This window comes from Strix uralensis, chromosome 21 (assembly GCF_047716275.1).
Source record: "Strix uralensis isolate ZFMK-TIS-50842 chromosome 21, bStrUra1, whole genome shotgun sequence".
Lineage (NCBI taxonomy): Eukaryota > Metazoa > Chordata > Aves > Strigiformes > Strigidae > Strix > Strix uralensis.
Genome location: NC_133992.1, coordinates 10,500,251 through 10,604,278, shown reverse-complemented (window position 1 = coordinate 10,604,278; position 104,028 = coordinate 10,500,251). Strand labels below are relative to the sequence as shown.

The following is a 104,028-nucleotide window of genomic DNA, read 5'->3' as shown; positions in this document are numbered from 1 at the left end:
CCCTGTGCTGGGGTTGCAGCTGTGGGAGCTGTGACCCTGCTCCAGGCGAGGCACCTCGCTTTGCTTGCGTGATTATTCCCAGAGCCAAGGAGGTGCAGGGCGTTGTTTAGTACCAGGTGTGTTTTCAGCAAGCCCCTGGGAGCAAGGCACGAAGAAGGGGCTGTGCAGGGGGAGCTGATGGTGCTCAGCCCCAGGGCCCGTGGCCAGGAGGCTGGGGGTGTGTTCATGTGTCCCCCGCCTCTTGCCCCTCCAGCATCCATTTACTGAAGCGAGGCTGTGAACTGTAACAGGCTGCGTTGGATGGTCCTTTTCTTTCTGTCCACACAATGTCACCCCGGGGTTTTAAATGACTGTATGGATTTGTGCTTTTGTGGCTGCATGTCCTGGTGAAGAGCTGCGGTGATCTACCCCTGGCCAGGCTCCTGCCTTCGGTGCTGGCCTTGGCTACGCCGGAGCCTCCACATGTTAATGTTGGCCCAGCTGCCGGCTGCGCTGGACGGGGCTGGGGAGCCGCGGGGGACTGGAAGTGCTGGAGAGGGAAGTGCCAAAAACACCACAAACAGGATGGAGGTGTCGGCAGGGGGGAGAGTTGGGTTTGGCAGCGGGTCTGTGAGCTGTGGGGCCCGTGGAACACTGAGAGGGGGGGAGAGGGGCTTGCGGGTCCCCAGCAGGCCCCTGGGGAGGGCAGGTGGAGGAGGCAGATGATGGCAATGATGCTGTTTGATGGGCAAATTGTGGCAGGAGGTGTCAGCCTTCACCAACACAAGCATGGGAACTCCAGCCTCTGTGAGAGCAGAGATTGTGATTTTTTTTTTTTTTTTTTTAATTTTGAAAAGATTTCTCATAGATAATGGTTCATTTCTATTACTGCATCCTTGGGTGAAAAGATGCAAGGAGAATGCAGTGTTGCTGTGGTTTGCTTAGCTGTGTGCCTTGCAAGGGTGTGCTCTGACCACTGCAATCCTCCCTGAAGCATCCTTAGGGGAGCCTGGATCAGTCAAAAGTTCCAGGGAGGTGGAGAAGAGCTTTGATTTCTGGCTTGGAGTGACCGAGAGTTAACCCCCCAGCTCTGGCTGAGCCCCTCTGCTCTCCCAGCACCTGCCTCTGGGTCTGTGGCAGGATTGGGAGATCTGCATTGATGTAGGGAGCAGCTGAAATTACAGAAGAAACCAGGTCCCCAAAATGTGGTCACAGCTTGGAAGTTCATCACATCCCTCTCAAAGACAGCCCAAACACACAGCATGTGTGTCCCAAGATGGACCTCGGCTTTAGGCTCTCCAAAACCGGGAAAAACTCCTTCCACAGAGCTTGTGTGTCAGCTGGGCTACAGCTTCATCTGGACCAGCCGCACAATCATTGGAATCTCTGCAGAAGTTGGGCTTTGAAGCTTGGCAAGCTGTCAGCAAGGGAAGTGTCAGTTAAATGCGTTCTCTGAAATAAAAAGCTAATAAGGAAATATTTTTCATGTTAATAATATAGCACTATAGCCCCAGATACCCATTTTGGGAAAAAAATTTCTCCTTTGAAGATGCTTCGTCTCCAACTAAACCATTTAATAAGCAAATAAATACTAGCATTTGAAACCACTTCCATTAAAAATATTGGCTTTTCCAATTGTGCGTTTTTAGAATAATAATAAAACCCACATGTGTATCATCCCTCTTGCAATTAGGCACAGCGTGGTGCTTGCAGTACTTCTGAAGTCACTTCTTTAGCACTGCTTTGTGGTGGCAGCAGGAACTTCAAACCGTCGCTGATATCACGTATATAAGATTAACGCTGTCCAACCGCAGCCGGGACACGGGCAGCTCTCGGATGTGGGGTTTTGTTTATCTGAAGAGCCTGGCTGAGTCCCACTGTGAGAAAGCTGAGAAACAGAAATGAAGAGGCTGCTGAAGGCTAAATAACTGATCTTGGAGTGCCACAAACCCCTTGGCTCCAGGGAGTTTGCCTGGGGGTGATCCCTCCGTTGCCTTTAAAACCCAGACTCCAAGCAAATGTAATGCGCAGCAGCTTAGGTATGACCTTATCTCACTTTTCAGATGGGTAAAATCAAACACATTCAGGGAAAACCTCACTCCCAGTGAGATCCAAGAGCTTCCAGAAGAACAGTGAATTCAGGACCCTGTAGTGGCCGAAGTCAGGTCAGTCTGGGGAAAGAACAGCTGCTCCTACAGCTGTGCTTCAGCCCTGAAAAATCTTGTGGGCCTAAATCAGGGAAACAACAGGGAAAGCAGGTTTCCCTGAGCCACAGAGCTATAATTTGCTTTATGTAAGATGTTTTCACATTTTCCTTAAATTTTATGTCCAGTCAAACCTTATTACAGGAGCAGGTATGTACTGATAATGCTGTAGACAACCTGACCTACAGTATGGACAGTGAGTGTTTAGACTGAAGAATGTTTGGAGTTTGGGTTGGATTTTTTGGAGAGGGCAGGGCCCTGAACTCCCATGATATCCAAAGATAAAAGCAGAGATGCCCGCAGGGTGGTGGGAGCTGCTGTTGAGCAGGACAAACCTGGGACATGGTGCCGTGTGCTGCAGGGGAGCAGCTGTACCTGCAGCTTCTTAAAATGCCTCTTAAAGTCTCCTGGCTTCGCTCCCAACGCTGTGAACATTTGGGAGGGGGGAGCAGAGCCTGGCTTGTTTCAGTTCTGTTCGACTCCGCTTCATGAAAATGCGAAGGCTTTGGATGACGAACCGTTCTTAGGCGAAGGTGCGGGTGAGTGGATGGCGTTTATTGAAGAAAACCAGTGAAAATTGGTTTTTCCGATTTAAATTTCCTCAAATATAAAAGCTGGAGTTCTGCCTGCCCCCAATGCCCCTGTGCTGTCCTTCCCTGTGGGGTGGACACCCCCCTCTGTCCCCACCATGGCCTCCCTGCTCTCAGACTTTTCCCAAAAGCTGAGTTGATTCCCACAGGCAGACTCAAACCTTTGCTCCAGAGACGTGCCAGGCCCTGACTGCACAGCCCGCCTGTCGGCACATGGTTTTTCTCACACAGCTGCCCCTTTCCACAAGGATCCCCCATGCCCTCGTGTAGCTGCTTGTCTTACCTTAACGGTCAGGGATGATCCCTGTCACAAAACATCTGGCAGCCCCACTGGGATGCTCCTGGGAGCCCAAAGCACTCCCAGGTGTCCAAAATGTTTTGGACCCTGCCCAGAGGGTCCCCTCTATTTACAACCTGCCCTCTGCAGTGTTCCACCAGCGCACACACCCCCAATAGTGCCAGGGGCTGGGGAGGGACTTGTCTGGTTTTTAATAACAGCATCAGTTGCAATAAATAAAGGGAGACAATCGTTTTGGTCTTAGTCATCTAATAGCAATGTTTTTGCTTAAAGATATGATTCAGCTTTTGCAGGCAATTCTTCACCTTAAGCTCTCCATGAGGCTTGGGAGATGATGGCAGAGAAGGCTCTCTAGGAGTTACACAGTGTGCACTGCATTTGTTTTTTGATATTTAACATCCCTTTGGGTGTTAAACTCAAGTAGCGAACTTGAAAACAAGCTAACAAACCAGGGTGCTGACACACTAGACAAATAGCTGAGCTGCTCCTGGTACACAAATGAGGATGTCTTTCCTTCCCATTTAATGGCTCAGTTGGCTAGGTTAAAAACATGTTTTTATAGCCAAGTTCCTAGCATTCGTTTTTTCTTTGCATACATCAGTCTGGGAGTTACAGAGCTCTGTCTTTTTCTATGGGTATGTTTGATTATGACTTCTTGAGTTTAATGACAGCTTTGACAACTAACTACCACTATATTCCTTGATAAAGACAGCTTAAACCCTCTGTGCATCCTGCAAGTGCTGCATTCAGCCTCAGAAATACCGAGCTAAATATAAGCTGAACGGAGAGAGCATGAGCTTGTGAAAAATGCTGAGTTGCGAGGTCACAGGGCTCCAGCCCCTGCGCTGAGCTGGTTCCTGAGAGGTGGTCTCCCCGCCAAGATGTCAACTTGACAGAGAAGTTGCCTATTTTGCAGCGGACTAGAAGTTTTCCCCTTGTTGTTAATTTTCAGTGGGTTGTGCAGGTTGCTTTGCCTTGCCCTTTCATTCCCTGAAGTTAAACGCAGGCTGTATTTGTGCCTGGCAAATCTAGATTTCACATGAAATTCATTTGACACGCACAACATTTGAAGCGTTTGAGTCTTGAATTGAGCTCCGCTTTGAGTAAATGCAGTCCATGCTTTGACAATATTTGCAACAGGGAGCAGGTTGGGTGTTGCTGTGTTTGACTCCACGGCCTCTCTGTAGCTGCACTGATGCTGGGCAGCAAGCTGGGGCGTTTCTTCTGGGGAGCTCCTTGCCCTGGGGTTGATGGGGTGCCTGTGTGTGTATGTGTGATGTACCCAAGAAGTTGTGGAGGGAAACAGGAGCTGAGTGCAGGCCCTGGGGCTCATGCAATGCCCCAGCCCACCCTCTCTGGGTCCCACGGTGCTGGATGGATCCAGCTGTGCTCCAGCTGCACGGACCTGGGGGTGCCCCAGGGATGGGGAGGGGGCTGCACCCCCCTCAGCCATGGCCAAGGCTCCTGCCAGTGGGGCCGTCCCCCATCACCCTCCTGGCACGGCGTTATTGGGGAGCTCGAGCAGGACAAGGACACCCGCCGACACGAATCCTCACGGCTCTGGAGCACCGCAGCGTGCTGGACTCGGGTAATGTGTTCCTCAGAAGATGACTTTCTCTCCCTCTTGCCTCTGACTCATCCCACTGTTGCCTCCCACAGATTTATTTATTGCTCTCCCAGACACAGAAACAGTAGAGTCGAGTCTCCACCGCCCCGTGCCAGGTCCCTCCTTGGGGCAGATGGGGCCATGATCTGCTGGGGGTGGCCATGCCTTCCCCTGCGCTCGGCCCTTGGGGGGGGTGGTGTCACAGACTTGGGGTTTGCCTTTCCCCGGAGCCTTGCGTGAGTCCCCCGCGCTGCTCCCCAGTCCTGGCTCTGCTGTGGGCAACGTGTGTGTGCACATACAGCACACGGCCGTGCAAATGGTGCTCGGCATCCCTGGCTGTGCCCGTTCCCTGGCGCCCTGCACACCCTGCCCAGGGTGGGGCAGCCCCCCGGGATGTGCTCTCTTGCTCCAGGGTGCGGTGGGGAATGCTGGGGTGCTGAAGGGGGTCCCCAGCAGAGCCACGGGGGGTGAGGGAGTTGAGAGGAGGAGGAAACATAGTGTTGCAGTAGGTACATGAAATCCTGATTAATTTTACTTTTTGTTAATAAGACAACTGTTGGGAAATGAGGACTTGTAGCATTGATGGCATTTTGGGGAGCGCTGCAGCTGAAGGCAGGGAGGACCGGCTCAGCCAGACCCATGCCCCTGAGATGCTGAATGGGGCCTTTGCCAAAAGCGCTGCCCTGCCTCCGCCCTGCCTCCCCCCTTGGCTTTGGGAGCACAGGATGGGTGTGACAGCGCTGAGGCAGGTACCCACAGCACCCTGCTCGGCCCCTGTGGCATCTCTGGGGCTGAGGGACCCAGCACCCAGCACCTGCAATGATTAAAGATGATGCTAAATCATGGCAGCTGGGAAGAAAAAGTTTTTATCACAAGGCAGTGCTGGCTGTGACCCAAAAGACCTAAACGAGTTTCCAAAGAGAAGTGAATTTTACCATGAGTGATCTTGGAAGAGTAGAGGGGAAGGGCAGCATCTCTGGTGGGTGCTCAGGTGAGCTGGTGGAGAGTGTGAAGAGAGCCCCCCAAATTACCCAAAGGCTGGAGAAAATGCCTTGGGGAGGAGAGCTCGCTCTCTGCTTTTTGTGAAGAAGAGGAAGAGGTGTTTTGTGTTGCAATATGATTTCATGGGGAGAAAATGCAGGATAAAAGCAGACTCTTGATCTAGCGGGAAGAGGCAGGCTTTGCCACAGCTGGAAACTGCAGTCAGACGAATCCTCGTTAGGAGGAGGGGTGCAGCTGACTAATGAGCCAGGCGATGTGTGGGGAAGCCATGGGAAAGAAGTGCCAAGGGAGGGAGATGTGGCGGTCTCAGCATCCCCAGATGTGTCCCTGGAAGTCAGAGGGTCCTGGGGCTGGCCAGGGACATGATGCCACCGCTTCCATGTGCTGGGCCAGGGACCGGAGGATCGGATCAGCCCCCACGGGCTCTGGCACAGCCAGTTGCCCTCTGACAGGGAGAGCGTGAAACTGTCTTGCCTGGCACTGTGAGGGAGTCAAAATCCAACATGGACCCTGGCCTGAATGTCCACCATTCCCAAAGGAACCAACCGTCTGGGCTCCTACCTCGAGTTTAGGGCAAAATCAGACACTGCTCTGCCAAACGGCAGAGGAAGAACAGGCAAGCTCAGCCCGGGGGCTGACACTGCTCCCATGACAGTCAATGTCAGAGTGTAAATAAACTCCCAACCCTTGGTCATTCTCTGTTTTACAACACACACTATGCCTTGAAATACTTTCTGGAGCTAAATAAGAGCAGGGCAAGAAAAAAATAACCAGTGGGGAAGGAAGGGAAGTATTTTGCTTTCTATTCTGTTAGCTACAGGTTGTAAAGTGGTTTGTTACGGAGGATCATGTTGTATCCGTTCAGCTGGAGAGGAAGCGAAGGTGACAAGTTCTGCAGAGCAGCGGAGCCGATCCGTGCTGGAGCTGGGAGCAGCCCCCAGGACAAGGGGTAGGATCCCACCCCGTGCCATCACTGGGGCAGCTTGTCCCTGTGCCCAGTGGCCGGGCCTCTGCCTCGGCACCCCCTCTGCTCTGCAGCGGGGCTGGGGAGGCACCGGTGCCCTTCCAGGCACAGCTCCACGGCCGGTCCATCCCCAGGTGGGGCCAGGCCGACCTTGCTGCTGGAGTTGCAGCATTTGGGTGGGGATGTTCTCTTCTTCTGGCTCTTTCTCTTTCATTTTTCATTTCTTTTTTCCCACTGTCCCCACCCCCCAAAACTGTTTTAAATAATTCCTCCTCCACGCCTGTGTTATCACCTAGCATGTCAATACGCTGCTGTGCCACCCACCCCTCTCCTCGCAGAGCTGCACGTTAACATTTTGCACCCGATAACGTGAGGCAATTAGTGAATGAAGAATAACTTTCCTCCTTAAAACCATGATGGGTCGGGAAGCATCACACGGATGGGTTGCACGGGGAGTATTAATTGCTTTTCTCTCAAATGACTCCTAGTGTAGGAGAGTCCATATGGAGAGAGAGGAGGAGGAAGAGATGCTGCGGCAGAAACGAAGCCCCCGGTCCTAGCGCGGAGCGTAAAGCCCAGCGCATCTGAGTGGGCACTTTCCTCTGGAGCTGGAGGCTGCAGCGCAGCGGGGGCTGAGGCAGCGAGCGGGCGCTGTGTGCCGATGCATCACACCAGGGCTGGGGCTCCCGGGAGCTGCGGTTGGGGGTGTGAGGGTGGGGGGCAGCCTGGGGGGGTGGGGCAGGGGGGGGTGGCCTGGAGCTGTCAGAGAGAGAAATCACCGCTCTGGAAGCAGCGAGCGCCTGGCCTGGATGGCGTCACCCTCCCCTGGGCTCTGCCTGAAGCAGCTTTGACGTTTTGGGTGACTGGGGTGGCCGAGGAGCGTTGCACAGCGGCTGTCTGGCCCCTGCGTTTCTGTGGGAGCGTTTCCTGGGGGTATCTGCTGACCCGTGGGGCCCCAGCATCCCCCAGCTCCACGCCGCTGTGAACTCCCCATGCAACAGCGTGCTCTCTGGAACAGAAATAAAAAAAAGCAGCAAACAAGGAGAGGACCATGCCAAAACTGGGGCAGAACTGCACCCCGGGGCTCTGCTACCCCGTGGGCTGCACGGCCACCCCTGACACGGGGCCAGCTTGGCCCCTGCCGTGGCCCTGGGCCAGCGTGGGGCGTGGGCTCGCACGAGGAGCCTGCGAGGGGGCCGCTCTGTCCGCAGCGGCTCACAACTGGCCCCCCGATGGGGGACGCAGCTCTGGGGTGCTTTGGGCTTGGCCACGTCATTGTGGAGGGCACCCCTGACATGTGGCACCTGTGGGGCTGAACTTCGAGGGGAGAGAAGGCACCTTGGTCTCCATCCTGTTAACCCTTCCCTGGAGGCAGCTGGCTCGTTTTCAGGCTGCCCCCGCTGTCCCTGGGGCGGGGCCGTGTTATTGCAGCAGGGCCCCCCTGGAAGATCAATGCTGCCCAGCCCGGGCGCACAGCACGGCACAGGAATTCCCCAGCAGGCCGGGGCTTGGCTGGCCTGTTTGCTTTCGGCACGACCCTGAGGCGCAGCGGCGCTCAACACAAATATTTGTATGGCTAATAGGAAATAAAATAAAATCCAAAAAAAAGGAAAAAAGAGAAAAAAGGGAGGAAAAAAAGGGAAAAAAGGAAGAAGGGAAAAAAATGGAAAAAGATAAAAACCGGAAAAAAGACTGAAAGGGAAAAAAGATAAAAAAGGGAAAAAATCAGAAAAAAGGGGAAAAACAACAAAAGGGGGAAAAGGGGAAAAGAAAAAAGGAGAAAAAAGAAAAAGGGAAAAAACGGGAAAAAAGCAAAAAAATGGAGAAAAAAGGAAAAAAGGGAAAAAGATCAAAAAGGGAAAAAACGGGAAAAAGGAAAAAGTAAAAAGAAAAAGAGGGGGAAAAAGGGAAAAAAGGAAAAATGAAAAGGAGAAAAAGAAAAAAGAAAAAAGGCGGAAAAAGGGAAAAAAAGAAAAATAAAAAGGACAAAATTTAAAAGGGGGAAAAAGATGGGAAAGAAGGGGGGAAAAAAAAGAAAAGGGGAACAAAAAGAAGAGAAGAATCCAGGCGAGCCCCCGGGCCGGGCGGGGCGGGGCGGGCGGGGCCGGGCCGCGGCAGGGGCCGGGGCGGCCGGCAGGGGGCGCCGTGGTGCAGCGGCGGGGCCGGGGGGAGCAGCGAGGTGTCGGCTCCCGCCCCCCTTCCCCGCGCCGCGGCCGCCCTCGACGGGCAGCGGGAGGAGGCGCGGACCCCCCCTAAACCCTCCCCCGCTCCCGCCCCCGCCGCTTCCCGGCACCTGGAGCTGCCCGCGCCCCGCCGGGCTCCCCCGCGGCGGCCGCCCCGTCCCCGGGATGCGGAGCGCCCGGCCGGCCCGCGGGCTGCTGCGGGGCGCGCCGTGATGGGCGGCCGGGACCGGCACCGGGAGCGGGACGGCGGCGGCTCTGCTCCGCCTCGGCTCTCCGGGCCGCTTCGCCGATGCCTTTCGCGGGCGAAGAGCGGAGCTTGCAGGGGATCTACAAGCCGGCGGGGCCGGCGGAGGGCAGGGCGGCCGGGGGGGCGGCCGGCTGGACCGAGTGCTACACCAACCGCTCCTTCGTCTACGACGATGGCAACGCCCACAGGTACCGGGGGCTGCCGGCGGGGGTCGGTCTGGGGGGGTGGGGGGGGCCCCGGGGGCTGCCTGTGCCGCCGTCGTGGGGAGCCGCGGGATGGGGGACCGCGGGGAGCCCCTTCCTTTACCCCCCCCTTCCCCGCCTCGGGGGGGCCGCGCCGCTGCCGGGACCCCGTGGGGGGAACGGAGCTCGGCCCGGCGGGACCCTCGCCCCGCGGTCCCACCGCCCTTCCCACGCGCTGAGCCTGGAAGAAAGTTTTCAGGATGCTCCCAGGTCTAGTGGGGGTCCCCTGCCAGCACCCCTCTGTGCAGCGTCGCCTTGGGAGCGGCGTGGTTCGAGGCTGCCTGGGTTCTGGGGGTGCCAGGGGATCCCCGAGTTGTTCCCAGCCACATTCCTCATGGGAAAAGGGGCGACCCTGCCCCTCGGTTGTGCCCAGCATGGGCTTAGGCCACGCTTTGTGTGCGTGGGGTCAGGTGGTGTTTTGGGGGAGCTGGCTTGGCTGAGCCCTGAAGCCACCCCAAAGCCGGAGGACTGAAACGCACACTGGTGAAAAGGCTACATTTCTACAGGTGCATCAGAGCCCACGCGCCAGCTTTGGGCTGGTTTTGTGCCAGAGTTATCATGTCCAGAGGGGCTGTGGTGTAGAAGTGAAGAGCTGCTCAGAGGGGGTCACAGGGACCCAGTGCCACCGTTCTCTTGTCCCCAGGCAGCAGCAGCCGCGTCTCACAAGGGGTCGAGTGCTTGTTGCTGAAGTACCCCAGCTTTCCCTGATAACTCCTTTATATTATCATTGATTATATTTACTGGCGTGGCTCTTCTGACTCTCACACACATCCAGTGTCAGCTTAAATGAGCAAATGAAGTGTGTGTATCAATTAGTTCTTGGCAGATAAGGACCTTGGCTGGATTTGTGCCCTGGGGGTTTCTGTGTTGACATCTGCTCGCTATGCTTTAGGGAAACCATCTTTTATTCCTAAAAGCCCCTGATGGAAAAAGAAGGAACAGTCTGTTTGGTGAACTCTTTAACTTTCAGTACATTGCCACTGACTGGGTAACTGGTAAAATCTTGAATATTGGTCCTTGGGATTAAGTCCCCCCCGGCTGTCGCCTCTGTCAGAGGCGCAGTGTCCGATGCGGCCAAGGCGTTGCGGCGCCTCGGGAACCAGGGCTGCCAAACTCCTGAGAACGCCGTTTGGTTGCCTTGGGCACGCCGGGGTGGTTGTGGAGCCACAGTGCCTTCACCAAACCCAATTTGCTCGTTTTGCAGCTGTACTTGGTGTGTTTGCAGAAAGGACATCCTTGAGGAGGTTATCGAACGCGTCTGCGTGTGGGGGGAGATCAGAGATCAGGCTGGAGATGGCAGCTTGCAGAGGGTTTGGACTCCAACATTACAGGAAAATGATGAGTTGCTCAGCTCAGACAGCAGTTATTGCTCCTTATTACTTACACTGCAGTACTGCTCGGGGTCATTTATCCTCATCTAACACACAACAACAAAATCCTTGTCCTAAGGTCTTCCCCTCTGCCTCTTTCAGTCTGAATAGAAGAGCTTTGTTTTCTAATTATACAGCTCAATGTGTTCCTAACCCCCTCTGGCTCCGGAGAGGTTGAAACGCTGTTGCTTTCCGTGGCTGCTCTTGCCTGCCTCTGCGTTCAGCCCCTTTGCTGCCCTTCCAGAGACACTGAACAAGCTGGTTGGAGCCCTCAGGACTCGGCAGCTTTGCCTGTAGCTGTCTGTTTCTCCAGCTCGGAGCAGCCTGGATCTCTAATGTACTTTTCCAGTGCTGTTCAGCCGAAGAAGCAGAAAATGATTGTTGTAAACAGGCTAAAAAGAAATGTTGAGGAGCAGGCAGACAATAAGCACCATCTTCCCCATTAGCTGATTCCAGGGGTCTGCTGGTTAATCTGCTGTTTGGTTTCCTCTCCTGCAGCTTGGACTGGAGGTGCACATCCCCTTTCGGTGGGTGATCATCCACATTTAACAACCTGCTGTCACTCAGCCTCTGCCTGGTACAACAGTTTCCTCCTCACCTCCCGCGGGTTTTCCCTCTGTTCGGTTGAAGGCAGCACCCTGCCCGTGTCTGACACGGGGTTGGTGTCGGCCGGGTGCGCAGTCCCCGGGGAGAGCAGAGCTCGGGAGTGCTCCACAGGCTCCTCGGCTTGTCCCCGCTCCGTGCTTCCAGGCGTACGCTTGTCGCTGTCGGTGTGGTGGCAGACGAGCAGACCTGTCACCAGAGGTGTGCGAGAGGCTTGTGAGAGCCAGAATATATCTGAGCAGCAGAGATGTGTGACACGTTCAGTGTCCCTTCTGCTAAATATTCAAGGGGACTTCAGCTGGGCTGGCCCCATTAAAAGAAATGGAAACCTCAATTATCCCCTTGCTTAGCAAATCTAGAGATGGCTTAAAAGCTATTGAAGAGGAATTCCATCTTCTCAGTTGCCCAAGTATGGAGGCATGTGTGTAAATGTCTGTGTGCTTTCTCCTGACCCTCTTTGTAAGGAGACAATGGTCCTGAAAAGCCTTCCAGCTGGAAAGCAAGGGGTTAACTGTAAAAGCACTTGAAAGTATGTTTGGAGAGCAAATACACATTTCTGGCACCCAGAGGGTACAAACAGCCTAAATTTTACTTTTCTACCTCGTGGGAAATCTGGGTAAATGTTTGTACAAGGAGCTAGTCTGTCATTTAGGGGAATCCAGGACTTCCTCCGGCCAGCAGCTTGCTTCCTCTGCCTTGCCCATGTAAGGGCACTCGGGGAAGGAGCAGTGATGGATGAGTGGCCATATGGAAGGACTCATGCAAAAACGTCCTGCGCAAGTGAGGGGGCCTGCGGGAGAAGCAGGGATGTGAGAGAGGAGACTTGGTTTTCCCATCCGCTACGTCCCGCTAGCGTGGCTTATTTAAGAAGAAAAAAGTGAAAGAAGGTGGCGGCATGCGCGATGATACCTGGAGAAGCTCTTTAGGAAGATCACATCTTTGCATTAGACGTATGTGGCTTTTCTGATGGCTGTTTTTAATGTCTTGTACAGGAGATCTGTCTGTCTGCTAGACTGCACCGCTCTGCTTAGGTTCAGTGCCGCTGTTTATACTTGGAGTAAGCAGTAGATGTCCTGTGCCAAGCGGGGTGGGTTCAGGTACCTTGCCATGGATTTGGGAGCAGGATGTGGAGGGAAGGTGGGTCCCAGCTGGAGCTCCAGTGCAAGTCCTTGAGAAGCCAAGGTTGGGGGCTGGAGAGCAGCAACCAGAGCGAGCTGTGAGCACCGCTGGCACGGCAGCTCTGACGTGCTTCCCGAGTGCCAGCTAGAGAGGGCTTGACTTGGCAGGGGCTGTGCCATGGTGGGGTCTGTCCTCAGTCCCCCCCGACTGGGCAGCCAGGACAGGTCGTACTTTCTCGCCTTAGAAATCACAGCAAGATTTGGAGCAGTGGCAACAGGGTAGAAAATACCTATAGGCGCCTTCTGCTGCTCTGGTCAAAGCCTCTGTTTGAGTCCAAAGCCAAGTGTTTGCCTGCTGTCCTCGCTGAACCAGGGGTGACCCGGTGAGTTCCCAGGGCTGTGTCTCTAGGAGGGAGCTTGGGAAAAGTGATCTGAATCCATGAAGGGTATGAATGATAAAAAAAAAAAAAAAAGAAAGAAAAAAGCATTGATTAAACTGGATTCTTGCTCAGTGTGAACACTCTCATCCAGACTTGGGTTGACTGTCCCATGGCTTCTCCTGCTACACTTGCTGTATGAAATGGTCCCAGTTTAGCATGAGGATGGTCCCTGCAGCTGAGAGCCTGTTGTTGTCTCTTAAGTCTTCCATTTTCTGGAAATGAATGGGAAGATGCTCCTTCGGCAGAGCTTGCACTGAACCAGACGCTGTAGCTAATTAATAACCAGTTCCTCCAGGCAAGATTACTAGCTTAGACATTTATCATCTTCCAAAAAGTCAGCCTTGTGGATTGCAACAACTGTTGCTCTGGCTGCCTGGGGGGATCCTGGCCTCACTGTTCAAGGAGAAATTGCAATAGGGAGCCATAAAACTACAGGACCAAACACCCTGTATTTTCAGAGTGTTTCTGTAGCAGAGATAAGAAGGAATTTTTCTCTTGTTTTCCTCAGCTGATTAGGAAAGGGAAGCATGTGGCTCTGGCAGGAGTCTGAAATCTGGGGCTCGACGGGGCTGTCAGCAGGTTGTGCTGCAACAACTGCTGCAGGACAGTACCCGCCAGCACACCTGGGTCGGTGGGAAGAAGTTTTGGGACCCTCGCTGCTATTCTGCTTAACGAAGGACCCCCGCCATGCTGAATGTCCTTAGATACTGCCGTTGGGTTCTGGCATGGCTGTGTCACCCTTTGCTGGAAAAAAGCAAAGTAGGTCATTGCCTGTGCTCAAGGCTCTTTCTGCTTTGCAAAAATATTTACAGCATCTATTTGAATCCTCCCTCCCAATTCCCCATCAGCGACCTCCTCCTGACCTCCACGCCTGGTTCCCAAGTGCTGCACGCAATTTGTTTTGGAGCCCCTTAGCGTTTCTCTTGCATCCATGCCAAACTGTGCTGGAGTGTGGAACATCTCATTCATCCTTCTTATGAATAAAAACAGGCAAAGAGCCATCCGAGGTCTGAGCGCAGGTGCCTCTGGCCTCATGTCCTTTGGCAGTGGCCGGTGACAGGGACAGAGGGCAGGAACACAGCAACCCTCCCCGGGTTGCCGCGTCGGGATCCTGAGCTGGAGGTTGTACAGCTTGTACCCAGAGGTTGTGCTTGGAAGACGTGGCTGGATGCCTCCCCTGGGATTTGCCTGGTTCCTCTTAAACCCACTGGTGCTTTCTGCCTCGGCAAGAGGATGTGACTTCTCCGGCGCAGCTGCTCTGTGAGAAAACCTGCTGCTTTGAGCCTGCTGCCCTGTGATTTCCCTGGGTTCCTACAGCTCTTGTGATGTGCCTGCTCCCTGGTCGTCTGCTCTCATTTCACCTGCCTTTCATCATGTCTCTTCCCAGGCTAAAGGCTCCTCCTGATCTATTTAGTCTCTCCTTGAGCAAAATGCTTTATGTCCCTGTCATTATCTCTGTTGCCCTTCTCTGTGCCGTATCATCTCTGAGGAGGGGAACCAGAAGTGCATGTGGCTCCGTGGTGGGTTTAGCTGTACTATAACAGCCTCTCCTAACATTTTGCATCTTGACCACCACTGACAGTCAGCTGTTGTCTTTGTGGTATTATCTATGGTGACTTTGCCTCTTTTCTGAGTGCTAATTTGCAGACCTTCTAGTGCCTGTGCAGGAAGGTGATTTCACCTCCCCCCCCCCCCCCCCCCGCTTTTGGATTAGTTGGCATTTATTGATGCTAATTTTTGTCTGACATTTTATCATCGGGTCACTCAGTGCTGCAAGATCCTCCTGCAACAGTTTACAGTCAGGTTTTAGATTTGACCGTACTGGATAATTTCCAGTCATCACCATCACTTCTGAATCCATGGAATAACAGAGCCTTGTAGGACCCCACCAAAGATGTTTGCTTCAGTGATCCCCTTCTGTCTGTCCCTTGTCTTCTAATCCAGGAGACATCCCCCTCTTCGTCCCATCATATCCTGGTCTAGCAAGTGGGTTGACAAGCCTGCCTCTTGGGGTTTATTTCTGTAAGTCTTTGTATCCTTGAACAGTGTGAAAAGACTCTTCCTCCTCCCACGTCTCTATTATTTTCTGCTTTCAATAGAAGGGAGTGTTCTGCAGGGGTCTGGAGCGCGGAGAAGTTTCTTCTCCATGCTTCATCCCGAGCTGCTTGTAGCAGTCTGGGGCTGTGCAGAAGGGAGAATTTTCCCAGCAGATCATTAGCAAGAATTAGTACTTTCCTGATCTTGCAGTGTGGTGTTTTTGGTTTTTTTTTTTTTTTTTACATGAGCCTGAAAAATACTGGGCACTGGCAAATTTGGTAGAGAGGGTATAACAGCTTGGGGTGAGGGGGAGTGAGCCACCGCCAGGATCGTGTGCTGTGGGATACCAGAGACACTCCTGTGAATAATGCTTCTGGAGAGTAGCGAGCTCTGCCTCAGGAACATCTCCTTGCTCATCCTGATGAGAGCCGGGAACAGATAGCGTTGTCCTGCTTGCACCCGGTCAGCTACCAAGATGAGGGTTTTGGCTGGTTCCCAAGCTGGAGAGGGTGACATTGGTCCCAGGTAAGCTCCATGTGGGAGGGGAAACCCCAGGAAAAAAACAGATTGGGCAAGAGCAAGAGAGCAAAGGACTTTTAAGCCTTGCTTAAGCTAGAAGTGAGCTTTTCTGTCCCCTGGGCTGAGGTAGGAGGGCTGCTGCTGCCTGCAGAAGGGTGAGCTGGCAGGAGCGAGGCTGAGATGAAGCGTTGGGATTTGTGGGGACTAAGGAGAGTCCTTGTGGGAGAATTATAACTGGCCAAGATCCATGTGGCTTTCTGGCCTTCCTCACAATGCCAGCTGCTGGAGCGGGGACCCGTGGGAGAGCCGAGGGGTAAGTCTGGGCGGTGAGCACAGCTGCACTGGGGTAAGCGATACCCAAGGGCTGTGAGTAGAGTGGCTGAGGTGTGGAGACTTGCTGTAGTGGTGGTAAGAATTATATTCCCCTTCTTAAGCAGGTGATGGTAGAGGGTTGGCTACTGGCTCCAGTAACAGAGCCAGAGGCTGTGATAAGTGAACTGCTCTCTTTTTAGTTTAATAATCTGTTTAGGTTTAAGATTTTCTCGCGGTTGGTAGGCATGAATCACGAGCCTGGTGTTATCCCTGTGTGCAGCAGCACCCTGTCATTAAAGGCTGGGTGATTTCCCAGGGGAGCCTGGAGTGCACAGCCTCCAGAATCCACAGTGGGACTGATGGGGCCTCGCAGAGTGGGGCTGTTTCTCACTTCCAGCAGCGTGAGTCCTTGTTGCTTGATTTCTTGAGCATTGGGAATGATCCGGCTTTTAAATGAACTTGCACGTGCTCCCAGGCCACATTGCAAACCCAACACCATGATAAAGAAAAAAAGGGTCACGTCCTTGCTGGGGCAGGGCCAGGTGCTCCGGGAAACCTGCTCCTCAGCATATAGCTCCTCCAAGGAAGATATAGTTTAATGTTGTAATCCATAAATAGCCCCAGAGATTGCTGGGTCAGGAATTTCCCGGCAGGGTTAGTGGCCTTGGCTCAGCAGGCTGAGTGTGTTTCGGATCTGCCCCTCCTTCCGAGGCTGTTCATGGCTGGGAAGAGCACTGCGGGTGCTCCTGTCCCCAGGGCGAAGGCAGAGCTTGGCCGGGGTGTCGTGCCTGTCCTGTCCCTGGGGGCAGATCGCTGGTGTAAGTGGTTTGCTCCCAGTGGGGACTTGAATCTTCAGCTCTGGAGAAGATGAGTGAGTGAGGTCCTGCTGGTCCTCCTGTGGCAGGAGCCCTCCTGGCTGCAGGAGCGAGGTGCTAGGAGACCCTTAGCCAAGGGCATTGGGATGGGGAGCAGAGCAGTGGCTTTAGGAAAGCAGGGCTTGGGATGTTGTGCTGTAAGTGATCATCCAAGCTGATTTGTACTCTTCGCATATTTACACAGTAGACTAAACCAAAATGGACCGTATGCTCTACTCTGGCTGTCACTCTGGTTGGGGGTACGAAGCCTGCTCAGTGCTGTCACTACTCTTGCCTTGGAGATGTGGCTCTGGCACCGAGTCAGCACTGGGTTAGGGGGTGTCTGGTCCAGCGGGCCCTGCTCTGCCCTGGGTGCTGCCCTGCTCTGCCCTGGGTGCCGATCGCGGGCTCATTCCCTGCACCCCTCTGTTCAAGCACTCCTTGAATTCCTCTTTCTGGTGTTGTGTTGGTGGCTCTCCCAGTCAGATGCTGTGCTCATGTCCCCGGTGCTTGGCACAGCAGGGACCTGCAAGTGACAGACACAGTGCTCACGAAACCAAAAACCCTGGGAATTCAGCGATGCCTGGAAGCTGCTGGGCTTGGGAGCTGGAGTCCAGGCTAGTTCCCTGCACTAGCCACTGCAAACGCTTTCTTCAGCTTTTTCTTTTGGTACTGCTTAATACTGCCAAGCAAAGCTGAGGGGATAAGTGCCTTTTCCTTCCAGGAGGCTCTTTGAGAGAGGCTGAAGCTTGTTTGCTGCCAGAAGCTGGGGGATGTTTTTTGAATTGGAGCAATGTCTGCAGTGTTCTCTTGCAAAAGGATAGGCGTTTGGGGTTGCTGTGAGTGGCCCTTGGCCATGCCCTGTGCTCCTCATCCTCCTCCCCAGCAGCCCTTCCCTGCCCTCTCCAGCCTTTTTTTTGTCCCACACGGTTGCAGCTGTCTCACAAAACTCTGCAAAAGGATGGGACGTGCAATGCCAAAAGTACAATAGCAAGGGTTAAACTGGAAACTTGGTGCACGTGCGGGAAGGGCTCCCAAGGCTGCAGATGTCCCTCTGTCACCTCCCCACCATGGCACATGCCTGTGCCTCTGGCAGAGGAACAGGGAGCGGGAGCACAGGGGCTGGGGGGGCTGCTCAGGTGCTGGGTGCGGTGCAGAACGAGGTGCGTGTCAGGAGATGAACCCTGGCCGCGTGCCCCCGACTCACTTCACTGGCGTGGCATCTTGAGGAGAGGGAGCCGGTCCCCTCGCTGGCCAGGAACCAACCCACTCCTTTCTCCAGCATTATTTTGGCTTACAATCACCAGGGACATCAGCGTGACTTGTTTATCTTTGCCTCTGTTGGAAACACCCCCAGCGCTGCCCAGGCCCTCCCTGCAGGATGCTCCTGAGGAAGGGGCTGGCTGTGGCTCGCTCCTCCAGGCTCCCTGGCCCTTGGCAGGGCCACTGATGGGTACCTGCACTGGCCATGCCAGCTCTCGGGGCTGGAGGAGCTGAGCTGCCTGCCTGTGCCACTCCCGTGCTCGATGTGCTGCTTGTTGGGACCAAAGAAAAGATTCCTCAGGAGGGCTTTGCCTTCCGTGAGTTTTACCTGGTTGTACAAAGCGTACGTGTGCATCTGGCCAGAAGGGAAGGGGGAGATGTGGGGCTGAATTGCTAATACGGGGTTGTCTAATAAGAAAAACGGCTCTGGACCTGGAAGGTACAATTTCTACTTTTATCTTCTAGAAAATAGCGTTGCCAGCAGGAGGAAGGCTTGTGGAGCTTTGCACTGACTCACGCTTCCTGTTAATTTTCAACGTGAAATACACAAAATGCTAATTTTGTGAGGCCTGTGGTGCTAAATTGTCCCCGCTTGTTGAAAGTGAATCGATGGATGGATTTGTCACAGGGCTCAGCAGTTCTGTGGAAGTTTTGAGCAACAGCAGCCTCTGATGTGGACAGTCCAACTGTCCATGGAGGTGCAAATTTGAATGCAAAAGTTTAACCTGGGAGACTGAGTGCTTCATATATTGTGTGTGTATATATATATATATGTGTGTGTGTTCTGCAGCTGTTGTACCCACAAAACAGGACTTGGCCAAAGCTACTCAGAGTATCTGGAAATCATGACTTGGATGTTATTATGGGCTTGTTCACATCCCTTGAAGCACTTTAAATCCAAAAGTATAAAATCCATGACCATCATACAAGTAATAAGAAATGACAAAACAATTAGGTGAAATGGAAGACAGTTGCTTGTGGACACAGAAGTGTTTGTGAAGTAGAGAAAAATGATCTTGTTAAAGGAAATAGACCCCCCCCATCTTTCCCTGATTCCCCTTTTCTCTACCAAGCTCAGGGCATTAGTGCCTGGGACTTTAGTGCTGGTCTTTTTAGATCTTGCTCGTACATTATCAGAGAGTAACTTTGCAAGTGTGTCGGTTCATCATTCCTGTCCCCCCTGTTTTAATCTGTGGGGTTGCCCACAATAAATGCTCCTTTCAGGTGTGGCAGGGGCAGGCTCTGCTCATGTAGCCAGCAGCATTTGTGCTTCTTGTTGATTATCTTTAAGGTTGGGAGTCATTCTGGTTGCAATGATTTATCACTTGGTCATGTGGCTTGTGCTTAGGAAATGGAAGAGATGTTTTTGATGCATTTTTTTGGGGGAAAGAACCATACCATTTGGCCTGTGCGTGTGCTCCCCTCCTCCACAGCCCCTCTCAGGCCGTTCAGCCCACACCTTCTGGACACATCATCTGGGTTCCAGGATGCTGATCTCTGTGAATGGCATCAATGAGTTACGTATGACCTCTGGGGAGGGAGAGGGGATGGTGGGATAAAAATCTGGGACTCTTCCTCTGACAAGCTGAGACATAACCGACAGTGATGTTAGGTGGTGCTCACAGAGAGATAAGGAACACGCGCTGCTGAGGCGGTGGCAGAGAAAGGGGCTCTGTGCCCAAGATGAGCACCCCAACTCCTCCACGGGGATGTCCCTGCAGAGAAATTCTGCCCTGAAAGCTGCTGAGGTTGGTGTCCGGGGAAGGCACGTCTGTCGTGGGATCTAGCCTGCACATGTGTTTGCCCACGTGTGGACAGACCTGCCGCTTTCCTTCCCTGTGTGGCCTTTGCCCTCTCCTCTGGCTGGGCTCTGTTGCGCTGCCGTGCCAGCTCGCTGCCCCTCCTCGCCAGGAGAGCGGTGCCAGCGCCTGCAGCAGTCGCGTGTCACCGGCGTGGGAGGGGTTGCTGTCTTCCAGCCTGGCTCTGGAGACCGAGCATGCGTCTCCCCACGCACTCGGGCCATTAGGAGACCCCACAGGGGTGTCACTCAGAAGCAAAAAACAAAAAGAGAGGGGGGGAACAACTGTAACCCGGTAACCATAAGAGCTGTGGGAGGAGAAGCAAATAGAAGATGATTGTATATATTTTAATAAATATAGAAGAAGAAAGGGCAGAATTTCCTGTATGGCTTTGTTCATTGGAGAGGCTTGGAGAGCCTGGCGGCAGCTGAGCTTGCCTTCGCTGCTGGCCCAGGGCTGCAGGGCCAGACTCTGCAGCAACGCTGACGAAATGCTGTGCAGGGAGGAGAGGACGTGGCAGGGTCCTTGCTGTCCTGGGGCAGCCTGACTCCAAGAGCCCTCGCGACCCATCCCTTGAGTGCAATCTAGACACTGTTACCCTACAATGGGTCTGGGCCCACCAGCGCCTGTTTGCTGCCCAAAAGGCTGGGTTTAGCCTTGCCACGGTGAGAGCCAGGCTGGCTTTGCCACCCCAACACCAGGCTGTGCTGCAGCCCCACATCTCTGCCAACAGCAAGGGAAAGGTCAGACCCTGCATTTGACTCTTGCTCCACCATTGCTCTTGGCCAGGGCTTGTCCTTCCCATCCCGGTAGAGGTGACAGGAGGCACAGCAGCGGCTGGCTGTGGTGTTGCAGTATGTGCTGGGTACTGAAGCTTGAGGAAAAGTGACTTTGCCTGGGGAGGGGATGTTGAGATTGGACACAAGGTACTTGCCTTCCTAGCTACACATCCAGAATCTCCAGACATCCTCCTGGGGAAAGGATGGACTCGGGACAGACAGCTGCCAGCAGGACCTCGTGCCTCTGGCTCCTTGGAGTAGTGAAAGAGGAGGGATTTAGACTGTAGGTTATGCAAGAATTTGCCCCAAAGGTAGGTTCAGCTGTTTCTTCTGTTTGTGCACCCCAGCCCCTAGAAGGAGGAGAGGAGGGGCATTCTGGGAGGGTCTTCAATAATTTTTGGTGCCGATAGAGCACGGGGTGTCACCAAGAGCTCCTGGCAGGTCTGGGCAGTTACATCATGCAGGTACCAGAATGTAGGATTATGGGATCTGTTGATGACCCCGGGTGGTTTGGGATTGGTTCATGGTGGGAAGCGGGAGGATGCTCTGTGGTACGCAGCGTACAAGGAAGCAGAAGAGGAACTTGGGTGCGTCCTTCCTCTTTGACATATATAGTCAAAAATAATAATTAAAAATCCTAAAACACATTGCAACAAGCCCCCAGCCCATGGAGTTTCCTCTGAGGCAAAGCTGCCTCGTGGGTGCTGGGAACCCGAACAGCCTCTGACGAGCTCCACGGGGCAGGCGCGTTGCAGAGCCCCCACGGCCAGGCGCAGCCCCAGCTGGCACAGGCAGATGTGTGGGCTGTCACCAGTCCTCTGCCTGCATTCCCAGTCTCAGGGGATGGTGCCGTCAGCAGCGTAGCTTTCCTGCGTGCCCGGGGTGGAAATACAGCAAGGGGAGAACGCAACTGCGACCAGCCCACACATGAGAAAGATTGAAGAAACCCAAGGTTGGTGCAGCCCCGAGGCTCCTGCTAGAGTGTGCTCCGAGGGGCAGCTGTGTTTGCTAAACTGGGACGGTGATTGTGTCTAGCTGCAGTTTAATGGTAGGAGAGATCAGCGGGGAGATCTGCTTTGGATCGCACTCGGCTTGATCCCAGTTCCCGTGTTCCCAAGAGGCTGAGCAGTAGGGTGTCCCCCTCCCGGCGTGCCGATCGCTGCCGGGGAGCTGGCCAAGCTGGGGGAGAGACGGTGTCGTAGCGAGAAAGTGGAATAGTGTTGAGGTTTCCATATGCTGATTACAGCATGCATTTTTAGTGATACATGGTTCTGGAGGAAGGAAGGAAAGGGGAGATAAAAATAAAGCTGCAGTCCTGTATTTAGCTATAAACCACTTTGGGATTTTTTTTTTTTTCCCAGTAGTATTTGAAGACTATGCAATAAACAAGCTTGTTCATGATTTTTTTATTTTATATCACTACTGCTTTGAAGAAGTAGCCGGGTTGCTGTGGCATTTCTATAGCTCAAAATCCCGATGTTTGGGCGGAGGGGAGGGTTGCAAATTCTCTGTGCTGATGTCAGGAGATCTGTGTGCAGTGCAGGAGCACTTTTTTCTAAGACACTGATGTGCAACATATCTTAAAGTCACTGTGTAATTGAGAAAGATCTTTATCAGATAGGTACATGCAATATTTGTCTTACTGAATCTCTACCCAGAATAAATAAATGTGCCAAAATTTTAAAATTCTGAATGATTTCATATGCAAGAATAAGAGAGAATATATTAAAAATGTAGCTGCTACTGCGGATGGGAGAAGAAACTCAGATGCAAATACATAGCAGAAATTGAGATTTTCCAGAATTCCCAGAGATACTGATATAATTGGATTTTACTACAGTTTCTTAACACTAAAAAAGGACAATGGTAAAAATTTGCTTTGTTTCATGAATCCGACACATGATCTGAGGCCAAGAGAGATGGATTCACAGAATCATCTAGGTTGGAAAAGACCTTGAAGACCACCTAGTCCAACCATTCATTGGGTTTGAAAAGAATCGGGTGGAGTTTAAAAAAACCCAACACATCAAAGCCCAAAAGACGAGTGTTTGACCTTTGAAGAGGATGGTTGTATATAGATATGAGCATCCTTAGCCTTTTGGGGGTGCAGGGTAACAGTGAACCTGCCTGCCTGGACCTCGGGCAGTGGGAGCCATGGGGAGCGTAGGACAGGGTGGTAGCTCTATGTCGAGGTGCCCTTTCCACATGGCAGTCGGCGTGCTGTGGCTGTGCAGCTGTAGCACTTGGCCTTTCCTCTGGGAGAGGAACCAACGTGCTCCTTTAAACTGGCATTTAATAATCAATGGAGATTGCTGTGTGTGACAGTCTCCTTCAAATGCAGCTCTAATCACCCACGGTTGGAGTCAGGCACCTGGCTCCCCACTTTAAAGTATGCAGTCTAATAAGAGAGTGGATGATTTTCTCTCTCTGAAAGTCCAGTTTAGGATGCTGTCCTGGCCTCACAGCAACAAGAATTCTCAGCTGGGCTAGAAATTTGCTGGAGGTGGCCTGGAGGAAGTATGCTTTTGGCGTAATTTATCGTAGTTAAGCTCTAAGAGGAAAGACTTAATTGTGGTGCTTTTTTTGTGATTAGATTAATGTCAGATCCTCCTTTGCAATGTGAGCTAGAGATGGTCAGGTAACTTCTGTGCTTGTACCAGTTGATCCAGAGGGAGTCCTTGAGTTGACAGGAGTTTGGCTTGATTTCTCTTAAAGACCAAGTTTTAGATCAATGTATATCATGGAATAACCTCCCTGATGCCCAAGGCCCTGCACAGATGCGTTACTCAGTGCAGAGCCTCGGCTGCAGTGTGCATATGTCAGCTAAAAGGAATTGAAAAGCTCTGGGGGTAGAGAATTAAGTGGCAAACAATATCAGTAAAAATAATCCGAAGCGCTGAGAGTGAGCTGTGGTGTCTTCTGGGGCTGTGTTCAGCAGAAATTTCGCACGCTGGTTGCTCTTCCAGAAACTGGAACTTTGGAACCTGGTCAGCTGGGAACTTATTTGCAGGAGTTTGAGTTGTTAAAGGTAGAAGATGGTGTGGGGAGCCTCAGATGAAGCCAGCAGCAAACCCCTTGATGTCTGCTTATTGTCAATTCAGTATTCAGCTGTTTGAAGCTCTTTTGACTGTATGTAGCTTATGCAGTAGGTACTGGAGGCCAAGCTGTGGGAAGGTGATAGGAGTGGGTTGGAGAGGCTTTGGGTGAGACCCTTGGGAGTACATCTGACAGGAGTTGGAACCCTTCAGCTATTTGCCTGCCTCATGCTCCCAAGTTACATGTGAGGGACAAGGAGTCAGCTCACTGCAGAGGTACCACGTCTCCTCTTCCAAGCTCTCCCTGTCTTTCCCACTTTCCACAAAGGGTCTGTGAAACTGGAGTTCCTGTCATGGCACAGATAAATTTCACTGCTGAAGCCAGAACCCAAAGGATCAGGAGCTGGGATCTTGCCTTGTGTGTCTGTACACCGGCTTTGCAGCGCTGAACGGCCGCGTTGCCTTGGGAAGGGAATTTTCAGCCTAACCCCCATCTGCTATGATTCCTAGCTCTAGCTGACACGGGAGCAGTGTCGTACCCATGTTCTGGTTGGTAAATGTGGTTTGATAAAAGAGACCAGAGAAACTCTTAGCCCTCTGAAATGGTAGTTTGAGAACGGGTTGTGTTCCATCTCTTTCCCGTGTGGCAGGCAGAGTGCCTGTAGCTGGCCACGCACGGCTGTCTTTGTCTGAGCCATCACCTTGGGTCTCTCCCAGGCACTGTGATACCCCCCCCCTCCTTGATCAGAGCCATCAGCACGCCAAGGGATGGGTGATCTATCCTCCCAGCCACGACACTTGGCAGCTGGACAGATGACTGACTCATCAGCGTTCGCGGTTTCTCATTTAATACTGGGGCTGTTCAGATGATTTAAGTGCCGGCAGTCCGGAGAGGAGGTTGTGCTTCTGCTTCCAGCAGGGTTGGGGAGCCATCGCCTTGTCTGCCTCCCAGCCATACTTTTCTTTGCGGGGGGAGCCCGGGGGTGGATCTGTGTTCGGTTGTCAGCCGTAGATCTATCTTGCGAGCGGTTTTATTTCCTCCTGGCGATTGAGCTTTTCCATTGGCTCCTCTTGCTCTCTGTTGTTTGCCTGCTGAGGAGCAAATGTCCTGTGCCCAGCTCTGCCCTGCGCAGCGGGCTGCGGGGTGCTCCAGGGGACCGGGCTCCGCGCTGCGCCCACCCCACCGGCCCCTCGCCTGAGGCCAGCCGAGCCCCCCCTCGCCACCCATGCCCCCGGGGGGAGCGCTCTGCAGGGGGGGCACCGCCGCCTGCCCCGCAATGTAATTGCAGCCGGGGCGGGGGGCCGCGGGGCGGGCGTGCCGGGGTGCGGGTTGCGCGGGGCCGGCCCCGGAGGAGGTGCCGGGGCGGGGGCAGGCAGGGCAAAGCAAGGTAGGGCCCCCCCCCGCCCTCCACCCCACCCCCCCACCCCCCCCCATTGCCTCTGCCCCTTTCTCTCCCGCAGGCTCTCGTCGCCCGGCGGCTGCGGGGACGGCGGCGGGAGCTGCAAGAGCAGCGGGGTCATTCTGGACATCGCCGCCCTGAAGATGACGGAGCTGGAGTCCGAGGTGCTGCCCCTGCCCCCCCGGTACCGCTTCCGCGATCTGCTGCTGGGGGACCAGTCCTTCCAGAGCGACGACAGGTTCGGGGCGCACCGAGGCGGGGGGGGGGGCACGGGGACACCCCCACACCGGGACGGGGGGAGGGAGGGAGGCACAGACTTGGGGACACGCACTGCCCGGGGAGGGGGGCACATGTCGGGGGTTGGAGGTACGTGCCTGGGACCCAGGAGGGAGACCCACGCGCGGCGGGGTGGCGGGGGGGGGCGCGGAGCTCTCCGCGGTGCTGAAGCCCGGCCGGTGCGGAGCTCTCCGCGGTGCTGATCCCCGCGGGGCGCGGAGCTCTCCGCGGTGCTGGCGGCCGCTTACAGTCGTGGCGGCCTCGGCGGGAGGGGGTGGGGATGGGCACGGCAACGCAACGCAACGGCTGGCGGGCATCGGGGTGCGGGGGGGGGGGTCGGAGTCCGCGGGCACTGGGTCGTGTTTGTGGGAACCAGTGGTCATGCCCAGGCAAGAGAGCATCGGGATGCAGGAGTGTGTTGGAGTCCGTGGGCACTGGGATGCCTTTGCAGGAACCAGTGGTCAAACCCGGGTGAGAGGGCGTTGGGATGTGGGAGTGTGTCAGAGTCTGCGGGCACCGGGATGTGTTCACAGGAACCAGTGGTCATGCCTGGGCGAGGGGGCATCAGGATGTGGGAGTGTGTCAGAGTCCACGGGCACTGGGATGCATTCGCAGAAACCAGTGGTCATGCCCGGGCAAGGGGGCATCAGCATGCGGGAGTGTGTTGGACTCTGTGAGCACTGGAATGTGTTTGTGGCAACCAGTGGTCATGCCTGGGCAAGGGGGCATCGGGATGTGGGGGTGCGAGTGTGCCAGAGTCCGCAGGCACTGGGATGTGTTTCTGGGAACCAGTGGTCATACCCGGCCGAGAGGGCATTGGGATGTGGGAGTATGTTGGAGTCTGTGGACACCGGGATGCGTTCATGGCACTCAGCGCTCATACCCAGGCAAGAGGGTATTGGGATGTGGGACTGTGTTGGAGCCCGCAGGCACTGGGATGTGTTTTTGGGAACCAGTGGTCATGCCTGGGCAAGGGGGCACTGGGATGTGTGGGGCGTGCTGGGGACAGAAGCCACGGGGCTGTGTGTGGGTATGCCTCGGACAGCGGGCACCGGGAACGTGTGGGTGTTCCTGGGCTGCTGGACATGCTGGAGCTGCTGGGTGTTGGGAGTTGTGGGTATACTGGGCCAGCGGACATTGAGATGTGCGGGTATGCTGGGCAGATTGCCATGTCCGGGAGTCCCATCAGGGCTTGGCAAGGAGGAAAAGGGACCACAGTCTGGGAGATGCATGGGATCCAGTCGAGGAGGTGAGGGCTGGTGAAACTCCCTGTTAAGCCATATGCAGAGTCTGGGCTGAGCGCATGCGTTTCTGTAGGAGATAAGGCTCATCCAGGCTGTTCTCCAGGGCTGTTTTTGCAGCAGGGGATGCTGATGGAAGCAGAGTAACTCTGAAGAGCTGCTGTGGATGTGGCAGAACTCTCCCTTTCTTGGGTTGTCTAGAGAAATGGTCTTTATAGGTTGAGCACCAAGCCTGCTATTCCTGGCTGGCTGGCAGGGATTTATTAGCAGGTTGAGTGAGCAAAGGAGGAATGTCATGAGTGGCAAGTGAATTCCATGAGCAGAGCAGTTAAATGAAGAGGAACAAGAACAACCCTCCCTTCAACTCTCTTCATATCATAAAAATCAGGGAGCTACAATGCTAATTGGGAGTCCAGAAGATGGTCATCGTTTCCCACCAATCAATTGCATGATGTAACCAGAGAGAGATGTAACCCTTGTTGAAAAAAACCCTTCAATTGCTGGCGAGTTGGCCTTTGGGTAGCTGCTGTTGATTTGGTACACCCACATCAAGGCTTTTGTGCATCTGTGTTAAAAGGTAATTCCATATTTTTTATGCGTAAAAGTGTCATGCCAAAAAAAAAAAGTGAATTTGACTTTGAAAATGTGGGATTTACAAATGTTCTAAATAAGTGTTCCAAACTTTTATAGCTGCGTAAGAACTGATCTGTCTCGAAAAATGAGTGTGCGATCCTCAAGATTTCAAAGCCCAGATTTCCTTAACAGGCACTTAACATTTATATAATTTTATGGCATAAGATGAGAGTTTGATAGGAAATTCCTGCTGCAGAAAATGTCTGAATTTCAGAATGGTTATGATATGGCTCATTTGGATAAGTTTGAAGTTTAGAGTTTGAATAGTTTTCGTTTTTAAGTATTTGAATGGATCTGAAATACAGAAGATGGCAATTGCAGATTGTGTTTTTTCTGTGTTTCGCTGGTAAACCCTTAACCTTAATTTTCATCTAGATTTGAGTGTTTCTGATTCAGAATCTTTCTTAATTTTAGTGTGGAGATACTCTGGATTGTTTTGTTAAATTCATTAGCCTTGTTTCTCAAGATATCTTTGTTTCACTGGCTTTATGTGCTGCTGTCTTTAGTTGTTTGACTTTCCCCTTCATCTAGAAAATACTGAAAACTTCACAGTGGGTTTGGGAACGCAAATCTATGAGCACACATTTGCTATTCACGCGTAGTGCTCTTGACTTCACTGGGAACTGAGGTGAGCCACGGCCGTAGGCTGCTGTTAGGCCTCAGTTTCAGTCCAAGTTGTTGATGATACTGGGACATTATAGATGAATCAAGCTTGCTGGAGTAATTATGACTACTAGATTAGTCTGTTCCAAACCAACTGAGTAAGGAGCTGATTTAGGCTAGCAGAAGAAAAGCTGAAAGCCTTTTTGGCTTTTCTGTGCTTATAAATGCGAAGCAGCTCAGAGATGTGCTTTGGAGTGCTTTGTTACAGCACTGACAGGAACGTGCTGAGGAAAATTCCCCCACGTAAACAGTATGGGAACTGTGAATGGTAAAATAGAGCTCACTGGACTTACAGATGTAACACTGAAGGAAAACACCCATAGCACTAAATATCTCATTTATTTATAAAAGCCACACTAAAATTACTAGCATGTCAAATATCTGCTTTTGAAAAACTCCCCTAGAATGACAGTGGGCTGCTGAAAGTGAGGAGGTTTCCGGGGCCAGCAGAAGACTGAAAGGATGGGAGACCATAGGGGAATCCAGGATTTGCTGCTTCTGGGGAATTAGAACCACTTCTGTTAGAGATATATTAATGCATCCTCATCACAGAGGATGCTGAGGAGACACCAACACTGGACTGAGGTGAGAGAATGAGGTAATGCTGGAGCCTGAGGAGATGAGAGCTTGCTGGAACAAGTAGTTAATTAGAGAGCTGTGGTATGACAGGAGGAGAGAGCATGTCGATAACCCACAGAACTGTAAGAACTAATCAGTGAATATGAGGTGGAATAGGTGAAATAAGCTGCTCCCATTTTACTTTTCTTTTGAGAATGCGAAAGGTGAAGGCAGTCAACCTAAGTAAGGCTTACTCTTTGGCAGGTAGACTGATTGACGTGAGAATTAAAATAATAGCTTGAATGTTGTGTGGAGGATGGTAATAAATCAGCCAGGAAGCAAATAGGAAAAGACTGGCTGGAAGAGGAATGGGGGAGGTAAATGGATTTGTGCAACAGAGAGAGAAAAACCTAATGACAAGCAAATCTAGAGTTGTCAAATGAAAGTGCTCCTTCCAACATCTCCTTATTCATCTTTGGAACTCACTACCACGAGGCATCTGGAGGACTTTGGCCTTGGCTGTATCTGAATGCGGTGCGACTGTATTTAAATACCATGCTTGACATTTTTGCAAGGCAGGTCTTTAGGTTAGAGAAACAGGATTAACTGTCACTCAGCTCCAGATTTCCAGAGGATACAAACTGCTGTCTCAGGGCATAAATCTGACTAATGGGGACTGGGAGCTAATTTCTCCTTTGGGGAGAGAATGTTCTTTTTGTGAACACTGAAGTTACCTCAGTTGTCTGGCATAAGTCCTGTCTGGTTTAGAAGTTTCTTCCCCTCTTTTTGGAAGGTTCTGTCAATTCCAGTACTGAGAGAAAAAGAGACTGGTTCTGCTCTCTTATGGCAGTATTGCATTTCTTATCTCACTGATGGTTTGGTGTCATGAAAGTATTCAGAGCCGCTGGAATATGACAGTAATGGCAGAGTTTAAGATGCTGAGCCTGTAACAAAAAGAAGGTGAAGAACTGGGAGCACGAATACTGCTTGTGCCTGCTGCCCTCGCACGCGCTTGGCGCAGGACTCTGCCGGTCCTGGAATCTGCTGAGCCGTGGTACCTGCGTGTGCGGGAGCAAGGCTGAGGGTGCTGCTGGAAGGGAGAGGAGCTGAAGGCAGCGTCCCATCGGTGCTGCGAGTTGGGCTCTGCAAGGAAGGCTTCTGTTCCAAAGTCATACTGGTCTTTGCTGATTAAAGGCAGCTGAGGAAGCACATCTGCTGGATTGATAAATATTGTTTTATACCACAAGCTGTGGCGTCCCTTTGATCTTTGCCGTCCTGACTATGGCAGTTTTTGATCTCCTGCTTTCTCTTTTCTTGGATGGTGCTGACAACTGGGTTGGGGCATGTATAAAAAAAGCCCATAAATAAAATTAAACTGTATCTCAGAGAAGTGTCATTAGGAGCTTATTTGCTGCCTAATTTAAATAGTCTGAATACTTTCCAGAAAATCGTTGTCAGAAGCCACAGTCCTATTTACAGTAGCAAGAAGTAATGGATGTCACTTTGATTAAGTGCATTTTTCTGAGGCTAATTATCAGCAAAGAATCGTTTTGATGGATGAGGATGTTTGGAAAAGCTGCTTGTGCAGAAGAATTCAGCAACATCTCTATTAAAATTTTAATATCTCCTGTTTCAAATCAAAGATTTTTTGCGTGTTGCATAACCAAGAAAAAGGGATTTTTTTATAATTGGGGTGAATTCTTTTAAGTTCCTACTTCTAGGTTAGATAGATTTTTGAAAACTTCTTTGTTAAATGACATCTGGTCTTTGTCTCTTGAATTTGTCCCTGAGTGGTGGCTCTAAATCATAGGTTGGATCAGCAAACTGGAGGGCTGAAAAATCAGGCTTGTAGGATCTCATCCTTGCAGTTCTCATGCTAACTTGCCCCAAGTGACTTCCTCATCGAATGCATCATTACATTAATGGATCGGAGCAGTTTTATGTCCCTCTGTCAGGTTCCTTGAATATGTCTGTGGCTGAATCCCCACTTCATTGCCATTTGATTTAATGAGCAATTTCTCTCATTTTATTTGGAAGATGCAGATGCTGGTTTGAAGATTGCAGTTTGTATCCAGAAGTTAAAGACATTTATTTCTGTGACGGTGAGGTAATGGCCAATATTTTAGGTTTGGACTGCAATGTCTGTTCAGGCTGTACCATCAGCGCTTGTGAAGCTTTGTACCTGGATTTAGGAGATTCAGCTCTGATGCCTGCATGCCACAAAATTCCTCTAGTGAAGGCTCCGTCTCCCAGCAGTTTGATCCCTTGCTTGTGAAAGCAGGATGAAGGTATTTACTGGCTAATACCCCTTCCCTCAATAAGAATGTTAAGACCCAGTCTGCCCTCAGCCCCGTGTGCAGAATCTCTCAAGGGGTGATTTACTCTTAGTTGTGATGCCTGAGCCCAGCTCCAAACCAAGCATAAATCACACTGGTGAAGGTGGTAGGATCTGAAACAGAAATTTAGGAGGACCTGTGTGACCTCTTGAATTGAATTGCTTCTCCTCTGCTTTTGCCACCTGGCAAAGCAAAATAAAAACATATATTAATTAGATTAGGCTGTTTTCCTGAGTCAGTGCCTTTTCAGAAAGTTTTTGTCTGACAGTACACAAGCAAGCATCTACTCCTGAAAGCTCAGCCAGCCCGTGGCAGTAACCCTGCTCCTGGTTGGAGCGACTGCTGCTCTGCGTGGGCTCCTGCTCCTGAGCCAGGCAGCACGGCGGCGCGGGCAGGTGACACGTACTGGTGTAGCTCCTTCCAAAGGAGGTGCCTACAGCTCTGCTGTGCCAGCCAAGGCTGTGGGCGAGACTGAATTCGGTCCCTAGGTGCCATCTAAGTTGTTGGAGAAGCTGCCAGCCAGGAGTGCCTGAGCTTTTGGGGGTCAGACTGGACACATTGTGCTCCTCCTCCTCTGGGGCTTATACCCGCTCTCTGAAGGAGCGGGCAGGGGATCCCTGGCCACCAGTCAGGCGGCATGACTCTTCTCCAGCACGGTGCCTTAGGTCTAGACTAGCTGAGCTTATAGCAGTGGAGGGAAAAAGCACCTGGGACAGAGTGTTGGTGTACTTAGATCTGCTGCCAGTCCCATTTGCCACCTTATGTGGAAGAGTAACCAAGAGTCCTGTGCTCCGCGGTCCTGGGTGGCCGGGTCCTCTCCAGCAAGGGTGGCTGCAGCAGGTCCTTGCCCTTAGCAGACGAAAAATCAACATATATTGCCCCTGGATTCCTCAGCCTGGCTCCAAATGGGATACACCGGGGTGAGGAGCGTGTTGGAAGCTTTATAAAAAGGATTAGGGTTTTGTTGTGTTCAGACATTTTTTTCTGTTAATGTTAGATAGCATTCTTAATTGTGTTTTGCCTTTTCGGTTGTTGTGAAAGGCTGCAGTGATCATTACTAACGCGGCGTCTTAATTGAAGTGCTGTTTGGGGTTTTTTAAATGGATAGTTCCTTGTAGCAATTGGTGTGCCTTTGAGTATTCATCTTAAGGCAGAAACCCCTGGACGTCAGCAGGAATATTAGGAAAGTTATGAAAGTAATAGAATAAGAGAAAAATGCACTTCTGTTATAATTATATCTATTATTTTATAAGAAAAAGCTCATTACTCTTTTCAGGGATATTGCTTTTACTGTCAGTAACGGACCCTTGCTAGTAATAAAAGTAAGTGCACGTAGCAGTCTGGTGGAATGAGTGGAGGTGTCCCTGGAGTGCTGCAGTACGTACAGCTGTGCCCTGATGAAAAGGAAGAACAACATTGATTTTCAGTTATTTAGTGCAATTTAACACTATGGGCTCAAATTTCCATCCCTCCCTGCTGTATTTTTTCGGTTTATTTACTTTCGCTTTGGTTTCTATTCCATTTATTGGGCGGATGGGCTTGAAAGGGAAAACGTAGTGTTTGAAGTCACCTGAGTACCCGTCCAAATGAAGGGGAAAACATGAGCAAGGGTGGCAGAGAGCTGAGAGCGGTGGGTGTAGTCCCAGCAGAGACTTACACCAGTTGAGGATCTGGTTTTTTGGCTCACGTTGTGTGCCAGAGCAAAGAAGGACAGGGCCATGGGGAGGAGCAACAGCCCTCGCAACCCAGCTGAGAGCACGTCGTGGTCTCCAGGCACTCTGTGAGGTGGTCACGCTGTCAAGAAAGCACCTTGGTGGCTGACGTTGGCCCTACTGAAGGAAAATTAAACATGTTGGTAAAATGAACATATTTTACTCCCCTCAACCAGTTGTACAGGACACACAGAAAGTCCTAATTGAAAAGTTTCCTGTGATGAAACTGAAGAAACAGAGTGCAGAGTGGTGTGAAAAATGTTGGAGTCTTGGGTCCTACTGTGGTTAACGAGGGCAAATCTCCTTCCATGCGTTCTTGGCGTGAGACTGACGCCCGGCAGGGACATTGCCAGTTGTTCCATCTGTGCATGGGCCTGCTGCACCTTTCTGTCTGGGGCTTCTTGGAGCTCCTGTGCTCAGGTGGACGGCTGCTTAAACCTGCCAGTACAGAGCAGAGAACAGAAATCACACGCGAGCTAGCGGGAGAAGCTTGGTTGCGTGTAAGATCTTGGCACAAGGGACGTGGGTCCCCTTTGCACCAGGGAAGTATCATGAATGTGAATCTGTGTCCACAGATCTGGTGAAGAAACGGTGATATTTGTCATCGCAGCAAAACCCTGTGTCTGCCGAAATCAATGGGAGTGTTGCCGTTGGCTTGGGTGAGGGTGGAAGGTCAGGCTGAGACCGAAGCTGTCACTGCTGCTGTAGTGACAGTATGAGAAACAACTTGGCAGCTGTAGCTGTAATTGCAGAGAATGCATTAAATTTTTCTGCTATGTTTTCCCACTGCTTTGTCTTGTCACAGTTGCATCTTTGTTCCCAAGGGAAATAATTTATTGCCGTTCTGAAGGTGGTGCTCATTCCTTTTCCTCTGCACAACCTGTTCGCTGACTGACTGCATGTAGGGAGTGTTGGAACTCAGGCATCCCCCGCTCGCTGCCTCGGGGGAGACGGGGGCTCCACTCCTGCTGCACCATCGCTGCCTTCTGCTGCCAGCCCCGTCCTAATGCCGGCTCTGCCTGGGCTTGAGGTGCTTTTTCACAGACCCCCATGTGCTCACGGTAAAGAGAACACAGGCAGAGCCTAAATAAATTGGTTAGTAAATCCCCCTCATACATTCTCCCGTGCATCTCGGAGACTTCATTTTGTGGTAGACTACTCAGCAGAGGGGTTTAAAGAGGAATAAAAGGCCTGAAATTTGAATCAAAACATCTCTATTTCTGAGAAGTTCCACTAAGGAGAGAGGATTAATGCTTTATTGTCTATTATTTTCAGCTCTGCTTATCAAGAGATGTGAACACATTGCCTGCTGAAGCCCTGCAGCTAGTGCAGATTTCCTTGCCATGCTGCATTTGCCTCTGCCTCACTGGCACTTGCTTGGATCCGTAGCAAAGATGTAGGTATTAATTTGCAAAGGAAATACATCATATTCCTCCTGACTGACAGCTCGGTGAATAGGTCATACAGGCACTGTACAAATATCTTGCCAGCTCCTTACAGAACTGTGCTGGCCGCAGTTTGCCCGCGAAGGGTTGGCAGGGCAGGCTGCTGGGCAGTGCGAGGCTAAGCAGCACCAGCCGCCAAGTCCCTGAATCTGGAAATTTCTTCTATTATCAGTGTATTAATTTGCTGCATTGCTGCAATAAAACTAGTTTTATCTTCCATTCTTTCTTACCTTTCAGAGAGTTCAGGGTTCAGATTACATTGCTACATGACATTTGGTATAAAATGATACTGTTGAATTTCATCTGCCATCGTGACCTTATTTCCTTTCTTTGTGGAGCATTTAGTTGCCATTTTAGCAAATTCACAGCTGGCTCTTTTACTGCAGGGAGACGATCAAAGTCCAACCTGCTGGAGAATGCAGGTCCCTGGGGGTGAAGGTCTGTGGGGAAGAGCAGTCTGCTCTCCTGCCTTATCCCAGCAACCTTACTGTGGGTGTCTTAAAATCTCTGCTGCATATCCAGAGGGCTGGGAGGATGGTTCCAGGGTTGCAGGTCCCCTGGGTAGGCTTGAAGGGGTGACCCTTCAATTATTCTAGACAATAAATAATTGATAATGAAGGAGTTCATGGTTGAAATCCAGAGCTTAAGTCTTGGTGGGAGAAATAGGTTGTAGACGTTAGCACGTTATTAGCAGATTAAAGTTTTTTTTAAAAAAAAAGGCATGTTTTCCAAAACTGTCAGGCTCGGAAAACTTGTCCCTTGAAGCAGGAAGCCTGTAGTGGTGGGTAAAGCAATGCTTTGCAGCAGTTATATTAGCTTGCAAACATTTTAAAGGGTTATTTTCTGTTCCAAAGCTACATCAGACATTCGGTGCAGGGGGCAGGCGTGCTCTGCAAGGGCCATCCACAGCTTTCTGGAAGAACTCCAGGAGCTTCGAGTCAGCTTTGCCTCTTCAGATTTGCACTGCGATCACAATTGCATGGTCTTGCTTTATGTCTTCTTCCTAAAGATAGATCCTCTGCTTCTCTTCTGATCATCTTTCTTCAAGAGACGACCTGGGGCTGTGCTGTTTGCTGACAGTCAAACAGGACATAGCAGCAGTGTCTTATGAATGGAAGCTGTAAAGAGAAGCCTACGGACAGGAGAAACACGTCGGGCTCGTGACATCTCCAAAGCAATCGCTTTGTGGTCGGTTCCAATGTGCCAGGTGCAAGCCCTCTATTTTGGGAGTGAAGCTTTCTGCAGTCAGATGGTATTGCTGTGTGCAAGGGTACCTATATATGTGTTTTCCCCTGTGTTTTTCTATATTTTCCCCATTGAATAGGATCCTCTTGCAGTGGAGAGGGTGCATCCTGCTCATGCTCTTTCCAATCATTGTTTTTCCCTGCCTTTTTTTTGCAGCAGTTGTGTGGGTGTATACACGTAGCATGATGTACAAGTAGCCATGGCCGCAGCCTTTGAGAGTTCAGAGCCAGGCCAGGACGTGGGCGCAGCCGGAGGGACGGAAGGAAGGAAGGAAGGAAGGAAAGAGGAATTGTGCTGAAGGCTGAGGATAATAACACACACTGAGCGAGCCCATTAGCTCGTGGGGTCAGCTGGGTAACGTAGGGTGAAACAGCAATGAATTAAATGGGTGAGATAAGTGATTTGCTTCAAGGGTGAAAGACTGAAGCGTGGTGAGAGGAGGGGCACGCGCAGTGAGGCGTCGCCTCGGCAAAGCTGAGAGGTTCATTCACCTTTGCCCTTTGTAGGGTGACTGCTTTCAGGTGTTATAGTTTTGCCTGATGTGAACTAAACATTAGAGTGAGGGTTGGTCTTGTACCTGAACGCATTGGTTTGGCAATAACCTGCTTTTGCTCAGCGTGCAACCGCTGCGTGCAGGGTTGGGCACTCGCGAGGTGCTGGCTGCGTCGTGCCGCCGTGCACCTCGGCACGCTCCGGCGGGCTGGAACTGAAGCTCCCCCGGTGCTGGAGCTGCTCCCAGCTGCAGTGTGAGGAGCAGCGCTGAGCCCTGGCTCCTTCCCTCGGGAAGCAGAGCCGCGGAGCAGCCTTGCACCGTCCGGGGAGGGGTTTGTGTCCCCGCACGGGGAGTTGGGTGCTGCAAGGAACTGATGGAGAGGAGTGCAGGTGTTTGCTGTGGCCAGTGCAAACCTCCTTCTGTTGCTCAGGGGTGTCCATCTCGGGACACAAGCTGCTTTCTCACCTGCGTGGCATCGTTCCCCTGACCTGTGTGAGACTGCCCAGCATCTGAGCCCTGCTGTGGTCGGTTTACTGAGCCAGATTTCATGTCTACTGTTGTCAACAGTTTCTTTGTCACAGATGATTTTTGCTGCTGCTCTTTCATAATACTGTGGTAGAGCCCTCTTGAGGACAACACAAACATGTCTCCTATCTAAAACTCCCCAAACCCAGAGCAAGATTGTGATTTTATCATTCTCTCCAGGATTCTTCGCTGTCACCTGTCTTCTAGCTTTTAGTTGTAGCTTTGCATAAAGCTGACTGGTGTGGTGTTTGTATGTGAGATGCTGGATACGTTGTCTGTGGGGCGCAGGGGGGTGTAGAGAGGGTATGTCTGTGTCTCCTGTCCCTGCAGCAGCTTAACTGAGGCTGAGATCTTCCACGCGGCTTGATTCCGCCTGGGGATATGCGAGGGTCCTGAGGAAGGTGCTGTCATCCTCCTGTCTGCAGGTCCTGAAACTCTTGGAGTTAACCATGGATCTATCCCCCTTCCTTGTGTGCTGCTGGCTCTTCTTCACACGCTGGTCCTGGTTTGCAGAGGGCTGTGACAAGTTCCTCGCTCCGGGCTGGGGCTTGGTGCTCTCCTGCAACACCGGGAACGGACATGGATACTGTGTGTTTGTCAGCCTCTCTTATCAGGTACAACAGCAGGATTTTTTAAAAAAGTTTCATTTTAAGCTCAGGTGAAATGCACCACATCTACTGTGATTGAGACCTGCTGAGTTTTGTTAAGTCTGGGTGGTGGTTTCTGCTGCGTGGCGAGCACCCGTGCTCCCTGCTGTGGCTCCCGCGGGGCCTTTGGCGGGTTGTTGGGGCTCTGCGCTGCTCAGACCCACTCTCCAGCCGCCGGCCTCGCGTCGCCGCCATCCACGAGCGCTGCGGCTCGGCACGGCAGCAGGTCTGCGGGAAGGAGCCGTGGGGGAGTGCGGCGGGGAGGCTGCGGAGCGAGCGCTGGTACTACAGCGGCTGTGTTTGGATTAGTGACTCTGCTGCGCTTCCTGCAGCCCACGCAGGCTCCCGCGGGAGCGCGAGTGTTGCTTTGCAAATTTAGCAGCTACCTTTAGGCAGGGAGCAATTACTTTTTGGGCCGTGGGTAGAGTCATCGAGCTTTTCCGTGTGTCTCATATCCGTTCCCGGTACGCCGATGGTGACTATTAGCTTTCGTTGAGCTTTGCTGCAATCGGTTTTTGACTTCAGGTCGATACAAGCGGATTTATTTGGGAATTGGACTTTCCAAATGCTGTGCTGCTGCTTTGGCCTGGCCAGCCCTCTGTGAGCCTTGGCCGTGGATCAGCGCCCCTGTGAATCCAGCACCCATTGCTGGGGTGCCAAGCACGAAGCACAAGCACCGTGGCTCGATGGCAGAGTACGTGCTAGCTCACCGATGGCAGGAGCTGTCAAGAAAAACGTCTCCTGTGTCTAGGAGAGGAATGTTTCTGGGGAGCAGGTGGTGAAGATGTTTAGCAAATGTCAGCTTGAGACCTTGCCATCCTGTGGGCAGAAGTGACATCGCTGAGAAATGTGTTATCCTGTCAGAAAGCAGCAAAAAATCCACCAGCTAAATGTTTACGAGCAAGGCAGGCCTTTGCCAAAAGCGGGTGTTTTTCCACCCCTGAGACTCATGGAGTGAGAGCTCCTCGGAGCTGCGGGAATCCTGCTCCTGTGCACGTGGAGGCTGAAGGCAGGAGCCGTCTGCACCGGCCAGGGAGGGCATCACCATCCCTCCTGGGCAATGGCTGCCAGCCTCTGCTCAACCCCCTCAGCCACAGCTCCTGCCTTCTCCTCTGGGTGTTTGTTGGTTGGGGTTTTTTTTGCTCCTTTGGGTTTTAGCAAGAAGCAGCCTCTGAGCTTCCCCCTGCCTCTGCTCGGGAGCCCGGAGCTCGCTCTGCGGGGGCCGTGGGAGGATCTCGCCTCCTTCCCCTTCTTGCACTGAGCAGGGGCCAGGCAGGGCCGATGCCAGACGAGCAGCTCTGGTGAGACGCAGATGCCTCCGTCTGCTGAGCGAGCCTTGGCCTCGCAACGCGTGTCACTTGGGTTTTGGCAGAGCCGGGGGAGCTGGGGCTCAGCCAGCGCTGCTGTTCATCGCTGGTCCCGACGTGATACCTCAAGTTTTACTGGGGAGATCGGGCAGCTTGTGCCCTGCTGCAGGCAGAGAAGTAAATGCTCCCGGTTTAGAGATTGTCTCAATTTTTCTGCCGGTTGAGCTGAGTTGGCCTTGTAACTATTACCGTTAGGACATAAGCATCTGGCCGAGCCACGCTGCATTATTTCTGAATGCCTTAATCAATCCCCGAGAGCTATTTAGTTTGAAAGTGGCCTTCTTACTGCATGTATGTGAGGGAAAAAAGCTTAAACAGAAAGGTTTCCTGCAGGTGGGTGCTAAATGCAGTTTTTCAAAGCTAAAACACAGTCTAAAACTTTTCCTTTCAGACCGACTATGGGTGTGACTGCATGGCTGGGAGTGGGGAGAGCTGCAGAGACTGAAGGAAACTCGTTGGCCCAGCGTTCACGTGTCAGCGTGTGAAGCGCATAATTACATCTGGGCTAATAGCTCCGTATGGGAGTATTGTTTGAAAAATTTCTAATTTAATAAAATGGGCAGTAACTGGTTATTAGCAGAGATGTTAATTGAAATAATTGGCATGGACGCTAGTGTGCTAATTTAGTTTGGTATTTATGATGCACACAGTGTTTCTTCAAGGACAGAGAAATGGGTATTAGGTGGTGCCTGTATTTCCCAGCAAGAAGTTAGCTGGTCTCTGAAAAGACATTTATTCGAGGAAGCTATTTAGTCACTGTTCTTGAGCTTGGATTTCGAAGATAGATTTGCTTCATTACAGTTTGATGCAATTACACCCACGCTGCTGAGAGTGAAGGCCTTCTCTGACACTTCAGTTCCCACTTCAGATGACTTGAGATTGGTCTTTCTAGTCATCTGGAGCAGCTCCACCTCTCTGGCACAGGGACATACCCTTCCTGAGGCACTCACACACACATACGTGCATGAGTGTGCTCGCCCACGTGCCGGCATGCAAGTGAGAAAGGGGACATTCATTCTCTGTCTACACCCTTTCATCCCTGCCTGTCTGAAATTCCTCAAGACCTGTACACGTGGCATCAGTTCCAGCTCGGTAAATTGGCACCATGAGGTTTTCCCATGTGGAGAAAAACTTTACAGGCTCATTTTGGAGTGGAGGTCTCTCAAATTGCCATCTCAGAGCTGTCGTACGGGGATTGCCATGAGCTGGAAGGCTCTGCTGCAGGAGTTAGCAATCTGTCAGGTCACTGAAAGTGTTCCATGGTGAAGAGACGGTGACGTGAAGAGCCATTACATCTCATCAGCCTCTCCCAGAGCTGACATTCAACAATTGTTCCTTTTCATCTTTCTCCAAAGTGCTTTTAAAGCTCAATATTGTCACTTAGTTTGGATTCTTCCCACACAGTATCTGCACTTAGAACTGCCCAGTGCTGATGGAGAGGTTTATTGCCAGCAGCTATTGTGCTAAAATTGAGAGGAAAAACAATTTCTAGTCAGCTCTTGTTATGGTCTCTAACGGGAGATATTTCTTTCTTGCTAAGAACTTGTAAATGCGTTTTAATGCCAGATGCAGTGCTCTGTGGCTAAGAAATGTTCAGCCTTCCAGCGTTCAGCAGTAGAAATATTTCTTCTTACAGACATGTGCAAAACTCATTGCACATGTACGAGGGATGGATGCCTTCTCAACGGTGTGAGTTAAAAAAAACTATGAAAAAGAGCAAAGTCCAACTATCAAACCCCGAAGCTTGTTCTCCAACACTCAGGGTCATGCCTCGTACAGCCTTGTGAAGGTGTCCTGGCCAGCAGAGCTGTGCAGCAGGTTCAGGTTAAGCCCAAAAGGTTAATTAAGTAAATCCAAAGCCATCATTTGCATAGCAAGGCTGTGCTGCTGAAGGAAGCCCTGTGCTGGTATGTAGAGGAGGGAAAACGTCTTCTGCTTCGTCTGTGACGTGCAGGTTTTTCCAAGAGAAGCCAGTGATGCGCTTTGCCCCAGGAAGGCATCCAGCTTTGGAGGTGAGGGGCAAAGTTTATTCAGCATGCAAGCATGCGGAAGCAGATGGCACTGTGCCAGGCATGGCTTTGCCCTGCTGAATGGAGTTGGCACTCGCACCCTCAGGGATGGCTTTGCCCTCGTCATGTGCGACACTGAGCTCCTGAGGGGCTGCCCTGCTTCAGAGGGAGCAAGTGAGGGGAACACGGATCGGGCTTCTAGGGGGAGGGAGAAGGCAAAGGAGTGACGTTCATCTCGGTTGCAGGGAGTTATGAAAGACTGAAGTGAAACGCATGTCTGGATGAGTCCTGTGCCCTTTCCCAGCATTGTCGGTGCTTTTTTATGTGCTGGTGTGATTTCCCCATTCCCTTTTGAAAGAATATGATTCACGAGAGACACAGCGGGTGCTGCTGATCCAGGGTGTATTATTGAGTGCAGGAGAGCACTGAGATCCACTTTAGGGCCCGATGCCTGCATTTCTTGAGCAGCTTTTGAGAGTTGGAACAATTATCCCACCTTTTAAGGCCTTTTTCCCCCTCTAAGCTGCCCTATTTCCCACTACTAGATCTTAGGGAGAGGAAGGAGTACAGCTGAACCTGCTGGTGCAGATATTAACACAATCATGATATAATTTAATCTTGATCCCATTAAACAACCTTAATGATCAGAGAGCTTCTCACTTGGTTTAATGGACTCTTTTCCAGATGATGAGGCTGCAAGATCAGACACTTGTTATAAATGTCTGTTTATTAAACAATCTTTCTTCCTAAAAGCTTCTGCCTTGCCAGAATGAATATAAATGGAGAGGATGGTGTTTGCACTTCAGTCTTTAAGGAGATACTGTGTAGAAAACTGGAGCCTATTCCTTTTTATTTGTGTGTGTCTTTATATGAGGGATGAGAACAGGCCAAGACATTTTTTCTGAAGTGTGCTTTTTACTGTAAATGTATGAGGCAGTTGAGACCCGGCATCCGTGAAATAGCATCTGCTGTCAGGCTGACTCCTGGAGCAGATATTCCCTTCCCAACAGATGATTTGGTCATGGGAGTTGAACCAGAAGCTGACAAGCAGATAAGACCAACAGTGTATAATAACCTGACTTAAAATCCTTTTCTGTGGCTTTAGTTCAACTTTTCCTCTTGACCGGGTGTGCTTGGCAGAAGGCAGCGCAGCTCTTGCATGCGTATGGCAGCACTCATCTCCTTTGGGGAGAATTTCAAGGGTTTTTTGTGCAGAAGAGGCCCCTGGAGCCTCTTACATCAGGGACATGGTGTTTAACGCAGTCATCTGCACACCTTACTCATTTATTTCAGAGATCATGCAGTAGGTAGATACCCAGCATTGTAAAAGACATTCGCTATCACATAACTGCTGTGTTTAGGGGTTTTGGGAACACGGTGCCTGTTCGTGGTGGCGGTTCAGATGGCCCAAGCATTGCACAAGAAACCTTTCTCTTCCTTTCAATATCTTGGTGCTGATCCTTGCTTTTGGCTGAACGTGTAAGCAGAGAGACCCTGTTTGTCAGATCCCCGACGGCATCTGGGCGCAGCACGAGCTTTGGCTGGGGCATTGCACATCACCTGGCTGGCAGGGGCTCCGAGCTCGTGGCAGAACTTTCAGCTACAGCATGCTATTGATCAGTAAGCAAATTTTTCTCTTTGAAGCTAAAATAAGAAACGTACTTGAAGATCAATGGTCTGGTACAACCCCTTGTTCTAGTCCTTCCCACACACCACGATGAGGCTGTCACAGACTCCATGGAGTTCATGCTTCATTTCTGCAGCACATCGTGAATTTCTCTTTATATGGACTTGCCATTTTCTCTGTCTTATGTAATGTATTACAAAATGCATGGTGACAGAAACGGGAAATGTATGGCAAATGGTACCTAGCATGATCCAGCGACCCTGGGGAGGGAAGAAAATTTTATTACAGTGAGACACAGTTGGCAGAGCTGGTGGAGAGCCCCAAAGCCTAAGTTTCTCCTTTGAAGAGTCATCTTTTTAAAAAACAAACAAAAAAAAATCCAAGAAAAAAAAGTTTTAAGAAGGTTTTTAGATGCTAAAATTCTCCGCATTTTAAGCAGAAACTCTTAGAGACATCTAAAAAGTAAACACTGCTTTGCAGTTTAACAGATCATTTCATCGATTTTAATACTTGAGTAACAAAGTCGCCACAAAAATGTCGTGCAAAAAAGGCTCGGAGTCCTTTAAAACTGCAAAGTAGGAATCGCTTTGGCATTTTGAAAGTGTCTGTGAAATTGCTTCCTGGCAAGCTCTGCCGGGGAGCTCTGCGAGGTGTTCTGCAGCAGCGGCCAAGCTGCCTGTGCCTCCCGGCTCATTAAACCCCGTAGTGTGTCTCCATCCGGAGCGTCACCGCCTGCTGAAGGCACTTTGCTGCTGGGCTGGAAGCGCTCGAAGGGCTCGCGAGAGGCTGCGTGGGGAGGCACAGGGCACCTTTTCAGCCCTTGCTGTCTGTCGCATCCCCTGGGGAAAGCCGGGCTGAGTTCCTGGGGAGCAGGGGGTCCCCCGGAGCAGAGCGTTGTTGGAGAGCGTGCGGCAGGAGCTGGGGGTGAACACGCTGCTGATGTCCGTCCTGCCCTTAACTGCTGGCTGAGGATGCTCAGAGCATCCTTCTCCTTTCTCCAGGTCGTGGCTCAGCCATCTGCAGAAGGAGGGCAGCAAGGGGAAGGTCCTGGCCTTGGAGGGGACCCGCGGGGCCCCGTCCCTTGGAAAGGCTGGAGGGAAATTAGAGAACTGCCACGGTCGTTATGCCACGCGACGTGGGTTTATTGCCTCCAACCGGCAGCGTGGGCGCGGGGACCTCTCCGTCCTGCTCCTCCTGTGGGTACGGCCAGCGGTACCCAGGGGTGTTTACAAGGTGTTTCCAGATTGACAGGGGAAAAGCACTGCATAAGTGCTTAGGGTAATAAACATTTATAGTGCAAAGATCGTTACAGCTGGGAGGCAACAAATTGCAGCTACTGGCAGCGGAGGGCAGCCACCCAGCCTGCTCGTCCCTGGGAAAGGGGCTCTGCCAGCCCTGAGCCCTGGGCCTGGGGGAGCCCAGGAGCCCCCAGCTCCTCCTGTCTGGGTTTGGGTCCTGCCCTGCCACCTTCTGTGAGCATCGCTGCCTTCCTCCCTGCTCACCGCATCGCTCTGCGTCCCTGCGCAGAGCCGGGGCTGACTCATGCTCTGGGAAGCGCTGCCCGTCCCTGCCAGCACGGGCTGCCAGCTCTGCCTGGGTGAGGACCCCGGCGCTGGTCTCATTAAATCTTGGGAAGCAGATAGTGACCCCGTTATGTACTCACCTGGAAAAGTGACTCAGCCGTGCCTGATTATTTTGCTCTGACTGGAGACTTTTCATGCTTCCCTTGCAGATATATATTTAGATTTTACCCAAGGGCTTTTAATTTCCTCGCTGGCTTGAGCAGCTGTGACAGGTATACAGATACCTTCCCTTTTCCTCCATGATTTTAACCTGTTATCAGCTTTGTTAAGAAGTGGGACGAGATTATGAGTCACTGTAAAGCTTCGGGGTCTCCTTGCTCTGCTTGTAACCATGTAAAATGCACCACAGAAATAGGAAACTTGTCGGAAGTATTGTGGCTTTGTAGGGATATTTGTTCAGCATCTGCTTGGGTCTGCTCTATTTTGTCTTCTCCCTGCTAAGCAGTCCCCAGTTAACATACTGGGTTTGCAGCTTTCATGTTCATCGCTGATGAGCCACACTTAGAGAGGTAAAAATGGGTTTGCAAAGGCTGCGATGACAGTTCTGGGATTCAGCGCGCGAGGCTCTTGCGTCGCAGTTACATAATGACTCTCGCCAGCTTTCCAGGTAGTTGGGGAGTTACATGGTGAAGGGAACCTACCGCCCCTCCTCTGGGCTAGCCAAGAGGGGACTTGCAAACAAGCCCACGGGGTGTAGCTGGGGGGGGGACTGGCTGAGCCCCCGCCCCCAGTTGGAGCAGCGTGGTGCTGGGGCTGCCATGGGTGCTGCTCGTCGCACTGGAAGCTGCGGGGCACGACTGCCTATTACTGGGCAGTTCCTGAAGTCCTGGGTCTGTAAGGGAGACGCTCTCCGCTTTTCTAAACGGCAACGTTTTGAAATTGTTAACATTTGAAACGTTAATGCAGAGAACTTGGGGAAGAGAAGAGAAATCAAAGGTTCTTCTAGTATCAGACACACCGTCCCCCCTGTGGGCTTGCAGCCTGCCTGTGAGCTCTGTATGGATTTTCTTACTTTGCATAATTTTTCCATCTCTCTCCATCAGCCCAGCTCTTCAAAGGCTTCCTTCTGTTTCCAGCTCCTGCTGCTGCTAAATATGCTCTCCTCTGTGCTTTCTAAAATGTTCCTTCTTCCCTGAAACTCCAGTGCTCCTCTTTATTAGAGAAGTCTCCCAAACTCTGCTGAGGAGAGGCTGAGCGAGGCAGTGAGCTGCTGCCAGGTGCTGTTCAGTTGTGTTGCCTGATTCAGCTGCCAAGACTAAATAGGGGAAGCAAGGAAATAAAACGCAGCCAGTTTATTTCTGCCTGTGTCATGCAAATATTTCAGGTGCCTTGAAGTGCCTGGTGCGGCACCGGCTGGCCAGAGATTTCCGCAGCTGTGTGGTGGTGGTGGTGAATACTGGTGTTCCCCTGCTCCAGGCTCTCTCTTCTTGGGTGTCTTTTGTTTGCCGTGGTGCTGAGCACCCTCCAGGAGTGCGCTGGGAGGTGGAGCCCCCCCAACCCCACTGTGGTGGGAGATGGCCCCACCGGGCAGTGCAGCAGGGTGATCCTCGGAGGTGACACCCTTCCAGAGGTGGACGTGGCTGCAGTGGTGGCACTGACTGTAGAGACTCCTGAATGGAGACAGGTCTTCAGCATGGTTGTGGTTTTGGCAGTCACCGTGTAGCCCAATTGCTGTCCCAGCCAGCCGCTGTGATGACAGAAATCCCTGCAGTTTGTGAACTTTTCCTGAAATGCTTTTAATGACAGTTTAATAATAACACTTAGCTCTTGGTACTGAGCTTCTCACCCCTGGAACTGAAATGCTTTGCTGCAAAGGGTAAGGACCATTATCCCCCATGTTCACAGGGGGGGAATAGCTGGATTTTATTTGTGAGAATAATTATAACAAGTGGAATTAATCAACTTCTCATATGAATGGTGTTGCTTTTTAAAGACAAATGTCAGGAAAGAGTCTTAGATACAAAGGAGAACTCACAGTGGTGTAGATTCATCTGACGGCTTCTCAGGGAACTCGTCAGTGCCTGTGGTGCAAAGGCATTAACCCTGCCAAGGCAGCGTGCGGAGGGAACAGAAAGTAGATGCAAGACAGTAGATGCAAGTCAGGGCAGAGGACTGACTTAGTGGTGCCCTAGATCTTGGCGAGCAGGCGCTGCAGGGAGCTGCCGTTGCCCTAACCCCCGTGTGTATTGCTCCCTCTGCACTTCGCCTCTCCAGCTGCTCAAAGCCCCGTTGCTTGGGAAGACTCTTCCAGCTCCTCAATGTCCTCTGGCTCTTGGTACGCTCCGTGTAGCGCATGGAGAAATTGCACTGAAATAATGACCGTTTCTAGTTTCTTAGCTGGAGGGCTCAAAGAGGCCATAACCTCTCACAAGCTCCTGCAAAGTCACTGAGGGTTGGGCTTTTTTCCCCTCTTTCTCTGTCCAGCTCTACACCCCCTCTTGCCTCCTGGCCCTCTTCAGACTGCAGGCTTGCAGGGGAAAAGGGCCAGGTTCTTGTGCTGAGCCCAGGCAAACAGAAGCTTGTTTTGGCTGGGACCTCTTGGTGTGATGGTAACGCACACAGTGAATAATAATACCCCTGTGCACCCTGAACGCAAGTGGGAGAGTCGTTGAGATGCTTCCTCGTGTCACTGCCCTGATGCTTACAGCCCGTTACTGGTTCTGCTTGTGGAGATGCCAAGACATGGATTCACCTCAAAGAAAACTGAAGTCCTGAGAAATCCTCCCGTTATCGCTGGCAATCTGCTGCTGAGGGTCTCTGCTCGCAGGCACCGAAGAGAGGGGAAGGCAGGAGCTGCGCTCCATCAGATACAGAGCTTAAATGCAGACCACGTTTGCATGTATTTTGAATTGCAAAGTGCTGCTATGGAGTTGCCTGGCCCTACCCTGGCATGGAGCCGTGCTCGGGCAGCTCTGACCCCGCCTGCTCGGGGGATCTGTGTCTCGCTCGTGGGGAGCAGCCTCTGGGAAGCCCCGGGTCACCCAGATGCACGTCTCTGTGAAGAGCAGGTAGGAGTCACCGTCCATCCCTGTTTTTCTCCCAGTCCCTTCAGGAAGGATTTGATCACCTGTGTCTTTTAAACCCTGATTTTCATCGCACAACTCATCTCTGAGAAAGATCTGCTGTCTCTCTGCAGCAGTGGAGTGCTGAGGTCCTGCTCCCGTGCTGGTGGCCATGTGCCAGGGAGGACCTTCTCCTCCAGGTTAATGGAAGGAATATGGAAAGAACTTTTAAAATTTACTCTGGATCAATACAAACAGTATTTTCTAAGCACTTTTATTAATAAATACATACAACATTGCTGTCCAGAGAGGATTCCCAAGCATCTCCTGTATATGCTAATATCTCTGCAATCTGAAAGAATCAGTGTATCGGTATCGTGTTTTTGACTGTAAAAGGAACTGAAACTCTTTGGATTCAACCCTTTCATTATCTGCAACTCCACCTGCTGATCGATAGTCAAAAATATGGGCTGAAGGACCCATCTTGTTAGGAAAAGAGTTACTTGGGCCACTCTCGTGCACAGTGTGCTGTTCAGGAGAGCAGGCGAGGGGCTCCTGGGGGCCTCGGGGGTCTCTGACTGTGTCCGTGCTCCCACCACATCCCTGTGTGAAGGAGCAGCACTGGCACCCCACGGGGATGGAAGGGCCTAGTCCTACGCAAAGAAGGAGGATGGAGCATCAACTTTTTTTTTTTTTTTTTCATTTTTTTCTTTTTGGCAAATTTCTTGCTTTAACTGAAACAAATGTAAAAGGAAAAAATATTCCAGTGAGGAAGAAGCAGCTCTGTCTTCTGTGATTTTAACTTCCATTGTAAAAGAGAATTAATTAGTAAACAGGGAAAAAAAAATCTTTACATTTCCTCAAAATACTGACATTTCCAGCCAACCCTGTTGAAGAGGGGTGCTTCTGCTGGTGCCTAAACAGTCCTGCTTTATGCAGCTCAGTGCTAGCCTGGTTGCTGAAGCCTCGCAGTGGGGCGTGGAGTTGTTTTTGCAGGGCTGTGCGTGAGCCTTGGCAACCTCACAACATTGGCAGCTTTTGAAAAGCGATTTTGCAAAATGCCTGGTGACAATGTAGGGCATTCCCTGGCGACTAAAGGGCAAAACCGGTGCGTGTGCACTTCTTGAAAAACACTTAAGCAAATGGCTGGGCCAGAGAGGTTTGTAACGTTTGTCCAAGTATTAGTAGTGCTCTAAAGTTTATTAAGCCATTAATGTCATGCTATTACAGTTGTTGGGGTTTTGAAATATAGGAAGTGTTTGCGGTGGTAATAAAATTGCATGGGACCTTGCTTTTCCTTGGAGTTATTAAATAAAGGGAGGTCAGGACTGCCCTGCAAAGGCAGCACAAACACAGGCAGCCTGACAAGGGGCAGCAGAGGGGCCGTGCAGGGCTCTGCTCCTTGGGAGCCGGTGGTAGCCCAGATGGAAAGGTGATTGTCCTAGAGCGGCTTGCCAGAGGGTGCATAGAGAGATAATAATGAGCCTCAATGACTTTTCAGCTCGGGGTCCCTCAAATTATTGCTGTATTTGTATGGACACAGCCCCTCCCGTAGAGCAGCAGCTCGGCCGTGGCTGGTAAAGCCTCTCATGAGATGCTGACATGGTCATGAGCACAGACTTTTCTAGCAAAACGTGCTCTCCTACACAAGTTACCTTTTGTGGCTTTGGAAGTATCTTTCCATACTTGATGCCTTTCAGGGTGACTTTTCAAGATTTTAAAATATATTGAACTGGCTTTTTTTACAGAAGGTTTTGCACACTAACACTTTTGGGTTGTATCGCAACATAACAGGTTTGTTTGCCAGAAGAATATGAAAAAAAAAACCCAACCCCTTGCTGGTTCATCAACTAGTTATAATGGACTAGATCCTGCTTTATATAATAAGTTGAATAAGTGCATAAAAGGATTTTTGGCAGTTGGGACTGAAAGCTACCTGGATAAAAGGAGAATATTTAACAATGCAGTTGTTGTGGATTCAATTAAGACTAATGAAAAATCTGCTTCTTTCGAAATCTTATTTTCAGAAATATTATTACCACTGCAACTGCTGCTCAGCAATTCCCAGCCATCTCTCCAGCCCCCAGCACAGCAGTGGTCTCTGCATAATGCAGACGTTGAAATGAGAAATCAGCACTTTGTAATGGGCTCTCAAACTAAAATTAAACATCAATTTCCTGGCTTGTAGTCAGATGGTTGGCATTCAATTAGCTGGGCAAATATTTCTGGGCCAGAGGAACTCTTCTTCAGACTTTGATGTTGTGTTTTGTTGATTTTTACTCCTGGATTCCCTTGGAGAACACGCTGTACGAACAAGGTGTTTGATGCGTGGCTTACCCTCCTATACCATGGGTGGAAACACAGGCAGCGTGTCCCTGCAGAGCAGACTCACCCAGCTGTACTTCAGGTTACATTTACAGCCATGGCTCTTCCTAGGAGTGTGCAGTTTCCCAGCAAGAACAAGTGTTCTGGATGTACTCAGTGATGCGTTTTGCCTGCTCCAGTATTTGAGTTTGGGGTAAGCATATAGCAGCCGTGAACAGGCATCACCAGCACAAGGGAGCTGCAATTAGTCTTAAATGTCTTAAGTACCAGCCCTCACTTTCTGGGTTACAGGAAAGCAGCTTTATCCATTCAGTGCAGTCCTTCACCCTTCGACAGACAGTGACGTACTCCAACAACCCACTGCTCAAGTGCTTTTATCTTCCCCTTTTTCTCATCAGTGCCCTGGCTTCCCGTCTCCCAGCTGAGGGGACCAGGGTGCTTTTCCTGCATTGCTGGTGGCTCGGTGACCCAGACAGCTCTGCGTTGCCTTTGCTCTGAGTTCCTGCTTTACTTCTCCTTCACCTGCTCTTACTGACGTGACAGTGCTCGGTGACTGTCTGGGACGTGGCTTTGGGGGAGAGATGCTGCCGGGGCTGTAGGTCTTTCGGTTAAGTGTGGAACACATTGTGTTGCCTGAGAGAGGAATATTTTTTCTGACAGAACTACAGCAAAGGAACCACTTCAGCACCCTGGCACAGATCTGAGCAGTCTGAGTAGCTCTGTGGGATTATCCAGCCTTGGAGAGGTTCTCCTCAGCATCAGGCAACCTCATCTCCCCCTTGGAAGGGAAATGGCTACTCAAACCAGCAGCCCTGTTTGCAGCTTCTCGTGACCCTGCGTCGGATCGCTCCCCTCTCTTCTGGTTTTCGTGTCTTAGTTTAAGTGCTTAACAAAAAAGGCATGTTCAGGTAGAGTATCCCTCAGGTGCGAACCGAGTTTCTCAAGGGGTTCTTTGATGTGATTTTTGTTACCTACCATACAGCAAAAGTATGGCAGGAGAGTTTCCATTTTCTGTGAAAATTCCCCAGGTCTTTCCCTAATAATACCTCTTCTGTTCAGTGCTGCTGCTGCTTGATGGCACTACTGCTGAGATTATAATTTAAGCATAAACCACTTTTCACATCTAATCTCAATCCTGAAATTAGTGTTCTTCTGGAATTAGGAGTACGCTACAATGTAGAATTTGCAAATAGCTCCCTAAAAGAGAGACCTGCTTGCCCCAGTCCCAGGGACTCCTGTTGTCCAGGAGGATTCACCAGGCCCTGAGCTGGGCACAGTCCAACCCGGAGGGCTAACAGCACTAATTATGTCTGGGGCTTGAGAACAACTCCCTGAAGTAAACAGATACGGAGCAATAAGTTGAAGATGAGGCTGAAGCAAGCCATGAAGCAGAAAGGAATGACTCTGTTAGAAAATGAATGCATTGAGCTAATGAATCATTTTGAGGCAAAAGCAGAAATTAAATGTATGCCGAAAGCTGGCACAATAGTAAATGGGCTGTGGGTTTTTATCCATTTTACATTTCAAAATGCTGAAATAAAGTATGTTTTATGGTGAAATCCCATTAAGAACTAATGCTCTGAGTAGGGAAACAAGGGTTTGGTTAACAGGAGACAGGGACTTGGTTTCTCTTCCTAGAGCAGTCAGGGACTGCCTTTGTGTCATGGGGTGAGTCCTGGTACCGATCTTAGCAGGGAGAACAGGGAGCAGAGCTCGTGCCTGACAGTTCACTGGTAAGAGAGAGGAAGAAAAGGACTGGCCTTTTCTTCCCAGAGTTTGGTGCAGGACGGTGGTGCTGGGTGCTCCGATAGCCTCGTGGGGGTACGGGAGTGTGCAGTGTGGTTCGGGCACGCAGCCGGTGCCGGAGGAGAATGTCAGCTTTTCGTTCTGAAAGTTGAAGTACTTTGGATCCCAGATTTCCCATTTCAGGGCAGCTTCTGCCCTTACCTCAAAGACAGCCCTCACAGAGCTGTTCTTTCCCAACTCTGGGAAGACCCAGGTATCAATATGTTGAGTCTTTGTACCTCATGTTCATTTTAAAGAAATCCTGTGGTGGGGTTTAATTCATTGCATTGGCTTTTCATGTCATGATGTCTCACTGGTGATTGGTCTGTGGATTTATTTGAAGCATGCAGTGGGGCAGTATTGCTGTGCGACAGTGGTGAGCACTGGGGTGACATTGGCATGTCATGGGGTGACGTTGGCATTCATGGGGTGATGTTGACATGTCGTGGGGTGATGTTGGCATGTCGTGGTGTGACGTTGGCATGCAGTGGGGCCATGCCATGGGGCGCTGCCAGGCCGCCACTGTCTGTGGTGGTGAGCCCTGGGGCAGCAGCTCCAGCCCAGCGTGCTGCGGCACCCTCATGTCCCACTTGAAGATGCTCTGTGTTGATGCTCTGAGGACTGGTGGCATCCCCAAAAACAGGCAGGATGCACGACCCCCACCTTTCCAGTCCCACCTGCGCACTGGGGGACTCACGGGTTTATCTCCTGCTCAGGGCTCCCCTGGTCACAGTGAATTCCCGTTTGTGTTTGACATCTTGAGAAATCGATGCCAAGCATGTTGAAGGAGCAGCAGCTTTTGTTCTTACCTGAAGAGGTAAAGCTGGGTTGTTCTGGGACAGGTAGCCTGCACCTCTGCGGGCGCTGTTTTAGCCCGGCCAGGTGAGCAGTGACTGGCAGCGCAGAGGGAAGCAGTGGCGGTTCCCCTCTGCTCCGTTCACAGCGGGTGTGTTTAGGAGGGGACCTCGCTCTGCTGCTTTGTGTCTGTGAGCCACGCACGCCGAGTCTGTTCCCTGGCATGCAGTCCACACACTGCTCTTTACACAGAGAAATAAGATAAAATAGCTTCCTCCCCCTCACGTTGCTACTGGAAAGCAGGGATGGGGAAAAAATAATCCCTCAGCCCCTGCCCTGCTTGTGGTGATAAGAGCAATGTGATCATTTTTTTAAAGGAGGCAGCCAAGGCAATTATGTTATTTACTAAACAAAGCCATTTCAGAGATTTCTGCATTGTGGATGTTTCCTCAGCTGTTTTGCACCAAATTCATTGCAGCAGCAAGGCCAGAGAGTTTGCCTTGACTCCCCTCACTACCAAAATAAATGTACAGGGCAGGATTGTTCCACTGAGCAGCTGTGAGTGGGGAGAGAGAAGAAGGAAGGAGATGGTACGTGCCGACAGCTCTAAACTGAATGCGGTGAGGGTTGCTATGTATGAGAGAGTTCGGGGGGAAAGAGGAGGAAGTCGGAGAGGCAGCCAAAGCTCGCAGGATGGCGAGAGCCAAGCTGAAGAATTCCCCTTCAGAGAGCAATTCCCATGTAAAAACTGTCCCACCAGCGACGACAGAAGATGTCCATGGGGTGAGCCCCTTGTTACCGGCTCGGAGGATGGGATCCTTGGGGAGCGATGTCGGACAAAGGTATTGCAGGACTGCAGTGGTGCGTGGGGCTTTGCGGGGGGGAGGCAGCACCTTTTATCTTTTAAATGAGAGGGAAAGGATTAGTGCCACCACGGACTGGAGGGGTGGTGGATCAAATCCTTCTGGTAGCTATGTTACAGAGCCGCACCGGCTCCAAAGTTGTATTATGAAATAGGTAGCTGGAGCAGAAGAAAGCTAGTTCCTTTAAATTTTTTATAAGTGCTTCTTGTCTTTTCATATGCCAAAAGCATGTCTGAATGGCAGCCCTGAGACTGTGGGGCTGCCACACAACACTGTGAACTTGCATTGCGCCTTATCTGTGCAGTATAAAACCGAAGCTTATTTACACTGCTAACGCCACGGTATGCACTGTACATAAGCACCATGTTTGCATGGAAGAGGAGATGCTCAAGCCCCCATCTGAGGAGTAATTTATTTGTAACTGCAAAAAAAAAAAAAAAAAAGCTACCATACATAATGCTGCAGCCTCTTTCTGCAAGCACACAGCTGATGTGTACAGAAAGAAATGAGCTGGTCTTCAGGAGGATAAAAATGCTTTACATTGCACTTGAATTACAGTGTTTCAGAAGAAGCCAGGTCCCCTAGTTACGATGAGGATGCATATGTCAGTAATTCAGTTCTTGTTCTGTCCATTCCATTTTCTGTTTCTTTTTTTTTTTTCCCCCCATCTATTCAGCCTTTCAGCCCATCCATGCTGTCTTCCCTCTTGGCAAAAATTGCCTCACCTGTGATTGTGTACTGTATATCTTCTAGGATGTAATTTGGTGCTGCTTCTAGCTCCAGTTTCCAGTGCAAATTAGCACTGTAAGGAAGCTTCTGCTCATGGGGAATTTTACTTGCTTGGCTTTAGATTGGAAGGAATGAACCACCTCAGCTTCAGTGTCTTGGTGTATCTCACTGGTGGGCTGGGGGAAGACGGGAACAAGCCAGGATTAGCCGATGTGGTCCCCGCCGGGGAAGCCGAGGAGGGAGGTGTGTGTTGCAGGAGCAAGACAGCGGCATCGGCGTGGTCATTCCCCTGGTGCCAAGCTGCACCGGGCACATGCTTTGGTCTCCAGGTCTGGGAGGCAGAGTCCTGGCGTACTTGTGGAACTGAGAGTGCATGTCTCAGCCTGAGGGGTGGTATGTCAACTCTCCAGATGGCACCGATGCCGGTTCTCTAGTGAGCCAACACTTGGATCTTGTGGGTCATTGTCTTTGGACTTTGTGAGGTGAGGGCTTACACATGTGGAAAGCTGCAAATGGGCATCATGTGGCTGCATTGGAACTAAATCCCTGAAGCTTGTGTGGTCTTGGCATGTTGTGACAAGCAATGTGTATCTGCCCTCAGTGTCCATCAGGCTGCCTTCACTCTTTTTTCATGTCGTGCTTTCATTGCTTCAAAGAGATATCAAAGGTTGACCTGTTCTGGGGGTACCTACATCTCTGAAGGCATGTCCTGAACGCTACTGTTGGCGAAGCTGTTGGAGGGAACTTGCTTCCTTCCCTTTGCCCTTTCAGGTACTGTTGATGTACCCCTCAGAGCAGTGCCAGGATGTTCATGTCCAGAGGCACTGGGGCTAGAAAAAGACTCCTCCTTGCAACCGCAGCACTCGTACAAACTCATCGCAGCCACCGCTCATCAGTTGTGCTTAAAGACCCCAGAGGGGCTTCTCCTCCTCTCCTGCGCTCAGGGGCTTGGTGAATTCCTGTCCAGGACCAGGGAGCCAAACCTTCCTCCCAGAGCTGACCCTCCTTGTCTCTTGGGGGGAGCATGGCACAAAGGAGGGGTGCTGCAAGACATCATTGGATCTGGGGGGGCAGCAATTCCAAAAATCACACAGCTACAGTGTTTTAGTGGATGCTTGCCAGAAGGCCAAGTGTGCAGAGCACACCAGGGTGCTTCAGGGCTTTATAAAAGAACCCAATTCCCTGGGTTTCAGTGGAATTTCAAGTGTTTTGCTGCAGTCTTGTTGTAAGGAACTGATGCTGCCAAGAGGTAGAGAAGTTGATGGCAACACTTTTACACTCCTCTGGCAGCGGGCCGAGCCCTGCGAGCCGCTGCTTGCAGTGTCTCAATTCCCGGCTGCCGGGCTTTCCTTCTTTGTGCGCTGCTTCTCGACAACTGAGTTGGCAATTAAGACTGAGATTCGTGCACTTCTCTTTCACTGCATGTGCAAGACACAAAGGCAGGGAGATTGCTTTGGAAATGATGAATAGCATGTTTGAGATGCTTTGTCTCCTCCAAAGCCAGACACAAGCAGCGTTATCAAGTTAGCAGTGACAATTGTCACTGGGAGTTGGGAGTGGAATTGCCAGGTGATGGTGGAAGATGCCGTGTTACAGGATGTTCTCAGGGATGTAAATGAATCCTCCAGACGAATGAAGCCAGTGAAGTTTATTCTCACCTACTTTATTTACCTCCTTACTCTGTCTCTTAGTCATTGCAGCATCTCAAAGCTTTTAGGGGTTCTCAGTCAAAACAGGAGGGAAGGATTTGAGTTCATCTGAAGAGAAGCCACTCCACAGCCATGTATTATTCCACACCTGGAGGCAAAAGGGGAGTTCAGGGACCAGCCCAGGATGCTTGTGTGGAAGTAGCTCCCGCTGAAGATGCTTCAAGCTATGTCAGGAACTGCTCTGAGAAGGGGATGGGAGCAGAGCAGCCTCCAGGCCACGCTGGGGAGGGCAGGCTCTGCTGCCAGACCTGCCGCCTGGGCACTGAAACTCTCCTGGCACGAAGCAATCGTGCGGCTGGAGCAAGCCATGAAATGTTGCATCTTTTCCCCTAGGAGCTGGTCTTTTCCTGAGGCATGTTGGTCCCGAATGGCTTGTGTTGGGGTAGAATCTGAAAGAGGAAGGTGTGATAGGGGACAAAGTCACAGAAAAGCGCTGTGCTCTCCGTCGAGCAGCTCTGTGTTTGGGAGGAAGCTGCTGGCAGGCATGAGGACATGTAAATATCTGTGTTTGGATCCCATTTCATGGGCTGGTGATCTCTGTAATACCGGAGGTGTGGGTTTAAAACACAAACAAACATTTTTACAAGATAATCATGTCCTGTTTATGCAGCTCTGCTGGAAGTAGGGGAAGCTCTGACCACTACCTGTCCTGGGGCACACTTACTCTTAATGGATTGCAAACATACTCTTAAGGTATCTGGTTTTGAAGCTCTGCCTGGGGAGGGCCAGAGGCTGGCAGTGCTGTGTGTCCCCTCCCTGCCCCACATTTCCACCCTTGCCTCTTTGAGTTGTGTTCGCTGAGCTGCCGATAGCTGAAATCTGAACTGCTGGGGTTTGGGGAAGAAAATCAGCATTGCAGAAGAGTCGAGGTTGGAGAGGACCTCTGGAGGGCTCTGGTCCAAGCCCTTCTCAAAGCTGGACTAACTTTAAAGTTGTCTCAGCTGGCTCAGGACCAGTCCTGCTGAGTTTTGAACATCTCCCATGTTGGAGATTTCTCAGCTTTTCTGGGTGCCTGGTTCAGGGCTTGATCATTCTCAGGACAAATAATTTTTCCTTTGCATCTTGTACCTGTTCCCTCTTGTGCTTTTACTGTGTGCATCTGAGAGGAGGCTGACTACACCTCACCCGTCAGGTAGCCGAGGGCAGCAATTAGATCCTTCCTTTCTCTCCTTCGGGCTGCACAGCCCCACCTCCCACAGCCTTGCCTCGTCTCTCGGTTCGAGATATTTTTGGCAGGAATAAATGGGACTTTGCCTCAGCCATGTTACAGTCAACAAGGTGGCTGGAGTCTGCTCAGTGAGAAATAGCAGCACTCTGCTAGGGCGAGTTCAGTGCAATGTTTCTTGGAGGTAACGCACTTTGGAGAGTGAGGAAGTCACCCAAATGTGCCTGAAAATGTAATTTCTGACCAACGGATGTTTGTTCCCCCAAGGGGCAGCCAGGTGTTAGCAAACAGGTCTCGCTAAATGTGTTTTTATCGCCTGACACTCGCGCACAAGCAGACCAGCAGGAAGGTCCAGTCTGGCCATTGAAACCATTACAACCAGTCTGTCCTTGCAGCCAGGTTTCCCAGTGATGATCTCTGTAGCAGGTCAGAGCAGCAAGTGCCTGGGTGCAATTCCTGCTGCTGTCGAGCCTTTGCTGTGCTGTGTTGCTGAATCCCCTCCTGGAGGAAAATAAGTCAACAGCTAATTTTTTTTTTTTTTTTTTAACATTTCTTTTACAAAAGCTTTTTCCAACAAAGCTTTTGGAGATGTATCTCTGTCTTCAGTGAACAGCATATGCTGGTTTGCCACTTCAGCTTTTGGTGAGGTGGTTTTGTGCAGGAGAAATGCTGTGCCAGGGGCTTCCCTGAGCAGGGTTTGCCCACCCCTGCCCTGCCAACACGCACAGTCCAGCCTCAATTCTTCTGCTCTTACTCTCTTGGCTGCCAGCTGAGGGTTTATATCAGAAATTTGGGTAATGCTGAGGCTGGGGGGTATCGGGATGGTTTGGTTATGGGAGGATTTCTGCATCTGTGCCAGACCTACCCCCTGCACTTCTCCTCTCTGAGCTGGGACCGTCTGTGTCGCTTTGTGAAGGCAGCGCTGCTGCGTGTCCCTGGGGCAGGCAGGAACTGGCATCGCTGCAGGCAGGGTCCCTGTGGCAGCCTTCATGGAGAAACCCTGAAGTAGAGCCTGGGAGCTCCAGAGGGTTTCACTTACAAAGTGCTTTGGCCTTGATCTGCTTCTCCTCTGGCTGGGCTGGGCAGCCCACCGTGGGGACGTATTTCTGGCAGTGGGTAGGTACAGAGGGCGCCGAGTGCACTCAGGGTTGGCTGTGCCGTGCGGCTGTTTGCTGACAGGGTGTTGATGCTCTTCGATGGTTGCTCAGGCTGGAGCACGGCACCTTGGAGCCTTCCCCCAGGAGGAACCAAACTGCCGGTGAGTTTCGGAGCTGGGGTCCCACTGCCCAGCCCGCCTGCAGGTCCATGCCCAGCGTCCCCGTGGGAAGGTGCCTGCTGAGCATCACCTCTCCTCGCAGCCTTGGGTGTAGTTTCCTTTGGTTGTTCTTCCAGGCACCACCGTACGGCTCTGTGGCGGGGGGTGGCACCACTCACACACCATTTAATCTGGTCATTTCCTTCCCATGTAGCAGCAGGCATTGCTGCGTGATGCTGAGCGTGTTTTCACGTAGGACCACTGCAAAACACAGGGTGCTCAATTGCTGAACTCCGTTAGAAGGGCAACACGCAAACGCGCTGCTTGATCCTGATGAACAGGAAACGATCCCGGATCCAGGCCGCCAGCACAGCGAGCTGACAGCTGGCATCCTTCGCACTAAAGAGAGCCGTTGGTAAACACAGCCAGCCACTGCATCCCGGGCTGTGGCGTGGGGGCTTGAGCCTGGCTGTGTCTTGTGCTCATCCCAGAGCTGTGCTGGAATGGCCCCCAAGCTCTGCTCATCCTCCCCGTTTTGTACCTTTGTGTGGGGACAAGACCCACATCACCGTGTCCCAGCCAGGACTCAGCTCTGAGCTCCCTCCTGCAGGTTTTGGATGTGTTTTGGTGGCTGATCCCATGTTTGTGGTCCCTGTCCCTCAAATCCCTGTCCCCAGGCACACTCTGGCAGAAAGCGTTTGCACCCCCCCTGGGCACGGGGCGATGCTGACTCCCAAGCTGGCAGCGCTGCAGCCGGGCACCTGAGGGGAACAGGCTGAGTTTTGGAAGCGCCGAGTGCTCCTCCCACGGCTGCTGGTGAGACGCCAGCGCCGCTGAAAATCTTGGTGCCCTAGATAAGTGCTGACATGCAGACGAGGCACCTAACCTAAGGATGCCTTCACTCAAAACGCGCACTTGGGCTTTTGCTCTGTTTATTTGAGGTCCCTCACTCCCCTCAGGTCCCATCAGGGCATGGGGATTAGCACATTCCTCCTCCTCCTCCTCTGGCAGAGGCTTCCCTGCCTCGGTGAGAGCGGGGTGCCAGCCGTGGCCGTCCCTCTGAGTGGGCACAAGCTGCTGGCGCTGCCAGCTCGGCTGTCGGGGTCGTGCGGGACTGCAGTGGAGCGGGGTCTCGCCGCCCACCTCCAAGCTCGTGCACAGTCCTTCTTCCACAAGGCTCAGCCTCTTGACGGGACTGCAGGGACTCGTTTGGCTCGTTAGGAAAGGCAGGGAGGAGCTCATTAGAGCCGCCTCAGCATCTGTTGGGACTTTTTGCCCAGTGGTCAAGAGCCCAGTGCCCAGCCTTGGCAGCGCCCACCCCTCTGGGAGAGCCAAGACTTTCTGGAAGGTAACTGCAGGCAGCGCCAGGAGCTGCCGGGCATTGGGCTGGGAACGGCTCGTCCAGCTGCAGCGGGCAGTGCTGCGTTTTTGGCACCATGCCTCGTTTGTTCCTAAACTTTACATCTTTTAATTTCGATGTAGGTTTTGCAGAGGAACGCCGAGAAAAAGCTACCTCTGTGATTAAACAAGAGCCCCTCAAAGTGGCGCTGAGTGGGGAGGAGGCAGCTGTGCTCACGCTGCCGGTGTGCTGCCTGCCTGCCTGCACTGCATGCTTTGCTGCTGGTGGCGGGAGGGTTTGTTCGTGTGGCGCTTCTCCAGCCATCGAGCAGCTGTCAGCACGTGCCTGGAGCCGTCAGTGGCTTTTCTGAGTGACCACCAGCCCAGCTTACTGAGCTTCCTACGGAACAGGGGTGCTGGGGGCTGGAGACCCTTCCCAGGGGTCACCCCTGCTCCATCCCGCAGCCGGGGAGGTGGGCTGCCCTTCCTTGGTGCTGAGCAAGCTCTCCCCTCTCACACGTGTTTGCAAGCAGGACGCGTGCATCTTCCTCTCCCTTTCCTCTTGCTCGTTCCTTCTCCCCCTCTTTACTTTCTTTTTTCGTCTCCTCCCATCTGTCCTTCTCACATCAGGCTATTTTTGGGGATGAGTTTCTCACTGTCAATATGGTAGGAACCATGGTGCATCTCATGTCTTAGAGGATGAACACCACTCCAGGAAGCCTTCCCAAGCAGTTACTTTGCTTGGTTCATCTTAAACGCCCTGCCTTGCTCCTGTCTTGGAGGCATTTCAAGACCGGGGGCTAAAGGGCACTAAATCTGACAGCTCTCTCCTCCGGCTCTGAGACGGAGTCGAAACGCTGGTCTCGAAACGCCTCTGAGCCTTGCAAGTGGTTATTAAGCAGCCTGAAGCCGAGTGTGGTGTTGGCAGGTCATTACTTGTGTCTTTGTAACTCCCAGGGGCTTTAAGTCAAGGCATGCTTTTATTTATTTTTTTTTTGCTTGGAAATGATGGCTGTAAATTGAATAGGAACTGCACGACCAGAAGTGAATTTTTAATACCCTTCATTTACCAAAATACCTCCCAGAAAAATCAGGAGACAGCGGCGATGGCGTGGAGCTGGCAGGGAGTTTGCTGGGAGGGAGTGGATCTCTCTGTGAGCTCAGCTGAGCTGCTGCCATGCTTTGCTGCTCTCTCCTCCATCTGAGCATCTTCAACCACTTTAAACACAGGGAAAGTATTTAGCCACAAAGTATCTGCATGAAACAGATGAGCTAAATGCCACCCAGATCCCGCAGCGCCCTGGCAGAGCTGGGAGGAGAGCTGGGGCTGCCTTCCCCTCCGCGGGGCGAAGGGGCCTGGGTCTGCAGCCCGAATCCTTGGGGGAGCGGGGCCCGGGGGGTGCTGCCCGCACCCCTGCCCAGCTCAAGGGATGAGAACTGGCTTTACTGGGGTGTGCTGGAGCTGGAACTGGAGCCAAGGAGGCAGGAGGGGGTGACAAGGTGTCTGCTCAGGCGAGGAGCTGCCGCACAGCGTGGGTGGGCAGGTGATTGCTCTCTCCGGTACATAAGCAAGGTTTATGAGTGGCTTTTGTTCTAATAATAAATACGCCATTGTCTCTTCACCTTCTAATAAAACCTTTCCATTTTGTAAGGGGCTGCAGTTTGAAACACGATGCCAGACCTGTCTCTGTAGCAGCAAAGTTTCTTCCCTCTCCGCTCCTCTCCTTTCTCTCATCCTTCCCTGCTCTGCCCCTCTCCCCGGGAGATGCTGCTTGTGCCAGCTGGGAGATCGGTGTCGTGGTTTAAGGGTTTGCAGGGCCCAGACGAGGGGCCTCAGCTTTCCCTCTCCGGGCACTTCTCTCCCAGACCCCGGACTCAGGAGGGGAGCGAAGGTCGGGCTCGCTGCCTGTATCTAGTTACCTTTTGTGATAGGAATGAGATGAGATGAGATGACATGAGGTTTGTCTGCACAGGGATACTCAGGGAGGCAGATCTGGATGAAATAAAAAAGTGAATTTAAAGTAGATTATCTAAAACACATTAAAAGCCAGTGTAGCCTTTCTGACTCAGTTAAATGGCTTTTATCCTGTATATTGTAAATCTACTCTTTCCTTTCAAGTGAGACTGAGCACAAAAGGGCTCATGCTAGTCCCCTCTAGCAGGTAACCTGCATTAATTGTCGGGTAAGTGGCACTGCAGACAAGTCCACAAAGGCTGGGGTGGGGTTTGTGAGGAGCAGCAAAGGGAGAATGCTTGTGCAGCCCCCCCAGAGCGGCTCCACTCAGAGGGGCTTGCACTTCTAAAAAGTTTTGAGGATCTGGGAAACAACTGTTTTTCAGATGAGAATTGGAGTGATTTTTAGTTTTCTTAAAGAATTTTCCATATTTTCTCAGCAATTAGACTGTTCATGAGAATTTGGGTGCCTGGTGGGAAGATGGAGTTTCAGTGTGACATCTCAGGGTCGCTTCTTCCCCTGTGACCGGCACAAAGCAGTTCATTCATTTGGAAGCCCAAAGCACTTTTTTTGTTACTATTTTATCGCGTGTGCTTTAACCAGAGCATAGAGTGGCCAGAACCGCTGCTGAGGAGGTTTATGGTCTGTCCATCACTTTGGAGTCCCTTTTATTTATGGTGCCTTTTTGTGAGCGAGATGTTTATTCGCCTCATGAGCCCATGGCTTGCCTGTCCCGGGGAAGGTGTCCTGGGAATCACGCTGGCTCGTCCCAATGCTCCAGGACCCACGGTGACACCAGACCTCCGGGGTCTGCAGGACCCCATTGAGCTGTGTGATTAAATGTGCCATTGCTGTTTGGTTTCCAGGAGTGTTCTTCTGCCTTGGGGATCTGCAGCTGAAATAAGCTCCTGTTCGTACAGTCTTCCTGGTTGCCAGCTGGCAGTATATTAGGAGAAAGCCAAATCTTTTGCTGTTTCTTTCCCATAAACATCTCTGCGAGGCATAAAAGGCTCCTGTGCAAAACCAAAGGCGAGTGGAGGGGCTTGAACAGCCCCTGCTGCTAATGTGGGATAATCCAATCTGGCAGGAGGGAGGCTGAGCTGGCAGGGCTCCTTCCCTGGGGCTGCGCTTGCCTCTGGTTTGCAGCTGGAGAAACTCTGGGTTGTTTGTCATTAATAAATGCCAGGGCTGCTCTGAGGGACAGTGCAGCTGATAGACCCACCCTGGGGCTTGTTATTGCTGGGAGGGGTGGCACAAGAGACCACTTGGGTGTGAACTGACTTACTGCTCTGTGATCATCGCACCAGCAAATTGAAAATGAGCAGGGGAAGATGGCAGGTCAACGGCTTTCTTTTCGCAAGCAGATTTTTTTCTGGGCCAGGCTGGGTGTGCGGTCACAGGGGCACAAAGCCAGGCTGGGGGTGCTGGGTGCCTGTGGGAGCCTCCGTGGGCTCCTTGGGGCCAGGAGCGGTGGCGGAGGCTTAGCCAGGGCTGAGCCTGCAGAGCGGGAGGTGGGAGCCCCTGACTTGAGCATCTCTCCCAAGTTAAACAGCTCCTGCAAGTGTCCTGGGTCTGATGCGGGGGGATGTCACTGTCATTGTCACCCAGGATGTTGGCTCTGGTGGGCACAGCCTGTGCTCGCTGCAGGCGTTTCGGCGATGGGGCGATGGGCTCCTCCCTGCAGCCTTCGCACAGATAATAAAAGAAGAGTAGCAGCAAACTAAATAATGTCTCAGGAGGCTGCTCTGTGTGCCTTGTAGCTGAGGGATGAATTATCTTTCCTTTGGACTCACATTTTAATTGAAATGTGAGTTTATTGCCTTTATTTAGTTTGAACTATGCTGGAGTGCTGTGGACTCATAAAGCACAAAGCAAAATAAAAGAAAAACCTTTATGAGCTGCAACTGCCCCCTTTGCTCTGGTTATATGTCTCGATTGCCCTGACTCATGTTAAATAAGGACAGGAAAGGGGGCACTTCTGGACACCGGGAGGCAGGGAAGGGCTCCAGCTCAGGTGATAGGGACCTGTGGCCATCCCCAGTGATGGATACGTCTTGAAGAGAGTGTTGTTTTTGCAAAGGGAATTTATTTTTTTTTCAGCTCCAATTGCTTTGTTTCATAGCACTGTGCTGCTGTCTGTCTCTCTGTCTGTCTGTGAGATGTACAGTACACGAGCACAGTCCCTTTGCCTCCCACCCGCTCTTGTACATCTCTGTGTTCTTCTTTTTCCCCCTGCCGTGATCCCCCGTGTTACCCTCATTGTTCCTTTCTGTTCTTTTATTTTATTCCATTTTCCTTTCTCTGGTCATCACCTGTGTCTGTAAAATCAGCTCTGTGAAGGTGTGTGTAGGAGAAATGCAGTATTAGGTTCCTAAAAACACCCCAACCAGCATCTTTCAAAATCTAATTTCTTCGCAGAAAGCGTGACACTGATTTGAGACAGAGCAGTGATGCAGTTTGTGAGAGTCATTAAAAAAACAAATAAAAAAAGCATTAAAAAATGTTTTTATCCATGGAGCTGAGTCCTTAAAGGGGCCATACACTGGCAAAGCCACCAGACCATCACTGTGTCCCCAGCGTCCCCACCCTGGGGACCTCAGCAGGGACACATCCCCGGCACGACGCAGCCCCCTGCCGAGCCCTCGGGCGGTCGCTTGTCCCTCCGGTGTTGGTGTTCCCCGTGGCACGGCTCCGGCTGTCGCTCTGGTTTCTGCCTGGCAGCTGTACGTTTCCCTCACCTCCTGTGATGCTCTCGCTCTGTAGGCCTCACGCCGAGGACTTCAGCGTGGATTCCTCCTTCTCGCAGTAAGTGCACCGCATGCCTTTCCCTGCGCCGGCACTGCGGGGAGGGGGCGAGGGCCGCTGTGGCACCGCCGGCCCCGGGGACCATCACTCTTCCACCGGGGAAAAGCCAACTGCGTTCTCCAGAGAGCAAAAACCTCTTGCAGTTGGGGGTGTTTGTGCGATGCGTGTGTGCGTGGTGTCTCGTGAGCCAAGTATTTTGGGCAATACCTGCTGCCAAGAGGAGTGGTTAGCCTTGACTTTAAATTAGTGATAGATTATTCTGCTTTTAAGGCAGCCGATAAGGACGAGGTTGGTCCTTTACTGCTCTTGGCACTAAGGAGTTCTGTACAGGGCCAGCAAACCCTTCTGAAAGGGCAATGAGTCCCACCATGGGGAGGGGTAGCTGCGCTCAGAGACAGAGAACTTTCTTGGGGAAGAAGTGATACCCTTGCAGCAAATTGGCGATTACCCATTAGCGATGAGCTCCATGCGCAGACTCTAATTAAACAATCCAGATTCATCAGCAGAAGCAATTACAGGAGCCGACTCATGAGCGTCAATCTCTAATGTTGCAAAACAAATAAGCCAAACAAAACACAGCGTGTTATTCCGTTGCTTCTTCGCTTCCTGGGTTTTAATCTTTTCTATTATTACTATTTTATTAAGAGCAAGTGGTGCCACTGCCTGGCTGCGAGCAGCGTGGGGCCAGGGCTGGGGCTGCTCCGTGCATCCGCGAGGCTGCTGAGACCTTGGATGGGAGATGCAGCGGGAAGATGACTTGGGGGATGAGTGTGTCCTTGCCCAGGGCCCATGGTTGGGGACGTGTGTCCTCGGCCAGTGCTGAGTGAGAGCCTGGATCAGCCCCCACATAGCCCATCCTTGCTGGCAGGGGCTCCTCATCCTCCCTGGCTCAGCACCCAGCTTGGCGAGCAGGCTGTGGGCCAGGGCCCGCTCCCGTGCTTGCCGCAGGCATGTTGGTGGGCTTGCACCTGGGCACAGCATGAAGCCCCTTGGTGCTCCCCTGGCTCCTCCTGGCCATGCTCACCCTGTGTCACCTTCCCACGGCGCACATGTGCCAATATCCAGGGCCGTACTGTCCCCCAGGAATGGCCCTGAGCTGGGGCTCCCAGTTGGGGAGCCACCAGAGCAGCCCTGGGATGAAGCAACATGTCCTGCTTCACCCCAGAGCCAAACTCGTGGTTTTTTCAAGCATTACTGCCCCTTGCTCTTTGGTACTGAGGGCACTTGCATGGAGAGGTCTTCAACTCCAAGCCCTGAGTGCATCCCTGCTGCCTCCAGTGCTTTGTTTGGTGCCTGAAAATTAGCTCTGCAGCTGCTAAATACAGTTGGAGAGGGATTAGAGCTGCCTTCAGGGAACGAGGAATTGATAAAAATCCCATTTCCATTGCAATGTCCTCCCTAAAAAAAAAAAAAAAAAAAAGGCAGGAAAAAGAAGGCCAGCAGCAGATTTCTTTTTTATCAGGACAGATTTGTGAAGCCCTTCGTGCAGTGTGTGTCAGGGCTGGCTGACGCCTGTGTCCCGGCTCAGCGGAGCCCTTGTGCCCTCGGTGCGGTGCGTCCTGCCTGGCCGTTGTCCCGCTGACACAGGAGGGTTGCGCGGATGAGTTTAGGGCATCATTCATCTGCTGGTGCAGGATGAGTGGCCATGAGGACTGGCCTTTGAAGTCAACCTTAGTCTTGGGCAGTTTTTCCAGAAGCGGCTGCTTGGAGCTTCCTTTTCATCCCCCCAAAATACAATTGCAATGTTACTGCTGGAGCCAGGACGACATTACCTGCATCCAGCTGTGTTTAATTTGCTGCAGAGTGGTTGGCAATATCACTCCTTTCTTTGGGCAAAAATCACACTCCATAATAAAACAGGAGATGCTTCTTTTCCAATTTATTCCCATGGTAAATGCATGAAATCTTGAAGAAACAAGTTTCTGAGCTGGTCCTGGGGCCATGTGTGCCACAGCATCCTGGTTCCCAGTGCAGCGTGTCTATTGGTGTGGGACTCAATTTTGCAAATCATGATGTGCCTCGGCAGGTGCTCTGCCCAGAGCCCGAGCAGCTCAGCAAAGTCATTCCTGGCGCTGTGTGAGCTGCGACTCGGAGTGCTCCAGCCGTCTGGCGGGGCCCCCCAGGCAGCCTGGCCAAGGGGCTGGAGCCAGCGGGAGCAGACGCCTTCCCGCAGGGTCGCGACGGTGCCACGGTGGCATGACAGTGCCATGGTGGCTGTGACGGTGCCACGGTGGCTGCGATAGTGCCTGAGAGAGGCCAATGTGGCTGTGACAGTGCCTGTGAGAGGCCAATGTGAGACCTGCTGAGCCCCTCGGGGCTGGGTGCTGCTGCGATCCATGGGGATCGTCTGGGACTCTGCAGAATGAGGCAGGAAGTGGCTTCAGTATTGCCCCTACTAAGGGATGGGGGACAAGAGCGATTCGTAGAAAATGGGCAGACTTCCCCTGTTTGCAATACTTGGCCTTTTGAACCATGAAGACTTTCCCCCTGGTCTCCCAAGTGTTCTCACGTACCTCCCAGGTGCTGAAAGCTGCCCTCCTGGTCCGAGCTCTTTGTCCTGAGACACGTCTTCCCTCTCCCCTTCCCTCTGCGAGTTGGCAGTGTTGGCAAGGAGGGGGCTCTGCCCCCCAAAGTGTCAAGAGGCAAGTGGTTTATTGGAGAAGCTGCTGCAGCGAGAAGTGTTTGGGGGTGTTTGATAATCCCCTGGAGAAGCTGAGATATTGAAGGAGGAAAGCTCCTGGCCGCGTCACGGCTCTGTGGGAGGGTGACTCGGTGTCCAGCCGCATCCGGCGGGCAGCATGGCATCAGTCCTGCCCGGCTTCTCTGCAGGAGGGGTGAACCCACGCATGTCCCCGGCTGATGAGGGACACGGTGCAGATTTCGTAGAGCCCCTGTTGTGGGCTGGTCCCTGCGTGGCTGCCTGGTGCACGGGGTGGGGACACAGGGGATGGCGGGGCTGCGGCAGGAGATGCCGCCCCCGAGCTGTGCAGCCCCACGCAGTTTTGAAGCCGTTTTCTTGCACGCTCGCCGGTGCCGAGCTGGTACAGCCTTGTTGAAACCCACAACCATCCTCCTTTGAGTAATTGTTCAATTACTGCTTATTGAGCGTGGGGGCAGCCTGTTCCCTGTTTCTTACTTTGGCAGGCGCCCAGGTTTTCTATACACACGCAGCCATACAGCTATTCCCCTTTTCCATCTCAAATCGGTGTGCTGGGAGCAGCTTGGCGAGCCGGGAGCGCTGGTGGGGAGGGCTGTAGCTGCCCCCTGTCCTCCGCTCACCTGGGATAGATGGAGGATGGCAAACGTGTAGATCACAGAGGTGGTGTTCAGTACGCAACGCTCGCTCGGTGTCATCCGTCTCGTTGTAGCTTCTGTACCCAAGTGCCCGTTACCATCAAGAAAACAGTGGAAAAAAGGAAAGAGCATCTCCGGAGGCAATCGGGAAGGCTGGCAACTGCTGGAGATGAGCCTGGGTAGTTCATGTGGTTGCCCATCAGCAGGTATCTGAGCCTCAAGCTGGCTGGTTCAGTGGTTTATTTGGGAAGGACTTTGGCCTCCGCTCAGCTTCCCCTGATGCCCCGCGGGGCCCAGCTGGCACTGGCTGCTCTCTGTGCCGGGCTGGTGGCCAAGCAGGGGACCTGCGGCAGCCCGGCTGTGGTGGCTTTAGCAGCACCTTGCCCTTTGCACAGTATCCACTGCAGGGTGCTGAGAGCGTCAGCGTTGCAGAGCTGCTCTTCCAGCTGTGCTCCTCACCTTCCTCTGCCCGGGGCCACAGCTGGTACCCCCAGCCCATCCCCAGTGAGCCCACCTGGGCCACCAGCACATTTGTGTGATTTCAGCTCTCGTATGCCACAGCCACGTTTGTCGTGTATTTGACCCATGTGGTTTTGCAAGGAGGATGCAGAGCCAACCTCTGGGCTCAGCCAGAGCGGGGGGATGAAGTGGGGTCTCATCTAGGACTACACTGTCTTGGCAGAAGTGGGTGTTGGCAGCCACCAGATTGCAGAGATTTTGGTTTTGTTTTGGTTCTCCCCCCCCTCAGATCTCTGAAGAGTCTCGTTTGCATCCCACTACATGATGGGGGAAGTTTCTTGAGAAATTTCCTGGAACAAGAATGGCATTTCCCACCCAGCCAGAGTGTGAGAGCGAGGACTGGAGCTGCAGAGAGATGCTGAGATTTTTTTTCTTGTCTTTCAAGAGCCGTATTTATTTGAAGATACACTTCTCGTGGCAAGAAGTCTCTATTGTAAAGTAGAGCAAAAGCTCCCTGGGCTCCTAAGTCCTTCTTTGGAAAGCAGCAGGGCAGCAGGAAGGCTTTGGGCAGCATCCCAGCGCAGGGGGTGGCAGCTCACTCCCTTGGCTGGCTGGTGGAGTTTGGAGCTGTCTCAGTTTTCAGGCCGTGCCTGGCGGCTGTCACACGCCGCGGGGACCGGAGGGGACCTGCCTGCGCCCGCCTGCCCATGTAAGTCTCCTGGAGACGCACAGCTTGGGGTACGTCTCTGTCCCCCCCGCCCGGCCTGCGCTGCCTGTGTGGGTGAGCCCTGGCGTGGGACTGCATGTAAGTTGCTGGGTTTTGTGGTTTACTTGTCTTTAAGAGGAGTGTGTTTGTCCCCAGCTCTCTGGGGAAGGTATGGAGCCAGGGCTGTGCGCCTCGGTGTCTATTTTAATGCTGGTGAGCTGGGCTGTGCTCATCCTGGTCTGGCATCCTGCACTTTTCTGAACAAACTATTGTGTCTTTTTTAGGAGTTCATCATCTTAGAACAAATTGCCTCTAATCTTAGATTAGTAAAGTACAATAAATAACCGAGCAAAGAAAATGAAATTGCTCAGGCATTATGAAGTGCATAATAGTGGTAATTACACTTCCAAGCACAGGGCTTGTAACTAAACTTGTGCTGTGATGATTATCTGCGTGGCCCAGGGAGGTTCAGCCGGGGCAAGGTGGGGGGGATGGCATGCTGCCTGCTGCCTGCCCGTGCCCCTCGGTGCTGCCCAGGCTGGGCTGGCACCACACTGCCTGGCGGGAGCGATGCCTGGCGGACGAGAGGGATGCTCAGCCATCAGGATACCTGGCCATGGCCGCGGGGAGGGGGCAGCTTGAACGCACCAGCTTGGCTGAGCTGCTGTGAAGGCAGAGCCTGTCGGGGTGTGTGTTTTGGGGTGGTAATGCAGTTGGAGTTTAGTTTGATATTTTATTTAAAGTTAACCTCTTGACAACGAAATTAAAGGGTATGTTTTTGGTGATACCATCTCCTTCGCTCAGCTGGAAATGGTGTAGGAGCTTTGATACTTTTGGATGGTTGCTGATGCCTGGTAAGAGCCGTCACTTGTTCAGCTGTGGGTCGGCTCTGGGGTGTTGGCTTAACTTGGCGCCTGCAGAGCGGGTGTCGGTGCTGGAGCAGGCTGTCGGGCTGCGGCAGCACCCTGGTCCCCATCACGCTGAGCCCGTGCTCTGCCCTCCCTCCTCCGCCAGACAGAAGCCCTCTGGGACGGTCACCCCGGGGGGGTGTTGGGGCTCGGTGGGGCTGTGGCCCCCAGTACAGCTCCAGGGGCTCAGCCCAGTTAGCAGTGTGGCCAGGTTGTCTGCACAGGAACCTGTTCTTTCTACACACTTTCATTCCTTTGTCTCTTTGCAGTGATAAACACCCCCTTCCCCCCGCTGAGACCTGCTTGGTTGCTTTCCAAGTGTTTTTTGTTCCTGAGGCCGTTATGACGGATGAATACACGGGCTACTTTGTCATAAAAAGTTAGATCTCGTCTAATCATTCCGTTCTCTTATCCATCAGCGTTTATATTCATAGTCTCAAGGTGGGCTGCAACGCTATAGATCAGCAAACCATCTGTTTGGCGACAGAGATTTATATTGCTGTTTGTTTCTTTGGTACGGAGGCGAATGTCTGGGAGAGGAATCGTGCTCCCTGAAGTCTCCCTCTCCTCGATGTGCTTAATCCTCAGGGACTCTGATGAATGGGGTGCCCAGCGCTCACGACAGAGCTGAAGGCCGGTTCCTAGTGTTTCCTGGGCATTTTTAATAAGGAGAAGGAGCAATTAGCTTGTGTGTGCAGTGTTGCGAGCAGTGGCAGCTGATTTATGCCCTGACACAGATAAATTATTTGCCAAGTCGGGCTTTGGAAACAATTAATTTTAACATATGTGAAAGCTGTGCTTACGAAGCTCTGTGTTTATGGCTGCTTGCTCCAAAGGCATCGTGCTGTCTGAGCCAGCGCATGTGAATCCTCCTGCTCGCTCCCCAGTGTTTGCCGTCCCTGCAGCAGGGTCTGTGGTTGCCCACTCGCCTCCCCGCTCCCTTCTCGTGCCCACGAGCATCAGGGCTCCAGGGGAGATGGAGGCTCAGCTCCTGTCCCCGCCACTGCTGCCGGCTGGGGATGTTTGGGGTGAGGTATGTTCTTGGTGAAACCCTCCGGCTGCCAGCTTGGGTGCGTTTGTGTTTTAGCATTTTCGTCTCTGGATGCTGTGGGCTGTCCCGGTGAGGAGCGATGTGCTCACGTCGCCGCTGATGGGTTTGCCGAGCGCTGCCAGCTGTACCTGGGCACCCTTCCCCTTGGCGTTGTAACCAGCACAAATGCCTTAGCAGTGATCAGTGACTGTCCCACTGAGGCTGCTGGTTATTGTCACCGCTATCACCTCTGTCACCGGGTCCCTGCCAGTCGCCCAGGCAGCTGCCCATGGGTTCCCACTGCGTCACTCTGAGGGATGTTAAGCCAGAGAGCAGTTACTGCCTTATGGCAGAAGCATGCAAAGTTTGATAGCCCATATAAAATTTTATCCTGGCTACCATGTCTGAGGGGATGGGTTTCTCTCTGTGCATTTGCATTTTGTACACAAGAGCCTTGTAAATTAGAAATCTGACTTTCCAACCTGATAAGGGAGTCTACGAGAAGCCCCGAGGAGCTCTCGAGGGTGTGCCATGCCTTTTACATGCTGGGTAGTTTCCCCACGAGCGGTCAGGAAATGCCAGCGAGTGCTGGTGGGTACCAGGACAAGGGACTCCTGAGCAATGAGGGTCTCATAAAACCCTTCCCAATTTGCTGCCCAATCAGCTCGGCATTAATGCTCAGTAAATATTTGTTTATCCCTCTGTTGTCAGAGCAAGTAGCAGCTGCTTTCCAATCAATCACGATCCAGTGGCGTGTGCCAGGCAGCACGCTCGACTGGAGCCAGCACCACGTGCACACAGGGGTTGCACGGGCGACATAAAACGGGGCGGAAGGTTTAATGATTGTCCCTGTGAATTTGCTCACCTTGGTCTATGCCTTGGCTTGGTAATATGCCTGATTAATGAGATCTTGATGACCTCTTCCAAGCAGTTAAAAAAATTGTAATAATAGTAGCACTTACTTAAGAGACCTGTTGGATACAGTTAAATAGGGGAAACAGCTAATTCATTCCACTTAACTCCATTATCAACTGTACCAGTAATGAACAGACTTCGTCTTGCTCAGAGTCTAAAGCTGAGGCATCAGAAGACAGTCCCTTTTTGCCTGCGCTGCAGGCAGGAGTGTCATTTATAATCCTGCCTAATGTGAATGAGTGAGTTTGCAAAGGGCTGCGGGCGTTTATAAAGTCATAGGAGAGGTGGGTGGCAGATGAGCTGAGCAGGGCGCGGTTTTGCCTGCACACCCTTGGTCTGGGTGTGCTTGATCCCAGACCCCGCTGACACCGCTGGGGAGGAACCTCCAGCCTTGGTGATGCTTTTGCCCATCCGCATGGTCACGGATGCCTGCCCAGCACGTGGGGACCGGCCGGCGGGCTGTGGGGGGGGGTCAGCGATGGAGACTGGGGCAGCTGCAGATGAAGAAGGGCCCGTGGGGGTCACAGCGGTGGACGGGCCATTCTCAGTTTCACCTGCGGCTCCTCCCTTCGCGGTTTTGTTGAAGTGGCCCAGCCGGCAGCTCTCTGCCGCGGTGCGTCGTCCCCGTGCGACAAACCACCAGCGGCTCCGAATGCCAAGTGATGCTGGGACTTGGTTGAGCAGCTCCTGGGTTTTTCTGGAATGGGCAAGTGTGGTATCTTAGCAACAAAGGGAATTTTTCTTCTTTTAGACCAGATTTGGTTTTTAACATCTTTGGTGCTGGATGTTGCTCCTACCCGGGCAGAGCCAGGGCATGGGTGTACCAGGGACGTTGCCCTCGCTGGCTCCTGCTCTGCTGCAGCCATGGGGGAGACTGCTCCAAGGCCACCACTTTTCTGAGAGGCTTAGAACATCATAAAGTGTGCGGGAAAGGAGAAGTCTGCAAGTCCGATGTCAGCATGTGAATGAAAACAAAGCCCTCAACCCAAAGAGACCTGGCCCCATGGGTCACATCTGCTGCTTTGGTAGTCGTTGATGCACCACGTCTTGGTGCTCACGGCTGGTGGTACCAGCGATGTGGTACTGTGGGAGCAGCTGGGAGCCCACGGCTGAGCCCGAGGTCTGCTGTGGGCTGCTCAGGGGGGTCACCTGGCTGGGATGGGGGGGACGAGGCTCCTGGGGGGCTCCGGGTCTGACCTGTCACCCTACTGACGGCCTCCTCTGGGCACTTCCCCCCCCCAGGGTGCAGGTCGAGTTCTACGTCAATGAAAACACCTTCAAGGAGCGGCTGAAACTCTTCTTCATCAAAAACCAGCGATCGAGTGAGTGCTCTATACTTGGAGTGAGCATCTGCCGGGAGAAACCAAACCCTGCCCCAGCTGGGAGAGCCGTGCTCTGTCCTCGTGGGACGAGAAGCCATTGCCATCTGCTGGTGGCTCTTTCCTTGTGTGTCCCCAGCTCGGGGGGGCTGCTGCCTGTTGGCCTTTCTGTTGGGTGTTGGCCAACTTGGTTTGGGGGGATGCGGTTGGAGGGGGAGGAGGGGATGCTGCCTGCTGCTTTGCTCGCTGGGGTCAGCCACAGCACGGGAACCAGCTGGGACAAATTGGCGAGGAGCAGGGTGGGCGTTGAGAGCTGCCCAGGGGGGTCAGGGAGCAAATGTCCCCATCACGGAGCCGGCGATGGTCCCCCCGCCCACAGGGAGGTGGGTGGCTGTGAGTTATCTGCTCCTGCTTCAGCCATCCCAATTAGCCTTCACTTGACTAATGGTGTTTTTATTTTCTTTCCCCGCGATGTCATTAGCTGTCTGGAGGGAGTCTGCTCGTTAATTTATAAATTCACATTTTCTTTTCCTCCCTGCATCCTGTCGTCTTGTTACAAAGCTGGAGCGCAGCACAACAGGGTGCCCACGGGGAAGTTTTTAATGAAAATGTGATGAATTTCTCACTTGTAATTTGAGTAATAACCCGATGAACTGGCTGGGGAGGGAGAGCGGATAAAGCAGCAGCTTCTGCTTGCCATCCCTCCTCCTGCAAGCTGTTTGCAGCAGAGTGAGCGGAGCTGAGCCCTGGCCCTGCCTGTCTGATGCTTTTTAATGGATGGCTGCTAATGAGGGGATACACTCCAGCAGCTCCTCATTTGTCTCTCACATCTACTGGGGCCAGCAAGGAGCTGACTCATCATTATTTATTTCTGTATTAGTCTCCTGTATACCTGACACTGGGTAGAGCCCCAGGTAAAGCGTGAGCAATGTTTGTGTGCTGCCCTGGGGCTCCTGCAGCTTCTCTGGGGCTCAGTGGGGTCCCATAAAGCTTATGGGAAACTAAAGGGGCTGTGCTGTGGGGTGCCCAGGGTGTGCTGCCTGGCCCACGCCGTGCTCCCCTCTGCTGCAGGCCTGAGGATCCGGCTCTTCAACTTCTCACTGAAGCTGCTCACCTGCCTCCTGTACATCGTCCGCGTCCTGCTCGACAACCCCGAGGAGGGCATAGGCTGGTGAGTGCCGCCGGTGCCGGGCTCCCTGCCCGCCCCGCGCCATGGGGAGTGAGGATGTGTTGGCAGCCACTCACAGCGGGTGTGGAGATGCATCACAGATGGTTTTTCTCACTCCCGCTGTTTGAGTTGGTAGTTCAACAAAACTTGCTGGTCAGGTGGGCTTTGCTCCCTGCTCAAACCCCGTGGACAGACATGTGGGTGTCCGCCGGCCCTGCACGGCGCGCGGGGAAAAGGTGGTGGAAAAATTCAGAGTCATGGTCATTTCCAAATGCTGTCTGGCTCTAACGGTCAGGGGTGCAGCGTAGCCTTCAGGCACAGGCAGGAGCTCATGATTTCAGTGCATTGCCATGCAAGTATTTTCTGAATCCTGATGCCCTTGAAGACACTTATGCTAAATCCCATTTAAGCATTTGGGAAGGGAATATGTTTTGCCATTTAGATCCCTGAGGTGACAGATGATTACATTTGCTCTGGGTCTCAGTATAAACCTATTTTTAATATGTCCTTGCTTTGCTTAGCTCACATACAGTGCAGTGTGTTTTTTTCAAGAGCTAGGAGAATTAGCAATTTGATTTTCTCTTTGTAAAGGTTGCAGACTACTAAATACATCTGCATAGTCCAAAAGTGGTTTCAAACCTGGAAGAATTATGCATGACCCAGACACGCATCCTTGAAAGGTTTAGCACAGCTGCAGTTCAGGGATATCCACCTTTCTGAGGGTGTGTGACAAAATCAATGCATCCCTCGCAGCCAGGCAAGGGGAGAGCTTGGCGGCAGTGCTGCCTGCCTGGCAGGCTGCTCGGGGCACAGCTAGCCTTGTCCTCGAAGCTGCAGCTCAGCAGCTTTTGCTAATTGTAACCTGGCAATTCCCAGCTGCGGCCCTGTGTTTGAGCACTGTGCCCAGGGAACCCTGTGCCTGGCGAGTATCAGCATTTTGCAGCATCTCTGGTATGAGCTGAAGTACCTGATGGGTCTTATTCTCCTGTAATAAGATGTTAAAAACTGCCTGGGTGAGACAGGCTCCTGTGGAAAGCCCCAATTTTAGGTGCCAGTGTGCGTTTGGATCTGTGGGAGTGTTTGGGGGCATCCCCCAGCATCAGGACACAGCAGCGAGGGCACCCCCTGAGCCCGGGGAGTCAACGCCAGCACTCCTTTTCCTTCCTGACTGCTTTCCCCTGCTTTGTCTTTCTCTCCTTCTAGCTGGGAATGCGAAAAGCAGAATTACACAGCCTTCAACCAGTCCACGAAGATAAACTGGTGAGTCGAGAGTTGCTCCAGTGCTGGGATCTGGCTCTGCTGGGACATGGGATGGATGTGGCTGGTGCTGGCAGCTGCCTGTGGCCATTTCTTGGTCATGGGGTTGTTTGAGGGACTCTCCCAGGATCAAATCAATTGACAAGTGCTGGGGCTGCACCTTGGGAATGTCTTATCCTCAGAGCAGAGGCTGCTTGTCCAGTAAGACACACCAGTACCAGTCCTGTGCTGGATCCTGCATCAGTGGTGGCCTCAGATTTGCAGCCGGTGGGGGGGTAAAGGCACTGCTAGTTAGGCTACAGTTTAGATCCATTTTAAATTTTCTTTGCAGGTCACACATCTTCTGGGTGGATAGGAAAATGCCACTGTGGGCTGTGCAGGTGAGTGCCCAGCCCTCGGGCACGGTTGTGCAAGAGCAGAGCAGGAGTTGGAGCTGGGGTTTGAGCTCTGCCACCAGCGTGTCTCCGGGCATCCTCTGCCTGCAACAGTGAGGGGCAACGGGGTGTCTTGGGTGAGCAGAAAATGAGCTGGGGCTTCTGCTGGGAGCAGCCACATGGCCCTGGGTGAAAATCCCAGGGGCTGAGAGGGGCAGACAAGCTGTAGGAAGATGAAATCCTGAGGCTGGCTCAGCTCCTCCCCATGGTGCAGCTGTACCAGTAACGGGCTATTTTGAGGCCAGGGGAATCACAGGAGGGTCGAGCGCTCGCTGGCTCCTCGCGGGGCTGCCTGCACGCCTGTTGCTGGTGTGTGGCAGACACTCGCACCTCTAACCCCAACGGGTGCAGGGAAAGCAAACAAACAGGCCTTCATCTGCGATACCCGCGGGCTCCTCATCGCCCAGGCCAAGGGAGGGCTTGGCAGAGCTCTGATCGACTGACGATGCATCGAACGAGCCCTCAGCAGCCTTTGCCTGTCTCTGCAGGTCAGCATCGCTTTAATCAGCTTTCTGGAGACCATGCTGCTCATCTATCTCAGCTACAAGGTAAGAGCCCTGGGGCGGGCTGTGGACAGTGATGCTCAGCCTGGGTCTGACCCCCCAGCATGAATTCACTTCTCCTTCTTCGAGCTGTCTGGAGCCTGAAGCATCCTGAGAGGACGTTTGTCTCAGTGATGTCCCAGCTGGCTGCAGCTGTTTTCCTTTCTCACTCCTCCTTGGGCTGCCGGATAAGTGTTGTGCAGAGCAGAGCTGGGGGATCTCTTCTTTTTCCACTTTCCTTTAAATTCAGACCTCTTTTACAAAGGCTCACTGTTTTTATGGGGGGCCAGATTGACACACACCGAGTTTCCTAAGCTTGAGGATCGGGAGCTGAGCTCAACGCCGTGACTCCTGCTAGTGTCAAGGTCTGCTGCCTCCGGAGGTAGCAGGTGCTGCTCCAAGCCAGACAGGGAGAGGCACAAGCTGACTCCTTTGGACCAAAGCCCCTTAAAATGGCCAAGAAAAATGACCTTAACAAATGGCACCTTCTCAGGGTCCCTGGGCCAGTTGGCAGAAGAGCCTCAGACCCTGTGTCACCGCCTGGTTTGCGTGCCAGCGATCTGTATCAGTCACTCTCATTCTTTGTCCTTGCATGAAGCCTTATTGTCCCCCGGCTTTGTGACGGAGCAGCAGTGATGGACAGAGAGACAGACGGATATCGTGGCTGCAGAATGGACTGAACAGTTTGGGAAGGTTTTACTGGCTCCAGTGTGCCTGGCACCAGCACTGAATCTCTCTCCCGCAGGCAAACTGGAGCATCTCTCTGGCTGCTCTGGCATACTTCCCCCATCTAGCAGGATCTGTGGCAGAGTGAGAGATTTTTAATTACAAATTGGCATATTTTTAAGGTTGTTTAATTATTCTTTGTTTTTAATTCCTCAGGGAAACATCTGGGAACAGATTTTTCGCATTTCGTTCATCCTTGAGATGATCAACACGGTGCCATTTATTATCACGGTGAGTGTTTCCTGGTGAAATTTTACAACAGCTTTAAGTTTAATAAGTACTGTAGTTTTGGTGGTGAAATAAAGAAAAACAGATGTCTGGCCAAGTAGTATTTAAAGCTGGCAGGAAATTTTTGCTTCAATATTTTTCAATATAATGTCTTTCTCTGGAGTGTTATCCCAAAAGCCGTCCTCCATTTTCAGCTGCTCTGCTGCAGCCAGGGGAGCGGGGCTGCTTTCGGTGGCAGCCTCTGCAGAGGCCAGTGCTTAGTCTGGGGATGGATCCTTCCCAACAGGGCTTGAGTTGGCTGTTTATAGCTTTTTTTGATAAAGAACATGGGTTTTTCTGCGAGTAACTCTTGTTTTTGTAGATATTCTGGCCTCCTTTGCGGAATTTGTTCATTCCCGTGTTTCTGAACTGCTGGCTCGCCAAGTACGCCCTGGAGAACATGATTGTGAGTGACCGGCTGCATCCCACCCCTTTTGTCCTGGGTCCCTCTGCCCTGGGGATGCTGAGGGTGGCGTGGCTGGGAGGGGGCCCCTCGCCTGCCGCCGGCCCTCGGGCAGGTTTTTGGTGCTCGGTGTGTGCTGCCATGCTGGCGTTGGTGGGAGGTGAGGCTTTGCTAGCTGGCGATGCTGGGCTGTGGATCTTCAGTGTCTGAGCCACGCTGAGTCTGTTGGCTGCATATTGACAGGGCCATCCTCCGGCTGTCCCCGGGGTATGGCATTACAGCAGGATGAGGTATTCCAGCTGTTCCCACTCGAGCTGTCTCTCCTGGCAGCAGAGCCCAGACCTGCTCACAGAAATGCACATCTCTTTTCAAGGGCCAAATTCTGGCCTGACCTTCATGTGGGGGGCATTGCTGGAGCCAGCAAGACAGCAGTTAGTACTTGGAGGAGTACGTTACCCTCCGCCTCTCCGAGGTGGTGAGACCCCTGTCCTCTCTTCCCAGAACGACCTGCACCGTGCCATACAGAGGACCCAGTCTGCGATGTTTAACCAGGTGCTCATTCTGATCTGCACCCTCCTGTGTCTTGTTTTCACGGGGTGAGTGTTGCTCTTCGTTTCACACAACCACCTTCTTCATCCAGGGAAACTAACTTTGCACGTCCCAGGGGTGACTGGTGGAGCCAGGCTCTTGCAGGGCTTACAGGGGAGGGAGGTGGGGTGGGACCTTCCCAGCTGTGGTGGGGTGGCATTGCCAGGACATAACGTGGTGATTTGGGGAGCCAGAGGAGCTTCTGCCTTCAGGTAGTGTCTTCTAGCCTGAGTTTTTAGAGGTTTGTGCACACTGAGGAAAGCATAACTATACAGGGCTGCTGACTGGATTGACCTCCCAAGTCTCTGGCATCCTTCCTTTGCTAATGGGACAAGTCCCAGATCCTCAGGCTGAGTTTTGGACCTGGGGGAGCCATGGCGAGGAGTGTGCCCCAGGTTTCCCCTCCTGTCCATGGGCTTTGACTTGGGCACAGCCACATCTGCTGAAGCTTTGGGAGGACTCCCAGCACCACCAGCCCCCCGCGCCAGGCTCCTCCCCGCCTTGCTTCATTCCCAAGTGCACAGAACACTCCTCCCTAATTATATGATTTTAACAGAAACTTTTTAACGGGCATGTGTGAGAATAAGTGCGTTGTTGGAGGGAGATGGGTGATGCAGACACACGAGTCAGAGCAGGGCTGTGAGTGCTGCAGGGTCAGGGGCCGGGACAGCAGCCTCCTGCGGGGACACTGGCTCATTCACCAGGACACATTGCACTCGCTGGCTCCGACCGCGCTCTTCTCCCCACCAAGTTACCACGGCTGCTGGGCTCGTTTATGTAATAGGCCGCTGGGGCTCCTGCTAGTTAACTGGGCCCTTTACCCTGTGCATTGCCAACAACAAGGCCATCTCCTTATAGAGGAGTCAGTTCTCATCGCTGGGTACTTAGCTTTGAATTGGGCTTCTTGAATCTTCCTCTGGCTCCCTTGGTCTGGATTTGAAGCATATAATGCCATTAAGTTGCTGAATGGACAGGAAATGAAGCTTTTAGGCTCATGAGTCTTTGGCAATAAAGACCATCCTCTGATGCGAATGACTAATGCAGTTTTGAGCTCATCAGCGCCCATGGCACCTCCTGCCCGCTGAGGCTGTGGACGTGTTTCTTGGCGGATGTGGTAGGGCTACAATTCAGGTTCAGGATGATTTAGGTGACACTTGTTTTTAGCAAGATGACTTTGAAACTGCAGGTTTGTGGACTTATGCTGCATGCCTACCCGCGGGGAGCGAGACGGCTCTGCGGCACAGCTTTGCGAGGGCAGCGACACAGGGCCGGGAGTGGGCGGTGGGATCTGCCTCCTGCCTGCTGGAACACATCCCCTCTGTAACCAAGAGCCCTTCCCGCGGGCTGAGTCCCTCCAGAGCCTTGCTGAGAGAGCTGCTTGCTTCCACATTTTGTTTTTTGGCAATGCAAGGGCAGCCCTTGGGTGATGTTCAACAAGCTCTCCATGATATGGGCTTATCGTAACCCATCACCCAGGACCTAGACCTACCCTGGCTGCTTTGGTGAGCAACCACATCAAACTGTCCTTCATCTGTAAGCACCATCAGCTGAATTTTTGTTGGTGACATAAACCCACTGCTGATGCTGACAGTGTGTTACAGACAGATTTCCTCCATGGACATGGGTGTAAATCACCTTCTAGGATTCATAGACTTCAGCTCTGGGCACTGTGTGTCTCTGGGGTGGGGAAACACTCTCTGTGATGTGTACTTTCTCCCTTCAGGACCTGTGGCATCCAGCATTTAGAAAGAGCAGGTGAGAAGCTCTCCCTCTTCAAGTCCTTCTATTTCTGCATCGTCACCTTTTCCACTGTGGGCTATGGAGACGTGACACCAAAGATCTGGCCTTCCCAGCTCCTCGTCGTGATAATGATTTGTGTCGCCCTGGTTGTGCTGCCGCTCCAGGTTAGACCTGCACAGCCAAGGATGGGGAGGGATGCAGAGCCTGCACCCAGGCAGCCCTGCTGCTGGGGACATCAGCTCTCTGCCTTTGTTTGCAGTTTGAGGAGCTCGTCTACCTGTGGATGGAGCGGCAGAAGTCGGGAGGCAATTACAGCCGTCACCGTGCCCAGACAGAGAAACACGTCGTCCTTTGTGTCAGCTCCCTCAAGATCGATCTCCTCATGGACTTCCTCAACGAGTTTTACGCCCACCCGCGTCTGCAGGTGAGGACCAGGCGTGTTCTCATGTGCTCGCTCAGCGCTTGCCCTTGCTGGGCTTGCATCCACGCTGGGCACAGCCTGGTGGCGAGTGCCCTGCCCAGCCTCAGTGGATGGGGCAAAGAATAAGGTAAAACCCATCCCGGCCAGCACCGGGAAGCACGTGCTGCACTGGCCAAGGAGAGGTGACACGTGGTACCCTAAGGGCCACCTCGCTTTGCCATCTCTGTGGTGGGGCTCTCTCTGCCTTATCCACTCCATTTTCCAGCCAGGTCTGTTAGAGCACTGGGTAAGCACATGGAGAGGGACCAGAGGGACTTTCCTAAATGTAAGGATGTCTTTGCTGAATGAAGAATCTCAGACAGAAACAGAACCTGTAATTACTAAACCTCGGTGGGATTCACCCAGCTCTTACTGGAGTATCCCCACATAATGAGTGATTTTCTTGCAAATGACTGTGCCTTTCCTGCTCCCCAGGATGAGAGCATCACAGACGTGTTTCAGATTTGCATTTCATTCCAACACTCACATGCGCTTCATTACCATCGCCCAGTCCTGACTCCATACATTCCAGCTTTAAAATCCTGCTCATCGCTGTAACTGCAAGAGGCTCCACTTTGCTGTGGGCGTGCAGCTCTTTCCTAGTTCCCTAGTCAGCGTGCCTGCATTGGTTTTATTATGCAGAACAGGGTGGAGAAGGTACTGTTTCCCAAGACCCTTGCAGGACCCTGGCACAAGGGCAGGGGGTGTCACACACCAGGAGCAAATATCAGAAGCCCCAGAGGAGCTGTTTGCTCAGTCAGCAAACTCCCGTGTCCCGGCTCGCTGCGGCAGGCGTGCGCGGAACCACCAGCCCGCCGACCCACGCGAGCCTCTCTCTTGCAGGATTACTACGTGGTGATACTTTGCCCAACAGAGATGGACATCCAGGTGCGGCGGGTCCTGCAGATCCCTCTGTGGTCGCAGAGAGTGATTTACCTCCAGGGCTCTGCGCTGAAGGATCAGGACCTCATGAGAGCCAAGTGAGCAAAGGGACATGCTGCACGTTCATGGCGAGGCCAGTCCTGCCATGCTGCGGAGCTGCCTGTGGGCCTTGGAGCCGCGGAGGGGGGTCCCCAGTGATGTCAGCCCAGATGCATGGCGATGGGCATCCCTACATGCCTCTGCTGGGGTCTCGGAGGGGGTGGGCAGTGCCCATCTGGTATGGGCAGATGCCCAGCTTTACTAGCCCATGCAATTCATGGGGTCATTGCTCTCTGTTTGTAGGATGGACAACGGAGAAGCCTGCTTCATTCTCAGCAGCCGAAACGAGGTGGACCGCACCGCGGCGGTAAGCCAGGCCTGGGGCATGGCACAGTTGGAGAAGATTAATTTCTCAGGCCAGAAGGGCCCGGGTGATCTCTGCATCTTGCCTCTGCACAGCACAGGAGCGCGCTGGGAGGCAGCCGGGGCAAGAGCATGGGGTTTGAGTGCTGAGCTCTGTCCCCTGGGTGCCCACACAGGCTGTGCACCCTGTGTGCCCTGGGGCAGCTCATCCCAAAACCTCCTCGCCTAATGCAATCTTACCCCAGCCTTGGCAGGGACTTTGCTGGGAAGATCTTAGTTGTGGAGCCACGGGAGAGGGAGGAGGTGGCAGCAGTGACAGCTCTCGCTGCCAGCTGGTGCCAGGGATGCTGCCCGTGCTGTGGCGGTGGCTCTGTCTGCCCGTGCCGTCCTGAGCCCATGTGGCCCCACTGGAGGGGTGCCAGGCTCCCTCCCTGCTGCTGAGGCACTGTCTGGCCCTTCCCTCCTTTGGCACTTGGCACTTCTGCTTGGAACAAAGCTGCCGAAGGGTCCCTGTGGGCAGGCAGTGACCACAGAGAAACAGAGGTGGCATGGGGACAGCCCCTGTGTGCCACCTTCCCTCTGCTGTCCCAGTTGCCCATCAGTGCTGGGTTTTGGGGAGCAGGGGAGGGAGGTTATCCCCCGTTAGCCGTGGGTGCTGGAGGAGCCCTTGCCATACATCTCCACAGTGGCTGGGTGCTTTGCAGTTCATCCTGGGTGTTTGGGAAAATAATCCGTCAGACAAGTAGCTCTTGTTCTTCTCCTCCGCCAGGACCACCAGACCATTCTGAGAGCCTGGGCTGTGAAAGATTTTGCTCCAAACTGTCCTCTCTATGTTCAGATCCTAAAGCCTGAAAACAAGTTTCATGTCAAGTTTGCCGGTGAGTTGGAGGGGCTGCGCAGCAGCGGGCAGCACTGCTCGCGTCGCTGGTCTGGACTATCTTACCTGCCATCATGGATGTTTCCAGTGGTGTTTCCATCTTAGAGGAGTCTGTGACCTGGTGCTGAGACTCCTCCCCATCGCACACAAGTCCCACGTGTGCCTGTGTGTGCGTCCCCACGGACATGGCAGTGGTGGCCTCAGTGGGCTGGTCTCCACCTGGCTGCTTTCCAGCCTGCATCCCTGTTTTCCTGCCTACATTAATGCCAGTTGTGGTGTTCCCCATGGGCTGCTGATCATCTGAAAGCCCTCCCAGACTGGCAGGAGGAGGAAGCCCCCAACGCCACCCAAAAATTACTGCATCCCTGGGCACCACTGGCTGAGGAACCCATCTGTCTCCCTCCCCGCTGTGACAGTCCCCTCTGCCTTTCAGATCATGTTGTCTGTGAAGAGGAGTGCAAATACGCCATGCTGGCGCTGAACTGCGTCTGCCCTGCCACCTCCACCCTCATCACACTGCTGGTGCACACCTCTCGAGGCCAGTGAGTGCTGCCTGCATGCCACCCTGCCTGCCCCTGCCTGCCCTTGCCCAGCCTCCACTGCCCCAGTCTGAGCATGGAAGGATGGCAGAGACTGGGAATAAAAATATCTTCTTTATACTGGCCTGGTCCCGTGGGCAGGAAGGTTAATTCACAACCCGTGCAAACCTGGACAGCTGGAAGCAGCTTTGCCAGCCCAGTACAGTGATGGTGTGGGTTCACGCTCCTTGGCCAGTCACAAATGTCTGAATTTTGGGTAAACTGCCATCAAAAGAGTTATGAAACATCATTGCCAGATGACTCTCACCCCATGCTCAGACCTGTTTGCCAACACGGGCTCTGAACCCTGCCTCTACACCCCCCTGGGAGCCCTCATTAAATAAAAAGGCATTTAAAATCAGAAATGAAAATGAGCTCATCCTCAGCCTGCAAATGCCGACATCTCGTGGAGATGCGTCACTGTAATCTCGCCGCCGTTGGTCTAAATGGCAGTTTCAGCACTTATTAGCACTCCCACCATGTGGCTCTGCCCCAGGAACTGCCTCATGTGCTGGGGTCTGTGCCAGAACTGGGGTGTCCCATCCTGGCACCATGGAGGGGTCCCATCCCAGCACCAAGGGTTCCATCCTGGCACCGGCAGGGTCCTATCCTGGCACCAGTGGGTCCATCCCAGCACCAGGTGGGTCTATCCCAGCACACTGCTCCTGTCATTGCAGGGAGGGCCAGGAGTCCCCGGAGCAGTGGCAGCGGATGTATGGGCGCTGCTCGGGCAACGAGGTCTACCACATCCGGATGGGCGACAGCAAGTTCTTCATGGAGTATGAGGGGAAGAGCTTCACCTACGCCGCCTTCCACGCGCACAAGAAGTGAGGGCAGGGGAGTGACAGGCAGGGGTGGGCAAGGCATATCTGACTATCTGCATCCCTGGGGGGTCAGGGCTGGGGCTGGAAGGGCCCTGCGTGGTCCTTTGTGCAGGGACAAAGCCCCAGAGGGGCTTTTTTCCAGCTGTGAATGTCCACATCGTGCTCCCGGCACAGGTATGGCGTCTGCCTGATCGGCATCCGAAGGGAAGAGAACAAGAGCATCCTGCTGAACCCCGGCCCGCGGCACATCATGGCAGCGTCTGACACCTGCTTTTACATCAACATCACCAAAGAGGAGAACTCCGCTTTCATTTTCAAGCAGGAGGAGAAGCAGAAGAAGAAGGGCTTTGCGGGGAGAGGCACCTACGACGGCCCATCCCGCCTGCCTGTGCACAGCATCATCGCCAGCATGGGTGAGTTGGGGGGGCCTCGGCAGGGCAGCAGGGCTCCCCGGGAGCTCCCCACCCCATCTCCTTCTCCAGGTTTTGTTTCATTTCCTTCCCTTCCCCAGGTTTGGTTTTATTTAGCTTTTTTAAATTTTTGCGCTTTTTAAAAAAATTTTTTAAATTTTGCTCCTTGCCATGCCCCTGCACCTGGGTTTTGTTGAAGCCACTGAAAATCCCTGTCTGTCCCCTGTCCTGGTCACCTCACCAGTAAAATACACACTGCTCCTTGCACCCTGGGTGCTCTCAGCAAGCTCAAATATCATTATTAAAGCTCGTGATGTCCATTATCATTAATGGTATTTGCATAAATGTCCCAAGCCCTGTCTGGAAGAGTAAATGCCATCAGCCACATCCTAAATCATGTTTATGAGTCACAACCGGACGAAGAGCATAGCTTGGTCTGCAGCGAGTGGTGCATTTTCACAAATAAAAAAATACCATGAATCATTACTGCCAGCTTGTATCTGGGGAGAGCAAGTTTTGGGGCAGCTGCGCTACATGAGCGGGTTATATTTCAGGCAAATAATTTATGCGTTTGTACTCATGAACAGCAATTTGCATAGATTATACCCCAGCAAGCCACAAAGCACTTTGCTGAACAGCGTTCGTTAGTGTTCTCGTTACGTGGCTCGTTCGCAGAGGGACCTTTGGCAAAGACAAACGAGAGGGAGAGAAAGGGTGCGAGTGCCTGGCGAGTGCAGCGCCTGGGCTTTGCTTACTGGGAAAACCCCCCCTGTTCCTGACCATCTAAAAATAACCAGCCAAGACCCGGACAGGAGCCTCGGTGGGGGTTTCTGATGGTGACTTGGTGGCCCTGGTCAAATCTTCGTAAATAGGTTTGATTTTGGGAAGCTGCTGGAGGACAGGGTGTGGAGGTCGCTGCTGGGTGCTTTGCCCATTGATAGTTTGGCTTCATCTGGGTTGTATTGAACGGGCACGACGCACGGCCCCCCGTGCTCCACCTCATCCCCACGCAAGGCTCAAGGGCGCGATGTTTGCCGACGCAGCTCTCTTCACCTCCTTATAGCATGTTTGCTGTGCTTCCTTCCCCGCCGTGTCCAGGTACAGTAGCCATGGACCTGCAAAACACAGAGTGCCGCCCCACTAACAGCAGCAAGCTGGCGCTGCCGGCGGAGAACGGCTCCGGCAACCGCCGGCCCAGCATCGCGCCCGTCCTCGAGCTGGCCGACACCTCGTCCCTGCTGCCCTGCGACCTGCTCAGCGACCAGTCGGAGGACGAGATGACACAGTCGGACGAGGAGGGGTCGGCGGTTGTGGAGTGAGTTGCTGCCTCGTTTCGGAGAGACAGGGACCGTTGTAAATGGCGGGTGTGCAGTGGTGCCTGAGGGATGCTCAGGCTCAGCCCCTCTTGGCTTTTGCATGAGCACGTGAGCATCTGTACCACGGGCCATCACCGCTTGGCCTCAAGCCTTTTGGGCTAATCTGGGGAGGTCTCCTCTGGGTATCAGCAAAGTTGCACCAAGGCAGCTCGTTCCATCAGTCCTCTCGCCTCCCTTCACTCACTGATGAAAGAAGATCCCATTCTCCATTGCACATAAATAAATAATGCAAAATAAATATTTTCTCCAGCTTTAAAGCTGGTTTTAGTTTATGACAGCCAGATAAGTACTTGCTTTACTGATTACCTGTTTGGATGCTGTCACAGCGATGTGGGGAGTTTACCGAGTATCTGCAAATTCTCACAAATCGGCTTTTAATTCATGTCCACCTTTAGGTGCTCTTTAAATGAAAATTTCTGCTTCTGCTTCCATCAGAAATACTAATGGTGATTTTTTAAAATATCTGTTCACCAAAACAAAGCCTAAAAATGAACTGTGAGGTTTTTCTTGCTTTTTCATACAGCTCAGCATTGCCCTCTTCTCCTGGAGCTCTCTGCCCTGTCTCCCTTCAGCTGTGCTCAATGGTCCTGTCTGCTGCCTTCTCCACCCATGCTGGGAACACTGCATATTTACAGTCTCATGACCCTTTGCAGAGCAAAAATTATTCCTAAATATGTATATTTTGGAAAATTTCCAGCTGCTGCAGGAGAGCTTTGCAAGGCATTTGCCAGTGATGTGCTTGAATCCCGTGCTGCTGCTATTAAATGTTTTTCCCAGCGTTGTATATGTGGAAAGCTCTCCCCGTGTCCTCACCTGCTGGATGTTCTCTCTGCTGCAGGTATGTGAAAGGCTACCCACCGAACTCCCCCTACATCGGGAGCTCCCCGACTCTTTGCCACCTTTTACCCGAGAAAGCCCCATTCTGCTGCCTGAGGCTGGACAAGGTACGATGGGGGTGCGTGTGGCTGCCTGGGGGCTGCAGCCCCCCCAGGAGCGGGATGGCTCCATGCATGGTGGGTGGGCGGCCGAGAGCCGCATGCTGAGTCCCTGTGCTGCCTTCCACCGCACAGGGCTGCAAGCACAACAGCTTTGAAGATGCCAAAGCCTACGGGTTTAAGAACAAACTGATTATCGTTTCGGCTGAGACAGCTGGGAACGGACTGTATAACTTCATTGTCCCCCTTCGTGCGTACTATCGGTCCCGCAAAGAGTTGAACCCGATTGTGTTGCTGCTGGACAACAAGCAAGTACTTTTCTGCGGATGTTTTCCATCATGCTGAGCCCTCCCCTGTGTTTTCACAGGCATCTCAGTCTGTGGGGATGGGAGCGTGGGGGAATGGCAGTGCCACTGTCAGCTCCCTCAGCTAATGTTGGTCCTGGGGACTCCTGGGTGGGTTTTGTGTTTATCTTTGCTCCATGGACTTGCTGAACCACGTTGCTCCCTGTTGCTCTTCCTCCAGGCCCGAGCACCACTTTCTGGAAGCCATCTGTTGTTTCCCCATGGTTTACTACATGGAGGGTACGATCGACAAGTAGGTGTTTCCATATGTGGCTGTTGTTACTTATGGTGCTGCCTAAATGTGTTGCATTTACCCCAGCCCAGACTTTTGAGTCATCCCATCAGAAGCCCCAGGGTTGGTACTGTAGAGCTGAGCCCACCCTTGGCTTCTCAGGTTGACCAACCCCTCCCGGTAGATGGGAGCAGGTGAAGAGCTGGTGGTTGGGAGCAGCGTAGCCTTGCTGTAGCGCTGCGGGTCGCAGCGTGCTGCTTCCCTGTGTCGTTTCCAAGGGCTGACCCTGCGCTCTTCTCTTTGGGAACTGCCCAGCCTGGACAGCTTGCTGCAGTGTGGCATCATCTACGCTGACAACCTGGTGGTTGTGGACAAGGAGAGCACGATGAGCGCCGAGGAGGACTACATGGCTGATGCAAAGACGATTGTCAATGTCCAGACCATGTTCAGGTGAGGGGTGACCGCTGCCCCGGCTCTGTCACAGCCACTTACCTCTGCTGGAGGCAGCACCGGGAAGGGTGCCGGTGGCTGGGGTGGTGGCTACGGGCAGTGGGATACCTCTGTGGTTGAGCTTGCTCTAGGAAACAGCATCTAATCAGCTATTTTGGACCTCAGACAGGCACGGGGATGGTTTTGGTCTTCCTCAGGGTCCGAGTGAGCTGCAGGACAACAGGTCTTTTTCCATTGCAGGCTCTTCCCCAGCCTCAGCATTATCACAGAGCTGACCCACCCCTCCAACATGAGGTTCATGCAGTTCAGAGCAAAGGACAGTTACTCTCTTGCCCTTTCTAAGCTAGAAAAGGTAAGAAAAGGTCTCTCCCCACATGCGGGGCCTGGGAAGTCAACACCGAGAGCTCCTCAAGGTCTGGTGTTCTTCTGCATGCGGCAGCTGCCATAGTTAGTGTGCATCTCCCCGAGATAACCTGCAACAAACACATAAGTGGGCAGTTGATCTTTGGACTAGCTGCCTCCTTCTACGTATTTATGTATTTATTCGGTGGCTGGAGTTTGTGCTGCTTTGCCTACTGCTGCGTTGGGCCTCTGCATCGGGTTTAATGCTGTGACTGCAGTGAGGGGGGCAGTGGAGTTGCTGTGCTGAGAAAGATCCTCTGACAAGGGAGAAAATACCCCTGAACCACTGAGGGATGTGAAAGGGCCACATCCAGTCCATGTCAAAAAACTCCAGCCATGTCTCACACATTTCCATGGAGAAAAAATCCCTCTTTCACCCAGTGTAAGGATGCTGCCCTGGCTCCCTCCCAGCACACCCACCAGAAATGCTACACTGGTGTCCTCCCGTATTCATGAGTCTTCTAGTTTCTGTGTGACCTGTGCGCAGGGGAAACTGTGTGGTTTTGCTTTGCTAAATGCCCTGGAAGGACGTGAACAAGCCCCTGCCAATGGTGTTTGCTTGTGGGTGCTCACATCTCCCCTTCCTTTTCCAGAAAGAGCGAGAGAACGGCTCCAACCTGGCCTTCATGTTCCGGCTGCCGTTCGCGGCTGGGAGGGTCTTCAGCATCAGCATGCTGGACACGCTGCTCTACCAGGTGAGAGCCCGACGGGCTCTGGGTAACACACCCCTGCAGCTGTGGCCACCCCTTTGCATCTCCCAGTGAATAACTGAGCAAACCTTTTCTCCGGCTTCCTGCCCAAATGTCTCCCCTCAGTCATTCGTGAAGGACTACATGATCACCATCACTCGGTTGCTGCTGGGCCTCGACACCACGCCGGGCTCCGGCTACCTCTGTGCGGTAGGTGCCAAGTCCTTCTGGGTTGAAACCATCGGGCCAAGTCATCAAGGATCTGGTGGGATCTGTCAGCCTGCGGATGAGGGTGGAGGGTTCCCCTCTTCTGGGGAATCGGGGTGGGGAGGCAACATTGCCAGGTCGTTGCTCCCCTCCATCATGTGCGGGGAACCTCAGCACTGCCAAGAGCCCAAAATCCCCAAAGCTGCCAAGGGCCAAAGTCCCCGTTCTGAAGGCTGAGGTCAGAAATTGCCCCTGGTCTTTTTGTGGAGTCCAGCTTGCTTTTGGGATTGATGGATGAGCCGGGGTGACTCAAGGCGGTTGATGTTTGTCCTCCATTGCTCAGATGAAGATCACTGAAGATGACCTGTGGATCCGGACGTACGGTCGGCTCTTCCAGAAGCTCTGCTCTTCCAGCGCGGAGATCCCCATCGGGATTTACAGGACGGAGTCACACATGTTCGCAACCTCGGAGGTAGGGACACGACAATGCCCTGTGCCAGAAAGGGGCTGCTGGTGGTCCAAGGGGCTGGCCAGGTCCATGAGGCCCCTCAGACCTGGTCTTGGCAGTGCTGGGGAGGATCGAGGGGAGGGGAAGCTCTGTCTTGGCTTCGTTAGCGGCCCCACATCTGCATTACGGTGTCCTGGGCAAGCTGGGCCAGTGCCTATACCAGCGGGCGGGGGGATTTTTTTGGCACAGCTCTGCAGTGCTGCCTGGCACCGAGTCCCCGGGGCGCGGGGGGGATGTGGCGCAGCAGGGCTGCCCATTTGCTGGTCTGACACTTGATTTTTCCTTCTTTTTCCCCCACTGCAGCCCCACGACATCAGAGCGCAGGTGAGTGCCGCAATGTCGGGCGTTACGCTGGCCGTCGGTGCTGCTTCCTGCTCCCCCCGACCTGGAGGCTGACCATGTGGCAGCGCTGGGCTGGCTTGTGCCAGTGGCTCCTCCGGCCACCGAGAGCCACCATGCACCTTGTGCTGGCTGTCACCCTCAGTGACACGCTGCCTGTCCCCGCAGAAGGGCGATGCCGGCTGAGCCTCGGCAGTTTGGGAAGACAAAAGTCCTCAGTGCCCTGTAATTCACTGGGATAAGGGGCAGCGGAGTGAGCCAGGCTCCATTTTAAATACCTTCAGTTTTCAGCTTTGTAGGAAGCAGCTACAGGGAGCCAAGAGTTGACATTTAATTAAATGCAATCCACCTATTAAAGATGCTTTAAACCGCTTTATTAATAAATTCCTGCTCACCAGCAGGGATTGTTGTGTCAGAGATGCGGCAGCACGGCTGCTGGAAGACAAAAGAGGGGGAGACAAGGGCATGACTGTCCCGTGGGCAGAGATAATCATGTGGGAGATGTCCGGCGCCCTTTAGGCTCCACTCAACCGTGCTTATCCCAAATCTGCTGGCCAGGTAGTTTTAGCAGTACAGAGATGATGTGCTGGGAGAGTGTGTGGCTCAGAGGAAGGATCCCATCCCGCGGGAGAGATCCCACCCCAGCAGAGACAGGACAGGCTCTTTTTGGCTCCCCCCACCCCCCCGTGACCTGCTGGGCTTCCAGTCACAGATCTCAATCAACGTTGAGGACTGCGAGGACACGAAGGACGTCAAGGAGCACTGGGGCATCAAGACCAGCCACCACAGGAACTCGTGCTCCAGCGACCAGTCCGAGCACCCGCTGTTGCGGCGCAAGAGCATGCAGTGGGCCCGCCGGCTGAGCAGAAAGGGCAACAAACACTCCAGTAAGACGGCCGAGTGGATCAGCCAGCAGCGCCTCAGCCTCTACCGGCGCTCCGAGAGGCAGGAGCTTTCCGAGCTCGTCAAAAACCGTATGAAGCACCTGGGCTTGCCCACAACCGGCTACGGTACGTGCTGTTCAGTTGCGCTTCTCTGCGGTGGGGTGTCCCGCTCACGGGCTCCTCAGGTAACCCTGTGCCGAGCCTAACCCCAAGCTGAGCCTAACCCCAAGTTGAGCCTAACCCCATGCCAACCCTAACCCCAAGCCTAACCCCGCGCCAAGCCTAACCCCGCAGGTGCTGCCAGGCTTGGCTCTGAGCGGTGCCTCATTCCCCGGCTTGCTTGTGCTTCCGCAGACGTCTTGTCTGGGCTGGGGTCCCACAGCACAGACCGCCCCCCCCTGCTGCCTGCCACCCCCCCGGCCGACTGCAGGCAGCCACCCCCATTTTGGGGCTGTGGGATGGGTCCAGGCAGGAGTTTGCAGTGTCAGAGTAACTCTCACCCTTCTGCCTGCAGCTGGACCGAGCGCTGCCGTGCAGCCTTCGGGCGCGATGCCCCGCTTGCCCCCCCCACTTCAGGCCGTGCAGAAATGGTGGTTCAGGACACACTGACTCCAAGTCAGCAAAACCCTTCTGCCCGAGAGCCCCCGTAGTGTGGCAGGGAGAGGCGAAGCCCCATCAGACCCGTTTTTGTTATAGACTTTAATCCTTCCTAAAACTCTTCCCCGGAAAACATTTCGGTAGCGACAGGGCTGAGTGGTTTGCTTTGTTGCGTGTGAAACTGGTGTCTCTGGCTGCGATGAGCCCGCACGGCCCTGGGTCAGGGTCCCTCTGTGCAGCCTCATTTCTCATGAAGCTTCTCACCCGCCCGTTGGTGCTGGCGTCTCTGTCACCCCCCGGATGATTCCCCACCCCTTGGTTACGACAGTCTGTAGCCCACAGCTTCCTTGGTTTGTTTGGTTTGTTGGTTTTGGTTTCTTTTTTTTCCTTCCTTTCTTTTAAGCCATCCTGTGCTGCTGCCTGTTTGCTCCATCCTCGAAGAGCATCTGTCCGCCCCGCACCCCGCACGCAGGCTGGCACCATGCCCCAGCCGGGGCAGGAGCCCATTTCGGGAGGCTGGGATGGGGATTCCTCCTCTCCTGATTGGCTTCACCCTCGAAGCCCTTTAGGCATGTGAAAGAGGAGGAGAAAATGTAAAGAAATGCAGTGCAGGGAGTTTGGAGGGAGGCAGGAGAGCCGGCTTGCAGCAGGACAGAGGGGGCACAGGGCATGTCAGGTGAGGGCTTGCAGTGGTGCGTGTCCCCCTCCTCTTTTTTTTCCTACATTATTAGTCCTAAAAGTTTCTGCTGCAGCTCTGTTGCAGAGGCCGGAGCACAGCTGATAGCATTCACCACCTTAAAAAAAGCTGTTTTACACAGCTGCCGGGCATGGGAAGGTGGGAAGCAGAGTGCGCCCGAGGCACAGCCCGCGCACGCAAAGCGAGAGCTGCCGAGGGCAGGCCGTGGCGTGGCATCCCCGGCAAGCGCAGGCAGAGGTTAAGGCAGAGGCAGCTTCCCTGCCTACGGCCTTGGTTGAGGATCCTGAGGGGCCGCCCTGCAACCAGCCCTGCCGGGATGCTCAGGGCACCGTTGGCTGGGTTAGTGGCAGTTTGCATCCTTCTCCTGGCCGATCCGGCAAATTTTGGCTGGAGCAAACCGGGGGGAACCTCCAGCAAGCGAAGAGGCAGCGGGGGGTGCAGGACCCATCTCCCGTTGGGGTGGGAGGGCGATGCCTGGCTGGGAGCGGGGCGTTGGGCACGACGGGGGGACCAGCTGCTCCCCAGCCCCTGCGGCACGTCTGCGGCCGGCTGTGCTGGGACTGTGCGCTGTCACCATGTGTCACCATCAGTGTCTGGACACCCATGGCGTTTTGGAAGAACACGTTGCTCTGCCTTCTCCCCCTTTCCTTTTTCTTTTGCTCATTTTATTGCTGCAGTGCAGGAGCTCGTCTCTGATATTTGCCGAATCATGGCTTGCTGACCTCTCTCTCTCTCTCTGTTTATGTCTGTGCCTTTCCCTGTATGTTCTGTAGAGGATGTAGCAAATTTAACAGCCAGTGATGTGATGAATCGGGTAAACCTGGGATATTTGCAAGGTAATTCCCTTTCCCTGGGAGTCCCGCGTGACTCATGGCGTGCAGCGTACAACAAGATCATGCCAGCTAAGCCCAAACCACACCCTTGCCGGTTTTCACCTTAGATGCCCGAGCCTTTCAAGCACTTATTTGTTGGGTGGTGTTGGAAAACCAAAAGATGGTCCTGCAACGGCGGTGCAAGCGCAGGGCTCCACAAAGTCACGGAGATAAAAACCTCGAGGGACCCTTTTCTAGTTGAATTCTTACAGGGAAATCACAGCCCTCAGCCATCATTAAAAGAAACCCTCCCTCCTTTTGCTCTGCAAGTTGGTTTTGGTCTGTAAAGCCAGTGGCAATTTGAGGAGGGGATTCGGGGAGGGGATGAGTGCTGGTGTGTGCTGCGATGAGATGCTGGAGCTCCTGCACCGGCCCCTTCGCCTCTTGGCTGCACGTGGGTCAGCCCCAGCTCAGGGGCAAGGCAGCGCTTGGAAAGCTCTTTGCAATCCTTGGTTTGCGTTCCTGGACACCTCTCGAGCGTTCTCGAGCGTTAGCAGACCCTGTTTTCTAACCAGGGGGGTGCTGGGCTTGGTGCGAGTGCCGCCAGTGCTGCAGACACCCCAGGGCACCCTGTTGGCATCTGCAGGGTTATTGGATCATTTACACCTTTATGAAGTGGTGTAAAGTGCCCTGGAACGGCCCCTTTTTACTGCAGCAGCCTAGAGGTTACAGTAGCCTGGCCTAGCTGTATTTTAGGCTTCACTAGCCCACGCTTAAGGTGAAAAGTTGGCATTTCTCCTATAAACTGTGTCCTTCATCAGAGAAGCAGCCCCAGCTGGGGCTCATGGAAGCCCCTCGCCAGCAGAGTATATTGCCAGCTGGCCGGCGGGTGCTGGGCAGGTCTCAGCCCCCCCCGGCATCTCCCCCTCCCGCAGAAGCGCTGGGGCTGAGCGAGGGCCTGTCCTGCCACAGAGGGGCCCGGCACCCTCAACTGCCCCCAGCTGCCGCTAAACCAGGAGACCCCACGGGTGAAGGTCTGACATGGTCGTATCACTGCTGGGGGGCTGTGTGGGGGCAGGAGCTGGAGCTCAGCACTGGCTCCCCCTGCCCCCCCCCCCCCCCCCCCAAAAAAAAAAAATTGCTGGAGGGAGCTGGTGGGCTGAGCCCTGCCGCTGTGTCGCAGGGGACGATGTGGCAATATACTTGGTGGGTTTAGCAGTGCCTGGCTCGGCTGCATGGGGGGTCAGGAAAAGGTGCTTCCATGGAGCAGGGAAACCTGCCGCGAGCCAGGGCCCTTCCCCGCCTTCCCCGTCATGGCAAACCCCGTGTCTCTCGTCGGGTCCCAGGGTCTGTGTGCCACCCGTGCCCCAGCATTGCCACCCCCCTGTCCCCGCCTCGCTGTAAGGCTGAGCACTGGGATGGCCAAAGCTCTCCGGCGGCTCGAGGGACCGGCTGGCACCCCAGGACAGGTCAGGGGGTCCCGCACAGCATCTCCCCGCAGGCAGTCCCAGTCCTGTGCTGGTTCTGTGGCCTCAGAGCAGCCAGGGAGGTGTCTGAGCAGCAAAACAAGGGCCTGGTGTCCCCCCACAGCACCCCTGTGTGTAGTATCAGCGTGGTCCAGCTGCAGGGATGCTCTGGGGCGTGCACTGGCCAAATGGCAGCTCGGGAGGGGGGGACCTGTTTATATCCCTGTGCAGGGTGCCAAGTGGCTGCCGTGGCTTGAGCAGCTCTCATGGCTGGAGAAAAGCCCCACTTCAGAGGTTTTGCCCCAGTCCTGAGGCTGAAGAGCAGTGGTACTCCTCGCCCACAGGCTGTGCCTAGGGTGATCGTGCACCCATGGGTGCTGTTATGGCAGGAGACTCGGCTTGCGTCCCGCCATGTGGCAGGGCAGCCTTTGAGCAGGGGAACAGCTCTGGGTCATGGCTGGGACAGGGGGACAGTAGGGATGGGGTGGGGGGAGCGGCAGGGAGCAGCCCCAGCCCAGAGCTAAGGCCTGGCCTGGCACCCAGTCCCTGTCCCTGCCGTCCCCCAGACCGAGCTCAGCAAACATCTGCTGTGCACCCCCGCTGCTCAGAGGAGCCTTCCAAAGAGCCCGGAGAGCGTCCCAGTGACAAGCCTTGCAGCGAGCTGGTGTCCCACCGCGCTCATCACGCTGCCCCTGGCGTCCGTCTGTCTGTCCCATCGCCATCCTGTCCATCCGCACCCCGTCACTCCGTCTGTAAACAGTGTTATTTGTCGCAGCTTCCACCCCCTCCCCGGCCGCCCGCAGCCTTGCACCCCCATTCATTTCACCCATGATCTTGTTCTCAGCTATTTTGGAGAATGCAGGGGCCCCCCCCCTACCCCAAGCCTCGAGGCCGCCCCTTCGCCCCGGGCTCTTGGTGGCCCCGAGTCCCCCTGGGAGGTCACCATAGTTTAGAGCCATCCCCAAATAGCATCAGTGGCTCTGAAACTCCACGGAGGCGGTTTCCCTTGGGCAGGAGGAAGAAGCAATTGGTGACCTAAATCCTGTTGCTGGATGATGCTAAATTAAGTAACTCAGGAGGGGAGAAGTGGGCAGAGGATTTGAGTGGCCCAGGGGGGGGTTGGCTGCTCTGGACCCGGTGGTTGGAGTCGTTGTGCTATACCTAACACGGCAAGACTAACCTGTTCCATTTTTTGCACTAAACCAAGGTAAGACGTCTTACATTTTTTTTGGGGGGGAGTGGGAACTTTGAAGAGTTACATCTGCCAGTCCCCTGGGCCGTGCCGTGGTGGGGGCTGGGGAGGCACAGAGGGTGGTGGCAGCATGTTCTCGGTGCTCTCCTGGTGGCAATGCCATTGCCCACGGCCTCCCCCAGTGCAGGGACCCATTTGGGGACGAGCCGGGCCCTCTCGAAGCCGAGTGCTTGGGGACGCAGCAGCAGGGCTGTGGGAGCGAGGGCCACCAGGGTGTCTGGCCGAGTGTCCGTTGGGGCGTCTGTCGGGACATCCCTCACCAGCCCTTTCCCCTCCTCTCGCAGATGAGATGAACGACCACCAGAACACCTTGTCCTACGTCCTGATCAATCCCCCTCCGGACACGCGACTGGAGCTCAATGACATCGTGTAGGTGCTTTCCCCATCCACCCGCGGGCTCCCCTCCTGGGCGGGAGCATTCCCCATGCCCCCAGACCTGCCCCAGCACCATGGGCTGCCCCCGTTGTGTTGCTTTCCATGATTTCTCATAAAGATCAGCTTTTTTTGCCTCCTTCCCCAGCCATTCCCCCTCCCCATGTACCTGAGCAGTGCCCAAACCACCCCAGCTTTGCCCATCACTTCTCCAACCAGCAGCGTGGATGTTTTCCCATGGCTTTTGCCTCTGTGCAGTGCCAGGAGAAATAACTCCTAATTATTTTAACAGCTCCCAGCACAGCATCGTGGGGCATCCGCGCATGTCCCAGCCTTGAGGATGGGCCAGACCCCAATTTAGGGGTTGCACAGCTCCCTCCTGCTATTGGGAAACTGCGGGGTGGGGGGGTCCCAGCGGTGTAACCAGGCTGTGCCCCGCAGGTACCTGATCCGCTCCGACCCGCTGGCCCACGTGGCCAACGATGGCCACAGCCGCAAGAGCAGCTGCAGCAACAAGCTGGGCTCCTGCAACCCCGAAACACGCGATGAGACCCAGCTGTGAGCAGCCCCCCCCCACGCCCCCCCACCCCTGCCAGGGGCCGGCGGGCTCCAGGGAGAGGCGCTGAAGAAGAGGATGGCCGGCCGGAGGGGAAGGCTGCTGCCGCCCGTGAGTGCCCGTTGCCCCGGGGGAAGGCAATGCCCAGCGGAAGGGATGCCCGGAGCCCTGGGAGGGACGGGACAGCCGGACAGACCGACGGCCGGTCGTTACGCCTTGTGGCTTTTAACTTTTTATACGAATACCGCAACTAGTGAGAAAGTCTTCGCTGGTGCTGGTGGGATGTGGCTGAGACCAGACGACAACTGACCCTGTGTGAACAGGACTGCGTTTAACATTGCCCCCAGATGATGCAGGTTGTTTGCATTTGATGGGGCTTGTCAACACAAAGGCAAAACTGCACCGAAACCCTCCTCCTCCTCCACCAGGTATCCCTTGGGGTACCCAAACTTCTGCTCTTTCACCCAACTCATGTTCTTCATCCTCCCTTGGGTTCCTGTCGCTGGGAGGAGCGCTCGGAGCAGTGCCAGGAGGTGGGGAAGGACCATGGGAGGGATGGGCCGGGGCAGTGCAGCCCCCCCGGGGCTGTGGCAGGGGCCGCGCTGCCTCCAGCACATCTTGGCACTTCCCAAATCCAACCCCCCCCCCAACGCCAGGTGACCAAAAGCCGTGCCCCCACCCTGCGGCAAGGTCTCGCTGTGCCTGTGCCCAGCTCCGGCCCCAGCGGCCCTGGGTTTGTCTCCCCCACCAAGCTCGTCCCCCAGCGCTGCTGCTGTCAGAGCTGCCCGAGGGAGGGACAAGAGACGGGGGTCCCTGTGTGGGGGAGTGGGACGGGGCAGGAGGCTGGGGACACACATTGTTGGGTGTTGGGGGGGCAACATCTCAGCTCAGCCCCTTCCCCTCCTTCCAGGGGCAGTTTGGGGCCCGACACTCCCCGGCTGCCCAGCCTAGACGTGACTTTTCCCCCTTCCCCTGGGTCACGGACCGGTGACACCGGTAAAGGCAGCGGGTTCTGCCCGGCCCCCCCCGTGCCCACCGTGGGCACCCTGGCAGCTCCAGCCGTCCTCGCTCGGCTTCATAACCCGGCCAAAGGCAGGGGGGGTGCGAGCGGCCTGGCCTGCAGCAGGGGTGCATGAATGTACAGACCAGCCTCGCATACGCTGCCAACCGCTTCCGACCCGCAGAGACCTCGCAATAGCAGAAACACCAGATGTATTTTCCATCTATTTTTGCACACTTTACAACGTTGATGTGTAAAGGCTTTATTTGACTGCCAAGTGAATAACCGAGGTGTTAACTTTATATACTTTTACATTCATATATTAAAACTCCAATGTGATTTTTTTTTTTTTTTTAACGAGAAGCCTGTAAAACACAACGTCACCATGAAATCCCATCAGCCATCCCGGACTGGCTGCCAGCTGAACACTTTATTGCCATTAACATTCACCATGACATCCCCAATAAAAGTTGTTTACAAAAAACCCCAAACACCAAACCCTGTTTAAAACTGCAGTTTTAACCAGTTGCGGAGCTGGACTGGGGCAGCCCCAGCCCACAGGCCCTGTGGGAAAGGCAGTGACGGGGGAGAAACCTGTGTGAGGAACAAGGATGCCTGGGGTGGGGGTAGGACCGTACGGAGCCTGGCATTGCCTCAAGGTGTTGAGAAAGACCTTCTGTGCCTGGATGGGGTTTGGGGTCAGTCTTTTTTTTTTTTTTTAATTGTTATTTTTTCCTGATGTGCTGGCCACAAGGCTCTGGGTGACCTGCACCAGGCACCGTCAGCCAACGACAGGGCACGGGCTCAGCAAAGTACCACAGATAAAAACAATGAGCCCACCAGCCCGACCCTTCTGCTACACTTAGATGTGGGCACGAGCAGAACTGTCTCATACTTTTTTGGGTTGTTTTGGGGTTTTTTTTAATTATTAATTTTTGTATCTATTCGGTTAAGGCAGGTGGATGTTTTATTTATTTCCGTTTGTAACAGCATGCCAAAAATATAATTTAAAATTTAAAAAATAAAAGTTGTTGTAGGCTAAAGAGTACAGTTGAAATACAAAAGCACACGTTGGGTCTGTTAATATAAAGCCTCAAGCTGCTCAGATAACGCCAGAAATGCCTCATCAAGTGTTAATGTATTTAGTTGTCTAGAGTTCAGACAGATGACTTGCCAATCCCCACTTTGCTTTCAAGGGAGAATGAAACAAAGCAGTATTATAGGTTTTAAAAAACCCACCCAAAACCAACAAAAACCCAAGCAATGTGGGTGATGTGATTATCTGCACATGTTTAACTAATCAGAACATAACCTTTTTAAGTTTTTTTTTCCTTTGACTGGCTGCTGGGGCAATGGACTCCCTAAGCACAGCGTCTGTGAGCGCAGAGCAGCGAGCACAGTGCTGGCAGCGCCCTGGTTCTCAGCTCAAGCCACTCCCCACCCTCCCTGGGCACTCTGAGTTCTTATCGACCCTTAATTCAAGGAGATAATTAACGGAAGAGGAGACCCACATACCAAAAGAAGTACAGACTATATGTGGTTTGTGACACTATTAAAACAACAACCCTCAATATTACTGCATTTTGACAATGCTTCTGTTTGTTTAATGTATAAATATATGTATTTAAAAAGAAAGCTATGTGTATAAACCATACGCGTTTTGCATACATTCTTTCTATGGTGTAAATTTATAGCAGACATCCTCATGGGATGTTGAAATAAATACTGTAGATACTTACCTGTGGTCAATGCAAGTCTAAGAACAAACGTTTAATTTTTCTAATTCTTTAGACTCAGTTACAATACTAATGTAAAAACAAAAGTATTTTATTTTTGTAATGGTCCTGGAAACGTTGATGCATCGAGAAGAGTTGTTTGTGCTTCTAAAAGGGCTGGAGGGGGGCACAACAGGGTACAGCCCCTGTCCTGTGTCCTGGGGGAGAGGAAAACAATTGCTGTTACTTCCAACTACTGACAATAAACTTAGAAAAATAGGATTTTTCTGAAGGAAAGAGTTGTGCTCCAATGCAGAGACATGACAGGCCCTGAGGCCACGCAGAGATGAGGACAGCTGCGGTATTTTCAGTTTTACCAGCAAACGGCTCCATCGCATGTTACGTGTCCACTAACGGTTTCACACACTAAATATGGACTATATGCGTATACCATGCATTAAAATCAAATATTAAAACAAATGTTAGAGTATATTTATTTCCTGTTATACCCCTTTTTACTTCCATCTACACAGAACATGACATTTTTACTTCCCCTGAGTGAGAGACCTGTCATCTCTCCAGGTCAGCCCCTACATGGATTTTTATCAGCAAGAGCAGATAAAACTCCCAGCTTTCCTCTCTGAGCCCTGATTTTGTGACATGTTCTGCTGGGATGCACTGCAGCCAGCCAACTGGAGATGTTTTTGTACAATTATTGTGAAGATGCTTCACCTTTCTGTAAAAACAAATGAAAATAAAAGAGCTGCATGCAGCAACAGTGGAGCGTGCTGTCTGATTTTATTCTGGGAGCAAACTTTTACTTCAAAATCCAAGATGTGGCTTTAGAGAGCCAAAGTCCTAAGACTTAGGAGCCCATGGTTCAAATCTTCTCTTCCAAAGCTGGGACACATGAAAACCTTTTTTTTTTTAACCTCAAGCTTTCAAAACTCTTTGTGTAGAAAGGGCATGTTAGATTTGCCTTTGTGTTACACTCATTTCATTCATTTATCCTTATTTTTTTATGATTCAACAAATGCATTATGCTTTGTGGCTAACTGAACTTTTATTTTTATTAATGTTGAGCCAGGATTCAATATGTGTTCTTCTACCTTCAAACACTTCAAAATTTTTCACTGACTCCATGGTTCATGTCCATCCAAGATTTCCAGAAAGAGGACACTACACACATAGACATAGACCTTAACTTTGAGATCAAATGCAAACAGTGGGCAATTAGAGATTGTTTTTATTAGATATTTTAAGAAAAGACTGTAAAAATTATAATATAAAATCATACAGAATGACACAAACAATATACCTTAAGTAGTGAAGATAATTCTAGGATTAACATACATGTACAAGTGAGGAATTTGGAAGCCATCAGGTCATTTTGCTGTGAACTCACCCAAGTCAAGGAGGACAGCAGGAAGCCAGGTCCCTGTTAAAATTACTTTTTAACTATTGTCTTTAAAGAAGACAAATCTATACATGGAGAACAAATTCCTTCCAATTTTCCGGAACAGCTGAATTATAACGATTAGAACCAAAAGAAGGTAATTTCTACATCACCAGTAACAGCCCTCACCGGTGTTAAACCCCAAAGAGTGCAGCACAGGATTTAATACAGCGAATGGCTCGTCCTGAACAAGCATTTCTGGTTACGTGCTTCATTAGCTACAACACAAAACCAGGTGGTTTTTTTCAACACCTCTGCATTTGCTGCAGTTGGTTTAAAAAAAAAAAAAAAATTGCTATTACTGATAGTGTTTTTTTAGTGAAGTTGTGAACACTCATCCACACGCCTGCAGCATCACAGCACTCCTCGTTGCTTAAGTAGGCTTGGTTTTGGTTGCCTCTGGTTTCCACTTACAGACCTCTGGCTGTGAGATCTCCCCAACCTACCTTCACTTCTCAACAACCCCCAACCACTCCGTGTTACGATTTCCAGGCTGTGTCGTGCTGTACTGTTGTTTGTGTCACCGCCACCAGATCCCGTGTGTCCCAGCTGCTTTGTCACCCGACAAGAGGACTTTGCTGCTCAGCAGGAGGTTCTTCACCTGCTTTTTATTTTGCTTCATCTTCCACAGCAACAGCAAGAGGAAATGATACTGCAAAACAAAACAAAATTCATTTAAAACTTTGCCCCCGTTGAGAAAAATTAGTGTCTAACACTGAAAACTTCTTTTAGAAGAGAAAAATCTAGGGCACTAAAACATACAATGGAAGAGGGAAAAAAAAAAAAGAATGGTATTGATGTGGCTGGGAAACAAAAAGGGAAGCAAAACTGTGAAGGATTTTTCATTGTACTGTAAATTTAGTTTTTATAGTTATTCCCTGAAAAACATACATTCAAAAGTAGTAAGTTTTTTTCTTCGGTAAGATTTCCATGTAATGCCATGGTAATTCTGGGAGTTTTGTATGCTTCAAACCATTCAAGTGCCTCATCTGAATTTTAACAAACGCTGTATATTGAATATTTCATCATCCCTGCTGCACACATCAGTTTAAGATGCTTTCCCCCAGTTTTTTCCCCCGCTATAATAAACATGTTATTTCTGAACAAGTTCAGAGGGATGTATCAGAAAACTGTGACAGTATTTCAGTACCAAGATGTAATTTGAAAGTAGATTTATATTTAGCACAGACAAGCAAATAAATCCATCCTGTAATTTTGCAACAGAAATGGGACTGTGCTCAGCAGTCATTGTGCACACCAGCATGCCACCGGGGAATGAAGGACGGTGCATAAATATCACAGTTACCCTTGCTGTCACAGAACATGTTTTGAAAAGCACAATATGAAATAATGTACTAAACCTTCAAGGAAACATGCCCGAGGGGGCAGCGTCTCACTGAGGACAGCCGAAAGTCAGCAGTGTTCCCAAGAGCCATTCCTTCTGCTGCTGGCGGGCTTTGAGAGGTTACAAGCAGAGCCTTTTCCAGGAGGGAAGCATTCAGCAGCCCTGTGAAACCAGAATTACATGAAAGGTCTTTAAAACAGTTATATTACCATGGATTAATATAGCCTACTGGTAAGGACTTGGACACTGGCTAACACTGTAGTTAAAAATCTTCAATTCTTTTATGCACATTACACAAAAAAAATCCCCAAATTACTGAAAAATAACTCATGGTCATCCTAACAGGCCAAACCAAGATTAAACAAACAACATATTCCTATTTAAGAGAGTTTAAGTGGTAGGAATGGCATTTTTGATAAAAATTTGGTTTAATTTTTAAAAAGTTTAACTTACCACTTGGAACAGAAGAGTAAAAACACACCTTTTCATACACACACTGGAATCTTGAGCTCTTCAAAACCCCTAAAACCAAAATAAACCTTAATATACCTGCAAACAGAAAGCTCAGAACCGTAAGGGAAATAGGTTGTTTATATAATAATTTTATATTGATAATGTATCCAAACAAAATTTTAAAATAACCTAAATCTTTTTTACTTGCTGCATGATAATAGTAATCCATGTCTGATGGTGATCTCAAGTTAATTGCAACGTGGGCAATATACTTACATTTCAGGATGTGAAAGTTCCTCCTGTAATTCTGGTATATTAGTCCTGACAACTTGTGTGAGATAAAGGACTACAACAGTGCACGTCACATCCTTTTGTCAAAAAAAAAAGGCAAGATTCAGAGTTTTCTTCTCTTCGTTTCTGAAGCATAAGATAGAGGTGGATTAAACGTGCCTTCGTATCGTGACCGCTCACGATTACCTGTGGAGAATCTCTTAGGATGTGTCACATCAACGTTCCTTGGATGCTGTAACAACATACTAAAGGTAAACCCATCACCAGACTCACCACCCATGGAAATTTTACATATATCATAACATACATGTGACACTCCCAAAAATTCAAGGTAAGATGAAGTAAACTTTTTCTCCCATTTTTAATACTCAGTCTTCATATATATAATTAAACAATAGAACATCTGATCAATGTGAGGACAAGGATTCAATTCTTTTTTGGCTTTAATGTGTTGAAAGATGTATTTTAGACATCTAAAAAATATACTCAAGACGACCACATGAATATCTCAATTTCAAGCTGTCCTGAAGATTATATAAAAGTTTTCACTTATAGAAGCTCACACAAAACACTTCCCCCACAAAATACTTCTCGGATTTCTCCAGTTCTGCATATGTATCCTAGCAGTAGAAACTGGTACAAAACCAATCTCTCAAAAATCTTCGAGTGTCACTTTCTGGAGCGGTGTCCCTGGAGTGTCACAGATAAAACAGCCTCATCTGAAATCTTAGAGTTCAGCTACTGTTTGGCATCCCCGAACCACAAAACCTGCTGCAGAAATCGTACCCTGTGACGCAGCCCCACCACTGCCATCCTCAGTCACACCTGCATCTCACTGAACAGCTTAAAATGAATTCAATTTAAAACCCTAATTAACTGAAAGCTATTTAATTGGATAAGCCTAGCAGGGATAATAGCTTAATACAAACCGTAAAGACTGGCTGTACTAATGTAGGACTGGAGGAAAAGCCCAGGTGTGATCCTGCTGTCAGAAAGTACAACAGATACCAAATTCCAAGGACAGTCAGTTCAGAACGAAGATGACACATCTTGTTTGTTGTTGTATTTATTAAAAAAAAAAGAAACCACAACCAAAACCAAGGTGAGGGGGTTTGGAGTGTTCTGACACTGCCTCTAGTGATCAGTTCTGAAGACTTATGAATGAGTGTTTTCCCCACCTTACTTTATACTACAACCCCAAACCATTTGTGAACTATATTAAGGTTTTCAAAATAAATCAGTATTTTCAAAACTCGAGATTATTCTTGCTTGAACTCTTACTCTACTGGAGAACACGATGAAAATGCGACAAAGACACATTAACTACAAATGCAAACAGCACGTGTAAATACACAACAGACTGATGTATGAAAGTTTGAGAAAGAGAAATTGCATTTAGAAGCACTTTAAAGATGTACATTCTTGTATTTATTACGTGTAAGAAACTAGTAAATCGAGAGAGGTCAAAGAGAGATCTGTTTTCATACTACTCTATATGGGAAACCAAGTCTCTAGCTCGGAGCGAACACAGCCAGTACGCTGCAAAAGGCTTGCAGACTGTTTGGCTCAGGCACATCTTCAGAAAATTCAGTGGGAAAAAAAAAAATCGCTTGTTTTTAGACAGCTAATACAGTTTATTTCCCTGGAAAAGCTGATAGTGGAGCTCCCCCATCTCTCCTCCTCCCACACGCCCAGGAAGCACAAGGAGAACCTTTGTGAGCAGCTGGAAGGTTTCTTTAGCCAAAGCCACCTCTGCTTGCTTCTACACAGCTCAGAGGGAACCACCCCGGCTCCAAGTAACCCCGGTGAAAAAACAAACTAAACAAAGACCTTAAGCTGCAGGCTGACAAATTATTTATCTCCAGGAGGCATCCAAACATATAGCACCGTACCGTATTACTGAGACAACCAGTGACTTTCCACGCGTTTCAACTGTGTTTACACAGTACTCAAGTGGCTGGGGAAAGGACAAGATTTCATATTCTAAGCAGTGATTTTTAGAAGTGACATCAGCAAAAAAGATGTTGGCACCATCCTTCCCTGACAGTCATCAGTGTCCAGATCCCCCAGCTATTCCTACACATAGTGATTTTCAGCCATTGCAAGTGAAGCATTAAGCATGATGTCACTAAAACCACAGATAGAAATCGGATGTATTCAGAATTCAATAAACTTAACACAAAAACCAACGCTGACAAAGACATGTAGTCATGGTCCTACAACCACATTTTACCCTGGGCTGACACCAAGCAGTGAATGACTAAGCTGACATTTTGGATTATACAAAACCTATTGAAGTAAATGAATTATTCTCCCTTCCACAAAACACTGTCTGCATCTGCTTACACACATCTACAGTCTTCCCACATTCCTCTGCACATTCACCCACAAATTCTATGTTATGTTCTTATAAACAAGCTTCTCTCTCCCTCTGTTTCCAGACTAAATTAACACACCATATTCCTTGCCAAGGTGTCCAGGAGGACACTGAAGGTGCCATCTCCTTCTTTTATTCCAGTCCTTTCTATGGGC

At 52.2% G+C, this 104,028-nt stretch overlaps 1 protein-coding gene across 7 annotated transcripts; it reads left to right on the top strand.

Moving 5' to 3' along the window:
• Positions 1-8,886: 8,886 nt before the first annotated feature.
• Positions 8,887-98,732, top strand: KCNT1 (potassium sodium-activated channel subfamily T member 1). Of its 7 annotated transcripts, none has more exons than XM_074891288.1 (32): positions 8,887-9,261; positions 24,906-25,082; positions 71,484-71,563; positions 72,632-72,731; positions 73,932-73,988; positions 74,317-74,365; positions 74,908-74,967; positions 75,844-75,918; positions 76,277-76,360; positions 76,859-76,953; positions 78,669-78,849; positions 78,945-79,109; positions 79,989-80,125; positions 80,370-80,433; positions 81,199-81,307; positions 81,740-81,848; positions 82,562-82,711; positions 82,883-83,121; positions 84,223-84,433; positions 85,333-85,438; positions 85,565-85,737; positions 85,955-86,026; positions 86,321-86,455; positions 86,696-86,807; positions 87,451-87,552; positions 87,673-87,756; positions 88,097-88,225; positions 88,565-88,585; positions 89,307-89,610; positions 91,552-91,614; positions 94,593-94,677; positions 95,122-98,732. In XM_074891288.1, the coding sequence occupies exons 1-32, from the start codon at positions 9,116-9,118 to the stop codon at positions 95,240-95,242; spliced, it is 3,795 nt and encodes a 1,264-aa protein (XP_074747389.1). In that variant the 5' UTR covers positions 8,887-9,115; the 3' UTR covers positions 95,243-98,732. The 7 variants fall into 7 exon arrangements, with proteins under 7 accessions (XP_074747389.1, XP_074747388.1, XP_074747387.1 ...); XM_074891287.1 differs by having other exon boundaries at positions 84,217-84,433; positions 89,313-89,610; XM_074891286.1 differs by having other exon boundaries at positions 84,217-84,433.
• Positions 98,733-104,028: the final 5,296 nt, after the last annotated feature.

Coding starts and splice junctions, on each gene's coding strand:
- KCNT1 (XM_074891286.1), top strand. CDS start 9,116: ATGCCTTTCGCGGGCGAAGAGCGGAGCTTGCAGGGGATCTACAAGCCG. Junction 81,308..81,739: donor GTTTCATGTCAAGTTTGCCG/GTGAGTTGGAGG, acceptor TCTGCCTTTCAG/ATCATGTTGTCTGTGAAGAG. Junction 85,439..85,564: donor GCTGCCTGAGGCTGGACAAG/GTACGATGGGGG, acceptor TCCACCGCACAG/GGCTGCAAGCACAACAGCTT.